The sequence below is a fragment of the Lutra lutra genome, chromosome 4, assembly GCF_902655055.1.
Source record: "Lutra lutra chromosome 4, mLutLut1.2, whole genome shotgun sequence".
NCBI lineage: Eukaryota > Metazoa > Chordata > Mammalia > Carnivora > Mustelidae > Lutra > Lutra lutra.
The window spans coordinates 27,412,885-27,557,063 of NC_062281.1; the positions used below are offsets into that span (position 1 = coordinate 27,412,885).

Sequence of the window (144,179 nt, forward strand, 5' to 3'; positions counted from 1 at the left end):
TCATTCTCCACCTTCTCAGGGATCCCAATAATTCTGATGTTGGGACATTTAATGGCATCATTTATTTCCCTAATTCTGTTTTCATGGCTTCTAAGATGTTTCTTTCATGCCTCCTCCTGATCCTTTTTCTCTATCATTCTGTCCTCTAGATCACTAATTTTATCTTCTGTCTCATTTACCCTAGCTGTTAGAGTATTTAGAATAGATTGGATCTCATTGATAGAATTTTTAATTTCTGCCAGACCAACTCTCACTTCTGCCTACAGAGAGTCTATGTTGCCACTAATTATCTTCTCCAACCTAGCCATTGCCTGGATAACTGTTACCCTGAATTCCTTCATGTTCATATCCAATAGTTCTGATGGAGAGGGCACAGTCTGAATTTTTCCTCTGTTGGGTGTTCCTCCTCCTAGTCATTCTGTTGAGAGGTGGTTGAGGGGATGTATAGCTGATTATATCAAGCACAATCCAGGCAAGGTGCAACCCAGAACACTTCTGAGCAATCAGAAGTCCCCACCAAAAAGAAAGAAAAAGAAAAAAAAAGAAAGAGAGAGAGAGTGGGGAAAAAAAAGAAGACCCAGCCAGAATGGGCCCCAAGGTAAGATTTATAAGGTAAACAAACAAAAATGGATAAACTAAAAGACCAATAAAAGTAAATGATAAGAAAAAACAAAGAACCCAGCCAAAATGAACCCCATGGATAAGATTGATATAATACCAGAACAAAAGCAAATACACAGAAACACTGACAGAAGAAAAAGATGGGAGGGTGGTTATAAACTGATGTGGGTGAGGAAGTTTATTTTTATTCTTCCTGGCTGTATCTTGATATCTTGTTAAAGTACTAAACTTTCCAGGAATAAAAAGAGATTAAAACTGACTTACATATAGGGGTAGTATTGATTAGGGAAAGAGGATTACCTTGGAGCTTATATCTATATGTATAGTAAAAAAAATAGAAAAAAAAACACAGGCATATGTATGAAAAAAAATTAAGTTTAAAGGTTATTATGGAATGTGTTGTAGTAAACCTCTAGTTGTAATGGTAAGTAGGTTAAAAATAATTAAAAAGAATAGTGAGAACAAATTAAAAATAAAAGTTGTATCTATGAAATACACAGGTTTTAAGGCAATACCAGGTGCTTAATACATTGTTTTCCCCAGACATTGGGGTTTTACGGTTTTATGGGGAACCTGTGGTGGTTGCCATCTCATTCTTTTGTCCAGCTTTAAGGGGGAATAGCCTGCTGTGTTGTTTTTCAGTCAGTCTTGCTTGGGTTGAGTCCTCCTCTCCCCTTTCAAGGGGCTGGGCTCTGGGAAACTGGTTTTTCAGACTTTGGTTCTCTGGAGGTTTTTGTTCTTTGGTGGCTTTTCAGAGGTTTAGTGGAAAGCAAACTGCACCCAGACCTCTGTCTCAGAGAGAAGACTCGGTCTGCTCCCCTCTAGGTGGTCCGTAACACAAAGACTCCCCCTCTGCAAACTCCGTTGAGCCCAATCTCCCACAAGCAGAGCAAGTCCCCAGCCACCATCTCAGGGATTGCCCAAAGTGCCTGCTTGTCTCTGCACCCCTGTGTCACTAAAACCACAAGCAATATTGGTCCAGGGAACCCGCTTCTGGTGGCTGCCTCTGCCGGGACTGTTGTCTGGGGTCCAGACCTCAGGTTGCCACCAGGGGATTGTGACCAGAGATAGCGCTGAATTCCTTCAGGCGGGGGCTGGGAGAGTCCAGACCATCGGCCAATCCTAGAGACTGCGGGCTAGTGCATGCAGGGATCAGACACAGGCAGGGAGTAGGTCACACCCCAGTCGTGCAGTATGCAACAGTTCTAGGAAGTGCAGGCCTGCATCACCAGACTCCCTCATGCGGGGGCAGGAGTGTGCCCAGTTGAACCGTGGTGCAAGCCGTGCAACCCTGGGGGCTCCACTGCAGTCTCTCTGGCCCTCGTGGTCACTGGCAGTGGCTGTCCTGGGACTGTGGGCGTAGGCCCGTGCCTATTAACTGCCTGATTCCACCAGTTGTCCTTTAAGATATTTTGTTTTTTGTTTTTGGGGTTTTTTTGGTTTTTTTGTGTGTGTTTTTTTTTTTTTTTTTTTTTTTTGTTTTTTGAGTGCTTTTAACCAGACTCGCAAGTTAATGCTGGTCCTCAATCACAGGGCACTTTCATATTGGGGTGTTACTTTCCAATGGGTCACTTCTGGTGGCTCCCTTCCCCTTCTGTTTATCCTTCCATTTTAGTCTGAGTGCTCCCACCCCTCTTTACCTCGCCACTAATAATCTCCTGTCCCCACAGAGATCCTGAAGTGTATAATCTTACATCTCAGGCTGATTTCATGGGTGTTCAGACTGTTTTGGTAGATATTTAGCTCAATGCAGGGGACAGTTTGAAACAGGGTCTCCTACTTCTCTGCCATCTTGCCCCTCCCCTAACATTAATTACTTATTAAAATAACAAGTCATCTGATAACTTCACTGAAACTAGGAGTTAATTTACCTTCAGTTGAAAATAATTTTGTAGCACAAGAAAATATTTAAATTCTTCAGATAAATGACTTTCAAAACATGAAAATAAAGCAGTTTACAATATAGACTAAAATGTTTGACAGTTCTCTGTATCTTCTGCTCAATATTACTGTCACCCTAAAACTGCTTTAAAAAATGAAGTCTATTAAAGCTTATTGATAATTTTAGCTGAATTTCCAAAATGAAATGATCATTAGTACCCAGGATGATTCTCCTAGAACAAGTTATACCAAACTAACTTCATTATTCTTTTCAGTTGTACTTATTGAGTTTAATATCAGTCTCAAGATATCATTCTAAGGTCTTATTCTAAATATTTGCATTTTCAATATTTAGTGGTGGAATGAGCATTCCATAGCTATTAAACTCCTGAATTTATGAATTATAGTTTAATTGAACTGCATTTACTACCTCTTAAGTGACTAATGACCAATCTAAACATCATTATGTTAACTAATTAGAATTGAGGAAAATCAGCAAATTCTTTTTTTCACAATAGCTAAAATCTCCAGTATCATGTTTAATTCTGGTGTAACTATGTAAATATTACCCATAAGTAAGATTATACTTAAGGCCATATCACAAAAGATGTTTCTTATTAAGCTTTGAGTTCCGTGTGCATGTGTTATATGCATCAATGTTTGTTATTCCAATTAACATGGTACTTGTGCTGATTTCTTTCAATTGACATCTGTTTGAAGACACTGGAAATCACTTTCCAAAACTCTATTATCTCTTATTCATCTAATTCAAAGCCATAACTTCAACTGAAATGTTTTAAATGCCTCTGATTTTAGTAGGGGATGATAATAGTGAAATTCATACATAGACAAATATTTACTAACTAGATAATTGTTTCACTAAGTTAAAATAGGTTTAGTAAAGAATTTTATCTTCTAAATTGTACTGTTGAATCTTAAAAATGTCTGTTAATGTTTCATTTTTACTTATATTTATGAGGTTGCAAAAATGAACAAGATAGATTTTTTTCAAATATGAGTCAATAATAAAGATATATTTAAATAGAAAGCAAATATGCAGGCATATCTCATTGTTGATGTGATTGTATCTAGAGCTACAAGACTTAGGATAAATTGTGACTATTTATAATAAAATCCAAACAGTACAAATTTTAAATATGATCCCATATTCAGCCAACTGCCAACCAGTATATGAATTTTACAAGGAGTAATATACTTTCTCTCTCCCCAAAACCAGAAGAAATAAATATGAACCATAGGAAAAGGAAATTAAGTCTCTGTATATTGCTATAAAAATTCATTATTTCAATTTGTCTTCTGTTATAACATTACATAACTTCACTTTTATATTGTCCTTACTGTTCACTTAAAATAGAAAGTAGAAGCAATTTGTTCTGGTGGAAAGGATACAGGTTTGACAAACAATTATTTGGTTTTAATAAGATCTGATTTTATAGATTTTGATTTAAGCTGTAGTAAGAACAGATAACATGAAATTTATCCCTTTAAAAAAAATTTAAACCACAAGCTTAACTGTAAGCACAATGTTGTATAGCAGATCTCTAGAACTTACTCATCTTGCATACCTAAAATTTTATGTTTTGATCTTTAATATGCCCTTAATATATCACAGTGACTTTTAGTTTCATCATTAAATGAGGCTAATAATATCTCCTATTTCAGAGGGGATTAGGTAAAAGAAGGTTAAAAGGGCACCTGGGTGGCTCAGTGGGTTAAGCCGCTGCCTTCAGCTCAGGTAATGATCTCAGGGAACTGGGATCAAGTCCTGCATTGGGCTCTCTGCTCAGCAGGGGGCCTGCTTCCCTCTCTCTCTGCCTGCCTTTCTGCCTACTTGTGATCTCTTCCTGTCAAATAAATAAGTAAAATCTTTAAAAAAAAAAAAGAAGGTTAAGAATGTTAAAAAAAATTGTGCAAATAGTAAAGTAAATAAAGGTATCAATTATTGCATATAATTAACTTTTAGGGAACACTTACTATGTGCAAATATAAAATAATTTTCATAACCCTTTGATGTAAGTATTCCCATTTTATAGGTGAGACTACTGAAGCAGATATATCCTAAGGAAATTGCCCAATTTTATATAGCCTGTGAATAGTAAAGCTGGGAGGCAAATGTAGAAAGTTTGACTTTCAAGCCTTTGTTTTCACCACTACAATATACTGCCTCTGTATCACTCAAATGTTTGGTGATTTTTACATACAAGGTAACTCCTATTTTAACCAATCTTCTCGCCTTATATAGATACACCTATCCTTTATAGTAGTTCGAAACTGTTCTGTCAGACTAAAAATCAAATATTGAAGCCCTTCTACATAAGCCACAGAATTATCAGCATAAAAGAGCTCTGTTAGCTATGTTTCATTTTTAAAATGGCAACTAAAAGTATAAGTCTAACATTGCTAAACTATGATGATACAAATCAATTTATAAAAAATGTATTTTTCCCATAAATAGCTTTGTTCAGTGTATTTTTTTCTTAGTTTTGACACATTAAAATCTCTTTCTGGATCCAAATAATGGAACATAACACTTCATATTGCTCCAATAGGTAAATTACAAAAGATTCATTTTTTAAGAAAAAGCCATTTACTGGCTTCAACAGATAAATGTATAAATATACTGTCAAAACTATCTCAGGTAATCTACAGATTAAATATAATCTCTATCAAAATTCTAACAGCCTTTATTACAGAAATGGAAAAACTGATCCCCAGATTTATATGTGATTACCAGTGGTCTCCAGTGGATAAAATAATCTTGAAAAAGAAGAACAAAGTTGGAAGACACACTTTCAAAACTTACTACAAAGCTATAATAATCAAAACAGGATAGTACTGGCATAAGGATAGCTGAATAGTTTATTTCTCAATTCCCAATTCTGTCTCATTGGTCTCTGCATCTATGGGCAGTTGATTTGTGACAGGGGTGCCAAGTCCATTCAAGAGGGGAAAAAAATGTCTCAGGGCACCTGGGTGTGTCAGTCTGTTAAGCATCTGCCTTCAGCTCAGGTGGTGATCTCAGGGTCCTAGGATCAATCCCCACATCACGTTCCCTGCTCAGCAGAGAGTCTGCTTCTCCCTTTCTCTCTGACCCTCCTCCCTGTTTATTTTCTCTCTCACTCTCTCAAAAAAACCAAAAAACCAAAAAACAAAAAAACAAAAACAAAAACAAAAAACGAGGGGTGAGGAGGAGGTAAAAATCTTTTCCACAAATGGTGCTGGGATGTACAAGTGGATTTCCACATGTAAAAAAATGAAGTTAGATCCTACATCACGCCATATACAAAAATTCAAAAGGAAAAACAAATATGAAAGCTAAAATTATAAAATGCTTAGAAGCATACTTAGGGCTAAATTTTCATGACTTTGTGTTTGGTAATAGATTCTTAGGACACCAAAAACACAAGCTTGTTGCTTATGAAGATAAAATACATAAATTCGACTTAATCAAAATTAAGAACATGTTTGCACTAAAGAACATTATCAAGAAAGTGAAAAGACAACCTACAGAATAAGAGAAGGTATATCTGTCAAGATAATGGATATATCATCCAGAATATAGAAAGAACTTCTCAACAACCAAAAGACCACCCAATTAAAAAATGGGCAAAGGACTTGAATAGACATTTGTCCAAAGAAGATTTACGAGTATGGTCAGTATCTACAAGTATGATCAGTAAGTATATGAAAAGATGTTCAATACTGTCATTAGGGAAATGCAAATCAGTAATGACAAAGTGCAAATCAAACCGTAATGAGATACCACATCATACCTACTAAAATGACTCTTATTTAAAAAAAAAAAAAAGCAAGTATTGTTGAATAGGTAGACACACTGGAACACTTACACATAGATAAAGGGAATGTAAATGGCACAGCTGCTGTGCAAAGTAGTATGGTGACTCCTCAAAAAGTTAAACATGAATTATCATATGACCCAGTAGAATTACTCTTAGGACACACCAAAAATAATTTAAAACAGGGACTCAGACACTTGTACACCAGTGTTCATTGCAGCACTATTTATAATAGTTAAAAAGTGAAAACAGCCACACTTACATCAACAAATGAATAGAATGAACAAAACCTGGTATCTATCTATCTATATATATATATATTTGTTTTATATCTATATACAACAGAGTATTATTAAGCCTGAAAACTTGACTATATTGCAATCAATTTTAAGATACATAAGGAATTGTTTGAGTATTTAAAAAGTTGCTGTAAACTTCTAACCATACCCAACCTCAAAAAGGCAGGAGAACCCTATATACTCCCTGATTTAAAAACCTTAGATTCAACTTTTTTGGAATCATTATATTGTATGCCTGGAACTAATGTTTCAGTGTATGTTCAGTTAAAAAAAAAAACAGCTTCAGAAATCAGTACAATAAAATATTGGTCAAAGAACAAATATAGATTAATGAAACATAATAAGAGCCCAGAATTAAACAATGTATTTTGAGGAAGATACCCACCAATTCAGTGAGGAAAGCATAGGATTTTCAACAACCGGTGCTGGGAACTTGATATTCCTATATGGAAAAAATTAAAATAAAACTTCACAATGCACATAAAATAGAACTTCACAATGCACATAAAATGATCTCAAAATGGATCATAGACCTGAAGTATTAAAACTAAAATTATAATACCTCCAGAAGAGGTAAATACTTATGACTTAGAACTTGCCAAAGATTTATTAAATAGTCTGTACAGAAAAACATGAACCATAAAAACAAATTTGAAAGTTGGACTTTATTTTAATAAAAATGATTTTAAGTACTCTCAAAGGTAAGCCACACAGTGAAAGCTGTCCTGATTCATGTGTCTGGAAAGTATCTTATGTCCAGAATATAAATATTTCAATCTCATAAGATAAGTTTAAAAATGGGCAGATAATTTATACAGGTACTTCATAAACAAAAATATATTAATAGCTAATAAATACAAAATACTAATGATAGCCATCAGAAAAACGTAAATCAACTGTGCATTCATTGGAATAATCCAATGATACTGATGATATCGTGTTGGCACGGAAAAAGTACAAGTGGAATGCTCATACACAGCTGGTGCAAATGTAAAATGGCATAGGATTTTTGGAAAACTAGCCATTTTTTTTTTTTTTTTAAGATTTAATTTATTTATTCATGAGATACAGAAAGAGGCTAGAGGCAGAGGGAGAAGCAGGCTCCCTGATGAGCAGGGAGGCCCAGGCGAGACTCAATCCCATGACACTGGGATCATGACCTGAGCAGAAGGCAGACACTTAATCGACTGAGCCACCCAGGTGCCTGGAAAACAAGCTATTTCTTAAAAAGTTAAATATATACCTTTCAGATGATCCAGTCATGCCATTTGTAAGTACTTAACTCTAGAAAAAGGAAAACCTGCTGAAGTTTCACTGAGAATCTGATTTGATCAAAAACTTTTGTATCCTCTATTAAAAATCCTGCAATATAACCTCCTACCAGTATTCACCTGTTTTTCAACTCTTCTACACAGCAACATTGTGTAATAGTTTTATTCACTCAATCTCTTGATCAACACTTGTCTCCTCAATCCAGTGAATAGACCAGTTAGTTCACATTCAGTAAAACTGTGTTAACCAAAGGTGTTCGTTAACTTCATTCTCCCAAAGACAAAGACTTTGGGAGAATGAAGTTAACGAAAACCTTCATATCTTATACAGAGTATCAGCAACATTTATCAAGATGAAACCTCTTTTCTTCCTTGAAACATTTTCTTTTTTTGTTGTTTTAATCATTATAGGAATGATTTTCTTCCTTAATTACCACTCTTCACACAGGTTTTTCTTGGGCTTTTTATTCACAAGATCTCTGTGCTCCAGGGATTTATCACCACTTCTTTTTTTTTTTTTTTTTTAAACCTGCCCTACACTCTCCCTTTATGTCACATACTATCTATTAGCTTGTAATTTAGAACCTAACTCCAACATGGACCTCTACTTAGTGCCAGAGTGTACATCCAATTGCCCACCCGTAAACTTCAAATAAACCTGTCCAAAATAAACCTCACACTGAAGATGGTCAAAACTTAATTACTCTGTTAATCCCCAAACTTTTAGCCAAAATTTATCTCTATAGCAGTGGCATACCAAGGGTGGGGTGATGGGAGCAGCTCTTCCTCATATTAACTATATTAACATGTTAGCCTACCTGTTCTCAAAGACCTCAGGTATTGAGGTCCTATTTACCAGTTAAGGTAAATAGAACAACAAAATATTAAAAACAAATTATTTTTTTAAATGAAAGTATGAAGATCACTATGATAAGCCCATAAAATATTTTTTTTCCTATAGAATATGATGACTGTCAGAATTTAGTGATCTGTTTCTCTTAGAGGATAACTTAAAAATTGATAAACACAATGCATGTTTTATAGTCTTGAATTTTCTTGCTGCCCCTATTTATTACAAAATACTGGTATTTCTTCTAAGCCTTTATTCCCTCTTGCCTTCTGAATCATTCTTCCCCTGATTTCCTTCCTAATAACCTTAACTATTCTTTAGCCTAAAGCATGCCCCATTTTTCTTGCTTTGACTTTGAATTTGATTTGTACACTGTCCCCTGCCCTTTACATATATATTTTTTTCTTTTTTTTTCTTTTCTCTCTGTATTTCTTCCACCTGGCCATAGTTTTGCCACTTAGTCACACAAGTGAGAAACTTGAGGGTAATCTACCATTTTCCATCTTTATTAACACCACCTTTGATAATTCGATAATACCTACCAGTTTTATCACATAAATATTTTTCTCATTTAGCCTTTTGTTTCACTAATGCCAGGATCTGGGTTCCTTATTACTTGAGTGATTGTAACTAACTTCTTGTTCTGTGGTAGTATAATCTGCATGACCCTGACCTTAAGTCAGGTATTTCTATATATCCAGAATGGTCTGTTTTAAGTTAAAATATCATATTATTTCTATACTTAAAAGGTTTCTGGGGCGCCTGGGTGGCTCAGTGGGTTAAGCCGCTGCCTTCGGCTCAGGTCATGATCTCAGGGTCCTGGGATCGAGTCCCGCATCGGGCTCTCTGCTCAGCAGGGAGCCTGCTTCCTCCTCTCTCTCTCTGCTTGCCTCTCTGTCTACTTGTGATCTCTCTCTGTCAAATAAATAAATAAAATCTTTAAAAAAAAAAGAAGGTTTCTAATGCTTTTGAATAATTTAGAACATAGGCTTGTTATCTTTCACTGTACCTTACGTCACCTGGTACCTCTCTAATCTTACTCATGTCTCCATTTGTATCTACTTTTATTTAAAGATTTTATTTATTTATTTGAGAGAGACAGAGAAAGTGGCAGAGAACAGGATTGGGAAAGAGATGGAGAGACAGGCTCCCCATTGAGCAAGGAGCCTGATGTGGAAGCTCAATCCCAGCACCCTAGGATCATGACCTGAGCCAAAGGTAGATACTTAGACTGAGCCACCGAGATGCCCTCATCTGTCCATTTTTAATTCCCAGGTGTACTTGTCTTTTTTTTTTTTTTTGAGCTTGATGAAATTGCCATTTCTATCATTCAAAATGGTTAAAAATCAGCATTTTCATGGCATTTGACCAACTTTAGTAATACTGAACTGCCTTAAGTTTTTAGAATATGTCATTTCTCAACTCTGTGACTCTGCCAGTCTTGTTAAGAAAAATTATCAAGTTCCTGATTTCAGAACCATAAAGTATCCAGGTAGTTTTTGTTTATGCTTCTTTTTAGGTCGCTGAATGATCCTTGTCTCCTTAACCATACTTTATACTTAACTGTATTTCATCAAATAACCATGGAACTCCTAACAAATTTTGTACTAACTCACACATAGAATTATTATATATAATAATATAAATTATATAATAATATACATATAATAGTATATTATATAATAGACATATAAATAATATATAATATATTATATATAATAGACATGTTTGTCTTCTCTTTTGTCTCTTTGGTCTTATGATATTGAGTAAGTGATGTGAGGTTTTTGAAGTTAGTTTTCTCTGTTAGAAAAATAAATAATTAAAAAAATAAAATAAGGGGCGCCTGGGTGGCTCAGTGGGTTAAGCCGCTGCCTTCGGCTCAGGTCATGATCTCAGGGTCCTGGGATCGAGCCCCACGTCGGGCTCTCTGCTCAGCAGGGAGCCTGCTTCCTCCTCTCTCTCTGCCTGCCTCTCTGCCTGCTTGTGATCTCTGTCAAATAAATAAATAAAATCTTTAAAAAAAAAAAATAAAATAAAATAAAATAAAAACAAAATAAAAATTATAAAAGACAAATCTAATATACTTACTTTGTAATTATAATGTTATATGATAAAAAGTATTGTAAACTTTAAAGTTTATATTGATATTAATTGTTCTTAGGAGGCTTCCAAAATAGAGTCAGGACCAGACAATTATCATACATGTATTACAACTCAGTTTTATAAAGTCTTAGAAATAAATTATTATAGTAAAGCTTAATTTGAGTTGAAAATTTAAGAAAAACATATTGCCACAAGTAGTAGTAATAAACTATAAAGTCCCATAAAAAAAGCTATGATGTCCTCAAAAGAACATAAACCTATTTCCCACAGGTAACAAACACAAAAGTAGAATTTTGTGTATATCTCAGCCAATCCTATAACATTACTTTAAATTATTATGGGTGCTTAAAAATCTCAGAGAAATTAACATCCTGATAATTATAACAGTTTTCCTTTTGTCCTAATTTTAGGTACATTTATAATATGCTATCTCCAGAATTCTCCAGATAGCTTACAGATTATTTTAATGTCACAGAAGATGTTTTATGTAATGTCAGTACAATTAGACTATCATATTTTTCTTTGGAACAAAATTTCTGAGAAATTAGGATTACTAAAATAAGCATGTAATGGGATGATTTTCCTGCAAGTGATTGAAACCTTAATAATGCTTAAACAATGAGGTCACACAGTAAAATGTATGATACATACATTTGTATACAGGCATACAAATGTATGCCTGTACAATAGAGAGCATCTCTCCAGGATCGTTTCCTTCCATCTATTTCCTTTCCAACTCTCAACATGTTGGGTCCCTTAGGGTTGTGATATGGCTTTAGTTAGTTAGCTTAGTTAGACGCTAACATGATGAAGAATAAAAGGCGAGAAGGGGGGGCGCCTGGGTGGCTCAATGGGTTAAAGCCTCTGCCTTTGGCTCGGGTCATGGTCCCAGGGTCCTGGGATCGAGCCCCACGTCGGGCTCTCTGCTCAGCAGGGAGTCTGCTTCCTCCTCTCTCTCTCTCTGCCTGCCTCTCTGCCTACCTGTGATCTCTGTCTGTAAAATGAATAAATAAAATCTTTAAAAAAAAAAAAAGGCAAGAAGGGAAAGAAGGAGAGGAGAAGGAAGAGAAGAAAAAGGAGAGAAAAGGAGGCATTAGAATAATATCACAATGCAATAAATGGAAAAACTCCAAATAAAGTGTCCTAGTGAGAGGTTTTCAACTTACAGTTTTCAGGCCATGTCAGGCATCAGATTTACTACAGGAAATCCTCAAATTCCCAGGTCCTACACATTATCTTCTAACTGAACAAAAAATTATCTCATATTGTTATGTGATAATAGGTGCTACTGAAATTAACAAAATCTAATGATTTTATAGGTGTTACTGGAGACCTAGCTTTTACTTTAAAACAGCTAATGGGATCTGTGAATAATTTTATCTTAACAAAAAAATGTAGGACCACTGATAAGGTTTAATAAGGATATAGTGGGAGTTTCAAAGTGAAAACCCAAACATTATACCCACTTGCACCTTCATTTGTACCTTCATGGCTAGAGTTATATCAAGCTAAGTCTTATGGGATCCAGATTTTTTCTTTAGACATGTCACTAGACTCATAGAACTAATGATTTATTCTCCTGAAACGCTATGCCAAGCGTTATAAATCATAACGTGGGTCACCTCTAAGTCTCCTAAATGCAGGGAATGCCATAAAGGGGATCTCACTTAGTGGGTAGAAAGTATCCCAAAGCATAAGGTTATTTCTGGGAAATAAATGTATATTGGAGCAGAGAGGACTTTGGAGTTTAGTCACATGGATTTAAGATTTTCTAAGATTCAATTCTCAAGGTTCTTATACCAAGATCAGAAAAAGAAGGAATTACTTTGCATCAGAGAGATCTGAACAAAACATTACAAAGCATGAAGAATTTGAGTGGGATGCAGAATGATCATAATGATATCAGTATCTTCTAAAACAAAGCAGTGCATTCAGATGGGTTAAACAATAATTCTAAAAGGGGCAAGTTCAAGATTCCATAAATAGCCAAAAAGGAAGTGATGAAAAACTGAATTACTGCACAGTAAAGTAGAAAAGTAGATTGAAACCAAGCTTTGGTATGTGTGGTAAACCCCCACATTCCCCTGGAGGAAATAAGCACCTCAGCTGGAGATGGGACTGTGGAAATAAAAAGGAAAAGGAAGTTCTGATAGGAGGTCAGGCCCTAGGCTCCTGGGAATTAGCCTGCCTGGGTTTAAATCCTGAATCCCACACTGGATTCTCTTTGGCCCATTACTTTTGTCTTTTTTTTTTTTTCCCCATAAAAGCAGGGAAATAATATTATTCACCTTATCAGTTTGTGAGGATTACTTGAGGTATTAAATATGGGGTACTTATGAGAATGTCCAGAAATTAATAAGTGTTCAATAAATGTTAACTAATGGTTTTTCTAGCTCCCTTAAGTTTAATTATGAGTAAGGAGAAAAAAACTGCATGATGAAAACATTTGAAACGATATACCTTCTAAATATACAGTTTAATATTTGAACAAGTACATTATTATGTAGCCTAACTTATTGTTTATTTAATTTGGAATATTTTTCAATATGTCAGTGAACAGTTCTTTTATTCAAAAGCCATATAAATACATTATATCAATGCATTTTTTTCAAAGTGATCACTTTACAAAGAAAAGATAATTGCTGAGAAGGTTCAGTGTATTTTATACACATCACATATTTTTCTTCAGATAATAGGATACCTGTGAGTAGGATTATGTAAATGCAAGACTATAAAAGCAGCTTAGTTCAATGGACTCACTGAGGGTCATGCATTAACAATTTTATGGGCAACCCTATGACAAGAAAAGGATTTAAAATATTAGATGACAACACTCAATTGAATTATTTTCTTCAGGAGGGAGTTCTGAAGTTCCTATTTGAGAACTCTTTGTGAGAAAAGGCATGTTGTATATTTTTCTTGACAACTTACATTTGTGCTGAACAAGGCAGACATACCTTGTGGCGTTGTAATCTCCTAAAATAGTTTAAAAAAAGTCACAAACAAGACTCTAAGTAATTACCAATAAATAAAGTGACATTACACTGCGGGTAAGTATGTGATTAGCACGAACTGCGTAATATAAATGGCAAGGAAAAATTAAATCACAAACGCATAACAAAAAAAAACTATCATCACCATTTACTTCCTTGATATCTTGTTGGAGAATAGCCACACTATGTAGACATAATTGAGGAAAGGAATATAATGCATACTGTTTATAGGCTTGTTACCATGTATCAGGCATTATTTACATTTTGTGTATTGATCCCTGCAACGACTTGTGTTAGGTGTTATTGTTCCATTTTATCGATTAAAAACTGAGGCTTGCATATCAGGTCTGTCTCAATTTAGAGCCTATGTTCTTATTTACTACACTCCTGAAATTACATTATATAAACTTTTGCATCAGAACTACCAGAGACACTTAAAATGCACATTTCTAGCAACCATAGTCCAGTTAGGTCAGATTCTCTGGGGATGGGGTCTAGGATGTTCATTTTAACACACTCCTGGATGATTCTGATTTTCACCAAAATATAATAAGTATTGCTTTAATGACTAGCAAAGTCAATTGCTCCTAATTTAATTCTTAAATCACATCACATTAAAACCATTTTTACAGATTAAGAAATTGAGTTTTAAAGATTTCATTAATTTTAAAGTATAGTAAGCTACATATATTGCACTGAGTAATTATCAATTTAGTTTATGGATGTTTATAAATAGTGTACTAATAAAGCTAGCAAATAAATGAGCCTCCAAAGACATATTCTTATTTTATGATGATGATGATAGTGATGGCCATTTATAGGACCTAGGAAAGAAGTTTAAAACATGATCTCTACCTGCAAGTTTCCTACAAATTGTGGTTTTCATTGCTGGCTCCATAATGGAAGTCTTCTGTTAATTAAAAAGAGGGGAGAACCATGTTTTGTTTAATGTATTCTGCTTTAAAAATATACTCATCAGTCTGAAACTTAATTTTTGTAGATTCTTTATTTTACACTTAATCTTTATCTGAAAGTAACAAGTATAATTTGCCCCATGTGTGATAAACACTATATTGTATATAAATATCAAAAATCACAAAATATAATAAAATTTCATCAAAAAGTATTTTGGTGGTTTTTGGATAATTTTATGCTAAAACATCCTAAAATGTTATAATATGATTTAAGAACTATGACTACTATAATTTTATAATATATTATACGCAGATCACTATTGGGAAACAAACTTGGTGATTTCAGTGGTATTTCGGTGATTGGTATTTCAGTGAAAATAGAGCTGAGCTGAGTTCTATCTTGTTTAAAGATAACAATTTTAGAGGTACATGGGATTATATAGAATTCAATATAAAGAAAAGCAAAATATACATGTGCTAATATAAGATAGTGTTTCATATATTTTTGTTATTTCCTCAGGATATTATTATACTAGCTCTATCTAGTGGTCACATACAAATATTACACTTTGCTAATAAATATAAATTAAGGAACGTCCTCTAATTTGCAATTATTACTGTTCATTTCTATAAACTGAATTTCAAATGATTTAAAGGTGCAGAATTTTCACCCTGCCTTATTCATTGATATTAAGCTTGCTTTGCAATTTTCTCTTTTTGTTGAGTAATAAAAACACTTAACATGCAATCTGCCTTCAATAAATTTTTGAATACACAATACACTATTCTTAATTACGGGCATAATAATATAGTATAGCTTATCTCTAGAACATAATTACCTTATATGATTAAAGCTTTATATCTACCTGTTGAATAGGAATTCCTCATTTCTCCATTCCCCTAGCGCCCAGCAGCCACCATTCTACTCTGGTTTTATGTATTTGATTATGACAGAAGTCACCTTAATTCCATTTAAAATTTTTGAGATTTTATTTATTTATTTGTCTCAGCAAGCAAAAGTAGGGACAGCAGCAGGCAGAGCAGGCAGAGAGGAAAAGCAGGCTTCCCAATGAGTAGGAAGCCCGATGTGGGACTCGATCCCAGGTCCCTGGCATCATGACCTGAGCTAAAGACAGTTGCTTAACTGAGCCACCCAGGCATCCCTAGAAGTCATTTTTAAAACCAGGTTTTGTTATTAAAATAGAGAATTTTTATTCGTATTTTTGTCATTGATTTTGATGCATAAAATAATTTAAATGATGAAATGAAATATTTAATTTCATTAATTTGACAGAGAGTGTGCACAGGCAAGCTGGGTAGGAGGGACAGAGGGAGAGGGAGAGGAAGAGATTCTTAAGCAGATTCTGTGCTGAGTGCAGAGTCCATCACAAGGCTGGATCTCACAACCCTGAGATCACAACCTGAGCTGAAATCAAGAGTCTGTTGCTAAACCAACTGAGCCACTCAGGTGCCCCAATAACTTAAAATATTTTATAAACTCAAAATAACTTACAAATTAGATGATTATAAAATGGGATATTAACATTGTGGTATTATTAGGTAATCATAACCATAATAGGGTGTATCATTTTCAAAAAATTGATAAAATATTTTAACATAGTAATTGCAACTCAGATTAATACCTTCCAGTGAAATATTTTGTTAGGCATTTTACTGAGGATTCAATTATTGTTATCAAAGAGTTCTACATATAAGTAACATATAATCTAATTTTCATTGCCTTTATATAAACAATGACTGTTATCAATTAATGAATTATTTAGCTATTGTCTTAAAAATAATCACAAAATCCTGGGACGCCTGGGTGGCTCAGTGGGTTAAGCCTCTGCCTTCGGCTCAGGTCATGATCTCAGGGTCCTGGGATCAAGCCCAGCATTGGGCTCTCTGCTCAGCAGGGAGCCTGCTTCCCTCTCTCTCTCTGTCTGCCTGCCTCTCTGCCTACCTGCAGATCTCTCTCTGTCAAATAAATAAATAAAATTTTTTAAAAAAATCACAAAATCCTAATGAAAGATAAATGGTTTCAAACAACAATCTTTTATTTATTATATGAGTCTGTGTGCCATTGAGATGGTTCCATTGATCTGGGCCAAATGTTGTTAATCTCAGCTAAGCACACTCATACATCTGTGGTCAGTTGCCAGATCACCTGTGGGGTAAACAAGGACGCTCTGGTCCAGAGGAGTCTTAGCTGGAGTGACTCTTCTCCCAAGTTCTTCTGTCAGCATTAAACATTTATTTGTAAGGAAATTAAAAAAAAAAAAAAAACCATAAATACACTGTAGTACATTCAGACTATACAAAAGTTAACAATGAATTCGCCAGATTTATATATATTGATATAGGTAGATCTCAAGACATATGGTTTTGGAAAGCAAATTACAGAATGATATAAAAATTAAAATGAAAAAGTTAAAAATATTACATATTTTTTCTTCTGTATGTAGGAAATTTTAAAAATCATAAACAGTACACCGAATTTATGATAATAACTCTGTAATATCATAGGGGAGAACAACATAAGGCGATTCAATTAAATCTGTAATGTTTTATTTCTTTAAAGAAAGCCTGTAGCAAATTTGTAAACAAAACAAAATAATTTTGCTTCAAAAATACCTGTTTTGCATTATAAACAATACAATGTTATATGCCAATTATATCAGTAAAGCTGGAAAAAAATGCCAGTTGTAAAACTGTCAAGGTGAATTCCCATTTGTTCTAATTTTCATATCTTTATTCTGTGTTTTGTCTAAATTTCTGCATTGGAGTAAATACAGAGTATCCTTTAACAGCAACTGTGTTTGCTCTGTCTGTATCCTCTAACTCTCAAATCCAGTCTCCTCTCCATCCTAATTACTCTCATTCCAATTTTAATGAGATCCCTTAATCCTCTCATGAGCCTACTGCCTGTTGCCTTTTACTTAATTGGTCTTCCTGTCTCTGGCTCACCCACAGTCTAACTCCTCCAATGGCTGATCAATGTTCTTCAAGTGCAACACTGATTTAATCCTTATCCTGCTCAACCACCTTAAATGACATCCAAGTATCAATTAAATTAAACACAAATCCATCTGCCTGATTTTCAAATAATTCCACAAAATGGCCTCAATGGAACTTTCCAGCCTGTTACCCACTTCTGCACACTTATATAACATCACCATTGTTCAACAGCACAACTAATTGTTCCTGAACAAGTTTCACACTTTGCCACCTTCTTTCCTTTGCACCTGCTCTTCGGCTTGAAATAACTTCTCCAAAGAAGTTGTCTCCTGAAATCCTATCCAGTCTTCAAGGGAAAAAACACCAATTTATTCCTTTAGTCGTATTCTTTTATGATATTTTCCTGATCCCGATTGGCCCTATGCTCCCCAAAATGTAACATGTTTTTTTTTTTCTTTTGAGGACTCATGGCATTTGTACCTTTTAATGACTCATGAGTATTTTAGTATTTTAATATTTGTTTTCAAACAAAAAGTATCTTAATATTTGTTTTCAAACTTTGTAAACAGTTAACCTTGAGAAGTTAGGATTTATACCAATCGCATCAGTTGGTATAGTTTAAGAAATCAGTTAGTCTTAATATAGATATATTTAGATCTATAATTTATGGACTTCAAAAAATGTGTTGAAATTATTTAGCATTAAAATATTTGAGGTAGAAAAATCAAAGTATGGCACTTACTGGCAAGTAACTCAATATCTGAGTAACCACATTAGCAGACTATTGAAGGTAATATGTAAAACCCCAAGTCAGCCCCTCACAAAGAAAAAATACCTCATTTATGTACTAATGAATATAGTTCAAGGCTGTTGATCTGAATAAAAAAGAATTGTTCAGGAAAGTATTGTTTTAAGGAATATTTATATTCACAGCAATAATTTAGTGGATTACTTATAATTATTTTTAGATATGATATTATGGCTTTTACTATATTATCTTGACAGCAATAGAAAATAGAACTAGCCTTTGTTCTTTATTAAATTTTTCTCCTTATTTCAATGAACCAACTACCACTCTACTCTATGACCATATTAAAATAAAGGAATATAACATTTTGGAAATTTCAAGAGGTCAAACATTGAAAAATAAAGTTGTATATGAATTCTTTACCAATTTTAGATATTAAACCTCTAATAAATACATGGTTTGTAACTTTTTTTTTCCATTGTGTAGGTTGCCTTTTCAATTTATTGATGTCTTTACAGAAGCCCTTTAGTTCCACTTGTTTTAGTTTTTCTTGTCTCTGTTTTTGAAGTCTTATGCAAGAAATTATTATTAAGACCAATTCAAGAATCTCTTTCTCTAAGTTTTCTTTTAGTTTTGTGACTTCAGGACTTATAGTGAAGCCTTTGATACATTTTCAGTTAATTTTTGTGAGTGCTATTGAGGTAGAGGTCTAGTTTCATTCCTTTGCATGTTAAGTATCTGATTTTCCCAGCACCATTTGTTGAAGGGACTGTCCTTTCCCCATTGTATGTTCTTGGCACTATGTTGTAAAAATTGATTGAGAGTGTATGTGTGGGTTTGTGTCTGAGCTCTCATTTATACTTGTCTTGTGCCTGTTTTTATACCAGTATAACATTTTGATACCATGTAGCTTTGGAATTGGTTGGGTGAGGGATGGGGTGTTGACTCCAGCTTTGTTCTTCTTTCTCAGAATTGCTTTGACATTTAGGAGTTCTTTGTGGTTCCAAACAAATTTTAGAATAGGTTTTATTTTTTTGTTTTTTCTCTCTGTGAAAAATGCCACTGGAATTTTGCTTAGGTACTGCACTGAATGTCTAGCTTGCTTTACAAAAATGCATACATGTTCACATTATTAATTTTTCCAATCCAAGAACTTGTTATCTTTACATTTATATGTATAATCTTTAATCTTTTTGATCAGTTTTATAATTTTCAGTGTACATCACCTCCTTAGTTAAATTTATTCCTAAGTATTTTAATGTTTTCAATGCTATCCTAAGTATGATTGCTTTCTTAGTTTTGCTTTCAGATAGTTTGTTGTTAGTGTGTACAAATGCAAGTGATTTCTGTATGTAGATGTTGTATCCTGCAACTTTAATTTTATTTATTCTAACAGGTTCTTTTGGTGGAATCTTTAGGTCTTCTTTATAAAGATCATGTCAATTGTAGACAGACATAATTTACTTCTTCCTTCCCCAAATGAACGCCTCTTATTTATTTTTCTTACCTAATTGCTGTTGCTGGGTAAGAGATGTGGAATAGAAATGGTAGGAGTAGGCATCCTTACCTTGTTCTTGATCTTAAAGGAAACACTTTGAACATTTCATTGAGTAAGATATTAGATGTGGCCTTGTTATACATGACCTTTATTATGCTGAGAACAATCCTTCTACACCCAATGTGTTGAGCATTTTTATCACAGAAGGATATTTCTATTTTGTCAAGTGCTTTCTCTGCATCTGTTGAGATGATCATATGATTTTTATCTTTCATCTACTGATGTGATGTATTATACTTATTTATTTGCATACATTTATCCAACCTTTCATCCCAAGGATAAATGCCACTTGATCATTGTGAATGACCCTTTAATGTGCCACTGAATTCTGTTACCTAATATTTTGTTGTGAATTTTTATATCTATATTTGTCAGAAATATTGGTCTGTAATTCTTTTGTATGTTCTCATCTGGCTTTAGTATCATGGTAATGCTAGTCTTATAAAATGAGTTTAGGAGTATTCTCTCTTCCTCAATTTTTTTAGAGTTTGAAAAGGACCAGCATTAATTATTTGTTAAATGTTTGGTAGAATGCACTTTTGAAACCATCTGGTCCTGGGTTTTTTCTGTGTTGGGAAGTTTTGATTACTGATTCAATTTCCTTATTCATTATTGGTCTCAGATTTTCTATTACTTCCTGATCAGTCCTAGTGAGTTGTATTTTTGGGGGAATTTATCCATTTCTTTTAGGTCACCTAGTTTGTTGGTATGTCATTGTTCCCATAATCTTTATTTATTTTCTCTATTTCTGTGATAATAGTTATAATGCCATTAAGTAATGATGTTCTTTGTCTTTTTTTTTTTTAGTTTTTTACTTAGATTTATTCTTTTTGATATGTTTTGCTATCTCTGCTGTCTTTTGGTTTCTATTTACATAGATATCTTTTTTCACTTTTAGCCTATGAGTTTACTTAAAGGTTAAATAAGTTACTTATAGGCAGCATACACTTGTTTTTTATCCATACAGTCATTCCATATTTTAATTGGATGATTTACTCACATTTGGAGGAATTATAGAGAGATGAAACTCACTATCACCATTTAAGAAATTACTTTCTTATTTTTAAAAGATTTTATTTATTTATTTATTTATTTATTTATTTATTTATTTGAGAGAGAGACAGCGAGAGAGAGCATGAGAGGGGAGAAGGTCAGAGGAAGAAGCAGAATCTCCATGGAGCGGGGCACCTGATGTGGGGCTCGATCCCAGGACACTGGGATCATGCCCTGAGCTGAAGGCATTGCTTAACCAACTGAGCACCCAGGCACCCTAAAAAATTACTTTCTGATTGTTTCATAGTTCTTTTCTCTCTCTCTCTTTTTTAAGTTTGCTGACCCTAATGTCTTGATGAAGAGAGTGGAGGACACTTGAGGATTTTAAGAGAAACAGTTTGGTTTTTATTATTGATCACACATATAAGCATGTATTAAGCTCTTAATATGTGTCAAATGTTGTGCTAAGCACTGGGATCAGAGATGAAGTCATAGGTCCTTACATTCACAAACCCACAATTCACTGGTATACTCATGGGAGCTGATTCCCAAAGGAGCAACTGGACTGCTGGCTCCATGGGGGTAGGATACAATTCTGTTTTGTCAATATTTTATCTTTAGAATGTAGCACATAGTATGTGTTCAATAAATAATTGTTGAATGAATAAATGAATGAATGAATAAGTTCTCCAAGCCAGGCTGACTCTGACAAATTCTCTGATAGACATGCAAGTATAGTGTTGGATAGACATTTAGAACAGCAAGAGGTTCATTGTCATTGTGTGTGTGTGTGTGTGTGTGTGTGTGTGTGTAGAGAGGGAGGGAGAAAGAAAGGGAGCTAGAGATGGGGTGGGATCTTAGAATCTTACTTGAACTCAGAATGATGGATGGAATTTTCATTTTTGAAACTGGCAGATCTAGGGGAGGAGTGAATGGAGGAGAGGGGATTAGCCAATTTCACTTTTCTACCTTATCTCCTCCATTTATTTTGGGTTCTTCTGTTAAGATTCTCATTAAAAAGGCAGGTGGCTTCCTAAACACTGGAGTGATTGAAACCCTCAGGAATTATTTATGATCTGTAGAAAAAGTACTCCCCAAACCCCCTGAATACTATTAATTGAGAGCTTCCCCCTATGCCATTTTGAATCACCTTGGCCAACCTATCCCCTCCTGCAGCTTTTTTTTTTTTCAGTTTTCTTTATTGAAGTATAATTAACATACAAGGTTATATGAGTTTCAGGTATACGATATAATGATTCAACAATTCTATACATTATTCAGAGTTCAATATGATAAGTGTAGTCACCATCTGTCATCATAGTTATCACAATATTAGGCTGTGCTTTTTCTGTGACATATTTATTTTATACCTGGAAGTTTGTACATCTTAATCCTCTTTATCTGTTTCATCCATCCTTCTACGCACCTCTCTTCTGGCAATAGCCAGTTTGTTCTCTATATTTAACAGTCTGTTTGCTTATTTATCTGTTCCCTTGTTCATTTGTTTTATTTTTAGGTTCCATGTATAAGTAAAATTGTATATTTGTCTTTCTCTGTCTGACTTAATCCACTTACTTAATATCCTCTAGGTCCATTCATGTTGTTGCAAATGGCAAAATTTCATACTTTTTTTATGGCTGAAAAATATTCCTGTTTTGTGTGTGTGTGTGTGTGTGTGTGTGTGTGTACACCATATTTTCTTTAACCATTCATCTATCAATGGACACTTAGGTTGCTTCCATATCTTGGCCTTTGCAAATAATGCTGAAATAAACATAGAGGTGCTATAACTTCAAAATTTGTGTGTGTGTGTGTGCGTGCGCGTGTGTTGGAGGGAAGAGGGAGAGAGAGAATCTTCAGTAGGCTATGTTCCCAGTGTGGAGCTGGATACAAGGCTTGATCTCACAACCCCAAGATCATGACCTGAGCCAAAATCAAAAGTCAGACACTTAATTATCTGAGCCACTCAGACACCCCTCAGATTATTGTTTTCATGTACCTTGAGTAAAGTCCAGTAGTGAATTATTAGATCATATGGTATATCTATATTTTAATTTTTTGAGATGCTTCTATACTGTTTTCTACAGTGGGTGCACCTGTTTATATTCCCACCAACAGTGCATAAGTATTCCTTTTTCTCCATATCTTAAGCAAAACTTGTTTTATTTTTATTTTATATTTTATTTTTTGTCTTTTTGATTCTAGCTGTTCTAACACTGTGGTTTTGATTTGAATTTCCCTAATAATTACTGGTGATTTTTTTTTAAGATTTTATTTATTTATTTGACAGAGAGCACAAGTAGGCAGAGAGGGAGGAAGAAGGCTCCCCACTGAGCAGAGACCCCCAAAGTGGGGCTCCATCTCAGGACCCTGGGATCATGACCTGAGCCAAAGGCAGAGGCTTTAACCCACTGAGCCACCTAGGCTCCCCATACTGGTGATCTTTCTTGTGTATGTTGGCCATCAGCGTGTCTTCTTTGGGAAAATATCCATACAGATTCTTTGCCCTTTTTTTTTTGTCATTTAAAATATTTTATTTTTTTTATTATGTTCACTTATCCAGCATATAGTACATCATTAGTTTTCAATGTAGTGTTCAACGATTTTTTACTCAGATTGCTTTATGGTGTGGAGTTGTATAAGTTCTTTATGTATACAGATACTAACCTCTGACCAGACAGATCCTTGTAAATATCTTCTCCATTCATCAGGCTGCCCTTATGTAATGTTGATGGTTTCCATTGCTGTGCAAAAGCTTTTTATTTTGATGTAGTTCCAAAAGTTAATTTTTACTTTTGTTTTTCTTGCCCAAGGAGATAAATCTAGAAAAAAAAAAAAAATGATGCTAAGTTCTAGATAAAAGAGATTACTGTCTGTTTTCTTCTAGGAGTTTTATGGTTTCAGGTCTCACATTAAGGTTCTTAATCCATTTTGAGTTTTTGTGTATGGTCATCCAGTTTCATTTTTTGCATGTATCTGTCTAGTTTTTTCATCAATATTTATTGAAGATCGTGTCTTTTCCCCACCGTATACTATTATTTCCCTTGTCGTAGATTAATTGACCATGTAAGTATAGGTTTATTTCTGGGCTCTCTATTCTATTGATCTCTGTGTCTGTTTTTGTTTGTTTGGTTTTGTGTGTGTTTGTGTGTGTGTGTGTGTGTGCGCGTGTGCATGCACCAATTTCATAGTATTTTGAATACTAGAACTTTGTAGTAGCCCTTGAATTTAGAGATTGTGATACCTCCACTGTTTCCTATTTTCTTGAGATTTTTTTGGCTATGTATAGTTTTTTATGGTTCCATAAAAATTTAATATTTTTTCTAGCTCTGTTAAAAATGTTATTGGTATTTTTATAGGGATTGCATTAAATCTGCAGTTTGTTTTGGGTAGTATGGATATTTTGAAATAATATTAATACTTCCTTTCATCCATTTTGCCCAACACCTACCACCTTGTCCTCTGACAACCATCAGTTTGTTACTTGTAATTATAGTTTTTATTTTTTGTTTATTCATTTTTTTAGATTCCATTTATGAGTGCCATATATGGCATTTGTCTTTCTCAGATTTATTTATTCTTATTTCACTTAGCTTAAAACCCTCTAGGTCCATCCATGTTATCTCAAATGGCACAATCTGATCCTTTTTTTATGGGTGGGAAATATTCCATTTTGTGTGTGTGTGTGTGTGTGTGTGTGTGTGTGTTTATGTCACATTTTCCTTATCCAGTCATCTGATGGACACGGACACTTAAGTTGCTTCTCTGTCTTGGTTAGTATACATAAAGCTGCAATGAACATAGGGGTGCATGAGTCATTTTGAGTTAGTGTTTTTGTCTTCTCTAGGTAAATACCCAGTAGTGGAATTACTGGATCATGAGGTATTTCTATTTTAAAAATTTTTTAAAGATTTTGTTTATTTATTTGCATGATAGCTAGAGAGAGTGAGCCAGTATGAGCAAGGGTGGGGGGATGGAAAAGAGAGGGAGAAGCAGACTCCCTGCTGAACAGGAAGCCCAATGTGGAAGTCTATCCCAGGACCCTGGGATCTTGACCTGAGCTGAAAGCAGATGCTTAACCATCTAAGCCACCCAGGAACTTCTAATCTTAATGTTTTGAGGAAGCTCCATAGGGTTTTCCAAGGTGGTTGCACCAATTTACATTTCTAACAACAGTGCCTAAGGGTTTCTTTTTTTTTTTTTTTTCCTCTTTTTTTTCCCCCCCACATCCACACCAAGACTTATTTCTTGTCATTGTGATTTTGGCCATTCTAACAGGCATAAGGTAATATCCCATTGTGGTTTTGATTGGAATTTCCCCAATGATCAGTGATGTTGAGCATCTCTCATGTGTCAGCTGGCCATCTGCATGTCTTTGGAAAAATGTCTACTCAGGTCCTTTGCCCATTTTTTAAATTAACATGTAATGTTTTATTTGCCCCAGGGGTATAGGTCTGTGAATCATCAGTCTTAAACAATTCACAGCACTCACCATAGCACATACCCTCCCCAATGTCCATAACCCAGCCACCTTATCCGTTCCCCCACCCCTCAGCAACCCCCAGTTTGTTTCCTGAGATTAAGAGTCTCTTACGGTTTGTCTCCCTCCCAGTCCCATCCTGTTTCATTTTTTACCTCCCTACTCCCCAATGACCCCCCACCCTGCCTCTCAAATTCCTAATATCAGAGAGATCATATAATATTTGTCTTTCTCTAATTGTCTTATTTCGCTTAGCATAATACCCTCTAGTTCCATCCAGGTCATTGCAAATGGCAAGATTTTGGGGGGGGTTTGATGGCTGCATAGTATTCCATTATATATATCTTCTTTATCCATTATATATATCCATATATCCATATGGATATCTATATCCATTTTAAATATACATATATATCTTCCTCATCCATCTTCTTTATCCATCTTCTTTATTCATCTGTTGATGGACATCTAGGTTCGTTCCATAATTTCGCTATTGTGGACATTGCTGGATTATTTGTGGGGCTTCCTGGTATTGAGCTGTATAAATTCCTTATATATTTTGGACATTAGCCCTTTATCAGATATATCATTTGGTAATACCTTCTTCCATTTAATAGATTGTCTTTTTGTTTTGCTGATGGTTTCTTTTGCTGTGTAAAAGTTTTGATTTGATGTAGTACCTATAGTTTTGCTTTCATTTCCCTTGCCTGAGGAGACATATCTAGAAAAATGTTGCTATGACTGATGTCAGAGACATTACTATGTTCTCTTCTAGGATCTTATGGTTTCAGGTCTCATATTTAGGTCTTTAATGAATTTTTATTTTAAAAATAAATAAATATTTATTTATCTCTGTTAAATAAATAAAGATCACAAGTAGGCAGAGAGGAGGAAGCAGGATCCCTGCTGAGCAGAGAGCCTGATGTGGGGCTTGATCCCAGGACCCTGAGATCATGACCTGAGCCAAAGGCAGAGGCTTTAACCCACTGAGCCACCCAGGCGTCCCAGGTCTTTAATGAATTTTGATTTTATTTTTGTGTATGGTGTTAGAAAATAACCTAGTTTCTTTCTTTTGCATATAGCTATCCAGTTTTCCTAGCATCACTTTTTGCAAAGACTGCCTTTTCCTCATTGTATATTTTTGTCTCCTTTGTCATAATTAATTGACCATATATTCATAGGTTCACATCAGGAGATTTATCCTTTTTCTATTGATCTTTGTGTCTATTTTTGTGGCAGCATTATACCGCTTTGATTACTAGAACTTTGTAGTGTATCTTGAAATCTGGCATGGTGATACTACAGTTTTGGTCTTTTTAAGTTTGTTTTGGATATTCTAGGTCTACTATGGTTCCATACAAATTTTGTATTATTTCTTCCAGTTTTGTGAACAAAAGTGCTCAGAGTACAGTTAGTTTTCAGATAGAGGCCTTTTACCTCCTTTTTTTTTAAGATTTTATTTATTTATTTGACAGATCACAAGTAGGCAGAGAGGCAGGCAGAGAGAGAGGAAGGGAAGCAGGCTCCCCACTGAGCAGAGAGCCTGATGCGGGACTCGATCCCAGGACTCTGAGATCATGACCTGAGCCGAAGGCAGAGGCTTAACCCACTGAGCCACCCAGGAGCCCTGGCCTTTTACCTCTTTGATAAAGTTTATTTTTAGGTATTTAAAAAAAAATTTTGGTGAAGTTGTAAATGGTGTTTTTTGTTCTTTATTTTCTGCAACTCCATTGTTAGTGTATATAAATACTAACAATTTCTGGGTATTAATTTTTTATCCTGCCTCCATACTAAATTCATTTATCACTTCTAGTTATATTTAGTGAAATCTTAAGAATGCTTTATGTCTAGTAGTAAGTCATCTGCTATTAGTGACAGTTTAACTTCTTTACCAATTTGGATCCCTTTTATTTCTTTTTCTTACATGAGTACTATGGCTTGGATTTCTAGTACAATGTTGAATAAAAGTGTGAAGAGTGGACATCCTTAAAGAATGAGATCTTACCATTTGCAGCACCATGGATGGAGTTAAAAAGTATAAAGCTAAGCAAAATAGGTTCAGTCAGATATATATGTTTTTACTCATCTGGAATTTAAGAAACAAAACAAATGGGCAAAAACCCAGCACGACAGTGAGAGAATGAGAGAGAGAGCAACAAACCGAGAAATACACTCTTAACTGTAGAGAACAAACTGATGGTTAGCAGAATAAAGTTTGGTGGGTTGGGTGGAGGGGAATGAGTAAAATAGGTAATGGGAATTAAGGAGTGTAATTTCTTAACCCACCTGACTACCCACGTGCCCCAAGGAGTGTGCTTTCTTAATGAGCACTGAGAGATATATGGAATTGTTGAATTACTATATTGTACACCTAGAACTAATATAACACTGTATGTTAACTATATTGGAATTTTTAAAAAGGTGGGGGGGCAACCTTGTCTTGTTCCTAACCTTAGAGATAAAACTTAGTTTTTCACCATTGAGTATAATGTCAGCTGTGGGCTTTTCATTTATGACCTTTACTATGTTTAGGTACATTTCCTCTAATCCCATTTTATTGAGAATTTTTGTCATGAATTCATGTTGAATGTTGTCAAATGCTTTTTCTGCATCTAATGAGATGATCATATGATTTTTATCCTTTTTCTTTTGTTGATAATGGTATATGACATTGCTTGGTATGCAAATATTTTTTTTTAAAGATTTCATTTATTTATTTGGTAGAAATCACAAGTAGGCGGAGAGGCAAGCAGAGATAGAAGGAGGAAGCAGGCTCCCCACCAAGCAGAGAGCCCGATGCGGGGCTCAATCCCAGGACCCTGAGATCATGATCTGAGCCGAAGGCAGAGGCTTTAACCCACTGAGCCACCCAGACGCCCCTTGATATGCAAATATTGAACCAACCTTGCATCCCAGAAATAAATCCCAACTGATCTTGATGATTTTTTTTTTTAAATACAGTGCTGTATGTGGTTTGCTTATACTTTTTGAGGATTTTTGCATCTATGTTCATCAGGAACATTGGCTTGTAGTTTTCTTTTTTGTGTGATGTCTTTGTCTGGCTTGGGTTTCAGGGTAATGCAGGCTTCTTAGAATGCATTTGGAAGATTTCCTTCCTCTTCTAATTTTTGGAATAGTTTGAGGAGAGTAGATATTAACTCTTCTTTAAATGTCTGACAGAATTCACCTGGTGAATCCATCTGGTCCTGAACTTCTATTTTTTTGGGATTTTTTTTTTTTTTTTAAGATTTATTCATTAGAGAGGGAGGGATGGAGCACAAGTGGGAGATGGAGAGGGAGAGAATCTCAAGCAGACTCCATGCTGAGACTGGAGACCAAAGTGAGGCTTGATTTCGTGAACCTGAGATCGGGACCTGAGCTGAAACCAACAGTTGGATGCTTAATCAACTGTGCCACTCAGGTGCCCGTTTTTGTGGTTTTTAAATTACTGATTCCTACGCATTCCTTATAACAAGTCTATTCAGATTTTCAATTTCTTTCTGGCTCAGTTTTGGAAGATAGTGTATTTCCAGGAATTTATCCATTTCTTCTTGGTTCTATAGCTTATTGGCATATAATTTTTCATAGTCTATATTTCTTTTATTTCTATGGTATTCATTGTTACTTTTGTCTCATTTCTGATTTTCAATCTTTTCTCTTTCTTGATGAGTCTTGATAAAGGTTTGTTATTTTTTTATTGTATTTTTAAGTGTCTATGTCATTTGTTTGGGCTCTAATCTTTATTATTTCATGTCTTCTATTCACTTTGGTCTTTGTTCTTCTTTTCCTAGTTCCTTTAGGTGTAAGGTTAGATTCTTTCATTTTTTTTTTTTCTTGTTTCCAGAGGTAGGCCTGTATTGTCTATACTTCCCTCTTAGAACTATTTGCACTGTGTCTCAGAGACAATTGTATTTTCATTTTCATTAGTCCCTATGTATTTTTTTTAATTTCTTTGATAGTTTTGATGACTGATTGGTTGTTTAGGCTCCTTGTGTTTTGTGTTTTTTTCCCAGTTTTCTTCTTGTGATTTAGTTCTAGTTTCATACTATTGTGGTCAGAAAAGATGTATGGTATAATCTCAATCTTCTTAAATTTATTTAGGTTTGTTTTATGGCCTGATATGTGACCTAGTCTCAGAATGTTCTATGTGCACTGGAAAAGGATTGTAAATATATTGTTTTTGGATGAAAAGTTCTGTTTATATCTATTATGTCCTCCTTGTCCAATGTGTCATTCAAAGACATTGTTTCCTTATTGATTTTTTTGTCTGGATGATCTAGCCACTGATGTCAGTGGAGTGTTAAAGTCCCCTAGTTTATTGTATTGCCATCAATTTCTCTTTATGTCCATTAAGATTTACTCTATGTGTTAGGTACTGCAGTGTTGGGTGCATAAGTATTTCCAATTGTTATAACCTTTTGTTGGACTGATCCCTTTTTCAATATGTAGTGCCCTTTTTTGACTCTGGTTACAAACTTTGTCTTAAAGTCTATTTTATCTGATATAAGTACTGCTATCCCAGTTTTTTTGTTTGTTTGTTTTTGTTTTTGTTCCATTTGCATGTTGAATGTTTTCTCTTCTCATCCCTTTCAGTCTCTATGCATCTTTAGGTCTTAAGTGAGTCTCTGGTAGGCAGAATACAGATGGGTCTTGTTTTTTTTTAATCCATTCCATCACTCTGTTTTTTAATTGGAGTATTTAAGCCATTTACATTTAAGGTAATTATTTCTTTTAAAGATTTTATTTTATTTTAAAGAGTTGGGGAGGAAGGGCAGAGAGAGATGGAGAGAGAGAATCTCAAACAGACTTCTTGCTGAGCACTAAGCCCAATGCAGGGCTCAATCTCATGACCCTGAGATCATGACTACAGTAATTATTGATAGGTATGAACTTATTGCCACTTTAAAATTGTGCTTTCTGGTTGCTTTTATCGTTCTTTTTTCTTCCTTCTTCTCTTGCTCTCTTTGTGATCAATGAGTATCTATAGTGCTTTATTTGGCATTATTTCCTTTATTTTTTGTGTATCCTAAGTTTTGGGTTTCTGGTTACAATAAGGTTCATAAATATCATCCTAAGTAAAAGTCCATATTAATTTGATGGTTATATCAGTTCAAATATATTCTAAAAACAGAAAAAAAAAATCTTTTTCTTTTTCCCCTTCTCCCTTCTCCATATACTACGTATATGTTGTTGTATTTTATACCTTTTTATTCTTATGTTTTCTTATGTCTATGGCTATTTCTTTTCTACTTAAAAAAATCCCTTCAACATGTTTTGTAAGGTTGGTTTTGTGGTGATAAATTCCTTTATATCTCCCCTCCCCCCGGAAGACTATTGTTACTTCATATATGAATGATAACCTTGCTTGGTGGGGGTATTCTTGGTTGTTAACTTTTACCTTTCAGCACTTTGGATATCAAAGGCCTTCTTGTTTGTAAAGTTTTTGCTGAAAAACCAGCTGAAAGTCTCACAGGTACCCCCCCACCTTATCCCCATAAATAACTATTTGTTTTTCTCATGCTGCTTTTAGGATTCTCCCTTTATATTTAAAATTTGACATTTTAATTATTATATACTGTAATGTGGACTTCCTTGGTTCTTGTTTGGAACTCTCTGGGCTTCTTGGACATGGATATCTACTTCCTTACTTAGGCGAGGGAAGTTTTCAATTATAATTTTTTCAAAGAAGTTCTCTACACCTTTCTTTCTCTCTTCTTCTGGGACCCATATAATGTGAATGTTTGTTTGATGTTGTCCAAGAGATTTTTTTACTCTATCCTCATTTAAAAAAATTCTTTTCTCCATTTGCTATTCACCTTATCTTCTTTCCAATAGCCTGTCTTCCAGATAATTGATATGTTCTACTGCATCCTCTAATCTACTGTTGAATCCCTGCAGTGTGTTTTGTATTCTTCAGCTCTAATTGGTTCTTTTTAGTATTTTCTATCCCTTTATTCAAAGTCTCACTGAGTTCCTCCATCCTTTTCTCCAGTCCATTGAGTATCTTTACAATCATTATTACAAATTTTTTTTATCAGGCATATTGCTTATCTCTGTTTAATTTGTCCATTGAGTATCTTTACAATCATTATTACAAATTTTTTTTTATCAGGCATATTGCTTATCTCTGTTTAATTTTTTTACTGAGACCTTTTTTCTTTTGCTTTCATTTGAAGTATATTCCTCTGCATTTCCCATTTTGCATGATTTTTTTGTGTTTGTTTCTATGGATTAGGCAAAATGGCTACTTCTAAAGTTGAAGGTGTGGCTTGTGTATGGTGAACTTTATGCAGACTGTGTGTGCCTGGCGACTTTTGCTAGCTGGCTACGTGGAGCTGTGGCTATGTATGTTAGTTACTCATTTAAATGTGACTTTTTATAGAGAGAAAAAGGAAAAATAATGACAAAATAAGAAAATACTAAAAAAATGAAAAAGGGGGATAGAAGAAAAGAGAATAAGGATGAAAAGAACAAAATCAAAAAGAAAAGAAAAAAAACAAGACAGATTTTAAAAAGTACAATAAAATTTTTAAAAAGCAAATAAACACATTAAAACACACACACACACAATCACGGCTTGTTTTCTGAGCTATAGCTCCACAGTGTGGCTAATGCAGGCTTGTGACCCCTGGTTCATTGAGGTCATAAGCTCACCATGAGCCAGATCTTGCTCCAGTCTGGGTTTTTAAGGTGGAGGGGGAGAGCACATTCCAAGTTCTTGGCCTTTTTAAACTGTGGCTTTTTTTTTTTCCCCCTGTGTTTTAGTGTGTCTGGGGCTGATGTGGGCATTAGGAACCTCAGCTAGCTGAGGTCTCAAGCTCCCTGTGATGATCAAATCCACTGGTTATGGAGTCAGGACCTAACCTTTATGGTATTGGGACCCTGTAAGGGCTTAAATTTTGTTTATCTTTAAAGAATCCACTCCTGGTTTCCTTGATATTTTCTATTGGCTTTTTTTTTTTAAGTCTGTATTGCCAGTCTTTTTTCCTAGTCTTTATTATTTATTTCCTTTTACTAGCTTTGTGTTTTGTTGTTGTTGTTGTTCTTTTAGCTCTAAGGTTAGGTCAAATATTTGATATTTTTCTTATTTCTTTTTTTTTATTTTTCTTATTTCTTGAGGTAGGCCTGTGTTGATATAAATTTCTCTCTCAAAACTGCTTTTACCAAGTCCCAAAAATATTGGACCATAATTTTTTGTTTTTAATTTTCAGTTGTCTCTATGTATTTTTAATTCTGATATCTTGGTTTACCCATTCACTGTTTAGTATCATTTTGTTTAGCCTCTATGTATTTGTCTTCTTTCCAGATATTTCTGGTAGTTGATGTCTAGCTTTATATTTAAAAATATTATATTTTTATATGTAATATATTTTATATATATAAATATATATATTTATTTATTTATTTATTTATACATAGATAAATAAAATAATGTAGCTGGGAAAGGTGCTTTATATGACTGCAGTTTTCTTAAATTTACTGAGACTTGCTTTGTGTCCTAACAACATCCTAGAGAGTATTCCACATGCACCTGAAAAGAAAGTATATTCTGTTTTTTGGATGAAATATTTTGTATATATGTTAGGTCAATCTGGTCTAATGTGTCATTCAAAGCACTGTTTCCTTGTTCCTTTTCTGCCTAAATGATCTATTTATTTTTGTAAGTGGGGTTTAAATTCCCCTACTATTATAGTAGTACTGTCTATTTCCCTCTTTATGTATATTCATATTTACTCTCTTTATTTAGGTTATCTTATCTTGGATGTATAAGTATTTACAATTAATATAACCTCTTGTTGGATTGATCCTATTATCATTTGTAGTGCTCTTCTTTGTGCCTTCCTACATTCTTTTATTTAAAGTGAATTTTGTCTTTTTTGCTTCTATTTGCATGGAGTATCTTTTTCCAGCAATTCACTTCCAGTCTGTGTATGTGTGTCTTTAGGTCTGAAGTGAATTTCTTCAAGGTAGCCATTTCAATAGGCTTTTTAAATTTTTTTTTTTTAAATACAGTCAGTAAACCTCTGTTTGTTTATTTTTTGGAGCATTTAGTCCATTCAAATTTAAACTAATTATTGGTAGATATATACTTAATGCTATTTTGTTAACTTTTTTCTTATTATTTTTATAGTTCTCTGTTCCTTTCTTCTCTTGCTCTCTTCCCTTGTGATTTGATGGCATTCTTTAGTGTTATGTTTAGATTCCTTTCTCTTTATTTTTTGTGAATCTATAATAGGTTTTTCGTTTGTGATTATTATTAGGTTCACATATACCACCTTATGTGTATAAAAGTCTATATTAATTTGATGGGTCATTTAAGTTCCAATACATTCTAAAAGTTCCAATACATTCTAAAATGTTTTCTTTTCCCTCCATGTTTTATGAATATGATCTCATATTTTACACCTTTTTTATTTTGTGTATCCCTTGACTGATTTTTGTAGATATAATTGATTTTACTACTTTTCCTTGTAACCTTCATACTGGCTTTATAAATAAGTAATCTACTACCTTACTATATTTTTTACTTGTAAATTTTTTTCCTTTCATAATTTTCTTCTACTTATGCCCTTTTCCGTCTGCTGTAATAATTCCCTTGAACATTTTTTGTAAGCTGGCTTAATGGTAGAGAACTCTTTTAACATTTGTCCAGAAAAGTCTTTATCTCTCCTATTTTGGATATGTTTTATAGTATTTTTGGTAACCGGTTTTCACTTATAGCACTTCGAATATATCATTCTACTCCCTCCTGGGCTGCAAGTTTTCTGCTGAAAAATTAGCTGATAGCCTTATGTGGCTTCCCTTATATGTAATTTTTCTTTTGCTGCTTTTAAAATTCTCTATCATTTTTTTTTTGCCATTTTAATTATTATTTGTCTTGGTATAGCTCTCCTTAGGTTAATCTTCTGAGAAGCTCTCTCTGAATCTGTACACCTGCAGCTATGGCAGAGAGTCTAACTGCAGAAAGCTGGCTTGACTGCCAATCCTACCCACCTATGAACTCGTGGAGTCCCCAGACAGGCCTCTAAACCAAAATTTACCCAGTGCACCCACTACAGGCAAAGTAGATGACTACAGCCAACTGAGCTGAAGGCAGATGTGGCTCCACCACAATAGTAGTGTGCATGCAGCCCACACAGAAGACAACCCTCTAGTACCTGGTTCTGGTGACAGGGAGAATTGTGCTACAGAGCACCATAAGTCTTTTTCTACACAATGCCACAACTTTCAAGACTAAGAAGTATTACTCAGATCTGAGATGAGGAAATAAGTCTCCTTCACTTACACTCCACGTGCTTTTCCAACTATGCTTTTGTGCTGTCTTGAGACTGACACACTGTTTCATTTGGGCTGAATCTGTTTAGACATATTTGAGGTCTGTGTACATAAATAACCATCTCTCTCCCCAGATTTGGGAAGTTTTCATCCATTATTTCTTTAAACTTTCTGTCTCTTTCTCCTTTTCTCCTGATACTCTCAAAATGTGATATTGTATTACTTAATGGTGTCCCATAATTCACACAGACTTTTTTCACTTTTCATTTTCTTTATTCTCCTATGACTAGATAATACCACAAGATCTGTATTCAAAATTCACTGATTATTCTTCTGATTAAGCCTGCTATTGAAATGTTCTGTTGGAGTTTTCATTTCATTCCTTATAGAATTTTAGTTCTAAAATTCCCGTTTGATTCTATTTTATGATTTCTTTGTTAAGCTTCTTGGTTTGTCCATGTGTTTTTCTGAGTTCTCTGAGCTATCTGTATTCTCTTGAATCTAGCTTCCTTAAAGTAATTATCTTGAATCCTTTTTCAGATAATCCACAAATATCTATTTCTTTGGATTTAGTTACTAGAAAATTAGTTAGTTGGATTTAATTACTAGAAAATCTTTGTTGCTGTTGTATTGCTTTTTTTTTTTTTCATGTTTCTAACAGTTTTGCATTAATGCCTACTCATTTGAGGGCACAGTCTCCTCTTTCAGCTGTTCAGACTAGATTCAGTGGGTCTTTCACCTGACAGTTTTGCAAGTCCACTGGTTGGGTGTGATACAATGTGTTGGGTTTCTGGGAAAACACAGTAGCACAGTTTCTGTGGTGCTCTGTTCTCTGAGATCAGTGTTGGGGTACTCTGTCGAGACTTTGGGGGCTGAGACTGCAGAAGTCTTATGGGTAATATTGGAAGGTAGGGCTTTGAGATCTTTGGAGAAAGAGCTAGGGTCTTCCTGATCTCCCTTTTTAGCCCAAGGAAGAAAATTCTAGCCAAGGAGATCCCCTTTAGCAGTTGATCCGACTTGCTGACATTGACCTAGTAGTAAAGCCTAGGTTTTGGATTAAGTATATATGGAACTACCCCATCTCCTGGGTCCTGGGTCCTGGGTCACTGCAACTGTTGCACTGGGGTCTAAGATGTGGGGGTATGTAGATCCTTCATGGAATTAGGACCTGGGCCTCAGGCTTACCACAGTAGCTTCAGGGGAATGATGGAGAAACAGTCGTGTGGGTCCTATGATAAGAAAGTGCAGGAGTGGCTTGGGCCCAGGGTATAGTAAAAGCACAGCTTGTTTTAACTCTGACCCATGAAAGCAGTCAGAGGGTGACTCTGATGGTGGTCTGTTAAAACTATCAGAACCTTCAGAACTGGTGTCAGAGCAGGGGTGGCATGGCCAGTGGCCACAACAGTGAGGACTAGAGCCATGATGTGGGATGCCTCTGGTAGAACTCATGGCAGTAGCAGAGCCTCGGCAATGATGATTCAGTACCATGACCTGGGATCAGGTTGTGGGACTCAAGGTAGTGGCAGTTTGGCCCCTGCAGTGACAGGTCAGAACTATCACCTAGGATTCAAGGCAAGGTGTTATGGCATTTTTATCCCAGACAGTGTGACACAGCTGTTACTGGGTTTCTTAGTGCAGTAACAACTCCAACCCTGAGGAGCAAATGCATTGAAAGGTACTCCGGAGCATCTACATAAACTGAGATCAGCCTTAATGGGATACTCTCTAACAGGGGCTGCAAACACTCACAGTAGTTAGCCTTGTTGGGATTTTTCTCTCCTTTTCATTATAGAGTGAAAATTCCTCTGAGGGATATCACCTGATGTCAAGCTGCTCCTGAGACAGAGCATAAGTAGGGGAAAGAGGAGGGGCACAGGGAGAAGCAGACTCCCCAATGAGGGAGCCTGATGTGGGGCTCTATTCCAGGATCCTGAGGTCATGACCTAAGCCAAAGGCAGGGGCTTAACTGAATAAGCCACCCTGGACCCTGTATTCCAAGGCTTTCTACTTTAGTTTATATAGTTTCTTTCATTTGGGGGGAGAGATGAGTATCCGGACCTTCTAGTACTCCGTTTTACTGATATCACCTGTCTAGAGTACATATATTTAAAAATCCTCATTCCTATCTCAAAGCTTTATTCTATGTGCTAAACTACTGTATCTAGTTGTCTCTGAAGCAATAATTTGTTAACACTGGTCTTAGTAGTTGAAGACTGCATTTAAATATCCTCTCCCAACCTCACACACATCATTCAAGAACCTCACACACAAACACACAAAAAAGAGGGGAAAGAAATTGCTTTCTGAGAGTGAACTTGTAAAATAAATACATAAAAAATCTGAATTTAAATATGCCTAAGTATTATAGGGAGTGAAAAGCAATTTCAACCAAGAAAAGAGACCAAAATGACCAAAACTTTAAAGTTGCCTATGGTAAGGTGGGGGTGGAGGAGATGCTGTTTCACCACAAAGCACATACCAAAATAATTATAGATTCTGATTTTCACAGTACTGGTCCAAGTAATGTTCTAGAGGAAGCTGCCATAGCGACTGGATTCATATATGGTCATCCTATTAGTGTGACTGTTCCTTAAAAAGGGATGGATGGAAAGGAGTTATGCATAATAGATTTTTGATGAATTTGATGAATATCTACACATAGAGTTACACAATTTTATTTGATAGGTTTTTAGCCTGAAAGTGTACTGTATTTGATTTGGGCCCACCTAGTAGGCCTGGTGAACTCATTTTTTTATCTTAGCAGAGAACATGTAGATCCAACCCTACTACTAGTTACTACTTGCCACTTGCTTTTGTCATAAGAGTATCTTAGATGCTACCTGCATACATTTGAAATAACAATCATTTCCCTAAGCAGAATGCTTCTCCTTTATCATAGACACTGTTTCCAACTTCCACTGACACCTCAGAGTCATTTTGACTCTTCCTTCTAACTTAAAATTAGTGTAATCACATGTAAAATCTTGGCAATTTTACTTCCTAGATATTTTTTTTAAATATCACTTCTTTAACACATAATTTTGTAACAGCTTTGTCATTGGTAGTCTGATTAACTTTGTTACTTTCAAATCCAGTCTGTTTCCTGAGATTTCCAAAATAAATATTTTATTCATTTTCCCAAATCTACAATTACCTCTTCATTACCTACAAAAAAGCTAGGGTCTCTCTTGTAACTATCCTTTCAGCTTTCCCCCCAACCACCTTTCTAAATAACAGTAACACAGGAAGCTTCATGGTATTAACTTCAAATACAAAGCCATCCAAATACAGACTGATTTAAATGTGTCTAACTTTTATGTGGCTAATGTACACATACACATACAAATAATTGCATATGAGATTTACTGACTAAATTGACTATAAATTTTATTGACTATAGAGCTATAAAGCAGGATGAAAATAGTAGCACCAAATTCAAAAGATTGTTATAAGAATCAGATGAGGTACTACATAAAAATTCTATGAAGCATTCAATAAATATTAACCATAATTATATTTATTGATCAACTTGTACGCCCCAATCATGAGGGTGATGTTATATCATGTGAGTTGATTCACCTGTTATGTTCCAAGATTATGGATCAATTCTACAAGAACTCATTGTGTATAGGTTATGAATAGATATTGTTAAAGAGATAACAAATGTACCCAGGCCAAGATTCAACAACAGAAGACAAGAAATAAATGCCCAGATCTTCTCATTACCCACCACCACCACCACCCCAACCATGAAGTATTCTAGCACTGGGGTTTTCTGAGTCCTTAGTATGAAAATGTTCTTCTTTTATGGGATTTCTCTTTTCTGTTACTTTCCTTTCTCATGAGACAGTGAGGAAAGCACTCTCATCTAACAGGAATATTAAGGCTGTTTGGCGCCAGATGGCTTTAAATGGGGTTTGCTAGCTGTTTATAGAAAATTGATTGGGATGCCAGCCTCCAGAAACCATGAAACCCTTGGTAGCTGATACAAGTATTTTGAGCAGAGGAATGTCATGATACGAGTTCAGCAGTATTTTATAGTCAACTGTTTTAATAGTTGAAGAGCAGAATGTGTTGACATTTTGCATAATATAGGTACATAATACCTTTCATGCCCATGGCTTATTCATTCCATAATTAGAAGCCCGTATCTCCCATTCCCCTTCACCTATTTTGTCTAACCCTCATCCACCTCCCCTCTGGCAACTACCCATTTATTCTCCTTTATTTATAGATCTGTTTCTTTGTTCATTTGTTTTGCTTTTTAGATTCTACATATAAGTGAAATCATACAGTATGTCTTTCTGACTTAGTTTACTTAATATAAGACCTAGGTCCATTCATGTTGTAAACTGCAAGATCTGATCTAATAGCTGAGTAATGTTCCATTGTGTGTGTGAGTATATCTTTATCCTTTCATCAATCAATGCACACTTAGATTCCTTCCATATTTGGGCTATTGTAAATAATTCTGGAATAAACATAGGGGTACATATATCTTTTTAAATCAATGTTTTTGTTTTCTTTGGCTATATACCTTGTAATGGAATTACTGAATCATATGGTATTTCTATCCTTTTGAAGGACTTCCATACTGTTTTCCACAGTGGCTTCAACAAATTATATTCCCACCAGCACTGTGCAAGTTTTCTAATTTCTCCACATTCTAGCCAATGCTGATTATTTCTTGTCTTTTTAATTTTGGCCATTTTAACAGGTGTAGATGGTATCTCATTGTGCTTTTGATTTGCATTTCCTGACGGATAGTGTGTTGATCATCTTTTCATGTATCTGTTGGCCATCTGTATGCCTTCTTTGGAAAAATGTCTATTCATGTCCTCTGCCAATTTTTTAATTGGATTTTTTTAGTTGTACAATTCCTTTACATATTTTAGATATTAACGTATTAGATATATCATTTGCAAATATCTTTTCCCATTCAGTAGGTTGTCTTTTTGTCATTTGATGGTTTCCATCACTGTGCAAAAGCTTTTTATTTTGATGTAGTCCCAAAAGTTTATTTTTGCTTTTGTTTCCCTTACCTTTGTTAATATCCATAAACATTTTGCTAAGGCTTATATAAAAGAAATTACCACTTGCATTTTCTTTTAGGATACTTGTGGTTTCAGGTCTCACATTTAGGTATCTAATCCATTTTGAGTTTATTTTTGTGTATGGTGTAAGAAAGTGACAAGTTTCATTTTTTTGGTTGTAGCTATCCAGTTTTCCCAGCATCATTTATTGAAGAGACTGCTTTTCTCCATAGTATATTTTTACTTCCTCTGTAATTGATTAATTGATCATATAAGGGTAGATTCATTTATGGGATCTCTAATCTGTTCCATTGATCTATAGGTCTATTTTTATGCTGATACCATACTGCGTTGATTACTATTGCTTTCTAATATATCTTAAAATCTGGGATTGTGATACCTCCAGCTTTTTGTTTCTCAGATTGCTTTTATTATTCAAGGTGTTTTCTGGTTCCATACAAATTTTAGTGTTATTTGTGTTAATTCTGTGAAAAATGCTGTTGGCATTTTGATAGGGATTACATTAAATTTGTAGATTGCTTTGGGTGGTATGGACATTTTAACAATATTAATTCTTCCAACACATGAAGATGGGATATCTGTTTTTGTTATCTACAATTTCTTTCATCAGTGTTTTATAGTTTTCAGAATAGAGGTCTTTCACCTCCTTGGTTAAGTTTATTCCTAGTATTTTGGGTTTTTCTGTTACAGTTATAAAATGTTTTTACTTTTTTTTGTATTATTAATGTGTAGAAACTCAACAGATTTCTGTATATTTTATATCCCATAATTTACTAAATTCATCTACTTCTAATAGATTTTTGGTGGAGTCTTTAGGACTTTCTGTGTAGAGTATCATGTCATCTATAAATAGGGACAGTTTTATTTCTTCCTTACCAATTTGGATGCCTTTTATTTCTTTTTGTTATCTTGCTGTTCCTGATCTTAAAGGAAAAGTTTTGTTTTTCCACATTAGGATGTTAGCTGTGGGTGTGTCAGATATGGTCTCTATTATGCTGAGATATAATCCCTTGAAACCCATTTGAGAAGTTTTTTTTTTTATTATCATGAGCAGATGTTGAATTTTGTCAAATGTTTTTTCTGTCTGTCTGTATTGAGATCATTGTATTTTTATTCTTTACTATGTTAATGTAGTGTATCATGTTGATTGATTTGTGAATATTGAAGCAGTCTTACATCCTTAGAATAAATCCCTTTTGATTATGATGAATGATCCTTTTAGTGTTATTGTTGAATGCAGTCTGCTAATAATTTGTTGAGGATTTTTGCATCTATGCTCATCAGGGATATTGGCTGGTAGTTTCTTTCTTTCTTTTTTTTTTTAATTTTATTTTTTATAAACATATAATTTTATCCCCAGGGGTACAGGTTGGTAGTTTCTTTTTTCATAGAATCTCTCTAGTTTTGGTATCAGGATAATGTTGACTTCATAGAATGTATTTAGAACTTTTTCTTTCCTCTTCCATTTTTTGGAATAGTTTGAGGAAACTAGGCATTAACTCTTTTTAAAATGTTTTATAGACTTTACCCATGAATCCATCCAGTCCTGGACTTCTGATTGTTAGGAGTTTTTGTTTATTTCTTTGTTTTAAAATACCAATTCAATTTTATTATTAGTGATTTCAAATTCTCTGTTTCTTTTTGCTTGAACTTTAAAAGAACATGTTTCTAGGAATTTATCCATTTCTTCTAGGTTGTCCTACTTGTTATCCTATAATTTTTTTTGTAGTAGTCTCAGTGATATCAGTTGTTACTTTTCCTCTCCCATTTTTGATTTTGAAGGTTATTGGAATTTTCTTTTTTTTTTTTTTTGTATTATTGCTGAGTCTGCTAAAGGTTTGAGAATGTCTTTTCAAAGAACCATCTCTTGTTTCATTGATCTTTTCTATTGTTTTCTTTTAGTCTCTGTCATTTATTTTCTGCACTGATCTTTATTATTTTCTTCCTTCTACTGCAGGATTTATTTGTTCTTTTTCTAGTTTCTTTAGGTATAAGATTAGATTATTTGAGATTTTTTGTTCTTGAGGTAGGCCTGTGTTGATATAAATTTTCCTCTAAAAAACTGTTTTCACTGCATCCCAAAGGTTTTGGACCTTTGTGTTTTGATTTTCAGTTTCCATGTTTTTGTTTTTGTTTGTCTAATTTCCTCTGTGATTTCTTTGTTGATTCACTGGTTTAGTAGCATGTTGTTTAGCTTCCATGTATTTGTGTTCTTTCCAGTTGTTTTCTTGTAATTGATTTCTAGTTCATACCATTGTGGTTGGAAAAGTTGCTTGATATGACTTCAATCTTATTAAATATATTGAGATTTATTTTATAGCCCAATATGTAATGCATACTGGAGAATATTCCATGTGCACTTAAAAAGTGAATATTCTGGATGGATGGATGAAATTATATATATTTGTTAAGTCAACCTGGCTTGATGTGTCATTCAAAGCAACTGTTTCCTTGTTGACTTTCTGCCTGGATGATCTATCCATTAATGTAGGTGAGGTGTTAAAATCCCCAACTATTAATGTATATTCTGTGAAAGGGAGGTATAGGCAAAACTACATCTAAAGGATGAAGTTGTTGTAACACTGAAAATAAAGGCCGGCAAGTCCAGCTTGACAAGAAATGGTTTATTAAGAGGACTTTCACCAGAAGTATGTCTTGGGTGGCCTTGAGCATAAGCCCATATCCCAAAAGACTTGCTTTTATAGCCCTAGAGGCTGAGGAGTAGGTATTGGGAGGCCATCCAGGAAGAGACTATATGAGAATCGTTGTGCGTCAGTCATCACAGATCAGGTTAAGGAGAATATGCCCTAAGAGTGTACCTAAGGTTGTGCTTAACAAAAGGAAATAATATCAGGAGAGAGGGCCGTACTCAAAAAAGCTTTAGGTCACAAAGCAATTATCATGGTAGATTTGTCCAAGATGGCATTCTTCTGATTCACAAAATATATTAGTGTTAATTTCTTCTTTTTTGTCTATCAATATTTGCTTTATGTACTTAGATGCTACAATGTTGGGTACATAGATGTTTACAATTATTAAATCCTTTTTTGGATTAATCCCTCTATTAAGTAATGCTGTTGTCTTTTGTTACAGTTTCTGTTAAAAGTCTATTTTCTGAGATAAGTATCATCACACCAACTTTTTGTGTTTGTTTTGCTTACATTTGCATGGAATATCTTTTTCCATCTCTTCATTTTCATTCTGGCTGTATCCTTAGGTCTTAGATGAGTCTCTTGTAGGCAGCGTATAGATATATAGATGGGTCTTAATTTTAATCCATTCTCTCACCCTATGTCTTTTGGAGCATTTAGACCATTTACATTGTTAATTGTTTTCTGGTTGTTTTGCAGTTCTTCTTTGTTCCTTCTTCTCTTGTTCTATTTGTGAATCTATTATAGGTTTTTAGTTGTGACTATGAGGTTCATATATAACAATTTAAGTATATAGCAGTCTATATTAAGTTGCCCATCACTTAAGTTTGAACATATTCTTAAAGAATTACATTTTTACCCTCATCCATGCTATGTATATGATGACATATTTTACATTTTCATTTATATTTTCATTTACAGACCCTTTTTATTTTTTAGATATAATTTTTCTACCTTTGTCTTTTACCTTTCATACTGACTTTAAAGTGATTACTACATTTACTGTATGTTTGCTTTTACTCATGATTTTTTTTCTTTTATAATTCCTTCTAATTATGGCCTTTTCTTAACCACTTAAAGAGTTTCTAAGACAACCAGAAGTTAAAGGAGTTCATCACACTAAGTCAGTCTTACAAGAAATTTTAAAGGACCTCCTTTATCTCCTTCAATTCTGAATGATAGTCTTGCTGGGAAGAGTATTCTTTTTGGTTGTAGGCTTTTTCCTTTCAGCACTATGATATATTATGCTACTCCCTATTGGTCTGCTGAAAAATCAGTTGATATCCTTATGAAGTCTGTCTTTCTTTCTTTTTTCTTTTTTTGTACTTTACTAGTTGTTTCTCTTTAATTTCTGACATTTTAATTATATGGGTCATTGTATGGACCTCCTTTGATTTATCTTGTTTGGAACTCTGTGCTTCCTGAACCTAGATATCTGTGTCTTTCCCTAGGTTGGGAAGTATTATTTCTTCAAATAAGTTTTCTGTCCTTTTATCTCTCTCTCTTCTTCTGAGACCACTGTAAAGCAAATGTATGTTCACTTGATGTTGTCCAAGAAATCCTTTAACCTACCTTCATTTATTTATTTATTTTTATTTTTACTGTTCAGGTAGGGCATATTGCATTACCCTTTCAGATCACTGATGTATTTTTTTTCCTACATCCTCTAATCTGTTAATTCCCTCTAGTGCATTTTTTTTAAGATTTTTTTGAGAGAGAGAGAGAGGAATACAAGCAGGAGGAGGGGCAGAAGAAGAGAGAGAATCCAAAGGAGACTCCATGCTGAGTACAGAACCCTATGTGGGGGTTTATCTCAAGACCCTGAGATCATGACCCAGCCACAAACCAAGAGTCTGATGCTTATCTAATTGAGCCACCCAGGCAACTCCCAACACACACACCCACTCTCTAGTGCATTTTTGTTTTTAAAGATTTCATTTATCCACCTGACAGACAGAGATCACAACTAGGCAGAGAGGCAGGCAGGGGGGTGGGGTGGGGTGGGGAGCAGGCTCCCTGCTGAGCAGAGAGCCCGACGCGGGCCTCGATTCCAGAACCCTGGGATCATGACCTGAGCCGAAGGCAGAGGCTTTAACCCACTGAGCCACCCAGGCGCCCCTCTAGTGCATTTTTGATGTCAGTTATTGTATTCTTCATTTCTGGTTGAAGGGTGCCCTGGCAGGATGTCTGAAGTGAGTGCAAGCTGTGTTTCCTGAGGATACTGAGTTCAAGGGGCACTCTGGTGGGGTGCATGGAGTTGAGTTGGATGAAGGCAGAGGTGTACTGGGGTGCTTCATGCAGGAGGTGCTCTGATAGGGTTTGGGAACCAAAATGTTGAATACCTTTTCATTTAACTGTTGGCCACTTGTATATTTTCTTTGTAGAAATGTGTATTCAGAGACCCTTTGTCATTTTTAATTATTTATTTATTTATTTGCTATAGAATTTTATGAGTTTCTCATGTATTTTGGATATTAACTCTTTATCAGATATACAGATTGCAAGTATTTTCTCTGGTAGACTGTCTTTTCATCTTGTTTCCTTTGACATGCAAAGGCTTTTTAATTTGATATAATTCTACTTGTCTAGTTTTGTTTTTTCTGTCATATACAAAAAATTATAGCCTCGACCAATATCCATGAACTTTTTATTTCCTTCAGTAATTTGTTTGACATTTAGTTGATTGTTGTATTTAGTGGAAGATACAGGTCCAGTTTCATTTTTCTGCATGTGGTTAACAAGTTTTCTTAGCACCATTTGTTGAAGAGGTAATCTTTTCTCCATTTGTGTTCTTGGCAAGCTTGTTAATCAGTTGACCAAAGAAGCTCAAATTTTTCTGGGTTCTTCATTCTATTCCACTTGACCATATGACTGTTTTATGAGAGTACTTTACTCTTTTGATTATTATAGCTTTATAATATCTTAAACCAAGGAGTAGGATGCTTCCAGTCCTATTGCTTTGGTTATTTGGAGTATTTTAGGATTCCAAATGAATTTAAGGTGTTTTTACTATTTCTATAAATAATGCATTTGAGATTTTGATATGGCATTAAATCTATGGATCACTTTGGATAGTCAGGACATTTTATTTGTTGTTTTTCTAGTTCCTTAGATCTAAAGTGAGGCTCTTTGATTTCACTCAGATGTGGATTTAAGAAACAAAACAGATGAATAGGAGAAGGGGTGGGGGAAGAGAAAGGGAAGCAAACCATAACAGATTCTTAACTATCAAGAACAAACTGAGGATTAATGGAGGGAAGATTGCTGGTGGATGGAATGGATGAAGGGTGTTAAGGAGGGTTCTTGTCATGAGTATTGTGCATTATATGTAGGTGATGAATCACTAAATTCTCCTAAAACCAATATTATAATATGTTAACTAACTAAAATTTAAATCAAATTTGAAAAAGAAATAAATTTAAGCTGTTTGAGATCTTTATTTCAAATGTAGGTCTGTAACACAATAAACTTCCCCACTAACTTCCTTAGTAATGCTCTTGCTGCATTCCACAAGTTTTGGGAAGTTGCATTTTCACGTTTGTCTTGGGTATTTTAAAATTCTTTATTTCTTCTTTTACCCAGTGATTAAGCATGTGTTGTTAAACTTCTGTATTTTTGTGAATTTGCCTGTTTTCTGTGTTTTTTTTTAAAGATTTTATTTATTTGACAGAGAGAGAGATCACAAGCAGAGAGAGAGAGAGGAGGAAACAGGCTCCCTGCCTAGCAGAGAGCCTGATGTGGGACTCGATCCCAGAACCCTGAAATCAGGACCTGAGCTGAAGGCAGAGGCTTAACCCACTGAGCCACCCAGGCAGCCCCCTGTTTTCTGTTTTTGATTTCTAGTTTCATTCCATTGTGGTCTGATAAGATACTCAGCACTATTTCAATCTTCTTAAATTTGTTAAGACTTATTTTGTGATCTAACATATCATCTCTATCATAAAGCATCCTGTGTGCTTGAGAAGAAAATGTATTCTGCAGATGTTGGGTGAGAAATTCTGTATATGTCTGTTAGGTCTATTTTATTTATAGTGTTGTCTAAGTGAGCTCATTTCTTACTGATTTTCTGCCTGGATGTTCTATCCATAATTTAAAGTACAGTATTGAAGTCTCCTACCATAACTGAATTACTATTAATTTCTCCCTTCAGATCTGTCAACATTTGTTTTAATTTTTTGGGTTCTCTAAAGATGGATATATATATATTTACAATTGTTATATCCTCTTGTTAAATTGAAAATTTACTATTACTTAACAGCCTTCTTTTTTCTCTAGTCACAATTTTTTTTAAGTTTATTTTTTTCTGGGGCATCTGGGTGGCTCAATTGGTTAAGGATCTGCCTTGGGCTCAGGTCATGATCTTAAGGCCCTGTGATCAAGCCCTGTGTTGGGCTCCTTGCTAATCAGGGAGTCTGTTTCTCCCTCTGCCCATTCCCCTGCTCATACTCTCACATTCTCTCTCTCTCTCAAATAAATAAAATCTTTAAAAACTAGTTTATGGGGGCACCTGGGTGGCTCAGTGGGTTAAAGCCTGTGCCTTCGGCTCGGGTCGTGGTCCCAGGTTCCTGGGATCGAGCCCCGCATCCAGTTCTCTGCTCAGCGGGGAGCCTGCTTCTCCCCCACCCCCGCCTGCCTCTCCACCTACTTGTGATCTCTGCCTGTCAAATAAATACATAAAATCTTAAAAAAAACAAATAAAATAAAAACAAGTTTATATTTTCTGATAAAAGTGTAGCCATCTCTGCTCTTTTGATTGCCAATTGCAAAGAATCTATTTTTCTATCCCTTCACTTCTGGCCTATGCATGTCTTTATATCTAAAGTTAATCTCCTATAGACAAGTTAGTCTTAGAACTTTTCTTATCTATGCAATCACTGTCTTTTGGGGGATATAATCAATTTACATTAAGACAGTGATAAGTAAAGTCTTACAATGTCTTCTGTTTTGCATCTCTTTTGTTTCTCTTACATTTTTGCTTTGTTATTTGATGTTTTTTGATTGAGATTTGGTTTCATTTCTTTATCTTTTCTGTATCCATAAGAGGTTTTTTCCTTTGTGGTTAAAATGAGACATGCATCAATTTGTGTTATGACCATCTATTTTAATTTGATAAAAACAAGTTTAATTGCATAGAAAAACTTACACTTTGCCCACTAACTTTATTTTTTTTTTAAGATTTTTTTTTTTTTTTTTTTTTTTTTTATTTGACAGAGAGATCACAAGCAGGCAGAGAGGCAGGCAGAGAAAGAGGAGGAAGCAGGCTCCCCGAGAGAGCAGAGAGCCCGATGCGGGGCTCGATCCCAGGACTCCGAGATCATGACCTGAGCCGAAGGCAGCAGCCTAACCCACTGAGCCACCCAGGCACCCCGCCCACTAACTTTACACATTCACTTTGTTTTCTAAAAGTCAGTGTTTACTTATTTTTGTTCTGTGAATCCATAGCCAAAATTTCATTTATTTATTTGACAGAGATCACAAGTAAGCAGAGAGGCAGGCAGAGAGAGAGGGGGAAGCAGGCTCCCCACTGAGCAGAGAGCCCAATGTGGGGCTCAATCCCAGGACCCTGAGACCATGACCTGAGCAGAAGGCAGAGGCTTAACTCACCTGAGCCACACAGGTGCCCCCGAAATTTTGTTATGTTTTTTTTTTTTTTACCTTTCACTTTTAAGGTTATAGGTAATTCGTGCACCACCATTGCAGTTTTATTATACTCTGTATTTTGCTCTATATTTAATGTTACCATTGAGATTTATACTTCATATACATTTGCATTGCTGTTTAATATAGTTTCAATTCCATTTGAAGAACTCCCTCAAGTAGTTCTTTTAATGCAGATCTAGTAGTAACAAATTTGCTCAGATTTTGTTTGGGAAAAGCATTCATTCATTTCTAGAGACAGTATTGCAGGGTATAGTATTTTTAGTTGGGAGATGTTTCTTTCATTAATTTAAATATATCATTCCTCTCTCTGCTGGTTTGCAAGCTTAGTGTTAATAAATCCATTGATAGGGGTGCCTGGGTGGCTTAGTCGTTAAGTGTCTGCCTTCAGTTCAGGTCATGATCCCATGGTCCTGGGATAGAAACCCACATTGCACTCCCTGCTCAGCAGGAAGCCTGCTTATCCCTCTCTCACCCCTGCCCCCCCACTTTGTTCCTCTCTTGCTATCTCACTGTCAAATAAATAAATAAAATCTTTAAAAAAATATCCATTGGTAATTGTGTGTGTGTGTGTGTGTGTGCGTGCATGATAAGTTGTTTTCCTCCTGCTCCTTTCAACTTTTGATAATTAAAGAAGTTTACACCAAAACAGTTTAGGTTCAACCTTTATAGCAACTTCTATGTCTCTTGAGACTAGTTCTATTTCTCTCCCAAAATTTGGGTAGTTTTAAGTTACTTATTTAAAAAAGCTTTTAGCCCCTTTCTCTCACTTTACCTTCTGGAATGCTCACAATGCATGTATAATTTATTTTAAAGTATTCTATGTATTTCTTAGGTCACCTGAGAAGAAGGACAAAAAATGTAAAAGAGCATTGATTGGTTTTCTGCTTAAGTTTGTTACTTAACCTCTCTACTGCATCATTTAGTTCAGTCATTGTATTGTTCTCTTCCAGAGTTTTTTTTTTTTTAAAGATTTTATTTATTTATTTGTCAGAGAGAGAGAGGGAGAGAGAGCAAGCACAGGCAGACAGAATGGCAGGCAGAGGCAGAGGGAGAAGCAGGCTCCCCGATGAGCAAGGAGCCCAATGTGGGACTCGATCCCAGGACGCTGGGATCATGACCTGAGCCGAAGGCAGCTGCTTAACCAACTGAGCCACCCAGGCGTCCCTGGTTTTTTGTTTATGGTGTTGAAATGTTCATTTTGTTCTTGTATTGACTTCCTTATTTTGATAAATTTATCTGCATTTTCTTGTAGCTTGCTGAGCTTCTTTGTAATTACTTTTGAATTATTTGACAAATTGTAGATTACAATTTAATTGTGGTTGATTATTGAAAAGCTTTTTTTTTTTCCTTTCCTTTTTCTTTACTGGCATAATTGTTCCTGATTTTTGTGTTCTAGCCTTTGATTGGTCTCTATTCTTTTGAAGAAGCAGTCGCCTCTTTCAGACTTTATAGAGTGGTATCAGCAAGGGAAGATCTTAATATGGAGCCACAGTGCTACTGACTAAGGATAAGAACATAAAGGCACACCATAGTACTGTGTCTAATGGTACAAGGTTGTGTGGATGTGTACTGGCTCTAGATCCAGATTTGTGGTGGCACAGTGACTCAGGCAGCTAGGGTCTATAACGCAGACAACTGCATTGTCCTTGGAAGAGAAAGCTGTGAGACTTCAGCAATGGCCACATAGCTGTTATAATCATTATGGTGTCTTTAGAGCCAGTGGTGAGTGTGCTTATGTAGCCGGGATGAGGTCTAGCTGCAGGCACATGTGCAGCATTGGAAACAAGCGGTCTTTTTCTCATAGCCAATGAGACCTGCAGTCACAAGTCCTACAGGATTATAGTAATCAAATATGCAAATCTAAATGGCAGAGGAGCATCCCCCTACAGCCATACATATACCCAGACACACCACAGAGGACACAGAAAAAATACCCATCTCCTAGTTTCTTCCTAGGAGAGGCTAATTATATGTTTTCCCCACTGTTACAGACACTGACACATTTTGACACACCCTGTTTACTACTGAGATTCACTAATAACAGAGGACATTCGAGGCATCCTGGGTAGTCACAAAAGTTTGTAAAAAAAAACTATGAACTCAATCTAGGCTGACTGATGAGATTCATTTTCTACAAGAGACTTCTGTAAAGATTGGAAGAGGCGGCTGATTTTTCTAACACATAAAACAAGGAAAATAAAGACACAATGGAATATGTTTAAAAATACAAGTCTTCAAAAGCAGATCTTAATGTAAGAGATAGTTCAAAATAATGGTCATAAAGATGCTCACTGAGGTAGAAGAGAACATTAAAAAGTGAAAATTAAAAATATATATATATTCAATATATAACAAAGTACCAAACAAGTCACAGAGCTGAAGGACACAATAGAACTGAAAAATTCAACAGTCTAGATCAAGAGGAAAGGATCAACAAACATGAAGTCAGGGCAGTGGAAGTCATCTAATCAGAAGAACAAAAAAAGGTAGGAATGAAAAAGAGTGAAGATAGCTTAGGGACTTACAAATATAAGCATTATAGGAGTTCCAGGAAGGGATGAGAGAGAAAAAATGGACAGAAAACTTATTCAAAGAAATAATGGCTAAAAACATTCCTAATGGAATAAAGAAATCAACATTCAGGCAGCTCAAAACAAATAAGATGAATCCAAAGATACCCTCACTGAAACGACTTATATATAAAAATTTCAAAAGTTACTAAGTCTGAAACTAATAATGCATTATATGTTAATTGAATAAAAACAAACAAATGAAGGAGCATTTCCAGAAAGAAAGAAAGAAAGAAAGAAAGAAAGAAAGAAAGAAAGAAAGGAAGGAAACTCAAAAAATTAAGAGAAGCAAAGCATCTTAACATACCAAGATAAAAGGAACTTGCTATATACAAGGGAACCCCTTGAGCTAATTGGCAGATTTTCCAACAGAAGCTTTGTAGACCAGGATTGGAATGAGTTATTCTACATGTGGAGGGGAAAAAAAAATCCAAACTAAAATACTCTACCTAGCAAGGCTATCCTTCAGAATTAATGGGGAGTTAAAATATTTTCCAGATGAAAGATGTAGGAATTCATTACTACCAGACCATATTGATAAAAAAAAAAAAAATTTAAAGAGAGTTCTTGAACCTAAAGCAAAAGGATGTAATGAGTAACAGGAAAAGATAGGAAATTATAAAATTCACTGGTAAAGCTAAATATATAAATTCAGCATTCTCTAATGTAATTGTGGGGGTAAATAACTCACAACTTTTGTATGAAGAATATTAGATAAAAATAGTAAAAATAACTACAACTATAATTCTTTAATGGAAATACAATGTGAAAAGATTTAAATTATGATATCAAATATATAAAATGTGGAAGGTGGGAGTGGAAAACTAAAGCTTTTATATATATATGAAATTAAGGCAGGTAAAATCAGAGTTGAAAAAACTAAATAGATGCTAAAAAGACAATAGGTAGCATCAGTGAAACTAAAAGCTGATTTTTAAAAAGATAAAACTGATAAGTTGTTAAGGCTCAAATACATAAAGAGACATTATAATGAATATCACAAAAATATAAGGATTATAGGAAACTACTATAAGAAAATGATACACCAACAAATTGGACAACCTGGAAGAAATCAATAAAGTTCTAAATATATTCAATGAACCAAGACTGAATAAAGAATTAGAAAATCTCAATAGATCCATTACTAGTAAGGAGTTTGAATCAATAATCAAAATCCTCCCAAAAAAGAAAAGTCCAGAATTAGACGATTTCAATTATGAATTCTATCACATATTTAAAGAACTAAAACCAATTCTTTTGAAACTCCTCCAAAAAGTAGAAGAATGATCAGTTCCACGGTCACTTCATGAAGCCAGAATTACCTTGATACCAAAGCCAGACAAGGACACTGAAAGAAAAAATATATATATAGGTTAATAAACCTGATGAATGTAAGTTCAAAAATCCTCAAATATTAACAGATTGAGTTGAATACCTTAAAGGATCATTCATCATGATCCAGAGGGATTTATTCCAAGAAGGATGGTTCAGCATATGCAAATCAATTTGATATGCTATTTACAAAATAAAGAATAAAATATATATGACCATCTCAATAGATGCAGAGAAAGAATTTGACAAAATTTAGCAGCATTTCATGATAACATACAACAAACTGGTTATATACCTGAACATAATTAAGGAAATTTATGAGAACCCTACAACTAACATAACACTCAAAGGTGCTACACTAAAATTTTTTCATCTAAAATAAGGAACAGATAAGGATGCCCATTCTCCCTAGTTTTATTCAAAATATTAATGGAAATCCTAGCCAAAGCAATTAAGCAGGAAATACATTGAAATTCAAAAGACAAAGCTCTCTTTGCAAATGACCTATATAAAAAACACCTTAAAGCCGGAATTTATTAGTTCCAATATTTTGTACAAAATCAATGTATAAAAATCACTTGTCTATATACAATTAATTATCAGGAAGAAAAATTAAGGTAACAATGCCATTTAAAATAGCATCAAGGACCACCTAGTGGCACAGTTGGTTAAGCATCTGCCTTCAACCCAGGTCATGAGCTCAGGGTCCTGGGACTGAGTCTGGCATTGGGATCCCTGCCCAATGGGAGGGGCGTCTGCCTCTCCCTCTCACTCTGCCTCACCACCTGCTTCTGTTCTAGCTCTCCCAAATAAATCTTTAAAATAAAATAGCATCAAAACAACGGAACACATAGGAAAAAAACCAAGGAGGTAAAAAAACTGTACACTGAAAATAAGACATAAATAGAGAGATATCCTATGTTTATAGATTGGAAGACTATTGTTAAAATGTCCATCATATCCACAGTAACATATACATCCATGCAATCCCTAACTGAAATTACAATGGCATTTTTCACAGAAAATAGAACAATCCTGAAATTTATATGAAACTAAAAAAAAAAAAAATCTGAATATTCAAAATAATTTTGAGAAAAAAAAGCTAGAGACCTTACATGTCCTTATTTCAAACTGTATTACAAAGCTATAGTAATAAAAATATGATGTTGGGTAAAAACAGACACATAGATCAATAGAACAGAGCTCAGAAGTAAAACCACACCTATGGCCAATCAATTTACAGTAAAGAAGCCAAGGATATACAACAGGAAAAAGACAGTCTCTTCAATAAATGGTGCTGGGAAGACTAGATAGCCATGTGCACAATAATAAAACTGTACTCCCAGCTAACCCTATATTGAAAAATCAACTCAAAATGGATTGAAGACTTTAACGTAAACCCTGAAACTGTAAAACATCTAGAAAAAAAACATACCAGGTAAGCTCCTTGATTTTGGTCTTGGAAATAATTGTTTTAGATTTAACACTAGAAGATAATAAAGAACAAAATGGACATATTAGAAATGAAAAATATAGCACCTGAATAAAAACTTGAATGAATGGACTCCACAGCAGCATATGAAGGGGACTGAGGAAAGAATTTGGGTACTGTAAAACTGAACAATAGAAATGAACTAAACAACCGCAAGAAAATCCTTGAAAAAAATGAAAGCTTCAGGGATCTGAAAAATTATTTTAAAAATTCTAACATTTATGTCATTAGCACCCCAGGAGAGAATACAGATGAAAGCTTTTAAAGCTTTAAAAAAAAAAAAAAAAAAGGTATTCTGATACATAATAGCTGGAAATTTTTGTATTTGTCAAACTATAGAAATCTAGAGATTCAAATATTAGAGCAAACTAAAAACAAAATGAACCCCCCAAATCCCACTAAGACACGATAAACTTCTAAAAATGAAAGTAAAAGGAAAAAAAAAATCTTGAAAGCAGTGAGAGAGAAATTTCACCTATGAGGAAAAACAATTTTAATGACATCAGATTCCTCATCAGAAACCATAGAGGCCAGAAAATGGTGACAGAATATTTTTTAAGCCCTAAAAGAAAAAAGATCTGTCATGTCATATCTTTAAGAAATGAAGGTGAAGGGGCGCCTGGGTGGCTCAGTGGGTTAAAGCCTCTGCCTTCCACTCAGCTCATGATCCCAGGGTCCTGAAATCGAGCCCCGCATCGGGCTCTCTACTTGGCAGGGATCCTGCTTCCCTTCCTTTCTCTCTGCCTGCCTCTCTGCCTACTTGTGATCTCTGTCAAATGAATAAATAAAATCTTTAAAAAAAAAAAAAAGAAAGAAAGAAAGAAAGAAAGAAAGAAAGAAAGGAAGAAAGAAAGAAAGAAAGAAATGAAGGTGAAAAAAGACATTTTCAGATGAAGGAAAACTAAGAGAATTGGTCTTCACCTAACTTACCCTAAAAGAATAGCTAAAGGAATATCTGTAAGGAGAAAGGAAACCCTAAAAAAAAAAAAAAAAATGAATTTCAGACACCAAGAAGTACAAAAGTGGAAAGGTTGAAAGTTAGTTTTCTTTCTTTCACTGAAATAAACATGTCAGAGTAAAAGGGAAATATAGCTATCCTAAAGGTTATCTTTCAAAATTCTAAGTTTTTCTCTACATATTATATTTGCATGGTTCTATTGTTGGTTTTTGTTTTGAATCTTATTTTCAATTTTCTTGTAGATTCTTTTAAGGAATATAATTTGTTTTTAAAATCAGGCAAGGAGTAAAACTCTTTTCATTTTGAAAAACAAAAGAAAAATCCTATATAATAGTGAAAAGCATTATTTCATCTGATTCAAATTCTGACACCTTTGTGAATATTTTATACCTTTCCATCATAGTATTGATTTCTGAGAAGGAGTCAGAGAGCAAATAAAAAAGGAAAATTAAGACATGATTACACTGAAAACAACATATATTGGATCCTTGTGCTATAAAACAATCTGTGTACACAATGTCCTAAACGGGGCACACATATTTGTTATAGAAATAATTTTGCCTTTAGCGACAAGTACATATAGACACAAAATTGTTTGGGGATTTAGGTGCAAAAATCTAAACACTTTTTTTAATATAATGACACTGTAACAGGGCAGAATCAATGAAATAAAACGTAATATAAAAATAGTTGGATTTAGGGGCACCTGGGTGGTTCAGTGGGTTAAAGCCTCTGCTTTCAGCTCAGGTCATGATCTCAGGGTCCTGGGATCGAGCCCCGCATCTGGCTCTCTGCTCAGCGGGGAGCCTGCCTTCCCCCTCTCTCTCTGCCTACTCCCTGCCTACTTGTGATTTCTGTCAAATAAATTAAAAAAAAAATAAAAAAAAATAGTTGGATTTATAGAACAAGAGATTTATATTTTGTCTACCTATAAATATCTATGCTGATTTGCCCAACTGATTTGCAGATTTGGGAGTATATATTTTTGTTGTTGTTATGCTATGTTTCATAGTAGAAAATCTAACCTTTTCAATAAAAAAGTCGTCAATTTAAAACAAAATTTTGCTATTATACCATCTATATGCTTTTGGAAAATACATTATGTCTTAACCTTTAAGTTTCTCTAACTCAGTATCATGATCACAAGACATTATTTTCAGGATTAAGGTGGACATCAGAATATATGTACTAAAATGCTCAGCTTTTTAAAAATATTAAGTTCTAATATTGACTTTTTAGTTATTCTCACGTTCATGCCATGAAAAATTATAAATTCCAAAAATGTAATTCTGGTGAACGTGGAATGACCTTTTTTAGAAACCACAATAATAGACCCATTAAATGAATAGAGCCACTCAAACTTCAAAGTACCTATTGACAAGAATCTAGTGACAGAGAAAGTTTGTCTGAAAGGACATGAAAATATAAGACTATATATTGCATAATAAGTAAGAAGAAATGTATTTGAAATGGGAAGAAAAATGAAAAAAAAATAAATACTAAAGTTAAACTAGAAGAATGTACTGAGGAAATAATTAAAGGCAGATACCTCAGGGCAAAGAGGTCTGATGTTGTATTTCTTTCAGCAGAAGCTATTTTTGATTTTTTCTTTCTAATGAGTATTTCTAGAACAGATTCAGTAGAGTACTTTTGCTGATATTCTAATTGTATGTTGAATTGGATTGATTTCTCTATATTCACATTAATATGCATACCTCTGATTTCTACTTTTCTTAGTCAGAATATTTGATTTTTTTTCAACTTATTTTCTCCTCTTTCCATAGTTATGGTATTGTCCTCCAAAACCCTCAGTCCATATATGTTTGTGGGCAAAACAGTGTTATTACAGTAGTTAATTCAATCCTATTATTTAAGAAGCAGTTTATACTGCTTAGTGCCTACATTGCATTCAAGTAGAGGTAATCTTTTCCTTAAACCTACAGTGTATTTTAAACACACATTGTATTCCGATTTCTACAATAAATTCTGACAAAGATTCAATATTTTATTTTAGGAAACTCATATGTAAGTAGGTATTTTAACCATTTCTTTAACAGTAACTTTTTTAACCTATACATTCAAATTTGTTCATATGAGCTTTCATCACTCTATTGCATTTAACAACCTACAGCATCTTTTCCCTCAGTAGCCAATTTCTACTCTGCCAATTTTTTTTTAATTTATCTTAAAGGAGGAGTATATTTTATAATTTTTAAAGATTTTATTTATTTATTTGACAGAGAGAAATCACAAGTAGGCAGAGAGGCAGGCAGAGAGAGAGGAGGAAGCAGGCTCCCTGCTGAGCAGAAAGCCCGATGCGGGGCCTGAACCCAGGACCTGGGATCATGACCTGAGCCGAAGGCAGCGGCTTAACCCACTGAGCCACCCAGGCGCCCTGAGTATATTTTATAATTTTAAGGATGCATGTGTGTATGTATATAATGGCTAACTATAACTCTTAGGATCACATATTAGCCGACCTCAAAGGAGTCCAAGAACTGTGTTTTGTTTTGTTTTTTTTTGGAGGGAAGGGGGTTCACGAGGTTTATTTTTTTTCCTTGGTTCAACAAAAATAATGAGTCTTTTCTGAATTAACAAAATGAAGTAATACAAAAGAAGGATTAGAAAGAAAAATCACCCACTTTAATTACCCAGAATAAGAAATTGTATTCAGCCAGTTTTTAAAGCACTTTTTATATAAATCATATTCACGTATCCTTGAAACGCCTACTCCTGCTTTTCACTAACACTGTTCTGTAGTTATTAATACTAGTTATGAATGGTGGTGAAGAATTACATTTCATAGTCTTACTGAATAATACGTTGGAATAAATTGTGTGTTCTGTGAAGCATAAAAGCTACTTGTTTTTGTAGCACACTGACTAAAAAAGAGAATTTTAGTCTTATAAGTTCAAGACCACAGAGATGTAAGGTTTATCAAAATTAGGTATCTATTAAATCTCCTTCCTGACAAGATGCAGTGGAGGTGGATAAAGTAATTATATCTATATTAGCTCTAGATACTAAGTGAGGACTGTGCGTGAGACAAGTTTATGAAAGGTCCTGGGAATTTATAAAATTAAAATCTATTGAGACTATCATTAACACAGCAATTGCATTCACTGGGTCCTCTGGGAAACAGACACTGAGATGGAGTTAGAAGTGTAAAATTATTGAGGCAAAGATCATGATGCAGACATGACAAATTCTCAGCGACTTAATGGGAGTTTCAGAGTAAAGACTGCCCAGTAGAGGAGTTCTGCATTAGGCAAAGTGTCCAGACTCCAGTATATCTAACAGGCTAAGTAATTGGCTGATCTGTCCAGCAATTGGTGATATCTGCACCAGCATACCCCATGTTTAGCAAAACCCTTCCCCTGTAACCTGTTTTGACAGCAACTACTTCAAATTCCTGAGGGGGAATTTATGAAGGTAGGTAGTGGGATAAGTTCTAACACCACTGCAGGGAAGCCTGGGCTGTCACGAGTACTTCTAACCATACCCGCCCCTTCACTAACCATTCTAAATTTCCTTTTCCCTTAGGTGGTCATTCATACTCTTTCAGGGGCTTCCCTGGTGAAGTAATTCAAATCCCCATTCCTAAGGGGATGTGGGCACCTAGAAATTATTCTCTTGTCACACTGGAGTTTCTGCACTTACACTTGGTATACACAGGTGGGAAAGAAAAATAACAATAGGTTCCCAGGGGGCTGCTTGAGTTCCACACATAATCCTTCTTACCTCCATTGTTTAACAGCAAGTAAACAATGGCTCCTTCTGCAGATCAGGGTGAATTGTTCCTACTTACATGGTGACTCCTCATGTCTCTAGATACCTAGAAAGAAAAAGATGCCCAGGTAACACCTGTATCTTATAACTCAATGAATCTCTGTACATTGCTTGGCTAGAGAAGGTTCATTCCATTTTGGAAGTAGGACCACTACCCTTGTAATCTCAGAGGCATGAGGATGGGAAGCCTAAACCTTCCAGTGGGTCACAGAAAGTAACCGGGACACTCATTATTCCACATCTTGGTCTCAGACACATGCATCTTCCTACTAAGGACACAAGGCCTTATTGAGTTCTGTATTCAGTGTGGACACCTCATCTCGTAAGATACTGTCCCTAATAAGGTACTGCAGCAGCTGCACATGCACTAAGCCATCCACAGCTTTCTCAGGTCAGTTGCTTCTGGATAGTATGATATGTAGTAACACCAGTGGATTCCACGGTCATGGGACTACTCCTATGGTTTCTTTGTTATAAAGTGGGCTCCCTGACCAGATCCTATGGTTTATGTAAGTTCCTGGATAGGCCTACTAGGTAGGATCTGTAAGTCAAGCCCTTTTTGCTGCCATTTTGACATGAAGAGCTCTTGGCTTCTGGCGTTTGTTTCCACCTACCAAACAAACATTGCTTTGGGGCCCCATCATCCCCATTGATATCAATGAGCCAAACTCATTAACAGTCTTTCCTATCATGAGCCCGGCCTGCAGAGGAAAGCCACCATGGAACTTCTCGGTGTCCCTCTCATCAGTATCCACCTGGTAGCCTCTGTAAAGAGTAGGTTATCTCTATCTTAGGTAACATGATCCTCTGGTGATACCTCTGGCCTTATAAAATACATCCATCCCAGCATGTCCAATTCTCTGAGCGTTCTAATCTCTTTCTCTACCATTTGTGTTGGCAAATCTGACCTTTCAGCTCCACTCAAAATAAGCCACACTTTCTCCAGGTTTCTAGAAGCCACTCTATTAGAGAGTCTGAGTCATGCCCTAAGATACTTGTCGGGATGTTGAGCTTTGTCTTAGGTATGTGAGCTCATGTGAATAATCTCTTCCTTATCTGGTCCTATGTTCCAGCTCTCCTGGTTAAGCACCCTCAAAAACTAGTCTCAATTTCTGAGGTACACAGCTACCTTCTTAATCAGATCCAGGTGTTGCTGCTTGAATTATACTGGCACTTTACTTTGTTATCTGGCAGCCAGAGAGGTGGTAAGGCAAGTCCTGATGGGTCTCCTACTGACTTTCGGGGGAGAGGTTTCTGGAGTGTCCCCTGAGTTGTGATGTTTTCTTAGGCTCAGGAGAATGCTATCTTTTAAAAGGGAGGTCAGCTCTTCAGACTCTGAAGTTTCAGAAGAGTCTGGGGAGCCCAAATCCTAAGGGACATGCACTAGATTCCCTGCCCCATGCTTTAGAGTCAGTTTTTCTAAAAAAATACTGATAGAGCAGATTTGCCTCAGTTGAGCATTTAATTGTCTTTGGTTTGTCCACTCTTCTATGGGAATTAATAATGGCTACTTTGTAAGCTGCTAGGGAGTCTTTACTCTTAGTTTTCCATTCTTTAAATATTTCCCTCTGGGGCACCTGGTGGCTCAATGGGTTAAAGCCTCTGCCTTCAGCTCAGGTCATGATCCCAGGGTTCTGGGATTGAGCCCCGCATCTGGCTCTCTGCTCAGCGGGGAGACTGCTTCCTCCAATCTCTCTCTCTCTCTGCCTGCCTCTCTGCCTATTTGTGATCTCTGTCTGTCAAATAAATAAATAAAAATCTTTAAAAAAATAAATATTTCCCTCTGCTTTTCATTACCACTTCATCAGGCATCCACACTATTAATAACTAGTCAATTTCATTGTCTTAGCGTGCATGATTTCCCTTAAATTTCTCAAATTCCTAAAACGCTGCAATGACCAGGGTACTACCCTTTACCAAAACATTCTCTCAAGTTGCTAAGTCACCATCAGTGAGAATTAAAGCAACTGAGGCACTACTTTTTGCTAAGGATTACCCGTGTCTCACAAACTCCCTGTAATGAGGGTTTTGTCGGCAAAGTGATAAGTGATGCGGTCCTCAAATCCCACTTCTGAGACTGTTGTGTTATATCGTCCACAACAGTAAATGCTGACACAATTATGAATGGAAGAGGTCTACTGCAGGATTATGCCTGTGAAACACAAAGGGAGGATAAAATGGAATTGGTTAGGGAGAACCTAAGATAACAAAACAAATAAGTCCTGGGCAACCCTATTGGAGAGCTTTAGATTGAAGATTAACTGGTAAAGAAGCTGCATGGTAGACAGAGAGTTCTAGTATTCCTGATCTGCTTAATCTTTGGCTGGGATTGCCAGGGAAGAGCATCATTTCAGATAGAAAACCGTGAAGAAAGTGAGTATATATTATGCCTTTTGAGAAGTTGGAAATATTTTCTTGGTTTTGTTGTTGAAAACAATCAGGCATAAAGCTAACAGGGACATTAGGGGTGGTCCTTGAAATCATTAATATTTGGAGGCTGTCAGGAAAAGTGTAGTTCTTTAAGCTAACTCGCCAGTATCTCCTTGATAAGATGTTTGAGATGAGCTCACCTCCTCAGCTGACACATCAAGGTCATGAAAAAATGGATTGAAACTAGTTAATGGCATTGCACATATCAAACAACTAAGTTTTGTGGTATATACATTACATTTTTGTTGAATGCTATGACATTTGCAATCCAGGCTAACAAAATCCATTAGAAAGTATAATTTTAATATTATGACTGTACTTTATACCTTTTAATAAATAAATCACAAAGCACAAGAATAATTGCCATTGTTATGTGTTAACTTAAGCAATTCAGACAGCACAAGGAAACACCTGTGGTAGTTGATTACATAAGGCAAAAGCAGCAAAACTGGTCATGTATATTTCAACATGCTTTTTCTAGTATCCTGGAAGCACTTCTGTATGTTTAGAGCAAGGATTCTATTTAAAATTTTTTCCCAGATCTTCTATCAGCTTGAGACTGATTATAAACTTAGAATAACTCATATGTTAATTTTAGTATCATTTGCAAGCTATTACTGGAAGCAAGCATTGACTTTAATAATTTTAATTCATTTTAGCAAGCAATTTTCCAGTTTTTTTAGCAATAGATTCTTAGGCTTGAATAGTTAAATGAAATTACTCTCTTCAATGAGAGTTAATTCTAAGTCCTATAAGAAAGGTATTGATGGCTATGAAGTTTCATCCAGAGACCTCAGGTGTCTGGGGAGGTAAGAAAAGTTTGACAGAAGAGGTGATATTTAGGAAAAGATAGAATATATTGGATTTCAACAGAAATACAGACATATCTCACTTCATTGAGCTTTGTAGATATTGCATTTGTTTTTATACAAATCAGAAATTTGTGGCAACCCTATATCAAGCAAGTCTATTGATACCATTTTCTTCACTTTGTCACATTTTGGTAATTCTTGGAATATTTCACACTTTTTCATCATTCTATTTGTTGTGATGAACTGGGGCCAGTGATGTTACTGTTGTGATTATTTTAGGGTACCACCAAGCATGCCCATGTAAGATGGTGAGCTAAAAAAATGTGTGTGTTCTGATTCCTCCACTGACCTGCCATTTTCTTGCCTCTCTCTCTCACCCCTCAGGCCTCCCTATTCTCTGAGACACAATAATATTAATTAATAACCCTATAATGGGCTCTCAGTGTTCAAGTAAACAAAAGTTACACATCTCTCGCTTTATCTTTTTTAAGATTTTATCTTAAATAATAAGCAGGGGCTCCCCACTGAGCAGGAGCCCTATCTCAGGGCTCTATCCCATGACCTTGGGATCATGACCTGAGCCAAAGACACTGACTGAGCCACCAAGGCACCCCTCTCTCATTTAAAACAAAAGCTAAAATGAGGGGCGCCTGGGTGGCTCAGTGGGTTGAGCCGCTGCCTTCGGCTCAGGTCATGATCCCAGGTCCTGGGTTCAGGCCCCGCATCGGGCTTTCTGCTCAGCAGGGAGCCTGCTTCCTCCTCTCTCTCTGCCTGCCTCTCTGCCTACTTGTGATTTCTCTCTGTCAAATAAATAAATAAAATCTTAAAAAAGCTAAAATGATTAAATTTAGTGAAGAAGGCATGTCAAAAGTTGAGATAGGCTGAAAGGTAGGCCTCTTGCCCCAGTTTGCCAAGTTGCAAAGGAAAAGTTCTTGAAGGGAATTAAAAGTGCTACTCCAGTGAACAAACAAATGATGAGAAAATAATACAACCTTATGGCTAGTATAGAAAAAGTTGAAGTGGTCTGAATAGATCAAACTAGGCACAACACTCCCTTAAGCCAAATTCATCCTTAGCAAGGCCCTAACTCTCTTCAGTTCTATGAAGGTTGAGAAAGGTGAGAAAACTGCAGAAGTAAACTTTAGTTCATGAGGGTTAAGGAGAGAAGGGTGCCTGGGTGGCTCAGTCAGTTAAGCATCGGCCTTCAGCTCAGGTCATGATTCCAGAGTCCTTGGATCGAGTTCTGCATTGGGCTCCCTGTTTGAGGGGATCCAGCTTCTCCCTCTGCCTGCTGTTGTCCCTGCTTATGCTCTGTCAAAAAAATAAATAAAATAATAAAAAATAAAAAAACCTGTCTCCATAACATAATAGTTCAAGGTGCTGTAGCAAGTTGTTGAGAAGATCATCTAGCTAAGATAATTAATGAAGGTGGCGAGGCTAGACAAACTTTCAATGTATATGAAACCACCATATATTGAAAAATGATGTCATCTAGGACCTTAGCTAGAGAGAAGTGAATGCCTGGCTTCAAAGGACAGGCTGACTCTCTTGTTAGGGTCTAAATAGCTAGTGACTCTAAGTTGAAGCTAATGCTCATGTACCACCTTGAAAATCCCAGAGCCCTTAAGAATTGTGTTAAATCTACTCTGTGTTCTACAAGTGGAAAAACAAAACCTGGATGGCAATACATATGTTTACAACATGGCTGACTATTTTAAGCCCAATGTTGAGTCCTATTGCTCAGGAAAATAAGATTCCTTTCAAAATACTTGTGCTCATTGACAATGCACCTGGTCGCCAAGAGCTCTGATTGAGATGACCAATGAGATTAATGTTTTCATGTCTGCTAAAAGAGCATCTGGCCGCAGCTCATGGATCAAAGAGTAATTTGGACTTTCAAGTCTGTTTAAGGAGTACATTTCATAAGGCTATAGCTGCCATAGAGAGTGATTCCTCTGATGGATCTGGGAAAAATAAATTGAAAGTCTTTTGGAAAGGATTCACTATTCTGGATGCCATTAAGAGCATTCATGATTCATGGAAAGTAGTCAAAATATGAATATAAACAGGAACTAGGAGAAAGTTAATTTTAACCCTCATGGATGATATTGAGGGGTTCAAGACTCCAGTGGGGGAAGTAACTATAGATGTGAAAATAACAAGAGAAGTAGAATTAGAAGTGGATCCTAAAGATGTGACTGAGTTCCTACAATCTCAGGATAAAACTTTAACAAATGAGGAGTTGCTTCTTCCAGATGAGCAAAGTGGGTTTTTTTGAGAGGAAATCTATTCATGGTGAAGATGCTGTGAAGATTGTTGAATATTACATAAACTTAGTTGACAAAGCAGCAGCAGGGTTTAAGAGGATGGACTCCAATTTTGGAAGAAGTTCTAAGGTGGCTAAAATGCTATCAAATAACATCACACACTACAGAGAAAACATTCATGAAAGAATCAATTGATGTGGCTAACTTCATTGCTGTCTTGTTTTAAAAAATTGAACAGCCACCCCAGCACCTTCAGCAACTAACACCCTGATCAGTCAGCAGCCACCCACATGGAGACAGTGCCCTTCACTAGCAAAACAAAACAAAACAAACAAACAAAAAAACTTACTGAAAGCTTGATGATTAAACAGTTTTGAGCTAAGCATCTTTCCACAGGGTGCATTTGAAATCATGCCTCTTTGTTACAAGCACATAATCCAAGGCAGAATTTCTTTAAAAATGTTTGAAAGGGACCAGATTTAAGTGCTTTTAAACCCAAGTTGTAACACTAACTGGGTAAAGGGTTTAGCCCTATTTTAGCATAAAAGATGTGTTATGGACACAAAGAACTACTGTTCTTTGTTCTTGTGTTTACCCTCACTTAGGTAGTTTAGAGTCATTTAACAGAATAAATGTTAGATATTGGAGCTAAATCAGAGGAGAGATCTAGGAGTAGATAATAAAGCTAAGAGAATATTATTCACTGAAAGTTGGAGTGCAATATAAAAAGAGGGAAACAAGTTTTTTATGCCAAAGTAAAAAAAAAAAATCACACATACAACTAAGAACCAGCAGGAAGAAGTAAATTATGAGAGTTCAAAAGATTTACTAATAAAAAATTTACTACTTTTCTTATGTATGATTAAAGTCTATTATTACTTATTGGTTTTAAAATATGGTTTCCACAGAAACTGTTACAATTTCTACTGTATTGGAATCACAAGTAATGAAAGAGTTTGGATAGTCTAAAGGTGCAAAAAAGATAGCACAAAAGCTAGAGAAGGAAGTGTTTATAAGATCTTAAGTCTGTTAGTGATAAGGTAAAACTTGATTTTAGAATTTTGAAGTACTTTACCACTTCTCCAAAGAAAATATTTCTTTAGATTGTTATTACTTTGTTCCTTTATTCATGATTGAAATAAGATTCATCAATTTGCCTCTGCCACTCAAGGCACCCCTGATCACACCCTTACATTTCCCAGAAATAAAGAGACTATCTTAAAGGAATTTTTAAAAAATCTTCACTATAATTGCCCTGAAATTTCAACTATTTTAGGATAAATAGTTTAGGTTAAAACAAAAACAATGGTGCTATGACAGTAATGTTTTACTGAAGATAGTTTTAATTTCCACTATTTAATGTTTAATGTGGTGTGTCATTGTAGGCATCTTAAAATTATAGCATTCTTTGTTCTTCAAATAAAGAAGTCCTGTATATTAAAACTTAACTTGGGCCACAACAATCATACAATTAGAAAATATGAGAACAGGACTTTGCTACACCCTGTTATTCTGGACTCATTCTACTGTATCATTTTTGCTGCCTCTACACTATCTGGGCCCAAGTCACAGCAGGGGACCTGAAAGACATAGACTTTGTTTCCATGGGCTATCTTCTCATGCCTACTCCTCAGACACTTGCACAACTGACTCAGCAACTGTGCCTGTGCCCCTGGTGCCTTAGAAGTTCTGCATAGTCCTGATCCCAGGATCTTGGCTCTGCCATTGCTGAGTACTAGTGCACCAAACCAGACATCTAGAGGAATCCTCTGAACAAGAAAACCCCTCCCCAGGCAAAATAGAAAATAGGGGGACCCAAGCAGCCTTTACCAACAACGGGCCATCATACTACTGCAGACACCTGCATCCTTGGTCACCAAGAACACCAGTAGTAACCACAAATGAAGGAACTGAGTGACTACACCACTTACCTTCCCCAGAATGTACATCCCATCCAGGCAATGCCTCTGTAGGTGAAAATCAATCTACAAGTTCAAAAAGGGTAGAAGATGAGACTACTTCCTCAGTACAGCCATATCAACTCAAAACCAATGGGAACATGAGAAAATATGATACCACCAAAGAAATAAAATAATTTTTAGTAAACTGACCTCAAAGAATAGAAAAGATACAAGTTTACATGAAAAAGAATTCAAAACAATTTTATGGAAGCTCTGAGAGATTCAAGAGAACAGAGACAACTCAATGAACTCAGTAAAACAATACATGAACAAAATGAGAAGTCCAACAAAGAGTTGGGAATCATAAAATAGAACCAAAAGGAAACTTCAGAGAAGAATACTACATCTTTTCATTTCATTTGTTGTGTTAAAGAGCTTCAACAACCTATTTCATGAAGCAGAAACAAGAATCTGCAAACTTGAAAACAATCTCCTGAAATTTACCAGGAGATTAAAATGAAATAATGAAAAAAAAAATGAACACTTAAGGGATCTGTGGAACACTATCAGAAGTGCATATACACACATTATGGGAGTCTAAAGAAAGAGGAGAAAAAACAAAGGGTAGAAATCTAGTTCAAAAAAATAATGGCTAAAAACTTGTTATGTCTGATGAGAATTATGGACATCCAAGTCCATGAAACTCAAAAATCCCCAGACTGAACCAGAGATTTTCACCAAGATACCTTACAATCAAACCTTTTAATATAAAAACTCAAGAAAGGATTTTGAAAGCAGGAAGGGCAAAAATAAATCACATACAAGGAAATACCACAAGGCTACCAGCGGATTTCTCAGCAGAAACCTTGCAAGTACAGGGGAGAATAGGATAATGTATTCAGAGTGATGAAAGAAAAATAAACTGCCAACTAAGAATAGTTTATACAGCAAAGTTGTCTTTACTACTGGGTATTTACACAAAGAAAACAAAAATACTAATTCAAAAGGATATATGTACCCTTATGTTTATTGCAGAATTATCTACAATAGCCAAGATATGGAAGAAATCAAGTGTCCATTGATAGGCATACACACACACAAATGGAATATTACTCAGTTGTTTAAAAAAAAATGAGATCTTGTCATTTGCAACAAAGTGGATGGACCTACAGGGTATCATGCTAAATAAAATAAGACAAAAAAAGACAAAGACCATATGATTTCATTTATATGTGGAATTTAACAAATAAAAAAAAGGCAGAGACAGACCCACAAATACAGAAAAACTGTTCATTGCCAGATGGGAGGGAAGTTGGGGGATATGCAAAAAATGGTGAATAGGAGTGGAAGGTACAGGCTTTTAGTTACGAAAATAATAAGTCATGAGGATGAAAGGGACAGAATAGAGAATACAGTCAATCATAATAATTTTGTATGGTGATATACAGTAGCTACACTTGTGTTAAATACAGCATAATATATAGAGTTTTTTAATTATAATGTTGTATACCTGAACCTAATGTGGTGCTGTAAATCAATATATTTCAATATTTAAAAAAGATGTAAGTTATGACATGGAAAATGAAATAGGATGGGGTGCCTGGGTGGCTCAGTTGGTTAAGCATCTGACTCTTGGTTTCGGTTCAGGTCATGATCTCAGGGTTGTGAGATGGAGCCTTGCAACAGGCTCCGTGCTCAGCAGGGAATCTGCTGGAAATTTTCTCTCCCTGTCCCCTTCAAAATAAATAAATAAATCTTAAACAAAACAAAACAAAATGGAGGCAAATAGATGTGTAGAGCTTTTATATATGATTTTCAGCTTAAAATGAACTGTTATGTCTTATTTAAGTCTTATGAAAATTACAGAGCAAAACCTATAGTAGTTACACAAAAGATTTTTAAAAAGCATACCACTATAAAAAAAAAAAAATCACTTCACATTGACAGAAAAAGATACAAAGGAACTACAGGACAATCTGAAAACAATTAAATTGGTGTAAGTCTTTATCCATCAAAAATTACTCCAAATGTAAATGGATAAAATTTATACAGTGAAAAGACACACAATGGCTGAATAAATTTAAAAAAAAAAAAAGATCCAATGGTATGCTGCCTATAAGGAACTTATATCAAGGACACGCAGTGAAAATGAAAGAATAATGAAAGATATTCCCTTCAAATAACAATAAAAGAGCAAGAGTGGTTATATTTAAATCAGAGAATATAGACTGAATCAAAACCTGTAACAAGAAATAAAGGAGGCCATTATATGAGGACAATGGGGTCGATTCATTAAGAGAATATAACCATTATAAATATGTATATATGCCCAACATTGGAACATCTAAATATAGTAAGCAATTAACGGATCCAAAGACAGAAATAGATAGCAACATTGCAGAGATGATGTAGAGATGAAATCAGTAAAGAAATAATGGAATTAAACTATGTATTACACCAAATGGAGCTGACAGACATATATAGAATATCCAATTGCAGCAAAATACTTATTTTTGTCATGTGTACAGAAAATGTTCTCCAGGAGAGATCATATGTTATCACAAAAACAAGTCTTACCAAATTTAAAGTTGAAATCATATCAAATGTCTTATTTGACCACAATGGTATAAAATGAGAAATCTCAGTAACATTAGAAAAGCTGGAAAATTAAATATGTGAAAATTAAAGCCATTTCTAAATAACCAATGGATCAAAGAGTAAATCAAAAGAGAAATCTAAAATATATCTTTTTTTTTTTTAAAGATTTTATTTATTCATTTTACAGACAGAGATCACAAGTAGGCAGAGAGGCAGGCAGAGAGAGAGAGGAGGAAGCAGGCTCCCTCCTGAGCAGAGAGCCCGACGTGGGGCTCGATCCCAGGACCCTGGGACCATGAACCGAGCCGAAGGCAGAGGCTTTAACCCACTGAGCCACCCAGGCGCCCCCTAAAATATATCTTAACACAAAGAAATAGACACACGACCTAATAAAACCTATGGGATGAACCAAGGACAGTTTTAAGTGGAAAATCCACAGTAATAAATACTTACATTAGCATAGAATTGTTGAATCATTATGCTGTACTCTGAAACTAATATCACACTGCATGTTGGTTATACATAAAATCACAAATGATCTAACTTCACATACAAGGAACTCTAAGAAGGTGAACAAACTAATCCAAATTTAAGAATAAGGAAGGGAAAAAAATAAGGAAGGCAATAAAGACTAGAGCATAAATAAGTGATAAGAAAGACAAAGATAAGATCAATGAAACTAAAAGTAGTTTTTTTTTAATTTTTTTGAAATATAAAATTGACAAACCCTCAGCTAGATGAAGAAAAAGTAGTGAAGAGTCCAATAAAATCAGAAATGAGGGGTGCCTGGATGGCAATGTTTGTTGAGCATTTGATTCTTGATTTTGGCTCAGGTCATGATCTCAGGGTCCTGAGATTGAGCCCTGTGTTGGGCTTTGCACTCTGCACAGAATCAGCTTGTCCTTCTCCCTCCTCCCTGCCCCTCCCCCTACTTGCTTGCTCTTTCTCTAAAACAGATCTTAAAAAAATTAGAAATGAAAGAGAAGACATTACAACAGATACCACAGAAATACAAATAGTATCAAAAGACTATGAATATCTATATGCCAAAAAATTTGATAACATGGAACCCAGAACAAGATAGCTTTACTGGTGAATTCTAGCAACCTTTAAGGAAGAATTAATACGAATCCTTAGAGAAGTGTCTCAAAAAGTTGAGAAGAACACACTCTTCTAAACTGATTTATAAGGCTAGTATTGCCCTCATATAAAAGCCAGTAAAGGACAGTTTAAGAAAATTACAGACCAAAATTCCTAATTATCTTAGGTATAAATATATTCAACAAAATACTAGCCAACTGAATCCTAGAGCACATTACAAGGATCATGTGCCATAATCAAATGGGATTTATCACTGGGATAAAAGGATGATTCAATATATACAAAACAGCAAATGTGATATGCCAGGAGAGATATGCCTGTGATATGCCACATTAACCTAATGCAGAAAAATCTTATCACTTCAATAGATGCAAAATAAGCATTTGACAAATTTCAACATTCTTTCATGATAAAACTTTGCAACATATAATGTATAGAAAGAATGTACCACAACATGCTAAAGGCTGTATATGACAAGCCCATAGCTAAAAGATCTTCCTCAAAGATCAGGAACAAGACAAGGATGCTCACTTACACCATTTTTATTAAACATAGCTTTAGAAGTTCTAGCCAGAGCTATGGGGCAGAAAAAATTAAAAAGTGGCATCCAAGTCAGAGAGAAAATGATTGGTTTATAAATGACATGATTTATGACATTATATATATATGTATATATATTTCAGATAGCTCACTGTTATTGTATAGAATACAGTTTATTTTGGTATATTGATTTTTGTATCCTGAAACCTTACTGAATTTGTTTAACAGTTTTTGGTGGAGTCTGTAAGGTTTTATATGTACATATAAAGGTTTTATACGTACATATTGTATTCTATATAATAACAGTGAGCTATGTGAAAGAGGAATCAAGAGAACCACTCAATAGCATCAAGAACAATAGAAAATTTAGGAATTAATTAAGCAAGGAGGTTAAATATATGTACATTGAAAACAAGATTTTGATTAAAAAAATATTGAGGACACAAGTAAATGGAAAGATATCCCATGCCTTAGACAGAAAGAAATATTTTAAAGTCTTTATGACACAAAGTGATCTATACATTTAATGCAAACCCTATTAAAATTCCAATGGCATTTTTCACAGAAATAGAAAGACATTCTAAAATTCATCTGAAACCACAAAAGATCCCAAATAGCCAAAGTGATGTTGAGAAAGAAAAGCAAAGCTAGAGACACTATGCTTACTGATTTCCAACTAGATTGCAAAACCACTGTAATCAGAACATTATAAAACTGTTCTGGCACAAGAACAGGCACAGAGACCAAGGACAGAATAGAAAGACAAGAAATAAACCTACACATATACACTCAACTAGTCTGACAGGGTGCCAAGAGCCCGTAATGAAGAAGGGATAGTCTCTTCAATAAATACTGTTGAGAATCTGGATATACCTGAAAAAAATTAAGCTGGAGCCCTATCTTACATTATTCCCAACAATAAACACCAATTGTGAAATGGATTAAAGACTTAAATATAAGACCTGAAACTATAAAACTTTTAAAAGAAGACCTATGTAAAAACTTCCTAATATTGGTCTGGACGATGCCTTTTTTAAATATGTTGCCAAAAATACAGGGAACAAAAGCAAAAATAAATAAATGGGACTACCTCAAACTAAAGCTTCTGCATAGCAAAGAAAACCATCAATAAAATAAAAAGCTAACCTATGGAATGGGAGAAAATATTTGCAAACCATATATCTGATAAAGGGTTCATAACCAAAATCTCTAAGAAACTCCTATAACTCAACAGAAAAAAGGATTTTAAAATGGGCAAAGGACATGAATACACATCCTCAAAGACATACAAATGGCCAAAAAAAAAAAAAAAAAACCGTCTATGAGTAGATACTCAACACCTCTATCAAGGAAATACAAATCAAAGAAGAAGTACCATTTCATATTAGGATAGCTATTATCAAAAAGTCCAAAGATTAGCAAGTGTTAGTGAGAATGTTGAGAAAAGGGAAACTTTGTACACTGTAAGAATGTAAATTGATAACAGTCATTAAAAAGAGTATGGAGATTTCTTGGGAAAAAAAATAGAACTACCATATGATCCAGTAGGGTCACTTCTGGTTATGTATCCAAATGAAATAAAATCAGTATCTCCAAGAGATAGCTGTACTTCCATAGTTACTACACTATTATTCACAACAGTCAGAAGATGGTAACAATCTGTCCATTGATGGATGAATGGATAAAGAAAATGTAGTAAATACATTTAACAATGTATTATGCAGCCAAAAAGAGAAGGAAATCTTGCCACTTGTGACAACATACATGAAACTGTAGGGCATTATACCAAATGATATGTCAGACAGAATAAGAAATACTGTATGATTTCACATACATGTAGAATCTAAAAAAGCTGGTGGTTACCAGAAATTGGGGAGGGAGAGGTAAATGAGATGTTCAAATGGTACAAACTACCAATTAAAAGAGGATAACTTCTGGAAATTTAAAGTACAACATGATGCCCCCAGTTTTATCTTTGTTTTTCAACATTTCCTTAGCGATTCGGGGTCTCTTCTGGTTCCATACAAATTTTTGGATTATTTGCACCAGCTATTTGAAGAATACCAGTGGAATTTTGATTGGAATGGCATTAAAAGTATAGATTGCTCTAGGCAGTATAGACATTTTAACAATGTTTATTCTTCCGATCCAAGAGCATGGAATGGTCTTCCATCTTTTTGTGTCTTCTTCAATTTATTTCATGAGTGTTCTGTAGTTCCTCGAGTACAGATCCTTTACCTCTTTGGTTAGGTTTATTCCCAGGTTTATGGTTCTTGGTGCTATAGTAGATGGGATCAATTCTCTCATTTCCCTTTCTGTATTTTCACTGTTAGTGTATAAGAAAGCCACTGATTTCTGTACATTGACTTTGTATCCTGCCACGTTACTGAATTGCTGTATGAGTTCTAGTAGTTTGGGGGTGGAGCCTTTTGGGTTTTCCATATAAAGAATCATGTCATCTGCGAAGAGAGTGAGTTTGACTTCTTCATTGCCAATGTGGATACCTTTTATTTCTCTTTGTTGTCTGATTGCTGTTGCTAGGATTTCTAATACTATGTTGAACAAGAGTGGTGAGAGTGGGCATCCTTGTCGTGTTCCTGATCTCAACGGGAAGGCTGCAAGCTTTTTCCCATTGAGGATGATATTTGCTGTGGGTTTTCCATAGATAGATTTGATGAAGTTCAGGAATGTTCCCTCTATCCCTATACTTCAAAGCGTTTTAATCAGGAACAGATGCTGGATTTTGTCAAATGCTTTTTCTGCATCAATTGAGAGGACCATGTGGTTCTTCTCTCTTTTCTTATTAATTTTTCTATCACATTGATTGATTTGCAAATGTTGAACCATCCTTGTAGCCCAGGAATGAATCCCACCTGGTCATGGTAGATAATCTTTTTAATGTGCTGTTGGATCCTGTTTGCTAGGATCTTGTTGAGAATCTTAGCATCCATATTCATCAGTGATATTGGTTTGAAATTCTCCTTTTTGGTAGGGTCTTTGCCTGGTTTGGGGATCAGGGTAATTTCCTTCTGCTTCAATTTTTTGAAACAGCTTCAGGAGAATAGGTGTTATTTCTTCTTTGAAAGTTTGGTAGAATTCCCCAGGGAATCCGTCAGGTCCTGGGTATTTACCCCAAAGATATAGATGTAATGAAAAGGGCCATCTGTACCCCCATGTTTATATCAGCAATGGCCACAGTTGCCAAACTGTGGAAAGAACCAAGATGCCCTTCAACAGACGAATGGATAAGGAAGATGTGGTCCATATACACTATGGAGTATTATGCCTCCATCAGAAAGGATGAATACCCAACTTTTGTAGCAACATGCACAGGACTGGAAGAGATTATGCTGAGTGAAATAAGTCAAGCAGGGAGAGTCAATTATCAAATGATTTCACTTATTTGTGGAGCATAACAAATAGCATGGAGGACATGGGGAGTTAGGAGAAGGGAGTTGGGGGAAATTGGAAGGGGAGGTGAACAATGAGAGACTATGGACTCTGAAAAACAATCTGAAGGGTTTGAAGAGGTGGGGGGGTGGGAGGTTGGGGGAACCAAGTGATGGGTATTAGAGAGGGCACGGACTGCATGGAGCACTGGGTGTGGTACAAAAACAATGAATACTGTTATGCTGAAAATAAATTAAAAAACTGATTAAAAAATATAATAAAGTACAACATAAAGACTATAGTTAACAATACTGTATTGTATCCTTGAAAGGTCCCTAGTGAGTAGGGCTTAAATGTTTTCATTATAGTAAAAACAAAAATCATAATTATGTGAGTTAAAGGCTATATTAACTAACCTTATTGTGGTAGACATTCCTCAATGTATCCCTATACCAAATTATCACTTTGTATAAGCTTATACTTTCACAATGCTGTATATAATTAAACAGTTGTATATATAATTAAAATGTATATAATGTAATATAATCATATCTCAATAAAGCTGGAAAAGAATAATTGATGCAAAGGAAAAAAGTCCCATGAAGGATGAAAAAATTTTATCTCTATCTTCAGTATTTTAAAATGTTTTTAATGGTTTCTTTGTCCTAAAATTCATATACTAAAATTCTTAATGGTTCATTATTGTAGCCATTGTCAAAATACCTATTTTTTTTAATACTTAAGCTGAGGCACGAGTAGAAAGAAGGACTCAAAGAACAATCTTTCGCTAAGTATCTATTCTAATAATAATAAGTAACAAGTACTAAATGTTATTTGCAATGTTCCAGGGACACTGAATGGATGGGTTTATTTAATATTCACAATAGTCTTATCCTTTTGCTATTGGTGAATCTGAGACTTTAGAGATTAAGTAATTTACCAGATTGGTTAAAGGTTAATCAATCTAAATTCAAAGTCACTCTCCAATACCCATATTTTAAAACATATTTAGTATATCTTCATATGTGTCAAAATCTCTGCCAGGCATCTCATGTACATTAAATTAATCCCTACTCTAATAAGCCTCTATAATAAGTACTTTTGAAAAATCATTTTTACAGATGAAGAAGTTGTCATTCGGATGGATCATGCATCCAGGAACCAATGGAGTTGAAATTCACAGCTGTAGTTTATTGTCATATACTACAATTCACATTCTTCAAAAGTAAAGGGAAAAACTCATAAAAATCATCACATTGGTCCAGATTTGATTATGTAATTGTTTCCTTTTCCTAATTATGTCTATGCTATTGTGGTATTATGCACCAGAAGAAAAACTCATTTAAATCTCAACAGTTTAAAAAATTTTTTTTCAACAGTTTGATTCACTTCCCATATTATAGGTATCATGCTGATTTTTAGGATTTATACATAATACCTACATTTAATGATACTCAAAATATTAATAGAGGGTTTTAAATCAGTTATATTTGGCAGGCTACCAAAATCACAACTGAAACATAGAAGAGAGCTATATAACACAGACTAAGTGTTAAAATCAAGAAAAGATTTCTAAAGAGATGGGTCAGAGGAGATTTTTGAAGGATAGAGAGAAATATGCTAGATGAAGTAAAAGAACATTTCAGGTTGATGTAACATGGACAGAAGAAGGCATCTGGCAAATGATGGGGGTGAGAAATAATGGCAAGATGACCCAGAATTTTTAATACCATGCTAAGAACTTAAACTAGGAACTATAACAAATATTCAGCCACAACAAGTTTTGCAGCAGAGAGTTACATAATCAAATGTGTTTTAAATAGATCACTTTCACGGCAAGGTAGAGAACAGACTGAAACAGACAGTCTGGGTCAATAATTTATGCAAGAATGAGGTCGTAGGCACATAATTGCAGGGAGGATGGAGCAAATGGGATAGATTTGTGGACAACTTTGTGATGGAGATTTTACCTAATTTGAAATTAAGGGAAAGAGATCAAAATGATATAATTCATTTTTTTATGGAAAAGGGAGAAGGAGATTTCACTAAAAAATATATACCATGAGAGACTGTGGACTCTGAAAAACAAACTGAGTGTTTTGGAGGGTAGGGGGGTAAGGGCTTGGGTGAGCCTGGTGGTGCATATTAAGGAGGGCACATATTGCATGGAACACTGGGTGTGGTACAGAAACAATGGATGTTGGAACACAGACACAAAAAAATAAAATTAATTTTTAAAAGGTGTATTAATTAGGATTACACAACCTTATAATATATAATTATTTGAACATTTAAAAAAATCCCATTTCATGAATGTGATCCTTTATGGGATTACAAATACATGTAAAAAAGAAAGCATGATTCATTTAACTATTTTTTTGAAGATCACTCTAACTTTTTTCTGAATGAACGGAGTTATCAAAAATCACATAGAGGTATTACTAATATGTCTAAAACATGTCCTTGCTGTCAGAGTCCTTATAATTTTGTCTTTAGTCTGAACCTAGTATTACAACATTTCTGCTATGAAATGTCTTAATTTGCCTTGGCAATATTCATTAATTAAATTTTGACAGGGACACTTAACTACCTATTAACCCCAAATTAAATCTGAAAATTCTATACCATACAATGGACTATAATTTCTATAATATCAACCCCATTGGTTCATATAGGTGCATAACCTCTTTGATCTCTTTGAAATATATTTGTGATGTATATCTGGGCAATGTTCATTAAGATAATTTCATAGCATTCAGATTATAATACTAGGCTTGGACCAAAAACAAAATTATAAGAACTCTAATAACACCATTATCTATAGCTCTAGTGAAAAGAATAAAAATCTGATTTAAATAATGTATAATGCCCATATGGAAATCTTCTGCACTACTGTCATTTGGAGAAATTTTGTATATAAAAGAATAAATTTTTAATTGCATTTAGAATTCTATGTAGCTATGTTGTCTAATGCTTATTTTTATGTCATTAAATATTTAATTTTCACATGAAACACATTTTCCTCATAAACTCCATAGTGCCATACTCAACAAGAGTTCTTTTTTGAGATATAAATTTGCCATACCTGTCTATCATAAATTTTCTGTTTTGATGACAGGTTTTTGAATGTTAATTTGCCATTGTACTTTCTTATATAAAATATTTGAAAAATTGTTGTGGGTTCTGTTATTGGATTTTGCTATTTGTTGTGTTGTTTATTTCCTTGGTAAAAAGTTCTTAAGCATTATTTTTAGAGTAATAAATGACAAATAATGAATGAAGATATTATGATAAATGAAAATAATAAAAAATTGGGGCCCCAGATTTTAATACTTTACTGATTTTTTTTCCACCAGGAGGTGGGTTTTTGAAAACATATGTGTATCATATTTTTCTATATTCCTAATGATAAATTTAGAAAGGATAACTCATGGAATCATTAGGCTATATTTGCATTAAACTTGAGCATTCATTAAAAGTATTCTTGCTCATATATAGCCTAATACATGTTTCAACTTAGAATAGAGGTTTACATTTAAATAGTAAAAAGCAGAACCATTAGCATAAATGGAGAAAGAATGGAGGCACATGATAATAGGCAATCATGGGGAATAGGCAAATGTCATTAAGGCATAAAATTCCACATGTGTGAGAGAAAACATTGTGTAGCACCAAACAAAATTGGTCTGTCAATAAAATTAGGTTAGAGAATTTTTTAGACCTTACATTTAAGTGTTTGAAACCGTAAGATCATAGAATTCAGTTTTAGGAGTGATTTTTCTTTCTCCTAAAAAGTGTTTTTATCTATGAATTTCTTCAAATTTTAGAAAGAGCATTTTATCACATAACATTAGTATCAAAGAAGAACTTAAAGTATAAATGTTACTCATTGGGATGAGTTATTCATAAAACTCTTTTCAAAACTAATTTTTTTCCCTACACTTAACCAAAGTTGCTGTAAAACAACAGTAAAAAGCCTTAAAAATTACGCAACTATGATTATGTATTATAAAAATTATGTGATTGGGGAAAAAGGATAGTTATTTTAGAGAAGAAAAATCATAGAATAATCATATAATCAAATCATATTCTTCATGCCCTTTTAATATAATATGTTGTTTTCCCTTACTGCCTGAGCAAGTCTCTTGAGCTCCCAGATGAAAAAGTAAGCAATGTGAAAGGGATTTATAACTTCCAGGAAATTGCTTGGTTATATTAATAAAAGAAATAAACTCTAGATATTTACAGCCTAGAAATCCAGTTTTCTGGAGTGTCCCTGAATAGGTCTTCCAATATGAGACACTATCTAATAGTGAATATAGCCACAGAAACAGCTAGGCTGAAGATCTTAGGGTAAGAAACACATTTGTTATTAATTGAAAGGTAAGTTCACCTTGGGGGTAAAAAAAAAAAAAAAAAGTCACATAGGGACATTGAAGACATAGAAGAACTGTTTGTCCAGACTTTATTACATCTAAAACAACATTGAAATGGGTCCGTTTTGTTTGTTGGTTTTAGTACGTTATGTGCTTTTAGAACAGAAAGTAGAAATTACTCTTGAGAACGTCAAAATAAAAAAACATAATTGGTTACCAAAATTTAACTACTTATTCAAACTGAAGAAATTTTATGGACTAAGCAGGTTATATGTTAATAGAAAGCACAACAACAACAGATTGGGATCATGAATTCCCATAGTATTAACTTAGAGATCCTCAGATGGTTCCTGATCTTAGTTTGGCAAATCAGTGGAATAAGCCTAAGGCAGAATTGAGCCTGGAAATAAGAGGTCAAATAAAAATAACTAGTCAAAAATCAGCATCTGATAGAATATCAATCTAGACCAATTTTGAATTGTTTTCTCTCCAGGAAGTGTGTGTTACCATGTGTTCATTAATTAAATATTGATTGAATAACTGCCACGGCCACATTATGCTAGGCACTGAGGCAATGATGTCAATGCAACAGTTTCTGGATTTAAGATCATAATTTCAAAGTCAAAATGCATATGCAATAAATGACAAAATAGAAAAGCTTCATTAATTATGCAAAAATTAATTTCCTCAGTTTAACCCTAGGTGATTGAAGGTCGGTAATAAAAAATAAATTATTTTAAAAAACATTTTTAAGTATACTAAAATGAAATTGAAGAAAAAACTAGTGTCTATATAAGAAAAGCAAAATAAATTTATTTCTTGCTATGTAAGTTAATTTCATACATTAGGACAAATGAGGGTTATTCATTTATATTTGACAACTAGACATCCCAGGTATTGTTTTATTAAACATTGATAATATATCTATAAAGTCTTAAACTGTGCCTTGTTTATGAAGAAATGAAATTTATTCTTTCTGGAATTTATCCTACTCTAAATGATTAAGATTTATAACCATTTTATAATTAAAAACTTAGTGGAGGTATTTTTAAATATTCTGATACTGTAAGTATGAAATGAAACATATACTGCTTTTGATTATTGTATTAGGTACTAAGCAAATATTAAAAAGCCCACCAATTTCTTTTTTAATCTCATCAATTTCTTAACAAAATTAGTCAAAAGAGAAAATATAGCTTTCTCTAGTCAGTAATTTGAGAGTTTATGTCAAAAGTTGATAAAACGGGATCATGTCTCAATTATTGTCAGATTTTCATAGGAATATCATATATACATCTTTAAAAGTCAACTATATTAACCAGACAGGTCAAAAATCTTGTCCTATAATGCCCTTCCTAGCCACCAATATAAAAACAAACATGGTCACATACATAAATTAGTATACCAAAGTAAAGGAAACAATTACACAAAAGAAACATAATTATTTTTGGTGCTGAGGACCCAGAGATATCCAATATGTCCTCCTGAAGAAGATACTCTTATGAAATTCACCTTTAAAAAATTCTGATATGACAAATAAAATGATTTAACTAGTAAACAATATTTTGCTAAGAATATAAGGGAACCAACAAGCCAAGCATAAAGATAACAGATTATAAATGTATGATAATAGAATGCCAAATTAACATTTTACAAATGACAGTGAAAAAGTTGTATATTTAATATAACAGTTGAATACCTAAATGATTTTAGTGAAAATAAGAAAATATGTTATTTTCTTATTTTCACATATATGAAAATATATGTGAAATGATCATATATCACATGATCTATGAAATGACTAATATGGGTAAAATTTTGATATATGAAATGATTACATATATGTGATCATATATGTGGTAAAATTTTCAATTTCAAAATTTCAAATTTCAATTTTTCAAAATTTCAATCAATATGGGTAATGAAATTTCAAAAATATAAATTTCAAAATTTCAATCAATATGGGTAAAATTTTGATATAAACAAAATAAATTCATGAAGAATATATAAATCCAATAGAAATTTAAGTAAGAAGATTGCTACAACCCAAATTATACAAAGATATATATGGATAGAAAATATAATTATTTTAGAGTTGGGGGGAATCATAGGATGCACAGAAGATTGCTGTGTAATAATCAATCAAATCTAGAATATAATTATATTTTACATTATTTGAAAATTACATTAAAGAGTTTACTTAAAAAACAAATTTCTTAAATTTATAAATACACACTATGTTCTAAAAGGAGTTTATGGTTGAACAGTACGTACAAAACATATATATAAACATTAGACTAAATAAAGTCTTTACTAATATCAAAAACAGCTTGAGATTTGGAAGATAAAGCCATGATTATAAACAATAATGCCCATGCATTAAAAATGCAAATATACTACATAGGCTAATTTTTGTACTGAATTTTAATTAAAGCAAAATATATTTTGGTGGTTGCCTTTGCTTCTAGAATGGGATCTAGGCAAACTTGTCATATATATATTTTTTTAAGATTTTATTTATTTGAGAGAGAGTGAGGGAGAGCATGACAGTGCAGGTTAAGACCAGAGGGAGAAGCAGACTCCCCACTGAGAAGGGAGCCAGACTTGGGGCTCAATCCTGGGACTCTGGGATCATGACCTAAGCTAAAGGTAGACACTTAACAACTGAGCTACCCAGGTGCCCCAAAACTTGTTATATTAAACAGAAATCTTTCCTTTTGCTATTCTCTCTATCCTCCATTTCTTTAGAGGTATTTAAACCAGCCTCATCACAATTTCTCAAGAACTTTACCATAATATTTTTCTATATCTTCTCTCTTCTCATTAATTAATGCTGTCTTGGTAATACTGCCTAAGGGCTATATCCTTAAAATATGTATTCACTACAGTTAAGAAAAATTAATATGAAGCTACTGGATGTTTCCTATTATGCTAATTATTGTATGTTACATTGCATCTCCCTGAAGGTGAAAATACCATGAGTGCATAAAAGTGCTACAGCTCAATTTTTATGGAATTTTAAGAGATGGTAGTACAAATGACAGTATCTTATTTCAGAATTTAATGTTTATTTAGCACTTCTGTGTTTCCATTATTGGCAAAGTATTTAATTTGCAATATCTCATTCAATACTACTAACGGTCTTATATACCAAGTACAACAGTTATCCAGAATTTGTACTGAGAATTGTGTTTAGAAATGTAATTTGTTGTAGTGATCCAAAGGGGCACGTGCACCCAAATGTCTATAGCAGCAGTGTCCACAAAAGCCAAACTATGGAAAGAACCTAGATGTCCATCAACGGACAAATGGATAAAGAAGATGTGGTATATATACAATGGAATACTATGCAGCCATCAAAAGAAATGAAATCTTGCCTTTTGCGATGACGTGGATGGAACTAGAGGGTATTATGCTTAGCGAAATAAGTCAATCGGAGAAAGACAACTATCATATGATCTCCCTGATATGAGGAAGTCGAGAAGCAATGTGAGGGATTTGGGGGAGGTAGGAAAAGAATAAATGAAACAAGATGGGATCGGGAGGGGGACAAACCATAAGAGACTCTTAATCTCACAAAACAAACTGAGGGTTGCCAGGGGGAGGGGTGGGGAGACATTGGGGAGGGTATGTGCTATGGTGAGTGCTATGAAGTGTGTAAACCTGATGATTCACAGGCCTGTACCCCTGGGGCTAATAATACATTATATGTTAATTAAAAAAAAAAGAAACGTAATTTATCCAGGGTATTGGGTTGTAAAGCTGGTTTTTGAAATGCACACCCTGAGCTTAGAGGCTTGAAAGTTTACTAAAACTACATGCCTCCAAGCTGAGATAAAATGATATAGGAGATCATAAAAAGCCCAGAAACACCAGATTATAAATTCCTGGAATGCTCTTAAATATTGTCTTTAAAATCCCAACATTTGGCGCATTATCTAACATATTCTTTATATTTATTAACCCAAAATGTAGGTGGTCAGTAAAGACTTTTACGCTTAAATAAAATAATTTACATACCAAGTAGTTTGAAAAATTAACATGGACAATATGGACCTCAAACTTCGGAAAAAAAGAAACCAACAACAAAAACTGTTATGTTAGTTCAAAAACGTATTCACACATTTCAATATGAGACTAGAGAACAGCTCTAGAATAACCTGGAAAGTGGGACAACAGTCAGGTCTCCAAGTTTCTCATCTTCTCTGTCCCTCTCTTTATCTTTTCTTTGAAGAACTGTGAAAATACTAAGGGTTAGCCTTTGGAAACCAAAGATAAAGAGTTGAAGAGAAAAACCTTGTAGATTTAATCCCTGATAATTAAGAACCTAGAATTTGAAACTTAAGAGGAAAAAAAAAATAGCTATGAAAAGAAAAAAAAAATCTGGCTCCCACTTAGGATATAGACAGCTGGAAGGAGTGCCAAACTCACTTTAATAACAAGATGGATAATCTAGAAAAAGCATGCATTTTATTGAACCCATCAAAGAGTTGGAGCCACAGGGCAAACAACTAAACTGCTACTGAAGGAAAGACCTGTGCCTCCAAAGAGACACAGGATACAAGTACTGGCTCATCAGAGAAAGAGCATGGGGGGAAGAAACACATGACATGAAGACAAATTTAGGTAACATATTTAATGAATTACTAAAGGCTGAGTGGAAATATAAAATTCTGAGAACCCTGATACAAGGCAAGTTCAAACATATCTTCAACAAGAGCTTGCAAGGAAGTCTGGGACAGAACAGGAGATCAGAAAAAGCAGAGGAAAGCAGCTGCCAATAGAAATGAGGAATAAAGTCTCATTCAGATACTTCTCTAAGGAATGAAAACATTCAACCATCGGAGGAATGGCAACCACCCTTATGACCCTCCAGGACACAGGTGAAGACCAACAGAAGCTAAAAGAAGGACACAAGCCTTCAGCCCCAGAGAAGGGATATTAAAAAAGTCGTCCTGGGTTCAGATCCTGTTTCAGTATTATTAGAGATCTCTTAGCAATGGACAAGAGGACGTACCACTGAGAAAATGCAATTCCTGAGACAAAGTAATGCAGAGCCCATTAGAAAAAGAACAAAAGGGAACTCCTCCCCTCTTCCCTACAGAAACAGGCTAGCAAGAACTGAGTCACATGTATGAAAACTGTTCCCAACTGAAGAAGGGGCAAAAATATGGAGTCTCTGGGGAAAGGGATACAGGTGAGGTTTAAAGCTGAAGAGTGAGCTCGAACACTGAGAAAAATCCATCAACAACTTGCTCCATCTGAAGGAGAGGTAATTCTAGAGGAATTTAAAGCTGGCAGTGTGAAGAAGGTAACCATGGTGATAACTACTCAACAGCTCAACTACCCCCCAGTACATTAATGACTTAGCAGAGTAAGAGGCATACCTATTTACACAATGTTTACCTTAGTCACTACTATCCTAAACATGTCATCCAGCTTTCAGTGAAAAATTAAGAGGCACCAAAAAATCAATTGCTTTTTTTTCACTTTTTTTTAAAGATTAATTTATTTATTTGAGGGGGGAGGGGCAAAGGGAGAGAGAGAATCTCTAGCTGACTCATTCCGAGCAAAGAGCCCAATGTGGGGTTCGATCCCATGACCCTGAGATCCTGACCTGAGCTGAAAATCCAGAGTTAGTGCGTAACCAACTGAGCCACCCAAGTACCCCTCAACTGCTTTCCAAATAAAATGTAATTAATAGAACCAGACTCAGATGATTCAGGTGTTGGAACTCGCAGGCAGATACTTTGATCTTGTATTTATTTATTTATTTATTTTTCCAGGCAAAAAACTTTAAATGATTATGATTTCTATGTTAAAGGGTCTAATAGACAAACTATGGACAGTTTGCCTAATCAGCAGAAAGATGAAGATTACAAGAAGAATCAAATAGAAATGCAAAAAATAAAAAACACTGCACCTGAAATGAATGTTGTTTACAAGTTCAACAGTAGACTTGACAGAGCCAACAAAAGAACCAGTGAACTTGGAATTGATAGACATTACCCAAACTGAAAAGCATCCAGGAGTTGTACACAATATTAAACACTATGAAATATGAACAATTAGAAGTTCAGAAACAGAAGAAATGGAAAACTGTGCAAAAAAAGTATTTGAGGATATAACCACCAAGAATATTCCAAATATTATGAGAGACATCAAACTATATATTCAGGTCCATGAAGTTCAAAGAAGAAAAAAAAAAAAAACCATAGCATGATTGTAATACACATCTATTAGAAAAGCAAACACAACAAACCTGGCTGTGTCAAATGTTAGGAGGTACACACAGCAAAGCCTGTGCCCTCAAACACTGAAGTGAGAATGTGAAATAACATTAGCAACAACTTCAGGAAACTGCTTTGACAGTTTGTTATAATGTTAAGCCTACACTTACCATATAGTATATTAATCTCACTCTTAAGAGTTTGCCCAAGGGAACTGTTTTTAAACTTCTGTTTCTAAAGACATGTAGGCAAATATTCATAGCAGCATTATTCAGAGTTGTGCCTACCTGCAAACAAAACATCCTTCAACTGGTGAAGAAAAGGAATAAATGATGTTAAACTCGTGCTATAAAATACTGTCCAACAATTAAAGATGCTGATAATTCTCACATCTATTATACAAAATTAAAGAAGTCAGACTCAAAAGCTTAGATACTACATGGTTCTATTTGTGCGACATTCTGTAAAAGGAAAATCTGTAAGAACCGAGAGCCGATATGCTAGGGGCTGTATAGGAGGAGAGGGTTTGACTATAAAGGGGTATAATTTGGGGGGGTAATGGGAATTTTGACTATGGCAGCAGTTAGAAAACCGTGTATTGGTCAAAATGCTTACAACTATATATTAGAACTGTGAATTTTACTGTATATAAATTAGGCCTCAGTAAATAGGAGTTCAAAGACAAAATCATGGGACCTTTAGTGGTTCGTAGCATTTATGGATCTTTGTCTAGGAATCTTAGGTGGGTACTATCCAGTTCAGAAAGCCTACTACTTGATCTGATTTTTTCCTTTATGATGAGGTCTGCTTCTAAGAATCCGGAGAAAACTTCAGTTTTAGATCCCCAAAGAGTAAATTATTCAGGTTGTAGAACATGATGTATTGACTGACTGTGGAAATATGGATCCAGGGATCTATGCCTTGCTTCTTAACTGCTTTGTCAGTATTTAATAGTACTTGATAAGCTCCCTTCCACCAAGGTTCAAACCAGTTGGTATTGTTCCGGTAAAGCAGGTCTCTTGACTTAAGCTCATGCAGAGATCTCTGTGGTTTATTTATGGGAAAAGCCACTTGTACCTATTGGGTATATCTGGTATATACCAACTTGGGTATGCTACATTAAACCTTTACAGTAATTAGTCACATCAATCTGTAAAAGAACAGAGTCAAGACAGACACATAGGCCATCTGTTGACCAGCTCATACAGAAATAGGCTATAAATTCCTTTTGGAGTTCACCCATGACTATAAGAATTATTAACAAAGCTTTTGACAATGGCAATTGACATTCCTTAGTTTGTACAAATCTCAGTTTTAATACGCCATTCATTCATTCAATTTATCTGAGAACTAGAATGGTAAGAACACAGAAGCTTCTAGGAGATAGATAAGCATTTTCCATTAATCACTTTTGCATTTAATGGGTAGGGGGTTTGTTTTTAGCTAAAATGAAAACAGCTGCCTTTTGACAGAGTATAGCTTCTAGCCACGGGGGGTGGGGCAGAGGGAGGTGCAGAGGGGAGGTGGGAAACAGTAAGAAGATATCAACAAACAATAGAAGGAAGCAATTGTATAGAAACTGCAAATGGATGGACACTGAGAAATTGATTATTGGGTATTGCTAGTGTTACACTTCAGCCAGTGTTACAAAGTAGACAGGACATGGGCTAGAAAAATTCTCAACAAATTTTAGTGAAATGCGGCATAAGCCAAGGGCACACAATGAGAAATAAAACTTGAGTGTTAAGGAAAAAAGTCCAGGGTGCCTGGGTGGCTCAGTTGGTTAAGCGACTGCTTTCGGCTCAGGTCATGATCCCCGAGTCCCAGGATCGAGTCCTGCATAGGGCTCCCGGCTCCACAGGGAGTCTGTTTCTCCCTCTGACCTTCTTCCCTCTCATGCTCTCTCTCACTCTCTCTAAAATAAAAAATAAAGTCTTAATTAAAAAAGAATAAAAGTCCAGACTTTTGCACAGTGAAGGAAACCATTAATAAAATGAAAAGGCAACTTACTGAATGGGAGAAGATATTCCCAAAGATACATCTCATAAGGGATTAATATCCAAAATATAGAAAGTACTTCTATAACTGAACACCAAAAAAAAAAAAAAAAAAATTAAAAAATTGGGCAGAAGACCTAAATAGACAATTTTCCAAAGATATACAGGTAGCTAATAGGCACATGAAGGATGTTTTACATCACTAATCATCAGGAAAATGTAAATCAAAATCACAATGAGATAGCACCTTACACCTGTCAGAATGACTAAAATGAGAAAGACAAGAAATAACAAATGTTGGCAAGGATGTAGAGAAAATAAGGAACTCACATCCACTATTGGGAGTGTAAAATGTTTCAGCCAATTTGGAAAACAGAATGGAGTTTCCTCAAAAATTTAAAAATAAAAATACCATTCGATTCTGTAACTCCACTACTGGGTATTCACCCAAAGAAAACAAAAACACTAATTCAAGAAGACGTATACATCCTTATGTTTATTGCAACATTATTCAAAATAGCCAAGATATGCACGCAACCCAAGTGTCCACTGACAAATGAATGGATAAATAAGATATGGTATATAAACATAATGGAATATTTGATGATATCTTGCCATTTGCAACTACACAGATAGACCTAGAAGGTATTATGCCAAATAAAATAAGTCAGACAAAGACAAATACTGGGAGCGCCTGGGTGGCTCAGCGGGTTAAAGCCTCCGTCTTCGGCCCAGGTCATGATCCCAGGGTCCTGGGATCAAGCCCCGCATTGGCTCTCTGCTCAGCAGGGAGCCTGCTTCCTCATCTCTCTCTGCCTGCCTCTCTGCCTACTTGTGGTCTCTGTCTGTCAAATAAATAAATAAAATCTCAAAAAAAAAATACTGCATTACTTCACTTATATGTGGAATCTAGATGACAAAAGTATAAATAAACAAAAAGCAGAAATAGACCCATTAATTCAGAGAACAAACTAATGGTTGCCAGAGGGGAGGGGGTCAGGGAGATGGACAAATTGGGTAAAGGGGAGTGGGAGATACAGGCTTTTGGTCATGGAATAAATAAATCATGGGATAAAATGCACAGCAAAAGGAATATCGTCAACAGTATTTAATAGTGTTGTATGACAACAGATGGTGGCTACACTTGTGGTGAGCATACAGAGCATGGGGCAGGGACTTGTCAAGTCACTGTGTCCTCCACCTGGAACTAAGGTAACATTGCATGTCAACTGTACTTCAGATTAAAAAAAATAATAGAGGTCAGCCCTACTAATTATCTGTTTAGTGCATGCGATAAGGGAATTTTAACCAAAACAGTAATTAGTAAGAATGTTACTGAAGTTTCACTCTAGCACTGATTCTCAACTAAGGTGGCAGAGGCAAGTGTAATGAAAAATGTTGAAATGAATAAAACCATGTTTTTGGCTATTACCGTGAAGGAAAAAGATCACATGGCATTTACTGACTTAAAGCCAGTGACACTAGCTGTTTCACCCTGCACAGGACAGAGTTACACACACAAAAAAAATCAGCCAACATGCCATTGTTGACCTTCTGATAAATACTGAAGGAGTGAATAAATACCTTGTATATCATCTTAGGGACCATCTAAAGAACCACAATTAAAGAAAGGACATTGCGGAAGATGTTGGAGAAGGGAACTTTTCTCCAGATCTACAAATCACAACTTAGAGCACAATTTCTATTTTTCTCACTTGAAATGTCTCTCCTGGCTGCTTCAGAAGCAAAACTCATTTAAACATTGTGAAGTAAATAGGCTCAGCCTTTATTGCTAGAATAACAGTGAATATGCTTAAGAGTAACAGTTTTAATTGATACGACTTTTAGAGAAATCAAAGCATGTCTGTGTGTAGGGTGTGTTGAGTGCTTTGGAGGAAGATTTATATTTGTAATTATATTTTCCTTTGCCTAACCTTAAAGCTCTTTTGCATATGCTAGCACACACAGACTAATAAAAAGACGTATTCCAGGAACACTTAGGAGTTAATGAAAGTGAATACAGTATTACACGTTCTGCATGAATAAAGCCCTGAGAAATCCATAAGTACCTGATATTTTATCTGTAACCTTATTTAGTATTTAGCCTTTTACTATACTTAACAGCAGGTCACAAAATCTTTTTTGTAGATAAAAAATATCGATATTTTATAAAGGCTCATACAAATATATGTTTAAACCCCACCATTTAATGATACAAGTTTGTAGAATCTGAATTTATGGTCACTGGTCACCATACATATATTAATGTAACTAAAAAATAAAAGTACGTAAAAAGAATATGAAATTCCAGAATTGGCAAATCTATAGCCAACAAAAAATATACTGGTTTTATCTGGGACTGGGAGTCAGATGGGCAAAGGATGGGGAGAGAATGAATGCTTATGGGTTTCTTTCTGGGGTGAAAATGTCCTAAAATTGTGGTCATGGTCGTGAATATATTAAAAACCACTGAACTTATTCTTTAAATGGTGAAATTTATATTGTATAAAGTATATCTCAATAAAGTTTTGGAGAATTGATTAAATGCTGAACATTGGCATCTAGCAGAGTGATGGGGCCATGGCCCAGGTGCGGTACAACTCTAATGTCCTTTTCATCACTGCTGCTTAGTGGGGATAGGCAGTTCACTTTTACAGCTTTGTGAGCAGCTTTCAGAACCCCCAGTTGAAATGGTGTGCAGCTGAGGAGGGCCACACTCCTCAATAGGACATGGGTCTCCTTGGATTCCCTCCCTCAAACCCAGGGATACCATCCTGGTTGACTACTGAGCCCTGAAATGAAAGTGAGGAGGACCTAACACCTCCAAGGTCCCTTTTCCTCCTGTTCCTGCCCTGTCTTGGCTTTGGCCCATTCATCCCCACTGGGAGACCTCCTGGTGGTCCTATCTTTAGATGGGGGGACAGGAAGAGCTACTTCGTGGTCAAATGGCCTGGTCTCACTCCACTTCCTCTCCATCCTATAGGCCTTTAGTCTTGACCTCTAAAGGCTCAACAGCAGAAAGGTTTTTATAATTTTGAATTTTTGAAGCTTTAAAACAAATGAATGTTTTAGCTCAATTTTTAAAAAGGTGATCATCCATATGGTGGAGATAAACAAAAAGATACCACAAACAAAAATCTTCATACTTTCCTATTAACTTTTTACAGTGAAATTACATACACTTAAATTCTAAGTTTACATAAAAATCATTTTAAGTATATCAATGTGAAACCTGTGAAGTTTCCATGTAAAAAAGGAAAGTTTTTATTTTGTTACAAGCTAGACAAAATAAACCTAAAGGTTATCATGTACAACAGATATTTTTGGGGGAAAAAAGAGTATTTGATATATGGATATAAAAATGAATTAAAAGAACCTGGCATATGGTCAATCTTTGATAAAGGAGGAAAAGAGTATCTTTTCAATAAACAGTGCTAGGAAAACAGGACAGCTACATGTAAAAGAATGAAACTGGAACACTTTCTAATACCATACACAAGAATAAACTCAAAATGGATTAAAGACCTAAATGTGAGACCTGAAACCATAAAAGTCCTAAAAGAGAGCACAGGCAATTCCCTGACATTGGCCATAGCAAAATATTTCTAGAATGTCTCCTAAGTCAAGGGAAATAAAAGTTAAAAAAAAAAGATACTGTGACTATATCAAAATAAAATGTTTTTGCATGACAAAGTAAACAACAGAACAAAAAGACAATCTACTGAATGGGAGAAGACATTTACAAATGATATAGCCAATAAAAGGTTAATCTCCAAAATATATAAAGAACTTCATATATACAAAACTCATCACCAAAAATCCCAAACAATCTGATTTTAAAATGGGCAGAGGACCCTGAACAGACATTTTTCCAAGATACATACAGATGGCAAACAGACACATGAAAAGATGCTCAACATCACTAAGCATCAAGGAAATTCAAATCAAAACTACAATGGATATCACCCCACAACTGTTGGAATGACTAAAATAAAAAACACAAGAAACAACAAGTATTGGTGAAGATCCTGTAGAGAAAAAGAAACCCTTGTGCACTGTTGACAGGAATATAAAGAGATACTGTAGGAAACAGTTTGGAGGTTCCTCAAAAAACTACAACTAAAAATATATGTTCCCATAATCCCACTGTTGAGTATTTACTAAGGGAAAACAAAAACACTAAAAAGATATATTCACCCCTATGTTCATTGTAGTATTGTTTACAGGCCAATATATGGAAGCAACCCAAAGTGTCCACTGAGAGATGAATGGATAAAGAAAATGTATACACAGACACAGAGGAATATTATACAACCATATAAAAGGATGAGATTGTGTAATCTGAGACAACATGGATGGACCTAGACAGTGTTAAGTAAAAAAAAAAGAAAGAGAAAAACAAATGCCTTATGATTCTACTCATAAGTGGAATCCAAAGAATAAAGAAGGAAGGAAGGAAGGAAGGAAGGAAGGAAGGAAGGAAGGAAGGAAGGAAGGAAAGAAAAGAAAAGAAAAGAAAAGAAAAGAAAAGAAAAGAAAAGAAAAGAAAAGAAGAAAAAGAATCAGAACTATAAAACAGGACTGATGTTTGGCAGAAGGGAAGGGTCAGGGGTTTGGATAAAATGCATAAAGGGTAGAGGGAGATATAGACCTCCACTTTATTCCCATGAATAAGTCATGGGAATACAAAGCAGGATATAAGGAATACAGTCAGTGATATTGTATTAACAGTGTAATGGGATAAAAATTGTAGCTACACTTGTGAACACAGCATAAAAAAACTTGTCAAATCACTAAGTTGTACATGTGAAGCTAATATAACAGCATGTATCAACTATATTCAATCTTAGAAAATAAAAAAAATCATGTCTAAATAAATTAATGAAAAAAAAAGTCTGGTAATGAAATGAGGGGAAAAAAAAGAATAAAGAGTCCAGGAAGTACAGAGAAAAAGAGAAAGAAGTCCTCTTACAGTTGATTAAAGGGCTTAATTATAATAAAGTGCAACTGAACTAGAAGAGTACACAAAACTATATAAACTCAGATGAAGAACAAAATATTAAATAATTATGAAAGGTATAAAATGTATGAAATAGAAAAAGTTTACCTAAGAAAGGATCAAAATTCTTAAGTCAATGAACATAAAAAGACTCAAGCTTCAATATATTAAACAATTCTGAATTTCTGTATGATGACATAGAGGAATTTGAAATAAACAGGTAATAATCTGGAAAAAACATTACCACTATATTACAAAAATGAGGGGATAAAGGAGGGATAGCTGCATAAATTCACTAAATATTTTCATTTCTTTAAAAGGTACACTCATTATCTTTACTTACTTTCTGTATATATAAATAGATTCTTAGAAATTTATAGTTTTGAGTTCATTTTTTATTTTACTTTATTCATTTGTGTGTGTGTGTGTGAGAGGGAGAGAGAGAGAGAGAGAGAGGGAGAGAGAGCTCACAAGCAGAGGGAGAGGCAGGTAGAGGGAGAACCAGGCTCCCTCCTGAGCAGGGAGCCTGATGCAGGACTGGATCCCAGGACTTTGGGATCATGACCTGAGCCAAAGGCAGACACTTAAATGACTGAGCCACCCAGGCAGTCCTGAGTTTATTTTTTAAATATCTGCTATGTAAAAAAATGTTAGCCCCGAGGCAGACAGAAATTTTACCTAAAATTTTTAATCCTCGTGTTCTTAAGAAAGGTAACTTGATAGATAATTGAGGTAGGAGGGGTCATAGGCCAAAAAATGAAAGTACAGGGGCGCCTGGGTGGCTCAGTGGGTTAAAGCCTCTGCCTTCGGCTCAGGTCATGATCCCAGGGTCCTGGGATCGAGTCCCACATTGAGCTCTCTGCTCCACAGGGAGCCTGCTTCCCTTCCTCTCTCTCTCTGACTGCCTCTCTGCCTACTTGTGATCTGTCTGTCAAATAAGTAAATAAAATCTTTAAAAAAAAAATGAAAGTACACTAATATATATATAAAACATTGATCTGCAGAAGTAAATAGGATAGTTCAATATAAGACAACTGGATGTAATGTTGTTTATTGTTCTCGTATGTTTTAAGATTTATAATACCCAGTGTGAGTGAGGATGTCAGGAGACTTCTATTCTCATACCCCATTAGAGTATAATTTGGAGGATGCTATTTGGAAAATGATGTCAGATTCTGTCAGAGTTAAAAGCTGTACTTATTTTCTTCCAGCTCTTCTACGTTTAGGAATGTGTCCAGTAGAAATAGTTGTTGCAGATGCCTGGGTGGCTCCGTGAGGTAAGCATCTGCCTTCAGCTCAAGTCCTGATCCCAGGGTGCTGGGATCCAGCCCTGCATCGGGCTCTCTGCTCAGCAGAGAGCCTGCTTCTCCCTCTCCCTCTGCTGCTCCCCTCCTGCTTGTGCCCTCACTAGCTCTATCAAATAAATAAAGTCTTAAAAAAAAAAAAAGACAAAGAAAAAGAAATAGTTGTTGCTAAAAAAAAAAAAAAGAAAGAAAGAAAGAAAGAAAAGAAAAGAAACATTTGTTGCTCATACTAACAGAAAAAAATATACCCAAGATAAGTGTACTTTCTGGAAGAAAGATTTAATACATACTAATTTCTGCCAATTACTAGCTATGTAAACTTGAACAAGCACTTAACCTGTTTATATCCCAGTTTTCTTTTCTGAAAGATGAGTTAATATAAATATTAATGAGAGGAAGCTCTCATATGTTTATATTAATATTAAATAAGTTAATATATGTAAAATATTTCACACTTTTTAGTGTTTTGCAAATCCTATGTAGAGCTAAGCCAGCTTTACCCATAAACATATGGACAACGTGGAGGGAATGATAGAGCAACATGATGGAGGGAAACTGGTCACAAAAGAGCTAATGTACCAGAGGTGACCATGTGCCTCGACCCGCAGTATATTTTGGGATCTTCTCATTACAGAAGTGTAGCTTTTCCTTTAGTAAAATTACCTTTCGGTTTTCATGTTTGTTTATATATGTATGTTTTGCCAGTCAGTGGATACAATTTTAAAAATCAAACTGTTAAACTGTAGCTTCTTCTCAGCAGGAAAACAGAGCTATGGATAAAAGTGAACTTGAATTTTTAACTCCGTGCATTTTAAGTTCTTTATTTTTTTAATAAGACCTTTTTAAATAATATAAAAACAATGAAAAGAATATTATAGAATAACATACTAATTGTACAATTATCCAGAATTTTATAGAATACATCTAATTTTTTTTTTAGAACACATCTAATTTTTATATGAACCATGTAAGTTATAGGCAATGTGTGCGTTTGTTTGTTTTTAACTAATGAGGATGTGGAGAATCAGAGATTAAACTATTTAAAATTATTCTGAGAATATATGTTTTGCACTGAGACATAAGCCTGGGTCACTGAATTTGGGTCTCATCTTCTTTTACTATGCACTAAATTTAAATTTCCTTCCAATTAACCACGTGTTCTTAACTTGGTGTTAAATGTCATTTATGAGGGTCTGTACCTAGTCTCATTTTGTGATAATGTCTTCATTTTCATTATCTAATAATTTATTAGGACATCTTTGTTCAATTTTCATTTCCTACTTGGTACTGTCCTACATCCTAAGAATTCAGACCTAAGTATTAGTATTAGTACTTCTCAAGAGGCTGGGCCTCTGACAGCTCAATAAACTATCAGCCCTAAATTGATAGATGCAATGTTACATATGTCTCTACTAACATTATTATGATTCCAAATGATCCAAGTTTCAAAATTCCTTTAAAAAAAAAACACATAAGATTGAATTGGTAAAAGGAAGAAATGGCATCAATAAGCCTAAACTAAGGAAAATTGCTTAGAACATTTTGAAAACACACATTTCTTTTCCCCTACCATTGAAGCATTCTGCTAACGCTGGACCTTTCTGGAGAACCAACAAATGACATTAGTGCTTCATTTAAAAATCAATATCCATGTTCACTTTATGAATTTCAATGGTTTTTAGGTACAGGTCTCTCAAAAAGCTCATTCCTTAGATGTGCTCTTGAAGATAGTGCTGACAGGTGGAACTGAGCGATCAACACCTACCGACACAATGTCTGATCTTATTTTAAGTATTTAGTTTATTCCTGATATTTTTGTGAGACTATCATTCATATTTCCTTAGTAGGGGTAAAAAGAAATATGTTCAATGAAGTAATAGCATAGATAATTGTTTAAAACTGCTGAGAAGACTTGGACAGGAGTACTTTTTGCACAAATTGATTTCTATATGTTTTTATTTTTTTAAAACTTTACACCTTTGTGGATGTATGTGAAGAAATAGGATAGAAATTCTTAGAAATATATATTAATTTGTTTAGGGCTTGCTATGTACAAAGTGCCTTATAAGAGGTTAATTCCTGGAGGTGAGAAAGAAAACACTCTTTTCTCTTTCATGGGGACTTGCACTGGGAGAGAATTATGTATCCTCATATTATACAAAAGAAGAGAAAGCAGAGAACAAAAAAGTGGTATGTGTTAACCAGAAATTGTTCTGCTATTTCTGATTTTCACTTAGTTCATTCCATACCAGTCACTGTTGTGAAAGTAAGTATTGGCTCATTACATTTGGAACTATTAAGAAAGTTATTAACATTCTATGACATAACGTGGGGAAGTATATTTGAAGCTTTTTAAAATTTGCAGCTTTGGGCCAACATCAGAAGAGTTTACACTTCTCATACTCATCTAAAATCTAAAGAAGGCTTATATGCTTCCACGAGGATCATATTATTAAATTCAGGAAATGATTTCTCCTCAAAGTCACAGCAGTACAATTAGATGAAATGCATAGGAATGTGTTCTGAGACCTCTCAGCCTCACCAGTAATCCAATCACTGAACAGTATGCAAATGACCTAACAGGAATACAAACAAACTACAAGAGCAACTAATTTCCATTTCTATTACTGCTTAATGAGATTGTGCTGTAATTTTAAGGCAGTGGAAACCTCCAGGAAGGGTGTGTTTTTTTTTTCCTTCTTCTTCATTTATTTTTGCTTTATTGCAACTACTTCCACCAATCAGACCGAGTGAGAAATTATTGCCTTATCTGATTCCACGACTACAAAATGTTCCTAAAATAAGTTTTTCTCCTTATGAATGTGTTTTGAAGTTTGCTAACATAAGAATTAAAAGTAAATGTGGCCATAACAATCTTGATTTTCTTCAGTGTACTTGTAAGTGTGATATTTCATAATCTACACTCTATAAGACCTTCTTGTTCTATATCCTATCACTTAGCCTGTCAACCATTTTAATATTAAAATACCTTCCAGAGAAAGGTAATTCCTACTTCCTAGGCATTGAAATCCACTGTGTAGAAAAGTTGTTTCCAGGTTGTTTTAGTTAAGGCTAGTACAGGGCACAATTATGAAAATCACTGAACATTTTAAATGAAAGGACATTTAGAAATTATTTTCCACTCACTGTATTTCTCCTTCATTCTAAAAATAAGATGTTAAAAGTTTAAAATTATCTACCCGGGGGCGCCTGGGTGGCTCAGTGGGTTAAGCCGCTGCCTTCGGCTCAGGTCATGATCTCGGAGTCCTGGGATCGAGCCCCGCATCGGGCTCTCTGCTCTCTCGGGGAGCCTGCTTCCTCCTCTCTCTCTGCCTGCCTCTCTACCTGCTTGTGATCTCTCTGTCAAAAAAATAATAATAAAAATAAAAATAAAAAATAAAATAAAATTATCTACCCAATGGTTCAGAGAGCGGCTGATGGAGCTACCTATCATGTCTCCTGACTTGGAGTTAATTAGGTTTGCATTTCTGTTTTGTTCTCTAACTTCATTCTTCCTTTCCTTGCATTATGACTCCATAGTATTAATAGTTACTAGACTTAAATATTTAATCTCTATAATTTATGCTATATGAATTGTGCTTAGTGCTTTTTCTATTTTTCATCTTTAAAACAGCCAGTGGAATAGGTACAATTATTTACCCCTTTTTATAGATAATACAGTCTGGAATGTTTAAGTGACTTTCCTAAAGTTGTGCAGTAACTGATGTTATCAAGAAAATAAACACATATCTGTATGACTCAAGGCCAAAGGTTTTAAGCACAACTGGAAATTACTCCAGTAATATTCTGTGTGCTTACATTTCTCTCTCTTCTGGATCCAGATATTTCACTTTACTGTAAGGTTCACCCAAAACTAACTTTCAAAAGTACTTTTATTAACTAATTCACCCTAAGGAATGATGAATCATGGTAACAATGTCTTTGGTACCAATGGTAACAATTGTCTTTCTGGGGATATTTGATTTTTATCAAAGGGACAATGTTATAAGCCAAAAATTTAAAATTGTAGTGTTAGAAATTCACCCTTCAGTGACTGGTTATTAAAAAAAAAAAGACTGAGGGTCAAGAGAATCTTTGTTGTGTCCTTGATTTATTGCCTCCTATGGAGTATGATGAAAAGACACTAAGTTTTAGAAATATAGTTTATTTCTAACTCTGACTTCAAACTCATTCATTGGAGGATTTGGGGAAGCTTACTTTATATTTTTGAGTCTCAATTTTCTTTGGAAAAAATTTGGACATAATAATACCCGATGCATAGAATTATTAAATTGTTATTTTATAACCATTTCATTAATTGAATGGGGAGATTAGGGATACTACGAATAACTTAATTTTCAAAATTTAAAGGGATTCCTTTTTACGTAAGTTGTAGATTCTTTGACTAGGAGACAACTAGGTGATCCCTATGGTCTAGTGATGTTGAAATTTTTCCTCCACGGTGATTTGATGATGTAGTGGGACTGTAAGATGGTTAGTGGGTCTGGAATGGCTCTCTCATCTCCATCCACAAATCACTCAATTAATCTCCAATTTTATATTATACATGTATTTCATTCTTACATTAGATTTCACTTTCAGAATGAAACCCATGGAGGGGCAACTGGGTGGCTCAGTGGGTTAAAGCCTCTGCCTTCGGCTCAGGTCATGATGGGATCGAGCCCTGCATCGGGCGCTGTGCTAGGCAGGGAGCCTCCTTCTCTTCCTTACTTTCTGCCTGCCTCTCTGCCTGCCTCTCTGCCTGCTTGTGATCTCTGTCTGTCAAATAAATGAATAAAATCTTAAAAAAAAAAAAAAAGAATGAAACCCATGGCTAAAAATAACTTGAAATTCATTGATTTTTTTAAAAAGATTTTATTTGTTTATTTGACAGAGATCACAAGTAGGCAGAGAGGCAGGCAGAGAGAGAGGAGGAAGCAGGCTCCCCGCAGAGCAGAGAGCCTGATGCGGCCGATCCCAGGACCCTGAGACCAGGACCCGAGCTGAAGGCAGAGGCTTAACCCACTGAGCCACCCAGCTGCCCCTTGAAATTCATTGATTTTGTACAAATCCTTTACAGGTAAGCAAAATACTTAATAATTTTCTATACTCTATAATTATTATTATAGAGTATATTATAATTATACTCTATTGTACAAAATACATGTCTCAACAAAACTGTTCAAATCAGTCTATGTTATTTGTTTTGTAACCATGTTTTTTGTATAAGATATTTTATAAAAACCTATTCTCTTCAATATTGTTTAAAATGTGTTAAGTTCAGTACATGGTTTTGTAAACTCCAAGAAATACATATATCTTTTTTTTCTCACAATAATATATATATTTTTATCTTAAAAAAAAAAAAAACTCTCAAAAATATCTAATAGCCATTCATGATTTTCACTCACACAGCCATTTTAATCTTTCTACCTGAAGTGGCTTACTGTATTTTAATTACTGTTTATTTGAAAAAGAGTAACTTTTTCTTTATAAGCTTTTCATAGTTCTGATTCTAAATACTATATTCACACTCATGATTTAGATTGTTTTTGTCCAAATATATTAACATAATAATTTACATTAAATCCACAGAATCTAACCAATTTCAGTTTTAACTGAGTCAGCATTATACAATATTAATTTGGCTTTTAATAATATACTAAGAACATTATGAAAACTTTAAATCAACTATAGGTTATTCTAATACTACATGAAATATTAATTATAAGTTTGTTATTAAAATATTTAGGTGGAACAATGAAGAATTTTTGTTGTATGACAGAGTATCCATGCTTAGAAATTTTTGTTAGAAAAAGTTATATAGGGGCGCCTGGGTGGCTCTGTAGGTTAAAGCATCTGCCTTCGGCTCAGGTCTCGGTCCTGGGGTCCTGGGATCAAGCCCCACATCGGGCTCTCTGCTCAGCAGGGAGCCTGTGTCCCTTCCTCTCTCTCTGCCTGCATCTCTGCCTGCTTGTGATCTCTGTCAAATAAATAAAATCTTTAAAAAAAGAGTTATATAAAATTCTGATTTTGTGTTTATTGCTATCTTTTCAGTTATGCTTTCATGAAATATACAATATCCTTAGGTAATATATTAACTTTTCCTTATTTTCTTTATATTCTTACATTTTGCTGCATGTAATTTTCTGTGCCTCATAATTTATGTTCAACAGTTATTCTAATATTCATCCATGCTCATTAAGGCAACTGTAGGATTCCCTTATACCACAATGTACATTCACTTGTCAGTGTATACTGGGATTCTGTTCAGTGTTTTACCATAAACAAATAGTGAAATGTTCAGTGCTCATCTGTATGTATTTATACATGTTTGCAGACATGCATGTACAAAATTTTGCTAGTTATATACCTCGAAATAGAATTGATGGCTCAGAGGATAGACAAATCTCAAACAAAAAAGGTAAATTGTCTTCCAAAGTTCTTATATCAATTTCAATTAACACCAACAGTGCACAAAGGTTTCTGAAGTACTACGTTCTTCCAATCTATCTATGCCTTCATTTTTATCTATCTGGTAGATCATAAAATAATATCTCACTGTGGTTTTCTGCTCCCTTGATTATTATGAGATAGAACATCCTTTCTAATGTTTTGGGGCTATATTTATTTCTTCTATTAAATTTATCTTTGTATCTCTTGATCACTTTATATTAATTTGAACTTTAAAATTTTGTATAGAGAAGTTATATATCCTGGATAGTATTCCTTTGTCAATTAGAAGTGTTATAATTTCTTTGTCTTAGTTTATAAATTTCCCTCCTTATTCTTTAAATTGTTATCATTTGAGGAATACAAGTTAACTTCCATTCCTAATATACAAAGGCATTTTACAATGAGTAGATGCTGACTTTTATCATGCATTTATTCTTATTCTTTATCATGCAATTATTCTTAACATTCTTAAGATGTTTTACATATTTTCTCCCTTTAATCTGTTATACTTTCTGTTTTAGGGTTCTTCTGAGAAGCAGAAGGAGAAAGAGAAAGGTAAATATTTACATATATAACATCTATCTGTCTGGAGAGCTTTTTAAGGAATTGGCTTATCTGACTGTGGAGGATGCACACTGGAGACCCACGGAAAAGCTGATGTTGCAGCTCCAAACCAAGGCAGTCTGCTGGCAAAATTCCCTCTTCCTTGAAAGAGTATTATGGACTTTAATTGATTGGATCAGGGCATACCCAGTTAGGATTACAACATATGAATTTTGAAGGGGTACAATTCAGCCTCAAACACTTCCCATATGTTTCTGGAGTAAACGAAACTAAGTCATATTTATATGAATATTTATATCACATAGTTTATATAAAATGTGTATAGGTATATATATGTGTGTGTGTGAATACGGGGTATAATACGACAGTATAACATTGTAATTGAGAACAAAGAGCCTAATTGCCTGGTTTTGCATCTAAGATCCACCACTTATGACATGTGATTTACAGATTGATAGCTTTTAGAATAAGATTTAGTATATGCTAACTACTCAGAGTATTTTCTAGGAAGTTGATAAGAGTGAGAACGTATTTATAAATTCGTGTATTTGAGATTTTTTGCATTATTTTGTCCACAATATTGATCTGAATGGTAGACAAAATAATGGCCACCCCAAAATGTTCATATCCTAATGCCTGGAGCCTGTAAATATGTTCTGTTATGTGGCAAAGGAGAATTAAGGTAGCAAATACAATTAAGGTTGCTAAGCAGCTGATGTTAAATTAGGGAGATAATACTGGATTATCCAGGTGGACCCAATGTAATCGCAATGGTCCTTAGATGTGGAAGAGGGAGGCAAAAGACCCAGGGTGTTGTGGTATAAGAGGGACTCAACCATATGGTGCTGGCTTTGAAAACGGGAAGGGCAGGTGTGCCGGGAAAGTGTATAACTACTAGAAGCTGAAAAGGAGGAGAACATGGAATTTCCTGTAGAACTTCCTGTAGAGAATAAAGCTCTTGATTTTAGCTCAGTGAGACCTATTTTGGACTTGTGACCTCAAATCTATAAAATAATTAGTTTTCTTTTAAACCACTAAATTTTTGGAACTTATTACAGCAGTCTTAGAAGACCATTGCAGATTTCCAAACTTCAAAGTGGAATGCTCCTATACCAAATACCTGAAAATGTGGAGGTAGCTTTGAAGTCGGCCAGTGAGCAAAGGCTATGTATATTAACGAACAAGGCTGAGACAGCCTTGAACAGGTGAGTAGAAATAAGAATGTTAACCATTCGGCTGGTGAAGACTCAGAGGAAGTGAGGACATGGTAGAGAAAACCTTACTGACATCATGTTTCAGATTATAACTCATAAATACATACCACATCAGTTTTGGCATCATAGAATTGCCATCTAGTTAAGGAAAAATGTGTTCACAGAACTTTCAGGGAGTGGAATAGGTGATGTATGGGTTTACAGGGTAAAAAATAAATGTCAATTTAAGTGCATGTTAGATCATTTTTGCTTCACTGATTAGCACAGTAAGATATCACACCATGTTAGTGCAACAAGAGTTGCCAACCAGTCCTCATCTTGCAGGATGTTACCTATGACCCAAATCCCCTTCTCTAGCTTCTCCATTTTTCTGCTATTCCTTTAACCATAACTAAACTATGTATCTTTCTTTACATTCTTCAGCATAATTACAATAGTTCCTTTAAAATCCTTACCTGCTAATTCCATTGATAATATCAAGCACAACATAGGATGTAGGACTACATTATTTCTGTTCTATTTGCCTGAGACATTAGGACTTTAAGCCTGTACCAAGACCACCTTTGGAGTACCTTGTTGTGTCATGTCTCCCTCAAATTTCCACCAGGCTTTTTAAAGGACACTTTAAAAATATGGACATTTTAACATATTTAAATAATTTTTCACTGATTATAATTGTTTTTTCTTTGCACAGATTCTTTTTTTGGCACATGAAATGTACAGAGGTGTGTCATGACTAATACTGGTATGGACAATCAAAGCAACCATACAAAGTAATAGAAATTTCACATGACTTATGATTTATAATTTTAGCATGGGATAATTTGGATGATATATTTCATAATTTACTTAACTATTTTCACATTCTTTTGGCAGATCTACCATATTTCCTCTATTTAAAAAAATAAATTCTGCCCTTTCCTGGGAGGGCAGGGAGGAAATATGAATTTTGCTATTTCTGTGTTTGATCTCACCCTCTCCTTTAAATAAGCTCTTTCAAAAGGATCTTATTTTAATTACAAGAAAGGTGGCCTTGAGAGCTAGCCTTGATGAAAACAAAACAAGCAAACCCAAAATCCAAAAGTAGCAAATAAACTCAGCAGAAATAAAGCTATTCAGATATCTGTAATCAAAATAACCAAATAACTATTTTCCATTTTCAACATTATTCTTTTTAGGATTTGACACTTTCAGAAGACACATTTTTTTTTTTTCTGGCAAATTTTACCTATTACTTTCTAGAAGATGATCAGAAAAGGTAGATTTTAAAAAAATAAATCAGCAATTGAGAAACATTAAAAAAAGAATTAGAGATATTCATGAAAATGTTTGGGAAAGTACTGAGGCTTTTGCCAGAATTGCACCTGTATTCTAAGCGCATGCACTATTAAGTCCCCATTTTGAAATATTTTAAAATGATCTTTTAAAAGCAGTTAACATTCTCTGTACATAAACATCTTAAAATCTTTTCAGCTCTGACTGAGATAATGAGATAAGCACAGCTGGAATCCTAATATGATTGTGCTTTATGCTTTCATTTTTGTCCACAGTTCATAAATAACTGTATTATCTGTCAATGTTCTGATTACACTTGTGAAAGAAATAATAAGATGTTTTTGGAGTGAAAAAGAAGATATGCATCATCAGTCCTTTAAACACATGATATTTGATATGGTTAATAGCATTATAATATACCAGTGTTGTCTTCTCTCTGTAACAGTGACACTGCTGAAATATGCTCAGTAAAGTGGAGACCATAAATTGTTTTCCCGCAATAGCAATAAAATGCTGACATTAGTCACCTATACTCTTTGGGCAGCCCTCTCGTAACAAGTTCGGCCCACCAGCTATATTTTTTGTTTTATTTTAGGTGTACCACTTGTGGTTTATTTACACCTCTAAAGATAATATCTGAGATCTTAAAGCAGCATTAGGTTATAAAATTAGCTGTGGAACTCTGTTTCCAAATGAAATCTTTCTTTGAGACACACTATGTAAAGCTCATAAAAGTTGAGCTAGAATTACAGATGAGATCAAATTCTCTCTCCCTTCTGCCCCTTCCTAGGTTTTCCCAGAGAACATTCAGCCCAGAACCCTATGAATCACTATTTAAACCCCCCCATAAACTAATGCCTCTTTAAAAAAAAAAAAAAAAAAAAAATTCAAGCATCAAAGGACCAGAATGATATGCTGAAGATTAAGAATTACATTGCTGTCTTAGCCAATATTTTGAGTGATTATTTGTGAGTTATTATGCTGAGCATTTTAGGTGCATTATGCTAGGTTTTCTTTATTCTCATCACATGAAGGTAAGTATTATTTCTGAGCACCATTCTTAATCCATTTTATTAAAATAAAACTGAGACACAGTGGGCCAAAATTTCCCATATATAATGGCTATAGGCCTAATTTAGATTGAGATGATTTTACTCGAAAGGCTACTTATAGAGTGGACATACAGTATTTTCTGTCTGACCTCAATTTCATCATTTCTAGAACTATACATCTTTTCCTACTTAAATCTATGTAATCCTAATGGGGATGAAAGTGAAGATCCACTAATCCATGATAAAAACAAACATTTACCTAGAGTGGCCATTAAAAAGAATTCTGTCTTATAAAATGATTAGTCCAGAGTGAGGTATAGAAGTAGGGCCAGTCTTTTTTTCTGAGATCACTATATATGCAGGAAAGTCTCTCTCACAAATTTTAAGCACCTGTAAACCCAGATCTGCTTGGAAGGTGGGGGGTATTGACAGGTGTCTCTCTCATCATGTGGATATAGTGTACCATGAATTTTTCAGTCATGAGAAAAAACATTTTTTTAATTTTTTTTTTCATATGAAGTAATTCAGGTTGGCTTTTTATTTCTTCTATTTGGTCCTAATCACTACAAAATGGCTCTCCTCTTTCTCTTTTACTTTTTAGATTGAATTAGCCCCAAACATATGTAATAAAGAAAAATATATTTGTCAAGCATAATACTACTGAGGATACAGAAATGTGTAAGACATGACTTTATTCGAAGAAGTGGTTGAGACAGACATAAAAAATACACTGCAATGCAAAGGGATACAATATAACTGAGTTGTGCTTCAAATATCAAATTTTCCACAGGACAAGGAGATGTACTGAATCTTAGGGTAGTCATGAAAAGAGGGTTAGTGAGGGAACTTTTCAAACTGAGGGAATTTGATATGCAAATTTCAGAGTCAAAAGAAAACATAAACGTCCTGGAAGAATTGAGGCATTCTTTGAAAGAATCCATATTACAAAAGAATGGAAAGAATACAGTCAACACTAATCAGTGTTCAGTGTAATGTTAGGTATTATTTTACATATTTTATTTAAGATATATTTTGAGTTTGGGGGGAAAGGTAGACTGTAGTTGTTATGAATGGGTAGTACCCCCTCTAGTAAAATGTAAGCTCATGTACAGGAAATAAATATTCTCTGTAACTGGTGTTTAGAATTCTATCTTGGTTAATTGAGTCTCCAGTCCATAACCTCTTTTAATATGTATTTTCTACATTCTAATTATTTTTTTCTCCGTGTTAACATTTCATAGTATAATTTCACAACTACATACTGGCACTGGTAATTGCTGATTTTCTCCAATCTGATGAAACATAGGGGCAACATGAGGAAAAAAGATAATATTTTTATGACATATTTTTGACTCTGAGTAAACATTAAGTATAGGCAGGTAGTAATATAGAGCAGCTGTTTCATGCCATTTAATCAGTCACTAGTCATAAAGATCCAACAATTAAAAGAAATTGATTTTGCACTTCTCTAATTGAGAACCTTTTTTGATTCCACATACACTTACACAAATTAATAAAGCCTGATTTCTTTAACACTGTATTTCAGTATCCTGACAATCTAAACAGTTACCAATCTCACTTCCTTCCATTTTATTGTCTCAATTTTCCCATTATGCTCAAACTCTCTCTTTTTCATTTACCACCACGGATAGTACTCTCTCCTTCAGGACACCTGAACTTCTTCACTCACCCTTTCCATCCTGAGGAAACTCTTCATTCTTTTTTTTTTTTTTTTTTTAGATTTATTTATTTGAGGAGAGAGAGAAAGAGAGCAGAGGTGCGCGGCAGGGGGCAGGGCAAAGGGAAAGAATCTCAAGCAGATTTGCTGCTGAGCATGGAGCCCATGCAGTCCTGGCTCCATCTCAGGACCCTAAGATTATGACCTGAGCCAAAATCAAGAGTCCAATGCTTAATGGACTGAGCAACCCAGGTGCTCCCAAAACGCTTTATTTTTAATGGTACAGCTCAACAGCCATTTCTTTAAATACTTTATTTTTTAGATTTATTTTTGAACACCTTATTTGCTACTACCACCACTGTTTAGCTAAAGACCTGGAAGAAAGCAGAAGGGAAAAAAAAAAAGAGAGAGAGAGAGAGAGAAAGAACCAATCACAAAATAGTCTAACGACAATGTAGAGGAATGGCCTGTATTTTCATGTAATTATAGTTGGGTACCTTGTAGTTGGGTATTTGGGATCTACTACTCCCTTTTCTAACTAGTCTTCATTTATTCATCTAACAGTTAGGTTCTAGGCATTGTGCTACAGTAAAAATTATAGCATTCTTCCCGTCAGGCCCTATAGTTTTATTAGGAAAATGATATAATTACACATTATCAACAGAATGTGATAATTGCTATAATAGAATAACCTATGGAGGGTTCTGGAAATAGGAAGGAACATTTAGTTTCCAATAAGAAATACTATTTTAGCTTTTTTTTTTTTAATTTTCCTCTCAGTTTTGCAGATAAATCATGTTCCCTGTTTTTAAAAAAATCAGAAATAAATCAGAGTATCTTATAATTTATAATGTAATTTCTCATCCATGTTAACTGAAATCACCACAGTTCCTTGAACATACTGAAGTATTAAAGTATTTTATAATATTTTATATAATGCCCCTTTACATGGTCACTTACAAATGGACTAAGCAAAATCACAAATCAACCAAACCAATTGTACGCCCAAATGGACACATACCCTATAAGCCCTTCACCCTCATCTTCTGCTACACGCAAATGGTTCCTCAGTTACTTATGCAATGAAGCTCATATATATAGTCTATCAATGTCAGGGCTGTATTTTAATTAACATAAATATTTTACTATTAATCATTTTTCCCAGTGATCTGTTTTTTCATTAAAATAGTCATGTTCATTAATCATAACTATAATCTATAGTTTTCTTAAAATATTTATCTATCTTCTATAAAATCTACCTTTCTTATCTTATAACTCACAATTATACAAAGGAAAACCTATGAGACAAACTTGAAACATCTAGTTCCTTTAAATTTTGTCTCAGTATTAACAATGTCCTTGGGTCTATCCATCATTATAATGGATTTTGTCATAACATGATTAAGTGAAGAAGTAATTTGCACTGTTTTGAAAATGGCTTTGGTTATGAAGGTATCATGCTTCCATTTGGTTCCTTTAGCCAGGGTTTTGCTATTATAGAGCACACTAATACACAACACTAAAAGGTATGGAGGGCCAGGTTGTCACAAAGCACCATGAAAAAATTAAATGCTTACTCTCCAGTTTCTATTGGTTGTTTTAGGCACCCTTTATGTTTTGGAAAATATTTCTATAGATTGCTTCTTGAGGAGACAAATTCGTTTTGATAGGACAAACATAAACTGATATAGGCATGTATATTCCAATTATGGTTCTTCAGTTTGGATTTATGCATATGTGTGGGCACAGAGACTTGGGTAATATCAACCCTTTCATTCACATATTGAATATTCACTAAATGCTAGGAACTGTGTTATTGCTAAACAAAGCACATGGATAGAGCTTAGAACATAATGGGGATGCTGTTTTAAAGTACCACAAAAAAACTTAACAAATGATTACAAATGCAATTACATCCTCTCAAAGAAAGAACTGCATGAACAAAGAGGAGAGAACTACTTTAGATGACCTCTTCAGCTAGGACTTCTGTAAGGCAGTATCTCTTCTCTACTGAGGCTTGGAGAGCCACAAAAATGAGGCAATAAAACCAGAGGAAAGAGATTCTTGTTAGAGTGAAGAAATAGCACTTGAAAAGGCCTTGGTTTGGGAAAATAAATGATGTGTTCAAAAAAATCTGAACAAGGAAAACAATTAGATTATTTATTCTAAAAAGAGTAAAGCTCAATACTTCAGCATTATTATGTATATCATGTGGAAAGTATTCAGTGAAATAGATATTGACTCACCTGTTCTGTGCAATTGATTTAAGACCAATATGAGGCAATGATCCACTGCAACCCAGATTAGGGGAAATGTCATGGATCCAAAGATTATATTTTCAAGTTATGGACAATAAAAAGCCCTCTTCCAATGAACGTCATTTAATCACTTATCATTACATTGATAGGGTATTGTTTGAAATGCAGAAATGCTTTATGCAAGCATTGTGTATCTCATGGAAGAGTTTGCTTTCTTTTCACATCCCCCAAAATGAAGTCAGACTTTGATAATGACTTCAAACACAAGGACATTCATGTGGAGAGGGAAACAATACTTAGAAATGCTAAAAGTTCACTCAATAGCGTATGTCATTCTTATGCTGTCTGCATATGTTATCCTGCCTGCAATATTGTTTATTAAGTCAATAAAATATTTTTAATAGTGATGTTGTTGAGAAATAATTCCTGCTTCTTCTCTCAGTAAAATGTAGATGTTTTTCACTTTATGGGTCATAATAATAATTGAAAGTTTTTCAGTTAAAATACAAAGTGGTAAAATATATAATAAATCTGTGAGCAAATTTATGTTGCAGAATTTGTAATAATAACAATTATATTTGCTTCCAGCAGACAGACTGGCCTTCTGGCTGTCACGTCTTCACTTATTAGGCAGATTCCTCAAAGTCCTTGCAAGAAGTGCAACGCCCCTCAGGGTCTGTCACTACCCCATGCCTCTCATATCTTTTCTACCAATTCCTGCTCACCGTGCTCTGCATAGGCTGGTCTTCTGGTTGTATTTGGACTCTAGCTGTGCTCCCACCTCAGGTCCTTCACCCTGTGACTTCCGTGTACTCAATTCATGTCCCACATTTCCACGTGGCTCATTCTCTCAACCTCCATGTTTACTCTTGAATGACATCTGCTCACGGAATCCCTCCTTGAGTTGCCTGGATAAATGAGCAGCCTCCACTCCCGTATTACTGAACCCTTGCCACATACTATTTTTCTTATTTTGCCTTACTTTTCCCCATAATGCTTTTCACCTGACATGTATGTCTCTACTGTGCTCCATCAAATAGGAACTGGGCGTGATTCCTTGCTTTATCCCAATGTCAAGAAAAATTTAATGAATCTAAAAGGTATCTAACAGAGAATGACATGTGTGTCTAATCAATTAATTTGGGACCTTATTTGAGGTTTCTTTGGCCCATTTTAAGTAAAATATAATTTCTGGGAACATTTCAGTTTACAATATTCACAAAAAAGATCACAGATTAAAGGAAATTCTCTAGTTTTTAATTGAGTAATATTATTAGAGATTTCTTTTGAAATATGGATACAAATATATTATTAGGTTTAATTCATATGATTTTTTAAATCATTTTATTTTTATTTATTTTCAGCATAACAGTATTCATTGTTTTTGTACCACACCCAGTGCTCCATGCAATCTGTGCCCTCTCTAATACCCACCACCTGGTTCCCCCAACCTCCCACCCCCCCACCTCTTCAAACCCTTCAGATTGTTTTTCAGAGTCCATTACTCTTTTAATTTACTTCATAAAATTAAGAAATCAGAGGACTGAATTTGTCATTGAAGAAGAATTAGAGTAGAATTATTGATTTAATAGGCTAGTATTTGAGCACTGTATTGAGATAAGGGCCACCACTCTTTCCCGGTCTTTTCCAGGCTTATTGGCTGGACTCTGGCCTACCACTTTGCTCCCTCAGTAAAAGAAGAAATGGAGGATACCTTATAACCAGGGCCAGGAATAAAAAACGCCTTCCCACCAACACTGGAGTCCTACATGGAATTGAAGCCAAACATCCCCTTTTTTTCTTCTTTCATGTTTCCTGTTGCTTGCTTTTACTAATATAATTCAGGCACTGTAGCTCCTAAATCCATGTTTATCCTCTATATTAATATCATAGGTCTAAAGAGCAAAGCGTAAAATTCAAGTTGATTAATAACATTCATTTGCCATATGAGCCAATACTTGGATGAGCAGTCCACAACCAGATAACACTGAGAAGCAGCGCTGGACAGCAAGTTCCAGGGCTGTAATTAAAGAGGATATCCTCCCACAAGGGTGTGACGGACTATGATTCTAGACCATTTCCTACGGAAAAAGATTCAGAAGGAGTAAATAAGAAGGTAAGCTGTTAAAACCACTGAACAACCAACACAATAAAATTGTAGAACAGTAATTATGGCCTTAGAACAAGGCAGAGGCTGAGTTATTGGGACCATGTTTTCTGTCTCAAGTATATGCCAGATATGTAATCCATGGATATTGCCTGTTTCTTATCTTTATTTTGTATCTAAACGCATAGTAGGATCTTAGTTAATATTTGGGAAGGAAGTGCCATCATTTCAGATATATTCACTGAACCTCACTGTGACATATTTTTTTTTTTCTTTTTATAGTCTACACACAATCCAGGAACATACACAGCATGTATCATGCAATTAGTTACATTTTCTGGCTTGATACATTTTATAAATGTGATTGCCACCACTCTACCCACCACTACCACCACTGGATTCCTTTTTGTTATTCTTATCATCTTCTTAATAATTGAATACAGTGAACGAGCAAGAGGGAGCTTAAAAATGGCATTTTTTTTTCCAAAGGAAGAGAGGCTGGAAGAGGAGGATTTAAATATAATTGAGTCATAGGCATGCCCTTGCTTTTTGTTTAATAATCCTCTGACATATGACTTGTATGAAACAAAATTACTCATGCTGTACTGAAATGGGCTTATAGCTATGGAGAGAGCAAATGTGTCTGTAGATACTGTAATAATTTTAGAAGTAAAGGAGTTAATGACTAAAGAAGATGTTTGGTTTTCATTTGTATCATAAGGAAATTTCAGGGCCCTTAAAAATTGTGACTGATCATTTGGGCCATTTAAAATTGCATGGACTTTTAGATTTAAAAAAAAAATAGAAGGAATAAGATATTGGGGCAAATTTTTATGGGTTGCTTGCTATTTTAATAATCTGTTAAACATAATTTAGAATTAAGTGTTTTCACTGTGTGACCAGAGTTCTCTCCCTTCAATGTAGATATGGGCAGTGACAGGGTAGTTATCTTTAGGAAAACTAGTCCCTGATGAACATTTCACACATACACAATAATATTGAAAAACTACTGAATAACATTTGATATAAAGTAACTCTAGTTTTCCAGGTGTGAAATAAAAGAGAAAAATAAATGTTGATACCAGGGAAAACTATATCATGATGCTTATGTAAAAGTACTAACTTTTCTAACACACACATCTAAAAGTATATGCCAAGTAATATGCTGAAAGCCAGTGATGCTGGCCTGCATTAGATTAATGCCCCTCCCACCCCATACATAAAAAGAAAAATGCATAATTTTATTTTTTAAAATTTATAGTTCTACCAATAAGGAAATCTAGTGGGATATTTTAATTCTCAGTTATATGAACTTAGTAGTTTTAATTTTTGAAAATTTGTTTGAACAAACATATAATGGATTTCAGAAAACTGCATCTGGATTTTATAGAATGAGATTTCCTGGTTTTACTAGTTTTTGTGATGTGAGAGCCAATGGACACCTGATGTGACACACTCTGCAGCTCCAGGGTTCTAATTTCATTCCCTCCCTGGAAGCTAGAGGTGAGAGAATCTCGTAAGATAATTCTAAGCTTTAATTTAAATTTCCTTTCTATTTTCTTTGTCTCACTCTAATTTATAAAAGCAAGTCAATAGGATACTCTACATAGAAAACCCAAAAGACCCCACCAAAAAATTGCTAGAACTGATACACAAATTCAGTAATGTTGCAAGACAATATATAGAAACTTGTTGCATTTCTATACACCAATAATGAAGCAGCAGAAAGATAAATCAAGGAATCAATCCCATTTACAACTGCACGAAAACCCATAATACGCCTAGGAATAAACCTAACCAAAGAGGTAAAAGATCTCTATCCTGAAAACTACAGAACACTTATGAAAGAAATTGAAGATGATTGGAAAAACAAATACTGTTAAAATGTCTATTCTACCCAAAGAAATCTACAGATCTACAATCCCTCTCACAATGCCACCAGCATTTTTCACACAGCTAGAACAAACATTCCTAAAATATGTGTGGAACCACAAAAGACTCCCAAATAACCAAAGCAATCTAGAAAAAGAAAAACAAAGTGGGAGGCAATAAATTCTGGACTTCAAGCTCTATTACAAAGTTGTAGTTATCAAGACAGTATAGTAGTGGCACAAAAACAGACACATAGATCAATGGATCAGGGTAGAAAACCCAGAAATGGACCCACATCTACATGGTCAACTAATCTTCAACAAAGCAGGAAAAAATATCTAATGGGAAAAAGGCAGTCTTGTGAACAAATGGTGTTGGGAAGAGTGACAGCAACATGCAGAAGAATGAAACTGGACCACTTTCTTATACCATACACAAAAACAAACTCAAAATGGATGAGAGACCTAAACATGAGACAGAAAACCATCAAAATCCTAGAGGAGAACATAGGCAACAACCTCTTCGACATCGACTATAGCAACTTCTTACTAGACAATTGCTGGAAACAAGGTAAACAAAAGCAAAAATTAGTGGGACTTAAAATTAAAAGTTTCTTCATAGTGAAGGAAACAATCAACAAAACAAAGTCTCTGGAATGGGAGAAAGTATTTGCAAACAACATATCTGATAAAGGGTTAGTATCTAAAATAAAGAACTTACCAAACCCAACATCCAAAAAAGAAATAATCCAGTTGAGAAATGGACAAAAGCCATGAATAGACATTTTTCCATAGAAGACATACAGATGGCTACCAGACACATGAAAAGCATGTTCAATATTAATCATCATTAGGGAAATACAAATCAAAACTACAATGAGATATCCCCTCACATGTCAGAATGGCTAAAATTAAGAACTCAGGAAACAACAGATGTTGGCAAGGATGTAGAGATAGGGGAACCCTCTCACAATGTTGGTGGGAATGCAAACTTTGGTGTAGCCACTCCAGAAAATAGTATGGAGGTTACTCACAAAGTTAAAAATAGAACTAACCTGGGGCACCTGAGTGGCTCAGTTGGTTAAGTGTCTGCCTTCAGCTTAGGTCATGACCTTAGAGTCCTGGGATTAAGCCCAACATCGGGCTCTCTGGCCAGCAGGGAGTCTGCTTCTCCCTCTCACTCTCCTTCTGTGCATACACACTCTCTCTCAAGTAAACAAATAGTCTTTAAAAACAAAATAGAACTAACCGATTATCCAGCAATTATACTACTAGGTATTTACCAAAAAGATACAAAAATCTGATTTGAAGGAATGCATGCATCTTGATGTTTATAGCAGCATTATCAACAATAGCCAATTTATGGATAGATCCCAAATGTCCATCAACTGATGAATTGATAAAGAAGTGGTATACACACACACACACACATACACACAATATGGAATATTACCCATAAAAAGAATGAAATCTTACTATTTGCAATGACGTGGATGGAGCTAGAGGATATTATGCTAATTGAAATAAGTCCATTAGAGAAAGACAAATGCCTTATGATTTCATTTATATATGGAATTTAAGAAACAAAACAGATGGATATGGGGGGTGGGGGAAGACAGGTAAGCCATAAAATTGACTCCTAACTATAGAGAACAAACTGAGGGTTGCTGGAGGGGAGGTGGGCTGGAGGATGGATTAAATGGGTAATGGGTATTAAGGAGGGCACTTGTGATGAGCACTGGTTGTTATATGTAAGTGATGAGTCACTACATTCTACTCCTGAAACTAATATTACACTGTATGTTAACTGGAATTTAAATACAAAATTAAAGTGAAAAATAAATAAAACAAAATGCTGCTTTTCACACACACACACACACACACACACACTCACAAAGCAAGTCAATAATTATCCAAGTACTTAAAAAACAAAACAGCTGGTATTAATGTCTGAACAAAATAACTTGAATTACTGTCTGCGTATAATTGACAAATAGGATTTTACAAACTTTTAGGATTGTTTTATGTAGTTGACAGATTTTATCCTATTGGTTAAAATGACTGGACTATCATATTTCACATATATGCACACATACATGTAAAACTTAAGAGTTATTTTTTCCAAACCTTCTTTATGTAAATGGGAAGCTTACTTCCATAAATGGTATATCTATCCAATTTGTATCTCTATCCCATTTCTTGAAGACACAAATATAAACAAGAGGGCAAACATCTTAAATCCTCAAATTCTCTCTTCTTCCACAGTTGATCTCATTAGTTTGCCCTGTGATAACTACCCACAAAGTTGCAAATCCTCTTGCTTTTCTCTAGTTCAACTGTAAACCTACTAATCCAAGCTGGCTCTACTTCTCTGCTCTAAATATGTAATAGCTTCCATATTAGACTTCCTACTTACACATTTTCTCTACACAGAATATAACATGGGGCACCTGGGTGGCTCAGTCAGTGAAGCATACTTCAGCTCAGGTCATGATCGTGGGGTCCTGGGATCGAGTCCCACATCGGGCTCCCTGCTTGATGAGGAGTCTGCTTCTCTCTCTGTCCCTTCCCCTTGCTCAAGTTCTCTTTCTCAAATAAATCAATAAAATCTTTAAAAAAAAAATAACAGATTCCTGATCTGTACAGGAATAAAGAGTTCATTTGGGGCCCCTAGACACTATTCTAGACACTGTAATGTTTTAATCAGGAAGTGAATGTAACAAGCCATCAAAAAAAAAAAAACAGTTATGGCAACACGGAGAAATGGAAATAGTTTGGGTTCTTGAGATTATTGTTAAGTCTTAGAATAAAGCAACTCTAAAATTACTATATTGTTTCCACTTCTATGGGAGGTGTCCGCTTTTTTTCTTTCCGTTTAAAGCATGTACTGGCAACAATATTCTTGCTCTTCTAAGCTCTTCTAAGCATTACAGAAAACAATTCTATTAGCTCCTTAAAAGAAGAGATCTTATAGCTTGAAATCACTTAATAATTATTTATTGAGCTCCTACTAGGGGCCAAGAAATTTTAATTGCTGGGGATGCAGTGGAGAACAAAACAAAACAGAGAATCTTGTTCTCATGGAGTTTATTTTCTAATGGGATGTATATGCAAACATAATAAATAATTAAAATATATTGCACAGGGACAAGCAACAAAGAAGAAAAAACTTCTTTTTGTGTGTGAGGAAAGGCTTAGGAAATGCTGAATGTCCATTGGAGTTTTGGATAGAGTAGCAGGAAAAAGAAACACACACACACTAAGGAGTTATTTTTTTTAAATACTTAAAGGAAACGAAAGAGTTAGTGGATGTAGATTAAAAGCAAGAGAACTGCGACTCTGAACATTTAAATCAGGAGCATAACCGATGGAGTTCCACGTGCCACAAGGGGCCATTAATGTTGGAGCTAAGAAGAAAAAGAGTAAAGCCATAAGGTAAAGAGGAGACAGATTCATATATAGCTCTATAAACCTTCCTGAGGACTTTGGCCTTTACTTTTGAGTGTACTGGGAAACCAATGGACGTTGTTCATTAGAATAGAGATATGATCTCACTTTATTTTAACAGGAACACTGGATGCACTTTTATGAATGGCTAGGGTAAATGATCTGGGGACAGTGAGAAAGAAATGGCCTAGTTAAGAGCTACCATAATAATCCAAAAGACACACACACATCTTGGTGAGGATGTTGTAAGGCTGGCAAGAAGGGATCAAATTCTGAATAAAATTTAAAAGTGTAGCCAACAAGTATTGGCATTCTATTAAAGTTTATACATAGTTTTTAAATAACATACTTCCTAGGCAGAGACGCTAATTATGAATCTGCCCATTTTTTTTGTTATCTCTTTCCTCTTGATTATATCACTCTAAACTACAGACCTATAATGAGGCTTTCATGAGAGGTATGATTCTATCCCACAACTCCCTCTATCCCTACTTATTAAGAATGGAGGCTGTATTTTGTCAAATGCTTTTTCTGCATCTGTTGAGAGGATCATATGGTTTTTATCCTTTCTTTTATTAAGAAGATGTGAGACATAGGTAGGTAGGTAGGCAGGCAAATTGATAGATAGGTATATAATAGAATATTACCCAGCCATCAAAAAGAATGAAAAAATTGCCATTTACAGTGACAGGGATGGAGTTAGAGTGTATTGTGCTAAGTAAAACAGTCAGAGAAAGAAAAATACCATATGATCAATCTTATGTGGAGTTTAAGAAGCACAAGAACATAGGGGAAGGGGGTAAAAAAGGAGAGGGAGCAAACTATAAGAGACTTTTAACTTTAGAGAATAAACTGAGGGTAGCTGGAGGGAGGTGAGCTAGGGATGAGCTACATGAGTGATGGGTATATTAAGGGTATATTCATGGGTATATTATTGTGATGAGCTTTGGGCATTATATGTAGTGATGAATCACTAAATTCTACTGCTGAAACCAATTCTAGTTATGTTAACTAGAATTTAAGGAAAAAGTTGAAACCAAAAAGTAATAATAGGCTCCTGGGTGGCTCAGTGGGTTAAAGCCTCTCTGCCTTCAGTTCAGGTCATGATCCCAGGGTCCTGGGATCGAGCCCTGCATCAGGCTCTCTGCTCAGCAGGGAGCCTGCTCTCTTTGCCTGCCTCTCTGCCTACTTGTGATCTCTGTCAAATAAATAAATAAAATCTTTAAAAATAATAATAACAATAATAAAGTAATAATATAAATAAATAGTAAAGAACTTGCATAGAGGTGTCTCCAAAGAAGATATAAAAATGTGTAATAACCAAGTATAAAGATATCCAACATCCTTAATCTTTGGGGAAATGCAAATCAAAACCACAATTAGATACTATCTCACACCCATAAGGATGACCACTCTCAAAAACACAGAAAAGAATAAATTGATGAGGATGCAAGAAATCGAAACCTGCATGCCCTCTAGGTGGGTATGTAAAGAGGTGTAGCCAATATGGACAATGGTGTGAAGAGTCCTCAGAAAATTAAAAATGATTTGCTGTATGATCCAGGAATCTCCTTTCTGGGTATATATCTCAAAGTACTCAAAGCAGAATCTTGAAAAGATATCCGCATAGTTAATGTTTATCACAGCATTTTTCCCAATATCTGAGTGACAGAAGCAACCCAAATATCCATCAACAAATTAATGATACAGAAAATGTGGTATACATACATACAAGAAAATTATATAGCCTTTAAAAAGGAGGAAATTCTATCACAGGTTACAACATGGATGACAGGAGGACATTATCCTAAGTGAAATATACCAGTCACAAAAGGACAAATACTCTTTGATTCCACTTATATTCTAAAACTTTTAGTATCAGTTTTAGAAGATCTGCCTATTTTTAGTTTCTGTTTTGTCTAGTAATTTTAGCCTCCTGAGACCCAAATCAAAACTTGCTATTTTAGATATTCTGGAAGTACAGTCCAAAAAATATATTTTGTATAGGCATCGCTGTTGATTGCATACACATATGGTAAAATTTGTTTTCTTTGGGAAGAATACATTAATTTTATTTAAAATTACTACTTAAAGACACCATTGTATTTCATACATTTACTTTAAAGTTAAACTTTGTATGTGCCTACTCTAAATTTTGCATTCTCTTAAGATGCAGTGTTGAATGGCAGACCAGGATAGCACTATATTTCACAGAGTTCATTAACTTTCTAAACTCAATATAAAATATTGAGTGAATATAAGTGTTCCCTTTGGGGAGAAATATGTAACCTTCATGAGATTCTCAACCAGACTGGTGATGAAGGGAAAAACATTTTCACGACCACTAATTTATGAGGTGTTTTTTTTTTTTCCCCCAAAACCAATAATTTCCCTTTATCTAAACCATCCAACTGATAGACAATCAATTGTAATCAGGTTTGGAAGTTTACAGTACTATAAATAATACAAGCTGACACTTTTGGTTGATACTATGTAATTTTTAAGTCAAATGTACATGTCCTTTATATTGTTCAAATTAATCAAAATATGATTACTGTGACATTCAGTCTCTTTATTCCAATTTTCATACTTTGCCTTTTTCAAAATGCAGTATTTGCCGCTGCAAATATTTACAATCCTATGTAAAAACATGTACATTAACATAGAACTGGAAGGAATTAAGGAAGGTCGCAAAGACCATTCTAGGATTGATAAAGATTATTAAAAGTTCATTTAGGGGCACCTGGGTGGCTCAGTGGGTTAAGCCTCTGCCTTCGGCTCGGGTCATGATCTCAGAGTTCTGGGATCGAGCCCCGCATCGGGCTCTCTGCTCAGCAGTGAGCCTGCTTCCTCCTCTCTCTGCCTGCCTCTCTGCCTACTTGTGATCTCTCTCTCTATCAAATAATAAAAAAAAAAAAAAGTTCATTTAAAGAGGAAACAGAAGAGTTGAAGAATGAAAATAGTCTCTATGTTCTCTGAGAAGAAAGGAGATGGTACAAATCTGGGTCTTTCTCTATGCTGTTGACTCTTGCTTTTATACCTCCTACTGTCATTTGCAGAGTATCTGCCCCTGAAATAGGAAATCCATGATGGATGATGTTGATAGCACTGAACACACAAGTGGATTTTTAACCTACAGTGAGTATTCAAATAAAAAACAGATGGCAACTTCTAAGAAACTAAGTACATTCCTCTGGAGGTAAAGTGGAATGTTAAAGCATTTTAACATCGCACTGGAGCAGATAATTAGGGTAATTATGACTCTTCAAAGATACAAGGAATGAGGTCTAAGCCAACTTCCTTCTTCACTACAAATTGTAAAGATTATAAAATTCTAAGGGGAACTTGGGCAAAGTAATCATGTTATAAAATTCAGTAATATTTATAATGGTGACATGTGAGAATGAATAGTTTGTCTATTTCAATATTATGCTCAAATATGAATTATATAATTAAGAAAGCAAAATCAGGTCACCTCTACTTTACATCAAAACTGATTAAGTTGCAAAAAAATATGAAAAGTTGTCAAGCTAGTTTAGAGACACAAAGGAACAAGTGTGCATACATTCACTCCATACACACACACACACACACACACCACATACACACATATATATCAAATAATCAGAACTAAGTGATTTGATTTGATTTTAGAATATTTTCAGCTATACTAGTGTGTCACAGCTGCATGAATAATCTCAGTAATATTCTGAGTGATTTTTATTTTTACCTATTTTAATTATGTCTCCAAATAAGCAATTTGTTTTTTAAAGTACCATATTGTAAAGCAATGATAATGACTTAATGAAAGCAATATATATAACTTGTATAAAACACTTTTGAAACAAAATAGATAGTAATGTGCAAAAACAGATACATCCCTCATCCTATTCTTTCTAACTTCTACATATTATTCAACCCTTCTCATCCTTTTATTACATATTACACTCTTAGTTTGGGCCCTACCAGTTCTCTTGGACCCTTTCAAAAGTATCAATATTGACTCTGTGTATCTATTCTCTATCTTTCAGAACTACTTTTATTGTATGTATCTAGGATCTTTAATAGCCTTTGGAAACTAAGCACCATACTGTGCTGCTCTACCTAGGGTAAAAGAAAAGAAAAGAAAAATCAAAGTTGAGAACACTGCCAAGTTATAATTTACTTATTAAGTCACTGCATTTTACATCAATACATAAGCAGTCATTGATGTTTGAAGATAACAGAGTTCACTAAAGGGCACAGGAGGTATTTATGGCAAAATAACCAGAGTACTTAACTCAATTTGATTTGAAAATGTATTATGTATTCTTAACAGGCATATTGCTTGTTGAATCTAAGAGAATTTCCTGAGTATTTCCTTGCTTTACTGTAGATCTTGAGGCTTACTCATTGGCTTGTCACAGAAGTCAATTTTCAGAAGACAGATATTACCAATATAACTGATTTTCATATATGTCCCTGCACTGTATCATAATTAGGTCTTAGAGCAATACCTAGATTGTGAATCACTTGCCTTCTGACTAAATACACTGGATTTATTTAGTTGTCTTTTCAGACCCCTGTAACAATGTAGTAAAGAGCAGACTAACCGCCCTTTCATTCTCATCCTCATCAGTCACAAATCAAATCACTTCTTCCTGTTGGTGCTACCACAAATTATCACATACTTAGTGATGTAACGTATATTTCTTCCCTGATAGTTCTAGATGTCAGAAGTCTGAAATTAGTCTTACAGGGTTAAGATTAAGGTGTTGGAAGGGATGGTTGTTTATGAGATTCCCAGGAAAGAAGCTTTTCCCTGCTGGCTCCAGACTCAAGAGGGGGCAGACCTTCCTTGGCTTTGTGACCACGCTCCTCCAAAACCTTCCATCATCACGTTATGTTGTCCTGACTATGACCTTTCTCTTATTAAGGGTCCTTGTGCTTACATCAGGTCCACCCAGATAATATAGTGTAATTTCCCCATTTCAAAAAATAGTTGATCCTTCATCTGTTCTGAGTCTATTTTTATATAGGGTGTAAGAAAGTGGTCCAGTTTCATTCTTTGGCATGTGGCTGTCTTATTTTCCCAACACCATTTGTTAAAGAGACTGTCTTTTTTCCACCGGATATTCTTTCCTGCTTTGTGAAAGATTAGTTGACCATACATTTGTGGGTCCATGTCTGGGTTCTCTATTCTGTTCCATTGATCTATGTGTCTGTGTTTATGCCAGCACCATACTGTCTTGATGATAATAGCTTTGAAATAGAGCTTGACATCCAGAATCGTGATGCCACCAACTCTGGTTTTCTTTTTTCATATTCCTTTGGCTATTTGGGGTCTTTTCTGGTTCCCTACAAATTTTAAAATTATTTGTTCCAGCTCTGTGAAAAACTTGATGGTATTTTGACATGGATTGCATTGAATGTGTAGATTGTTCTAGGTAGCATCCATGAGCACAGAATGTTTTTCCATTTCTTTGAGTCTTCCTCAATTTCTTTCATGAGTATTATGTAGTTTTCTAAGTCCAGGAATCCATCAGAATCCTGGAGGAGAACATAGGCAGCAACCTCTATTACTCGATCACAACAACTTCTTGCTAGACATGTCTCCAAAGTCAAGGGAAACAAAGGCACATGATGTAATGAGCACTGGGTATTATATAAAACTGATGAATTACTGAACTCTACCTCTGAAACTAGTAATACACTATATGTTAATTAATTGAATTAAAAAAAGAGAAAATAAATAAAACTCCTTTCCTGGAAATGCTTCTGTAGCAGGACAGAAGCTTCAAGAATAAAAGTGTTTAATGAGGAACAAAAGAAAATACTCAATCCTATTACAAAGTTCATTTTATCATGTAAGGTAATACATTCACAAATATCAGAAGCTTGGACAGGGACATATTTGGGCATCCATTAATCGTCTACCATACACGACTTCAAAAACTAGTATTTTTATTATCCCAATATATATAAACCATGGTGTCTCAATTAGATATGGTACCAGTCACTGAGTCAATTCCTTGAAATAGATTAATAACAACTCCAAATAAAAAAGACCTGAGGTATATTATCCAGTTCCTTAACCTGTTTATTCTTATTAAGACAATGTTATTAAATAGTAGGTTATGTATAGCTCTTGAATTTTTGTATACTTCTTTATTTCCCCCAAGTCACTTTTTGCTCACTTGTTAATATTTGAAATTAATTCTTTTTATTTTTAAAGATTTATTTATTTGAGAGAGAGAGAGAGAATGAGAGAGAGAGCATGAGAGGAGAAAGGACAGTGGGAGAAACAGATTCTCTGGCGATCAGAGAGCCTCATGTGGGACTCGATCCCAGACTCCAGGATCATGACCTGAGCAGAAGGCAGTTGCTTAACCAACTGAACCACCCAGGAGCCCCTGAAATTTATTCTTAAATCATTTTGTTACTGAAATAGAGCTAAATACTGTGTGTGATCTTGATAAAATTGAATGATAATTTATGTATAAATAATCAGTGAAGGAATGTATGTAAATGAGAGACTTCTCCCCATTTCGTTTGAAGGATGGAAGGGAAGAGCAGAGGGTATTAAACAATAAAAATAGATGAAAAACTCAACACCCTTCCTTACAAGTAGGAAACATAAGACTAAATACAGATTTCTCAGATTTTTTTCCCTCAATTTATGTCATGGATAAGTTGACATTCAGTTGCATGAGACCAAAAAAACCTTGGACACACCAGGATCCTTTACCTGACAACAACAAACACAGGTAACTATGTTTCATGTGATTTATAAGATTTTGAATTTTGGTTGCTTTTTACCTGTTTTGACTTCATTTGAAGAAGGTGATCCTCTGGGGATACATGTACAGCTAGACATAGTGAGACATAATAGGCAGAGACCCTCACAAAGCCTGCTGATGTAGAAAAGGGAAAAGAGCTCAGGTAAATTATCTTCTATTCGCAAATTTCACATCTGAAATCTACAACTTGTGATGTAGTCCGTTAGCCACCAATTTAGAACATTCTAAGTGATGTCTGAATCACTACTTAAGCAAAACTGTCTAACTTTGTCCCTATGTTAAATGTAAAAGAAACAAGGTAGGATTCAGTATTTAACATTATTGAATCCAATATATTATTACATAACAGAAGTGTTTAAGTGACTAGCTCTTCGGGGTAAATTGCCCCCCTTTTCATGTGAATATAACTGGAAAACAAGAATCTTTTATTTAAATCATTAAGAGTTACTAATTAAAGTTTGGTTTACTGTCCTTATCTTTCATTTTCCCCAATGTTTAAGTATCAGTCTCTGTACCATGTTTTTGTGTGACTGTTAGGTTCACAGTTTTTACCTAAAGATCACAACTATACTTAAGGACAGCTGCTTCAAAGGTCCTTATCAATATATTTTGTCAAAATATAATCATAAGTGGAAAAATCCAAAGATTCAACTAACTGGAGAGTAATGACAACTCTGTATAGATAGGATTATTGATCATACATAAAGGAGGACAAATCCTAAATTTAAGAAACAACTAAAAAATATGAGAAAGTTTTATAAACTATAAAATCTTTACATATGTATATATATGTATATATGGAACTTATTTTTGCCTCTAATAATTTGGTTGGGAAGACAATGTTTATCCTCATTTACATAATGAATATATTTTGAGAAATTGCTCTGGTCCATGCACTATGCTAGGTATAGAAAAAGGAAACATCAATAAGAGCAACAATAATCTAACAAAATTAATTTTCAATGGAAGAACAGACACTTAAACACAAATTTAAAATGTAATCAGGTTTATTGACTTTATACTGTGTTTTTGTTCACTTCTTAAGTAAATCGGTTTTCGTAAAAACATTACTGAGAACTATGAAACACTGATGAAACAAATTAAAGATAACACACAAAAAAATGGTAAGATATTCCATACTCATGGATTCAAGACTTAATTTTGGTAAAATGTCCATATTACCCAAAAGCAATTCAATGCTCAATAAAGATTCAATGCAGTCCCTATCAAAATATCAGGTGCATTTTTTTTTAACAAAACTAGAAGAAATAATCCTAAGTTTGTATGGAACCACAGAAGACCTTGAATAACCAAAGCAATCCTAAGAAAGAACAAAGCTAAAGGTATCACAAGCCCAGATATAGAAAAAGCTGTAATAGTCAAAACAGTATATAACTGGCACAAAAACAGACACATCAGTGGAACAGAATAGAGACCCCAGAAATCAACATACAATTACATGGTCCATTAATCTATGACAAAGGAGGCAAGTGTATGCAATGGGAGAACATGGTCTTTTCAATAAATGGTGCTGGAAAACTGGACAGTTAACATGTAAAAGAATGAAACTGGACCACTTTTACAATATACACAAAAACAAACTAGAAATTCATGTGAGATCTGAAACCATAAAATTCTGAGAAGAGAACACCGACAGTAATTTCTCTGACATTGGCTGTAAAGATGTTTTTCTAGATATGTGTTCTATGACATGGGAAACAAAAGCAAAAATAAACTACTGGGACTACATCAAAATAAAAAGCATTTGCACAGCAATGGAAACCATCAACAAAACAAAAATACACCCTACTGAATGGGAGAAGATATTTGCAAATAATATATTTGATAATGAGTTAATAATCAAAATATATTAAAAAAATGTATACAACTCAACACCAAAACACACCAATCTGGTTAAAAAATAGGCAAAGGACCTGAGTAGACATTTTTCCAAAGAAGACATGCAGGTGGCCAACAAACACATAAAAAGATGCTCAAAATCACTAATTATCAGGGAAATGCAAATCAAAACAATGAGATATCACCTCACACCTGTTAGAATAGCTAACACTGAAATGAAAAGAAATAAGTGCTGGTAAAGCATTAGAAGAAAAGGAACCATTGTGCACTGTTGGTGGGAATATGAATTGGTGCAATCACTGTGAAAAACAGTAGGGAGCCTCCTCAAAAAGTCAAAACTTAAAATATTACTGGATCCAGTAATTCCACTACAGAATATTTACCCAAAGAAAATAAAAATACTGGGATGCCTGGGTGGCTTAGTGGGTTAAAGCCTCTGCCTTCAGCTCAGGTCACGATCCCAGGGTCCTGGGATTGAGCCCCGCATTGGGCTCTCTGCTCAGCTGGGAGCCTGCTTCCTCCTCTCTCTCTCTGCCTGCCTCTCTGCCTACTTGTGATTGCTGTCTGTCAAATAAATAAATAAGATCTTAAAAAAAGAAAAAGAAAATAAAAATACTAATTGAAAAAGATATATGCATCCTATTTTTATTATAACATTATTTACAATAGTCAAGATACGGAAGCAACTTAAGTGTCCATTGATAGATGAAGACGTGTGTGTACACAGAGACACACACAATGGAATATTATGCAGCCATAAAATGATCAGATTTGTTGCCTTTTGCAACAACATGGATGGACCTAGAGGGTATAATGAAATAAATGAGACTGAGAAAGACAAATACTATGATTTCACTCAAACGCAGAATAAACAAACAAAAAACAGAATAACACCCATATTTAGAGAACTGGTGGTTTCCAGAAGGGACACAATTGGGGGATTAGGCAAATGGGTGAAGGAAAGAGGGGTATATAGGCTTTCAGTTAGGGAACGATTAAGTCATGGAAAGGAAAGATATGGTATGAGAAATACAGTCAAAGATACTGTACTAGCAATGCAATAGGACAAACGGTAGGTATATTTGTGATGAATATAGTGTAATATACAAACTTGTGAAATCACTAAGTTGTAAACCTGAAAAAAAATTTAATACTGGGTGTCAACCATACTCCAAATTAAAAAGATATAAATAAAATGAAACCGTATTTTTTAATATTTTTAATATTTGTTTTGCAATTTAAGATAACTTTAAACTATTTTATCTGATCTTGACCATAGTCATGTAATAGATCTACCATAGTTATTATTCCTTTAACTGTATAGATAAATCAGGTTCAGAGAAAGTGGTGTTTTGTTAAAAGTTAGGAGGAGAGTGAAGTAAAATTCTATTAGTGTGCTATTCTTGTCGTACAGAGGTATGGAGATAAATAGTATGTTGGGTTTCTACAGCTTCCAGATAAACTCTAGGACTTATTACTCTTGTGGTTACGATTGTTTTGGGGAGGGGGAGATGTTAATGGCAGGGGATGGAGTCCTTTTTTATATATTACAGGGAATTCAGAGTAGTGTTCAAATATTCATTTAATAACAATTATATTCTAATGAAAAACTAGTATCTAAATATACAGTAAATGGCAGAATATATTACTCTTATATTCGAGAGAAATGTCCTTTAAAATGAAATAGTTCCACACTTAAATATTTAAATTCAGAGCTAGTGGATTAAAATTTTTTTAAAAATCCAAAAAGTCTCGGATTGTTTTACTTCATTATCAAATTGGTACAAATAGTGTATGAAATAGTGAACCAAAGAACATCATTTAGACGGATACACAAAACAATTTAATTAAGGAAGCATTAAGCATGATGATGGGGAGAAATATAAATTAAAAATTATAATAAGCCTGAAAATAGAAGTCATTTTGAATAATGCCAGCAGCTTGATTAATTTTAAATATATCAAAAAGCCTATGTCATAATAAAAAGAATTTGGTTTTGCCTCTTATCCCCTTTAAGAACTAGAAAATTATATAGGTGTATAATTGTTTGTTTGCTGTTTTGAGAACACACTCAAATTATTTCTCTTCCCAAGTTTATTTTATGGCTAATTTAAATGTGATTTTTTAAAAAAAACTAAGTGAAGCTCTACTATTTTTCTTTCTATCCTCATCCAAAGAAATAAAAATTTCTAGGAAGTCTTATAAGTCATTACCACAGGGAGTCACTGGCAGAGATGAATGAAAGTGTGACTTTTGCATGTATTAGTGTGGGAGAAGAATTTTACAAGTATTACACTAATTGGTAGACATCTTCCCTCATTATTCAAAGATTCTGTACTTGCTAATTTGCCTAATTATATTTGCTATTTTGCCACTACTAACATTTATTTGTAACTCCAAAATCAATACTCCTAATGCTTTTGGGGTCATCCTGGATATGCCAGAGTAGCAAAGAATTTGAGTTACCAGACATGCACATTCACAGCTAAGGACCAAGGAAAGCTCTGCTTGCTTGTTCATTACTCATAAAAGGTAACCAGTGGATGGTAGGGGCAGTGCAGTGTGCTGTAGGAAGCTCCAGCTGTGCTCATTGGCCAGAGCTTGAATCTCTACTCTGGGATATTATGTTCATTATAATGCTATACTAAGGAATTATTTTTCTTTTCAAAGGGTCTCACATATTTGTTACTGAACCAACCTACTGGTGCAGAAGTATAGTAACAGCAAAATCATTTCCCTGATAAAAATGTCTATTGTTCAGCTAGCAGTGATATTCACAGAGTGACAGGATACAAGCACCTGCTCCTCACGTAGCATAAATGCGTGCCACCTCCTGTGTGATCGCTTGTAGATCCAGCCTGGTTCTTCTCCAATGCCTCCTCTTAGAGTTGTGTCTGATTTTTTTTTTTAATTTAAATTCAATTAGCCAACACATAGTACACATTAGTTTCAGATATAGTGTTCAGTAACTCATCAGTTGCGTATAACACTTAGTGCCCGAATCCAGTTTTAGTACCAGTTTTTATCTGAATCCAGTGGGGGATGGGATGATTCTGCTTTTGTTTCTTGGCCAGGAATCACTTCAACTTCAAAGTCTTGTGAAGAGTCATGGTCCTCACCAGGCAACCCCACACACCACAGTGGTGGAGAAAAGGAGAGAGCTAAGTAATTCTCAATGACTTTTTTACTACTTAATTTGTTCTTAATGTGTGTGTGTGTGTGTGTGTGTGTGTGTGTGTGTGTGTGTGTGTATGCTCCTTTTTGGAAATAATAGAGATTAAATCAGAGAGCAAGAAAATTTATTTTGGTGCTAAAGGGTAAAAGGGTAAAGGTAAATGCTGGAGAACTCTTTAAAAAGATAACATAAGTTTATTTTATTTTAGGCGATTATATTCAGTTCCATTTATTAAAACTAATTTATTTTCAATAATAATATAATAATAATAATATAAAAATCTATGAACCTCAGCCTCTGGGTTTTTTCCTATTTCATATAAGCCTTATACTGATAGTGTTTTTATTCCTTCCTTCCTTCCTCCCATCCTTTCTTCATTCCCTCCTTCCTTTTTTTTCTTTTCTTTTTCATAGTTTTTTCTTATATGGATATCGTTTTTCTTATAGAGAACTGTTCAGAAAATTCCATCATATATAAAGGATGAACTAAAGTTATTAAGAAAAATATAAAACATTCCTAACATATCCCTCTGAGTTCATTTTTTTCCAGTGATACGAAAGTAGTTATCGCCACTAATGAAATCAAATGGATATTTTGAAACCTTCCCATAAGATAATTTACTAACACATTCAAGTTCCAGAATGAAACCTTCCCATAAGATAATTTACTAACACATTCAAGTTCCAGAATGTGGGAAGAAAGAAGTACATATAATTTGCTGTTATTCCATTGGCCACCAAACTGATTAGCTTTGGAGGAGGTAAAAATCAGTAACATTTATTCCTCTCTCTCTCTCTCTCTCTCTACTTGTGATCTGTGTCAAATAAATAAAATCTTTAAAAAAAATACAGCAAGGATGTTATGTCACTCTCATGACTGCATTACAGAATATCATAACTTGTCTTTTCTGGGAGAGTTTCTTCCTTGCTGGTTTTGATGAAACAAATTGTTATATTGTGAGCTGACCATTGGGAAGCAAGGGACTAAGAGTGGCCTCTGAACAAAAGCTAAGAAGAAACAGGCCCTTAGAATGAACACCAACCCACAAAAAAAATGAGTATGTGTAATCACCACGAGTGAGCTTAAATAGGATCCTCCCCTAGTTGAGTCTGGAGGTAACACAGCTCTAGCTAACATCTTTGTGAGACACCTTGAGCAGAGAACCCAGATAAATCATGGCCAGAGTACTTACCCCTAGAAATCCTGAGATAATAAATGGGTTGTTGTAACCCACCAATATTTTGGTAATTTGCTACCCAGTAATAGAACACTAATAGGGATACACAGTATCAATATCATTAAGCAAAAACCATTTATAAGTCCTTTCATTTGGTGAAAGAAATAAGGTAGGAAATAAAAGCAGAAAAAAAAAAAGGAAAGAAAGGATACAGACATATGTATTAATTGTAATGATATTTAAAATTATTTCCAAAGTGCCTTACTCTAATTCAAAGTTTGCACTTATTTTGACAAAATTACAAGTCTTTAAATTTTGCTTTTGGACTTAATGTTTTAGAAAAAGACATGGGAGAGTTAGCTTAAATTTCCTTTAATGTGTTTTTTTAGCTTAGAGATACCAAGAAAATATTTTTCCCTAGTTATTGCTAGGGAAGTCCTTAGAACATTTTCCTTTTCTTCTTTTTTAAAATCAACCTTCCCCTTTTTGGTCTCAGATTTTTTTTTTTTAAATTCTGAATATAGTAGGCATAAAAACTTGAACTATATATCAAAGGATTTTTTTTGTTTCATCTATTATGAATTGGAAGTCTCCCTTATAATGAGAATTTCTATTTATTTATTCAGAATAAGACTTTAAGTGGTTTGCAAATAGATGTGAATTCTAGAAATGGCAAATACAAAGAAAAATTTGAAAGGAAAGTAGACTATTTACACTTTGTTCAAGTATAATCAAAGTGAAGTTGCTTCTTCTGTCTGATGCTAAGATAGTAAAAAAAAAAAAAAAGTCCATTATTTGGTGAATGAGAGATAGAGCTTTTGATACAATACAATCATAGGAAAATTGTTTCAGAGATGGTGTTAGAGAAGTAATGGATTTTGAAACAATGTAATCACACCAAAGGGAATTTCAGGTCCTTGTCTAAAGTAATTTTATGAATAGTCTTGCCTACTTTGATAAAATTATAAGTTTTAAACAGAAGTGAAGAATGTTATATAAGTAGTTGAGAATTTTAAGTATCCTCCATAGATGACTATAAGGTAGTTAGCATGATCTGAAATCCTATCTTTACCGCTCAAACCATGGACATATAGCTTTCTAATTGTGAAATAATAAGGTACAGGTCTTCCTTGACTTATGATGGTGTTGTATCCTCACATACCCATTTTAAGTTGAAAATACTATTAAATCAAAAATGCACTTAGGAGCGCCTGGGTGGCTCAGTGGGTTAAAGCCTCTGCCTTTGGCTCAGATCATGATACTAGGGTCCTGGGATCGAGCCCCGCATTGGGCTCTCTGCTCAGCAGGGAGCTTGCTTCCTCCTCTCTCTCTGCCTACTTGTGATCTCTGTCAAATAAATAAATAAATTAAATATTTAAAAAAAAATGCATTGAACATACCTAACCTACCAAACACCCTCACTTAAGCCAAGCCTATCTTAAATATGCTAACAGGGACAGTAGCCTACAATTGGACAAAACCAACTAACACAAAGACAATTTTATAACAAAGTGTTGAATATCTCATGTCATTCGTTGAATACTGTACTGAAAGCGAAAAATTGTTGGATGAGTAGAGAATGGTTGTCAGTGTAAGGGTTGTTCACCCTCATGATGGTGTGGCTGACTGGGAGCTACCTCTCACTGCCAAGGCCCAGCATCATGAGAGAGGGTTGTGCAAGCCACTGGGCAAGCCCAAGGAAAAGATCAAAATTCAAGGTACATTGCTACTGAATGGGTATCTCTCTCACACCACTGTGAAACCAAAAAATCCTAAGTCAAAACGTCGTAATTAGGGAATCATCTCTATATAATCCTGTTTTGTTTCTTGTGATGATTTTTGTATATAAATTTGGGAAAATGAAACTAATATCTAATTGACTCTTAAAATCAGTTTGTCTCTACTAAGGAACAGATTTTGATAAATACATATATTGGTAAGAAATATCTGTTCTCTTATAACATAAATCTTTATGGTATAAAATACAGCTTAACCTTCTCCCAAATAATGCTTTAAGGAAGGATTCACATTCAAAATTTTTTAAACATGTGTTTTAAGTTTTAGGTCATTAAAGTACTTAATTTTCTGTTGCCAAAGATTGCCATTTTCTATTATTTCCAAGTAACAGAGGAAATGTTACTGTGATTTAATTTGTGCATGTTGTTTGGTTAGAAACATGAAACATTGTCCTTGTCAGATTTAGTCTGCTAAACTGGGGATAAGCCCTACACTTTGTTGATATGTTTTTCTTTTTATGATACTAAATCATTTCACAATAAACTGTCAAGACAGAAGGCTTTAGGGATAGCTTTTACCTCTGTACTACAGATGTTGCTTTATCATCTTGTCAGCTTCAGGTATTTTATGTCAGGTTATTCAATAATGCAAGAAAATTGTTAAGTTTCTCACAGGTTAGAATAATGATCTATTCATACTTTATAATTTCTATGTTTCATTGCAAAACCATATCAACCTTTGTTTCAACCTAGGATCTGTAAGTCAGTACCCGTATTAGACATCTCAGTGTGGGAGAAAAGTTGAATTGTACTAATTACTGTCACAAAATTAACTAGAACACAGCAAGTTTCTTAATGCAGGCACTACTGGCATTTGAACTGGATCAGTGTTTTCTGTGGGGGTTGCCTTGTGCATTTAGCACTCAGGATTTTTGACGGCATGTTGACCTCTACCCACTAGATGCTGATGGCACCCCCTCTAGTGGCAAGAGGCAAAATGCTCCAGGCATGGCCAAATACCCTCCTGGGGAGTGGGGAATTATCTCTGGTGAAGAACCACTGTTACACAGAAGAGTCTTAACGCTGTTTGTCTAAAAACTAACTTTTCATTGTTTAATATTTTAGCTAGGCATTTACACAAATTTAAATATAGATTCAAATAAGTCTAGAATTATAATGTTATTTATTTTTATATCATGATTTAGAAGACACTTCTAGTATTTTCCTGGCTTCTATTCTGACAGAATTATGGGTGACTTCTGTTGGTTAGACAAAATGAATGTGGTTCATATTGATATTTGATTATTCATAGTGCCATATAGTCTAATACCTATAAGAACCCATAAATATGTTTGCTTCTGGGGTTTTTCTTCTATCCCTGTGAAAAACTTGACTTGCTGTGAAACTAAAATTTTGTTTTACCTGAAATTCTGAATGACTTATGAGCTGTAGCTGTGAAAAATAACTTCATGCTTAATTTCACTTAATTACTTCAGATAACTTTGGCCTTAGACATCTGTCCTCTACTCTGCTATGGTGTTTTATTTTTTTTTTTTATATTTTTATGATATTTCTTAAATAAGTTGCAAGAGTGAAATTGATGAGTTGATAGTTTTAAGCAGTAATATAATAGGGCACATCTGCCAAATACATTATGAATTAATCAATAGCTGAAAGGTATAAGGGTATTAAAAATTTAAAAATAGACTTAATTCTCCTTCCTAATCAAAAATAAGACTTCTCTCTTTTTCTAAGAACATTCACTTTAGAAAATGTATAATTGTAAGTACATTCTCCTTTCAGAAAAAAAAAAATACATATATATATATATTCTTTGGAAAACTACATAGGTCTTTTGTCTGCTTTAAGACCCAGAGCAGTCTTTCTCAAGGATGGGGGAGACAGCTCTGAAATGTCAGTATCTTTCAGTTTCTCTGGGAGGGTAGGAGCCTAACTTACTCTAAGTTATGAAACTACCTCCTGTCCTGAGAGGATTTTTGTTTTGTTTTGTTTTCCTCTGGATTAAGCCACTAACTACATCCATGGTCACTACAATTACCAGGTGGATCTGATGAACTATGTGTGACCAATAGTTCATACGAATATTCGACCCATGTTTTATCAGTCTTCTTTGTTAGGAAACACTATGTATACATTTTTCCCCCTACTCTTCCCTCTTTATTGATCTCTGACTATTGCATGGTTTGGGGAAGCAAGAATTAATGTTATTAAAGATATCTGAGGTCTAGTTTCACCTGTGCTTTCCTTCCTTTTACCGGAAAGCCAGGAAGAAAGAAGGCTCCTCACATTACCATGGTACAGTTACTAGGTCCCTATGCTGGCATTGCAGTGAATACTGCAGCCGAGAAGTGTGTTCAAAGAATCTCCATTTTGCTGAATAGGGCTTGGATTCTTACTGCTGCTATAGGTTAAATAAGATGTATTTGAGAAAAGAAAATACTGGCAGATATGCCCTGGAGAGTAACTTTCTTAACTGAATCCCCCGCCATCTCTGCTTTTCTGCTGAGTAAGTCCAGAAATAAAGCTATAAAAATAGTGCAACTGGGTTTGGAAACAGTAAGTTAGAGAGTGGAGCTCTGCTGATGTCAAAGGCCTTTAGGCAAAATGCCTTAAGAGGTTTTCTTTCTTCTTTCCACCCTCTTCCTCTTCTCTCTGCTTTTCCTCTTTCCTTCCTTTCCCCTTTCCTTTATGTGTCTTTATTAAAAGGCCAATCCTAAATTAAAGGTTTATTAACTTGAAGCATGCGGCAATTTAACATCTGGACAATTCTCTTGAGACTATCTCCTGTGCACAAGTAACAGAATTACTAAACTGCTTTCAGTCAAGGCAAAGGACCCTTACTTCTACAATTCTGATAAAAACCTACCTCAAAGAAACTCAGCTGTATGGGCTTTTAGTATTTCTTCCTCACTATTTCTGTCTTCAGTATCTGCTGATACATTAGTTTAATAGTTCCCAGCCCTGTTTCAAAAATATTTTTAAAAACTTAGGACTATTTATAAAACTCTGATACCATCTTATAAAACCACAGTCATTATAACACAATGATCTATTTCCATATCCTTCAGCAATGCAGCCCCTATATTTCTATTCATCCAGGCAGTCTCCAAACCTTTATTTCTTCTACCAGGATGTAAACAGTAACTGTACATCATGGTTACTGTCAAAATAAATAGGTATTAATGGTGTTAAAATAAAATTCAGATTTTGTCATATTTTTACTGATGGTCCCTAACTTACAATGGTTCAACTTAGATTTTTTTTTTTCAACTTATGATAGTACTAGAGCAGTACACATTCAATAGACGTGTACTCTGAATTTGGATTTTTTTTCCTAGGCTAGCGACTTGTGGTACAATTTTCTCTCAGGATGCTGGGCAGTGAGCCCCAGCTCGCAGTCTCTCACACAATCACAGAGGGAAACAGCAGATACACTCAAACCATTCTGTACCTATACAGCCATTGTGTTTTTCACTTTTAGTACAGTATTCAGTCAAATACATGAGATATCCAACACTTTATTATAAAATAGGCTTTGTGTTAGATGATTTTGCCCTTCTTTAGGCTAATATAGATATTTTGAGCACATTTGAAATAGGCTAAGCTAAGCTATGATGTCAGTAGTTTAGGTGTATTAAATATATTTTTGACTTACAGTATTTTCAATTTGTGATGGGTTTATTGATAGGTAATCCCATCATAAATTGAGGAAAATCTGTAGTTTTCCAATCAGTTATCCAATCAGTTATAGGAAAAATACTAATTCTTTGTTTAGTTTACAAAATCACCATATCATATCAGTTTTTGTGGATCATTTTAATATCATGTTGGACTAAGATTTATTTCACTGAGTTTGGCAAAAATGAAATTATCTTGGTCGTGTATGTGGTGGTAACACAACCATACATATTTTCCCAAATTCATCTAATAATACACTTAAATTTAGTAATTTTTTGCTGTATATAAATATACCTCAGGAAAGCTTATTTAAAATAGAGAAAGAGGGGCACTTGGGTGGCTCAGTGGGTTAAGCCTCTGCCTTCGGCTCAGGTCATGAAATCAGGATCCTGGGATTGAGCCCCACGATTGGGCTCTCTGCTCAGCGGGAAGCCTGCCTCCCCCACCTCTCTGCCTGCCTCTCTGCCTACTTGTGATCTCTGTCCAATGAATAAATAAAATCTTTAAAAAAATAAAATAAAATAGAGAAAGATTAAACTGCCTGTGCATGTAACAATACAGAGGAATCTTAAAAATGTATATATTCAGCAAAAAAAAAGCCCGTGATGAAAAAGCAAATTCCAAATGAAATTGAAGAATAGACAAGGATAATTTAGGGCTTATAGCAAACAGTAGTTTCTGAAAAGGGATAGGAATTGACAAATGGGACATGAGTAAACTATCTGGGGTGGGGAAAATACCTCCTATCTTGATTGTTATGTTGATTATACTGCTAAACATTTGTCAGAACTCAATGATTTGTACATTTAATGCTGGTACATTTGGTAATTTAAGGAATAACAATAAATTCAACTCGCCAGTTCATTCCAAGCCCCTTTGGTGTCTCTGCTTACTCCTATTTCCCATTTCTATTTCCATATATATTCCCTAGAGTTTGATGCCATACTAAGGATAGTATGTTTGATGCCATACTAAGGATTGCTGCCCAGAGTCCGTACTTCCTGGACAACTCCTACCTAAATGTGAAAGCAACACTCTGGCTCTTATGATATTCTAAACACCACTTTCTTGGTATTGTAGTGACATCGTCCTAGGACTTTTACAATGTCAGTACAAAATCATGGCTTCAAAACATGGAGGTCAAAATCCAGTTTTTGACAGTTAATGCCATACTCACAGAGGGGAATGGGAGCTATAAAATAGACCTTGACCTGCAACACATTTCCTCTTGAGAGATGCGTGCAGACTGCCAGATTCAAAATGGCAGACATTAAGCCCACAGCCAGAAGATTTAGTTTTAAATATTACTTGAACAGTGCCATTACACTTGTGTAATTTGTGGTGATATTACAAAAAGTTATTTCCTGATTATAAAGACCCCAATAATGGAATTATGCGTGGTATTTAAGGTTAAATTAAGGAAAAAGTCATAAAGCTTGGACAAAACCTGAACGATATAATACAAAGCATGGGGGGGTGGGTGGGGAGGATCATTAGGAGAGGCCTCTGTTCATATTCCATCAGATCATTGCATGACTCTGTATTCCTGTGCTTGAAATAAATACACCATTTGTTTTGCTGAGAGCCTTCAATAAGTATCATTGCATCAACTGAATTCTGAAAACATTGTGAAACGAAACAAACAGAAAGTATAGGGAATGAAATACTACCTATAGTACTCATGAAGCAAAGTTGGAAGACAGCTTAGTATGGGTCATTCACTTGATGCCCAGAATGAGTTAGGCTCAAGCATCAGGCATCAACAATATGGGACCAAGGCAAGGAACACTCTTTAGGCAAGAGCCCGGAAGGAAAGGAACATACGTTCTTTGCAAGCAGCTTGCTTCCAAGAGAAACAAAGTAGGGAAGAGCTGAGTTGAGTGTGCCTGCTAGACATGCTTCCCGCATTTATCTCGTCTACCTTCCCGGCAAGGAAAGAAACCTGAGTATACCACCTGGAGTTATATTTTCCTTTGTTGGAAGGAAACAAGAGAGATGATAAGCATTCTATAGTAACAACTACCTTGTTCTAATATTCTAACTGGAATGTAGTAGCTCTCCGTGGGTTATGAAAAACACATCTTGCCAAATTTGGTGCATTGAGCTTGGTTTCTTCCAATTAGGTAGGATTGTATGCCAATGTTAAAAGTTCTAAAAATATCTTTCTTTTCTTGATTACTCAAATATCTTTATAATTACCCTTACTATCGCTATCAATTTCACCATTCAGGCCAACTCTTCAGAGTCAGGGAGAAAAGACAATGCAGCTTGTTTAGATCAGGAAAGTAACAAATGCATTTCTGGTGTCCTCAAAGCAATATCACTTTTGTTACAATTCCATCTGTTCCATCTGCTTATATGAAAAACGTGAAGTCTTTAAAAACCATAAAAGTACCAAGCCATATTTCTTCAAATACGATCCTACACATGTATCTGTTGCATATGTTTTCATCTACTCTCATACCAGGTCTATACCTTAGGTATAGTCACATCTAGGGAAGCTAACTATGTTGTCACAGTTCTGAATGTCTCTTGACACTATAGTAATCTCCTTATTCAGAGGAAATTGGTTGGATTTATGGACCATTCATGAAAATTGTCTTCCAACTTCAAAAGATCTCCAGAATATCTCTTTCATTGACTGAACCAGAAAATCCCCAGTCTGTGCCTAGCACAAGCTTGTTAAGGATTACAGGATTTCTTAGCTTTTTTGCACAAAGTAACAGGGAATATTCATCTAATTTTAAGTAGTTATACACCTGATGGTACAATTTCATCAGTATATTAGGGCATGGAGAATCCCCAGATAATGCTGCACGGCTTTTAGATGAAGAGTGGTTTTCTATAGAGGAGTACAGTAGAATGAACATGTTTTTTGAGATCAAACAGGCTTGGATTTAAACGCTAAATTCAAAACGTACTAGGTACAACTAAATAAATTGCTAAGTTCTTCTGAATTTTAATTTTCTCAGCTGAAAAAATAAAGAGAATAACTGCCTTGCTGTTGTACTTATTTAACAGCAATGTGTACATAAAGAAGCTAATAAATACAAGATATCCAGTAGTATTTGTGCCATTTATTCACATCATTTGTATCTTGTATAAAATTCCACAAGTCTGTAAGACTACTGTTATTTTACTCATATTATACTTTCCCTCTATTTTTTTTTATTTCAAAAGGGAATATTACTTGTTCACCATGCAGTGATAATAATACTTTATCACTAGGTGATAAAAAATGATGATGTGCATTAATGCAACAAAGTTTAAAACATATCTTAAATATATCTTAATATATATCTAAAATAGATCTTAATGTAGACACAGAAGAATGCACATTGTCATGCTTTATTATAAGCTTGAAGATCATTTTCTAGAAATACAGGATATGTTTATATTTTAAAGTGCTAATCATGATTAGACTTCATTCTTCTTGTGTTTTGGGATCATCTTAAAAAGTCAAAAGGCAATATAGGTACCTATACCAAAATCAATTTTGTTCTCATTATGCTACAAGTAATCCCCAGGTATCTTTTTCAGAAAAAGGTATTAATATCTCTGCAAGAAGAGCCACTCTAACATTCTCTATGTTATTACAACTCTCTAGGGCACAGGTGGAAAGTAAGTGATCAAAAGGGAAAGACTTGAAGGATGCTGAGAATACAAGGCTTCCATTCAGAAAATGTTATGATTTAGGATAATGATAAAAGATAACTGCAATATTTACCTTTCATTACCTACTCTATGTTGTATTTTCTCCATCAATCCTCACAGTATTTTGTCTATGACCCTTGTCCATTAAAATAACCTCTGAAAATAATCCCATTTTATCAATTTCAGATTATAACATGCAAGCATCATTTTGGGGGTGGGGGTGGAAGTGTTTTGTAATAGAATATTAAAGTGTCTTCAGGATATGATTTTTGAATACTTACCCTTATTGACTTCAAGCATTTTTATTACAAGGACTGCATTTTGAAGTCCAATGGACTCTTTTGATAGAATTTTGAGTGTAAAGCATTATTACCAAGCACAGAAATGAGTAATAAATCTGAATTTATTGTTTCTTCCTGTCTAAAGAGAGTTATTGGTTTTGCAACATAAACTTCAATTGTTCATTTGCTACATTTGTCAGCCTGATTATTTTTGGTCACCTGCAGGCAAATTTTTCTGTAACAGAGGCTGTGAAGTAGTTCCTTTTGCTTTTAACTTCTTAAAATAATAGAATAGTCTGCCTTGAGATGGCTTAACTCACTTTTTTTTTTTTTTTTTTTTTTTGCTTTCATGAATAAATGTGTGAATTCAAGTAGAGCTTGTGGGGTTTCTCTTTCTATCCATAATGGAGGTAACAAGCTGAAAAGGCAAACCAGGATACATCTGATGCCCAAATACTCTCAAAAGCTAGTCCAATGCTCTGCATTTCTATAGCAGTAATTTTTAGGATTACATTATTTTTTCCTGTTCAATTTCAGTTCCTCTCAGAACCTATCATGAGTAGAGAGTCCTGAGATGAGAGTAAAAATAGCAATGTTATATTCCAAACTCAGCAATAAGCCTTGTTTTTCTTTCTGACTCAAAACTTAAGGCACAAGAATGACAGTATAATGAGTTTAAGAAGTCTGAAAGGGGGCGCCTGGGTGGCTCAGTGGGTTAAGCCTCTGCCTTCGGCTCAGGTCATGATCCCAGAGTCCTGGGATCGAGTCCTGCATCGGGCTCGCTGCTCAGCGGGAAGCCTGCTTCCCTTCCTCTCTCTCTGCCTGCCTCTCTGCCTACTTGTGATCTCTCTCTGTCAAATAAATAAATAAAATCTTAAAAAAAAAAAAAAGAAGTCTGAAAGGAACTTGAACTTGCTTTAGAATTTAACTGAATGAAAAACAGAAGAGTAATTTCTGTATTCACTGGGTAGAAGACTAAAGAAAAAGGAGTACCTGAGTACTGTATTAGGTTTACCTTTTTGGCCTAAATCACTGACTATTTTTCCTAAGATGATCAGAAATTCCTTCCCCCCCCATAAACCACACACTAGTGAAATTTAAAATAAATCTATATTACCCTTGATTTTAAAAATTTCAATTTAATAAATACAAATTTGAATGCACATATATCTGCATCTATATTCACAGTAAAACAAAAACAAAACAAAATGGTGACTTTTATTCCTTTCTTTTTAGCTAATTTAATTTTATGGGTTTCACAATTTGTAAAAAAAAAAAAATAGCACACAAAACTGTTCAGTGTATAATATCCATAAATATCAATATAGGAAGTTTCTGTGTTTAAAATACTTTGAAATCCATACCATTTAAGTGCTAATACTTTTACACTGCAAATAAATATTAATGCAGTAAGCCAAGTAATTTTATTTCAGTTTTTTGTATGACAGTGGCATTATGTTTTATTAAAGTACAAATATATTAGTAACTTCAAATATGTTGGTTATAACATTGCAACATTAATAGCTGGTTTGCTGAGGAGCAGCACTACTATAGTATTTGTTAGGAAACAGTAAAAAAGAAAAAAAGCCCCTGCCCTGCTTTTTGACATCAATAATTGGTCACAATTCAAGATCTCAAGGACCATACTACCCAAACCAACCTACAGATTCAATGTAATCCCCACCAAAATACCAATGGAAATTTTTACATGACTAGACCAAAGAATCTTAAGATTTGCATAGAATTACGAAAAGCCTGCATAGCCAAAGCAACCTTGAGAAAGAACAACAAAGCTGAGGGTAGCACATTTCCTGATTTCAAACTATATTATAAACCTATAGTAATCAAAATAAGATGGTACTGACATGAAAATAGATCACTGGAGCAGAATAAAGAGGCCATAAATAGGGGCGCCTGGGTCGCTCCGTGGGTTAAGCCTCTGACTTCAGCTCAGGTCATGATCTGAGGGTCCTGGGATGGAGCCCTGCATTGGGCTCTCTGCTCAGCAGGGAGCCTCCTTACCCCTCCCCTCTCTCTCTGCCTGCCTCTCTGCCTACTTGTGATCTCTATTGAATAAATAAATAAAATCTTTTTTTAAAAAAAAAGAGGCCAGAAATAAGCCCATACACACATGATTAATTAATTTATGACAAAGAAAGCAAGAATATACGATGGATAAAATAGTTTCTTCAATAAATGAGGCTGGAAAAGCTGAACAACCACATGCAAAAGAAAGAAAGTGGACTCCGATGTTAGACTATATACAAAAAAAAAATTTAAAAATGGATTAAAAACTTGAATGTAAGACCTGAAACCGTAAAACTCACAGAAGTAAACAGGCAGTAAGCTCTTTGACATCAGTCTTGACAATATTTTTTTGGACCAGTCTCATCAGGCAAAGGTAATGGAAACTAAAATAAACAAATGGGATTACACCAAACTAAAAAGTTTCTGTGCAGTGAAGGAAACAAGCAATGAAACAAAAAAGCAACCTACAGAATGGGAGAAAATATTTTCAAATCATATATCCACTAAGGGGTTAATATTCAAAATATATAAAGAACATAAACAACTTAATATCAGAAAAACAACCTGATTAAAAAATGGGCAGAGAACTTGAATAGACACTTTTCCAAGAAACATACAAAGAAATATATAGATTCCAAAGAAACATACGGGTGGCCAGCAGTACATGAAGAAATGCTCAACATCACTAATAATCAGAGACATGCAAATTAAAGCCAAAAATGAGAGATCACCTCAGAATTGTCAGATGGGCTATTATCAAAAAGACAAAAAAAAAATAACAAGTGTTGATAAGGATGTGGAAAGAAGGGAACCCTTGTACACTATTGAAGAGAATGTAAAATGTGGTGTAGCTGCTAAGAAAATAGTATGGAATTTCCATAAAACAAATTTTTTTTTTAAATAGAACTACCACATGATCCAGCTTTTCCAGTTCAGGGCTTCTGGGTATTATCTAAAGAAAATGAAAACATCAATATGAAGAGATATGTGCACTCCTATGTTAATTTCAACACTATTTATAATACCAAGATATGGAAACAATGGAAGCATCCATCAATTGATAAATAAAGAAGATAAATACATATACCCACATACATACATATGCATACATACACACATATATACATACACATGCACAATGGAACATTTCTCAGCCATGCCATCTATAACAACATGGATGGACGTAGAAGATTTTATGCTAAGTGAAATAAGTCACCCGGAGAAAGACAGATACTGAATGATTTCACTTATATGTGGAATCTAAAACAAAACAAAACAGATACAGACTTTTAGATACAGAAAAGAAACTGTTGGTTACCAGAGCAGGGCGGGGTTGTGAAAGTGAGGAATATAAGAGGTACAAACTTCAAGCTGTAAAATAATTAATCATGGGAATGTAATTTACAGCATAGGGAATATAGTCAATAATATTTCAACAAATTCATATGGTGACAGATGGTAACTAGGCTTATCATGGATATCATTTTATAATGTATAAACATATCAAATCACAATGATATACACCTGTAACTAACAGGATATTTTAAGTCACTTATACTTCAATTAAAAAAAAAAGTATTACAAAGATAAAAAGTCATATAGTTGAAAAGTTTAAACATCATCATTTCTAGCTTCTACCCCCCAATCTGATCCATCCAAATTTTCAAGTATATTTAAATCTTCTCTCTGAATTTCTCAACTGATAGGAAATACAGTGTATCAGATGTTAGTTTCTGCATAACAAGTCATCCCAAAATTTTCTGGTTTAAGACAATGATTTAAGAATATTAATCACAATTCCATGGGTCAGTTGGGTGGCACCTCTAGTGGTTTTACCCAGGTTCATTCATTAGGGTGCATTCAGTTTTAAGGGTCATCTGGTAAGGAAGATCCAAATGTCCTTACTCACATGTCCAGCAATTAATGTGAAGCCGGCAGGGACTCCTTGGTTTTGCTCTGTATGGCAGAATTCCAATAGATTAAACCAAGTTTTCTTTACATGACAGTCTCAGGGTAGCATTCCAAACGAGCAAGAGCCGTAGCTTCAAGTTCTCTCAGGACGCATGCTCCAGAAAGTTCAAAAAATTTCTTCCTCAACGTTCTGTTGGTCAACACAGGTCACAAGGCTGGCAGAGGTTGAAGGTGTAGAGAAACTGACTTTATCTGCATCTAGATTTCCACTCTGAAATACTGTGGCCGTATTTTCAATCTGTCTTTCCACACACATGTTGCCTACATTAACTGCTATCTTCTTTCTTTTTTGGCTTCCAGCTTTACTGAGGTGTAACTGACATGCAGCATTTTAAGGTATACTGACAAGTGCCTGCTTAATGTGTAACTGACATGTAGCCAGTTGAAGGGGTACGACCTGTTGACTTGATATACTCAGTAATGCAAAATGACTATTAACATAACTTTAGCTAACCCCTCCATCATACCATCATATCACATACATTTGGGGTATTGAGAACATTTAAGACCTACTCTCTTGGCAACTTTTAAGTATTATTAACTATAAGCATCATGGTGTACATTAGATTCCCCAGACTTATTCCAAGTGTATATCCTAAGCAAATTAAAACAGGATCTTGAAGAGATATCTGCACTTCCATGTTTGTTGCAGCATTATTCATAATAGGAAAGATATGGAAACAACCTAAGTATCCATCAATGGATGAATGAATAAGAATATGGTGTGTACACATACACACACACCCTGAAATATTATTCAGTCATGAGAAAGAAGAAAAATTTTCCTGTTTCTTATAAACAAACAGCTGAGTCATTAGAATTTGTTACTTATAGGAAAGGGCACTTAGAAAAACCAATACAATTTTTTTTTTCCTTTATCTTGGAGTATAAGCAGTGGACCAGCCTTTCTCCCCCACTCACGTATCATTGTATTAAGATTCCTTTAATATACAGAGACTTATTCACTAAAACTTTGAGTCAGCTCCAATCAACACAGAAGAATATTAATAGTCTCAAGCCCAGTTGTATATGAGTCTGAGCATTATTTCTGCCACATGTCCTATATGTGATATCACTATACATTGATTTGAGTCCTATATTCCACAGTTTCTATCTTAGTTCTTAGTTGTACTTAGCTTAACAGCTCTTTGCTGGTATAAAAATTTTACCATTAACCCAGTCCTTTGACTTTGGTACATATTGAGGAAATGCCTAGCTAAGTCCATTTTGAGGAAATGCCTACCTAAGCCCATTTACTATCCTTAAGGGCTATCCATCTACACTGAATAGCATAATATTGCACCAATGACTTCACGTCAATTCCACCGCCTAGAGCCAAGTTTGAAAACTTGTAGGTCTTGAAAGAAATTTGGCATGCATGCCATTGCATTTTGTTGACCAAAACTGTGTTTAGAAATAACTGCATGTTAAATAGAAAAAGAAAAAAAGAAAACTGCCAAGTTAGCAACGAAAATGTAGAAACTGCAATCTAAAAATACTATACTGTTCACAATCACTTCAGAGTAAATAATTATAAACCTAACAAAAACTGTACAGGATCTGTATGCTGAATATTAGAAAATGCTAATGAAACAAATCAGAGAAGACCTAAATAAAATGACATATCATGTGTGTTAATTTGAAGATTCAACAGAGTAAAGATGTCAGTTTTCCTCAAATTGAATTATAGGCTTCGTACAGTTCTTATCAAAATCCCAGAGAGATTTTGTAGATGTAGACAGGCTTATTTTAGAATTTATGTGAAAATGTATGGGCCCTAGAATATGGGGAAAAATCCCTTTTGAAAAATGAGAATATACCCAATATTAAGACCAAGCATAGAGCTACAGTAATCAAGGCAGTGAGGTCTAATAGAAGAGTCACATAGGTCAGTGGAACAGAATAGAGAACCCAGATATAGACTAACAAAAGTATCTCTAGATGATTTTTCACAAAGCTACAAACACAATTCAGTGAAGGAATGATGGCCTTTTCAAACAATGGAGATGGAAATTAGATAATGATAGACAAAAAATGTAACAAAGTTCATGCTTTATACAAAAAATAACAAAGTGGGTCAAAGATTTAAATGCAAAAAGTAGAACTACACTTAGAAAAGAAAAAAAAACATGGCAGAAAATTCTTAGAACCAAGGATTAGTTTATTTGTGTGTGAAATATTTTGTATATAAAATACCAATTTTTAATGTAAACCCAATACCATCTTTAAACACAAAGACTATGTTGCATGAAGAACAATAACTGTATGGAAAGCAAAAACATTTTGTTACACATCTACAAGTTGAATTACTCATATTAAATAATTGATCAATATGCATTTATAAATGTCTTGTTTGTGCTACTGCAGAAAAGAGATATACTTTGCATAATGTGAGAGGGGACTGTATAAAAGCCTGGAAAATCTTCAATAGGTTAGGTGAAGATGGCTGGGTATCCAAGGTTAAAAACTAAGATGCTATCAGGGAATAAACGTAAGACCTGGGCATGTGAGATGCTGCTGGTGGACTTCTTCTTATACTGTTCCTTCACAGTTTGGGACTTTTGCTGTCTTTTGCACTCAAGGCAGGGTTAAAGTCTTCACCTAGCATGTACCAGAAGCTTCTAAATGAAAAAAAAAAATCTTTTTAATATGGGTAACTTTAAAAGTATATTCTCCAAGAAGCCATTGCTACCTTCTCCAAGTGCCTGCAGAGTAGTATTTTCTTGGCTAGGACTTCTTTGATTCTGTGAATTTATTATTTAGCCTTAAATGTGTAACTTGCTTTTATTATCAGTTTGTAGGCAATGAAAAATGATTGACGTTAACCTTCAGAGTCTCCGAAATTAAAATTCTAGAATATTAGTTTCACATAAGTTCATATACCATCTTATATTTGCATGGCACTATGCCTAGCACAAAATGTTTTTAATACAATATTTACTTATCTTGCCAAAGTGACCTCTATGCAGGCAGGAACCAAAGTTTTGAAAGTTTAAATGACAGCCTAAGATTAGAAGGCTAAAAATTCTTAGCTAATATAAGAATCATGTTTAAACTTTGTGTGAGAGGCTTTTTGATCCTAGAGAGGGTTACTATATATTGCCTAAATTGAGACAATTTATTTCAGAGACAAGTTCTGAACCATATGGGCTGGAGCAATAGATGCAAATTGGGACAATTTCATGCAAACTGGAATGTATATTTACTCTACTGGAGATACTGAAAACCATTAAATCTTGGATAAATAGGTAAGATTTTTAAAACAGAAAAAAAAATTTAAAAAACTGCTCTATTTTGACATAGTAACTATAAATGTTGCAATTTAAAACAAAGGAGATTCATGTAAATTGGATAGTTGTCCATGCCAGTGCCTGATTATGTATCAACTTAAAGTAAAAGAATCTTCTGCTAAAACTGTCAGGAAAGCAGCCTGATATCCCCCACATTAATTACGACATTCCTCTTTTTATATCCATACACAAGATAATAACTCTCATTGTACAAATGGTGGTAATGAGGTGAAATGAAGAAATTATATATGGGAATAAGTAACAAAAGATTTTATTCCGAGACATAAATCTTGTGGACAGAAATTTTGAGTTATGCATTAGGGCTTTAAATTTTACACAAAACATGTAAACAAAGACTACTACAAGCACTGTGAGTATCCAGACATTTTTTT

At 34.7% G+C, this 144,179-nt stretch overlaps 1 long non-coding RNA gene across 1 annotated transcript; it reads right to left on the reverse strand.

Moving 5' to 3' along the window:
- Positions 1 to 37,202: 37,202 nt before the first annotated feature.
- On the reverse strand, positions 37,203 to 100,449 carry LOC125096751 (uncharacterized). Its single transcript, XR_007126380.1, has 4 exons — positions 100,356 to 100,449; positions 60,267 to 60,422; positions 58,223 to 58,316; positions 37,203 to 37,352 (listed from the first exon to the last, which is right to left on the reverse strand). It is a non-coding gene; the product is annotated as an uncharacterized LOC125096751 (long non-coding RNA).
- Between the last annotated feature and the right edge of the window lie 43,730 nt (positions 100,450 to 144,179).